General features: G+C 39.9%; 6 protein-coding genes and 2 long non-coding RNA genes across 11 annotated transcripts; all 8 read left to right on the top strand.

Annotated features, from left to right (window-relative positions):
* Positions 1 to 2,559: 2,559 nt before the first annotated feature.
* On the top strand, positions 2,560 to 29,725 carry LOC115796667 (butyrophilin-like protein 2). Its single transcript, XM_030753029.1, has 7 exons — positions 2,560 to 2,575; positions 4,157 to 4,498; positions 8,843 to 9,126; positions 27,908 to 28,235; positions 28,839 to 29,117; positions 29,202 to 29,369; positions 29,715 to 29,725. Exons 1-7 carry the CDS (start codon positions 2,560 to 2,562, stop codon positions 29,723 to 29,725), a joined length of 1,428 nt encoding a protein of 475 aa, XP_030608889.1.
* A 7,175-nt stretch (positions 29,726 to 36,900) lies between these two features.
* Positions 36,901 to 41,188, top strand: LOC115797109 (uncharacterized). Its single transcript, XR_004021382.1, has 3 exons — positions 36,901 to 36,964; positions 38,867 to 38,962; positions 40,690 to 41,188. It is a non-coding gene; the product is annotated as an uncharacterized LOC115797109 (long non-coding RNA).
* Positions 41,189 to 45,966: 4,778 nt separating this feature from the next.
* On the top strand, positions 45,967 to 49,632 carry LOC115797106 (uncharacterized). 2 transcript variants are annotated; one of them, XR_004021378.1, is made up of 4 exons: positions 45,967 to 46,078; positions 46,175 to 46,262; positions 46,817 to 47,222; positions 49,383 to 49,632. It is a non-coding gene; the product is annotated as an uncharacterized LOC115797106 (long non-coding RNA). The 2 variants fall into 2 exon arrangements; XR_004021377.1 differs by having other exon boundaries at positions 45,970 to 46,078; positions 49,380 to 49,631.
* A 3,582-nt stretch (positions 49,633 to 53,214) lies between these two features.
* Positions 53,215 to 58,653, top strand: LOC115797097 (type-2 ice-structuring protein-like). 2 transcript variants are annotated; one of them, XM_030753578.1, is made up of 8 exons: positions 53,215 to 53,481; positions 54,801 to 54,883; positions 54,986 to 55,073; positions 55,500 to 55,568; positions 55,863 to 55,969; positions 56,100 to 56,234; positions 56,556 to 56,655; positions 58,434 to 58,653. In XM_030753578.1, exons 3-8 carry the CDS (start codon positions 55,013 to 55,015, stop codon positions 58,508 to 58,510), a joined length of 549 nt encoding a protein of 182 aa, XP_030609438.1. In that variant the 5' UTR covers positions 53,215 to 53,481; positions 54,801 to 54,883; positions 54,986 to 55,012; the 3' UTR covers positions 58,511 to 58,653. The 2 variants fall into 2 exon arrangements, with proteins under 2 accessions (XP_030609438.1, XP_030609437.1); XM_030753577.1 differs by having other exon boundaries at positions 53,215 to 53,469.
* A 4,761-nt stretch (positions 58,654 to 63,414) lies between these two features.
* Positions 63,415 to 69,629, top strand: LOC115797101 (ladderlectin-like). Its single transcript, XM_030753583.1, has 6 exons — positions 63,415 to 63,532; positions 64,956 to 65,033; positions 65,231 to 65,340; positions 68,342 to 68,476; positions 69,265 to 69,376; positions 69,495 to 69,629. Exons 2-6 carry the CDS (start codon positions 64,973 to 64,975, stop codon positions 69,560 to 69,562), a joined length of 486 nt encoding a protein of 161 aa, XP_030609443.1. The 5' UTR covers positions 63,415 to 63,532; positions 64,956 to 64,972; the 3' UTR covers positions 69,563 to 69,629.
* A 9,436-nt stretch (positions 69,630 to 79,065) lies between these two features.
* Positions 79,066 to 96,994, top strand: LOC115797102 (ladderlectin-like). Its single transcript, XM_030753584.1, has 6 exons — positions 79,066 to 79,126; positions 79,349 to 79,458; positions 83,368 to 83,502; positions 83,930 to 84,041; positions 84,159 to 84,303; positions 96,925 to 96,994. Exons 1-5 carry the CDS (start codon positions 79,066 to 79,068, stop codon positions 84,224 to 84,226), a joined length of 486 nt encoding a protein of 161 aa, XP_030609444.1. The 3' UTR covers positions 84,227 to 84,303; positions 96,925 to 96,994.
* LOC115797100 (ladderlectin-like) lies at positions 93,075 to 97,008 on the top strand. 2 transcript variants are annotated; one of them, XM_030753582.1, is made up of 5 exons: positions 93,075 to 93,213; positions 93,433 to 93,542; positions 95,973 to 96,107; positions 96,551 to 96,648; positions 96,846 to 97,008. In XM_030753582.1, exons 1-5 carry the CDS (start codon positions 93,153 to 93,155, stop codon positions 96,865 to 96,867), a joined length of 426 nt encoding a protein of 141 aa, XP_030609442.1. In that variant the 5' UTR covers positions 93,075 to 93,152; the 3' UTR covers positions 96,868 to 97,008. The 2 variants fall into 2 exon arrangements, with proteins under 2 accessions (XP_030609442.1, XP_030609441.1); XM_030753581.1 differs by having other exon boundaries at positions 96,551 to 96,662; positions 96,780 to 96,966.
* Positions 97,009 to 105,063: 8,055 nt separating this feature from the next.
* Positions 105,064 to 110,339, top strand: LOC115797105 (type-2 ice-structuring protein-like). Its single transcript, XM_030753586.1, has 5 exons — positions 105,064 to 105,152; positions 108,136 to 108,217; positions 108,331 to 108,465; positions 108,812 to 108,920; positions 110,272 to 110,339. Exons 1-5 carry the CDS (start codon positions 105,064 to 105,066, stop codon positions 110,337 to 110,339), a joined length of 483 nt encoding a protein of 160 aa, XP_030609446.1.
* Positions 110,340 to 144,179: the final 33,840 nt, after the last annotated feature.

The following is a 144,179-nucleotide window of genomic DNA, read 5'->3' on the forward strand; positions in this document are numbered from 1 at the left end:
AAAAATAATGGCCTCATTTCTTAGTTTGTTTTTTGTATATTTGTCACATTTATATATTTCAGATCATCAAAGAAATTCTGTTAGATAAAGATAACCAGAGTAAATAAGAAATGTAGTTTTGAAATAATAATTGAATTTATCCCCAAATCAAGGAAATTACATTGAACTCAGCTTTCCAAAAATAAATAAATAAATAAATAAATTGTTATCACAATTTATTTATTTATTTGTATGATCTGAATCCTGTAAGTTTGACAACTATCCAAAAAACTAAAAAATCAGGAAGGGAACAAATACTGTTCATCTGCACTGTCTGTAATGTTAGCTGTGGATTAGCAAACCACAACATTATGCTGTATATTGATCCATGATACTTTTAATAATCTCAGTTTCATCTGAGACTTGAACTCTTATGATGATTAAGCTGATAAAATGACGTTCTGTACATCACATGTTAAACAGGATTTGGGTTTTCCAAACATTTTCCTCATTTCTGTTTTCAGACTTCCACCATGCTCCGGGTGAGAGCCGGACGATCCGTCATCACTCTGTCTGATCAGTGCAGCGTCCTGGTTTTCCACACAGCTGCTGTCTTTGCTCTGATACACTCATGCAGAGGTAAGTGAACCACAACAGTGCAAAAGAGTTAAAAATCATCTCTATTATGAATTATTACAACATTAATTTACAAACATAAAAGTTTAGGTCCAGCTGGCAGGTTATCAGAGCAGCAGCTTATAGAGAGCTCCTCCTCCTTACCACGATTCGTGGTTCATCAAAGAAACATATGTCCAATCTTAAAGTGGATGCTCATGAACAATACTGAAAATAATATTTTAAAACAGCCATCATCAGCACACTCTTACATAAATCAAAAAATTGAGAATATTGTTGCTATTGTGATTTAGCACCTTGACTGACAAAGTGAAAGCTGAACTATGTTAGTTGAATTTGCTTCATAGTAATCTGCACTGTTTACATGATTAGAGAGCAAACAGCTTTCACATGTTGCAGCCACTGAGCTGTTACTGAAAAGGATGAAAAGTGATGGAATTTAGTGTCAGAGGCAGGAGTCTTTTAGCACATACAATGCTGTGTGAGTGTTTGAGCTTAAAACTAGGGATGGGACGCTTGTTGGGTCATAATTTTAGGGGTCCCTGGGTTCCTTTTTGGCTGAAATGAAGTGGATTTAATCCTGTATAAAATTCAATTAAGAGCTAAGTTTAAAAAAAAATCACTAGGATGAGCAGGTTCCTGTGCGGCGTGTTTGTTAGACATATTGGTTTCACAAAAACTAAAACAGACAGTAACAGCACTAAGATTAAATACACACACACACACACAGAGGGAGAGAGCAGAGCAGAGAGAAACAAAGAGACAGAGAAAGATGCAGAAACAGAAAGAGAAGAAGGAAAGAAAGGGAAGAGAAAATGTAAGTACACGACAAAGAGCAGACGCATCGATTTATAGCCTTAAAATGGTATGCCCACTTGCCTTTGACCTCTGCCTCTGCCTCTGAAACCTGATGCAGACCAATCACCTTTGGGCTCCATTAAATGGTTCCACTCTCTTTTTCGCAGGTTCAAAGACACCAGGGCTTTTCAGTAGATCTAACAGCTGTCAAAATGAAGGACTTTTCTGAGCTAAACCTACTGCCCCAAAATTATTCCCACTGACAGCTTTCTAAAACTTCCACTATTAAAAAAAACTCATTAGAGCAGTTTTATCTAAGTATACAAAATGTATTCCCAAGCTTTATTCATGTTACACAAACACAGGTGGGTCTTCAAACCCAAATTTCAAGGGCACACTGGCCTAAGCAATGTGAGCTTTATCAAAAAGGTGATACAATGTCATGTGAACAAAACATTGTTCATTAGGTAAAAGTGAAGCTTCTAAATATATTCCAGGAAGCAGGTTTTGCTAATAACTCTGGGTTTGTTAACCCTAAAATGAGGGAAACTCGGGTTTTCAGAGAGCTAACTCAAACTCTGAGTCAGTTACCATGGTAACAGACTCTGTGACCCTAACCTGGCAGGTTTTATCCAACAAACTCTGAGTGTCTCTCTAACTCCTCCCCTCTCGCTGCACCTGAACCACCTGTCTGACACTCCCATTCATTTCCTCATTCATAAAGTGGCTGTCAGAGCTTCAGAGGAGTGAATTCATCTGCAGACGTTTATGTTTCTACAAGCACTGAAATCCCAGCTAGACGTTAGTTTGTTATTTTTGTAACATGAAGCTTTTACAGTCGTTCACTCGTCAACAGGCTGTAAGCATGGAGACAGTGATGATGTCACGGATTTATAATGAGGCAGCTGCAGCTGTCAGGCTGTCAGTCAGTTCCTCTGAAACATTTACTGTAGTGACCGTAGCATCACTGTTACATCACACTGATCTGGATGAAGTTTTAGACACAGAACACACTGTGGATGGAAAAATGTCTGGATCAGAAGCTGTGAATGTTTGAGTGAAGATGAGGCTGAAATGATTTGAAGACTTGAAAACTGAACTAAATGGATTTAAAGTGAATTAAATGATGTCATTTTGAAAGTTATGATGTCTGTAATTCAGAGTATGAATCTCGACATATTTTTCACTAATAATCACCTAAATGAGTGATCATAGGCTCTATAATGGATCAGCAAATTGTGTCAGGGTCCACCTGAAAGGGCTCCAGCCCTCCTGCAACCCTGAACAGGATAAGCATAAGAGAATGGATGGATTATAGTTGAAGTGTATCAGTAGAATTCAGTTTAGGGGTGCAGTGACTTGACTGCACAATCCATAACACTGACAATACTTCTTACTCTAAACAAATATTAAAAGAAAATCAAAATGAAGAAAAAGCACAGCCAGGCAAATTATTTCATAACAATTCTGACAATTTATTTATTTTTCATTCCCACTGCGGCTTCTGGTGTAAATGTCTCATAAAAACCAGGAGAAAGGTTGCAGGTTCAAAGCCTCCACTCAAACATTACAGCCATGTCACAGATATGACATCCATACCAGTGTAGGTCGCAAATAAATTTAATGAAAGCTTCATGGCATTTCCTCAGGTTTTGAAAGGTGTTGGTCAGTGTGAAGATGTGAAAATGACTGCGAGTGATGAGAATGAGCCCATGAAAATGTAATGTTAGCATTTATTTAAAGAAAGAAAATAAGTAGTGTTTTATTTAAACATTTATTTTTAACTTAACAGCAAAAAAAAAAAATCCAAAGACTTTGTATGATAGTGTGTAGAATGAACCTGATGACACAAACTCCCAGAAAGCGTAAAAGTTAACCAAACACATCCAAACTCGTCTCTTTTTTTATCCAAGGCTGGCCAAAAAAAAAAAAAAAAAACAAGCAGACTGAGCCCAAAGACAGCAGTATGGTTATCACAATAAACACAGCATCTTTTCTCAGGATATTTTATTTTATAATCTGGTTTCAGCCTCATGAATGTTCACATATAGATAACAGTAATTGTTGAAGCCCCTGTTGACTACAGTAACAGTTTGCTAGCTTTAACAGTCTCCTTGTTTCTCCAAAACATGTGCTGATCATAATTATTGATACTCAGGTATAATCAGGAGCTTTGTTTGGACTTGTGCAGAGCGCGTCTGTGCCATTGTTTCATTGTACAGCATCATCAAGATGTGGCGATAACAAAATTGTCCAGCAGGTGTCACTGTGCAGATGGGTTTCAGATTGTTCTGTAGCTTCTATATAATTCCGGCACAAATGCTTCGGACGCTTCAGTGTTTCACAAAGCCTCGCTTGGCCATCACTACTTGAAACTGAAGTCTGAATCTTTAAAAAAAAAATAAAGACTTAAGAAGAGGAAAAGAACCAGACAGTTTTTCATATGATCATACCAGGTTTTTAAAAGAGAATCACTGGTCTTTCACACAGTTTTTCATGGTATAATTGAGATATTTCCAAAACAAAAATAAATAAATAAATAAATAAAATACTTTTGTCTAAGACTTGATCCCCATCTGTTATGACTGGAAATATCCTGGTAATGATTTTTTGACCCCTGTGGAAACTCTGTTATTAACCTGTTGAGGTCGCAGAGTCACTGTTTGGCAGTTTCAGACACATGTGTTTGACCTTTGCTGCCATCTTTTACTTCACTTACCAAATGAAACCTTTTTTCCTTCAGGCCAGTCAGAGGTTGTTGGTCCGCTTCAGCCAGTAGTGTCATTGATTGGTGATGACGTCATTTTGCCGTGTCACCTGGATCCTGTTATGGATGCTTTTGACATGACTTTGGAGTGGGCGAGACCTGATCTAGACCCCAGATTTGTCATTGTGTGGCGGGACGGTGTGGACCTGGAGTCTAAAAAACATCCTCTCTACAACAACAGAACATCACTGTTCACAAATGAACTGCAGAGTGGAAACATTTCACTGAAGATCTCCAAGGTCAAACAGTCTGATGGAGGAACGTATATTTGTTTTGTTCCAGAGTTGAAGAGAGATGCAGCAGTTCGGCTTGTTGTTGGTAAGTAAGCGTATTATCCATTCAAAGGCATTTTAATTAAACTTGGGTTCATACATTGGCACTTGTCTCATTTTAGTAGCAGCACAGCAGTACAGCTTTCTTCTGTGGAAAATGTTTCATTGCAGGTTTGGGCTTGGTAGGCAATTAAAGTATTCATTCATTCATTCATTCATTTATTCATTTATATAGCGCTTAACACAACCGACAAGGTGACCAAAGCACTTTACAAAAATTACAGTAAATATACAATAAAATTACATCACAAAACACAAAAACAAGATCATTTCTTTACACGGTATTAAAAGCCTGTTTAAACAAATGAGTCTTAAGTTTTGATTTAAAGATTTAAGATCAGAAATAATTAGAAGATCTAAAGGAAGACTGTTCCACAGTCGGGGTGCGGCCACTGAAAAAGCCTGATCACCCCAATGCTTTAACTTGGTTCTTGGGACATCTAGTAAAAGACGATTGGAAGACCTCAAAGATCTCTCATATACAGCAAAACTTAAAAGATCTGATAAGTACAGTGGGGCTAATCCATTCAACACTTTAAAAACAAATGACAAGATTTTGAAATGAATTCTATAATGAACAGGAAGCCAATGAAGATTGAACAAAATAGGCGTAATATGTTCGCGTCTAGGGGTGTTAGTTAAGAGACAAGCAGCAGCATTTTGGACGAGCTGAAGTCGTCTCAAAGAAGACTGACGAACACCAATATAAAGGCTGTTCCAATAGTCAAGCCTGGAACTAATAAGAACGTGAATTGCCGTCTCTAAATCAGTACGATCTACAAAAGATTGGATTTTGGCTAATAGACGCAAGAAGTAAAAACTAGTTTGGACTACAGAATTAATCTGTTTGTCAAAATTGAATTCCTGATCAAATAAGACTCCAAGATTTCTAACTGTAGCGTTTAACTTAAAGGGCAGAACACTGGTGTCTATGACAGCAGCATCACCAAATAAAATACACTCAGTTTTTTGATTATTTAAAACCAGAAAATTATCACTAAGCCATTTTTTAACATCAGTTATATAATCAATAAGAGATAAAATCGGATTTGCCACATGTGATTTAAGAGCCAAATAAAGCTGTAAATCATCCGCATAACAGTGAAAAGATACATTATGCGCTGATATGACTGCCCCCAAAGGCAGCATATATATGGAAAATAAAAGAGGACCAAGGATAGAACCCTGAGGAACTCCAAATAAAAGAGGTGCATATGAAGAGGATACATTATTAATCATAACAGAAAACATTCTGTCTTTCAAATAAGAAGTGAACCACTTCAAGGCGGAACCGCGAATACCAACGAAGTGCTCCAGTCGAGACAGAAGAATGGAATGATCGACTGTATCAAAAGCTGCTGTAAGATCCAGTAGAACTAAAATAACAGGACATCTATTATCAACAGACATAGCAATATCATTATGAATCTTCAACAAGGCAGTCTCAGTACTGTGCCTAGATTTAAAGCCTGATTGAAATTTTTCAACAATATCATTTGAGTCTAAGAAGGACTGTAATTGCTGGGAGACAATTTTCTCTAAGATTTTTGAAAGATAGAATAAATGAGAAATTGGTCTAAAATTAGATAAAACTGAAGAATCTAAATGGGGCTTTTTAAGAAGGGGTCTTACAATAGCGTGTTTAAAGATCCTGGGCACAGTCCCTGAGCTAAGACAAGAGTTGATAAAGGACACAAGTACAGGACCAACAGTATCAAACACTTCCTTCAATAACTTAAAATGAAGACAGTCAAGAGGACAATTTGTAGGCCTCATATGAAAAATTAATTTCTTTAAAAAAAAAGCAGGACACTGGATCAAACTACTCAAAGACAGCTAAAGCAGGACTAACAGCTAAATTATAGCTATCAGGCATAGCGGAAGAGTGTCTCACAGAAGCCACCTTTTCGATAAAATGTGAGAGGAAGTTATTGCACACTGAGACTGATGCCTCAAGTGAAACTGACGTTGGAGGATTAAGAACAGAATCAATTGTATGAAATAATAACCTAGATGAGTGATTACTAGTGGAAATAAGATTAGACAGGAATTGACACTTTGCTTCCTTGACTGACCTTTGATACTGAGCAAAACTAACTGAGTTAAATTAAAAGAAGTCAGAAGACTTAAAAATTCAGATGCCAAACAATCAGAGGGACAGCAGATATGAATATTAAAATCTCCACAGATTAAAAGATAGTCATAATTAACAGTGATATCTGCTAAAAAAAAATCAGAAAATTGCTGTAAAAATTCCTTATTATATTTAGGAGGACGTAGACAACAGCACATAATACTGGAATACCAAATTCAGCAACAAACAGCTGCAATTCAAAAGAAGAGTAAGACATAGGAGGCAGGAGTCTACATTTAAACCTGTCTCTGTAGATTGTAGCAGTACCTCCACCGCGGCCTGTCTGTCGCGGTGAACTGAAGAAAGAAAATCCAGGAGAGAGGAGCTCAGAGAAGGCGCTGTTGTCACCTGGCTGCATCCAGGTCTCTGTCAGCAAGAGAAAATCCAACGAATGGGAACGGAAAAAGTCGTTTAAAATAAAGGTTTTTTTAGCAAGAGATCTGGTATTCAGTAGGGCCATACGAATGGGGGCCTGATCCATATCCCGAGCCGCACGTCCAAGAGTGCGAAGATTGTCGTATGTGCGGCTCCGTCTACAAATCTTCACATGTCGACGGCCGGGAATAAGGCCAACATCAGAAGACACCGGATGAAGCCAGCGATAACAAAACCCCACAGGGCACCGCACGTCGTAGTAGCAGAATGGCCGAGGAGTCCTGGTGGGAAAAAAAGCCGGAGAGCAGTCCAAGAACTGTGCCAGGTGAGCTCGAAGCTTGACCAGCCGACCGCTTCTCTTACCCCGTCTTCTGCGGCGACGAGTGCGAGGCAAGATGGTAGAAGAACGCCGCAGGTAAGGAGGAATAGAAGACTGAGGAGGTAGCTGGAAATTCAATTGTCCATTCACATCATATAGAATATTTAAAAGGGCTTGACGATCATACACATGTAGTGGTGAAACGGATCTAAAAAAAAAAATACACCAAATAAAAGAACTAACAACAGCTGAGAGAGTGATAGACGGCCAGCCACACACAACGGCGCCATCTTGAATACTTCACTACTCATTGGCCCTGGACACATAAACTATATGTACAGAAAATATGGACATAGGTTTAAAACGTACAGGTAATACAGAAGTGTTAAACCTGCCTTCTGTTCAAACACCAAAAGGGGGAGCAAGTCCTATATTTGCACTGAGGTCTGATTGACAGTCTGTGAACAATAAAATGACCTCAGCAAACATTTTCCTGATGATTTTATCATCTCAGTCAGTAGCCTCTTGTCTTATTGGATGCAACAAGATTTTAATTTTTTTTTTACAATTATGGCCCATTTAACAGTAAAATTGAGAAATTAAATAAGGCATGTCTCCAGCTGATTAAAAAATCTCTACAGTGTGAGCATACAGTGTCCTCACCTTTTAGATTCAACCCCTCCCTCGTCAGCCTCAGCCTTGACATCAACGTTTATCTGACCACATCTTGGTACAAATAAAGTAGCAAAATATTAACAGTAAAATGCTCAAGTCAAAGGTTCAGAACCCAAAGGGTTTCTTATCAAAATGCACCTAAACAGTTGTAGCAGGAGTTCCCTGCTGAAAATGCCTCAACTTCCTGCCATGTACTTAATTTTTTAACTTCAAAGACACAGTTGTTTTGTGTTCCTGCTGTTAATCATTTGGACAATGACTCAGCCCAAAGAGTTTTTCAGTGGTCAACAGGAGATTAAAAAATATCTGGATAAAATCACTTATAAAGTTTGTGGACTTGCATGCTGAAAAATGATATATTGCTTCATTATGCCTCAATCCAGATTATTAACATCTCCAGCTCCTCTCACCAGATAACTGAACAAAATTCAAAATGATTCATGTTGAAGATACATTGAGCCAATAATGATGACCACTAGACACCATGTCTGTATCTACACTGAGTGGGTACACCTTTCACTGCACACTTGAAATCATCTCTCTGCCCATCTTTAAGACATTTTACTCCACTGTCAGGAATATTTTACAAAGCCTCTGACAATTTATTAGGTGTATTTGAAAGATTCTAGGACTTCAAATCCAAAAATATCTGCTCATTATAATTTGACTTATGTCCCCTTTAAGGTCAACTTCTTGTTCACCCCATGACAGTAAACCAATATCACTATTAATTAAGCCACAACATGAAAATTAATAAAAGAACTGTGAGAATATAACAGATTTAAGAAATCTATACGTCATTGATTTGTCACTGTTCTGTTTTTCAGGTGCTGTTTCTTCACCTGTTGCGCAGATGAACAGAACCAGCAGCAGGGTGGTGTTACAGTGTGAGTCTGCAGGCTGGTATCCAGAGCCTGAGCTGCTGTGGTTGGACGGTGAGGGAAACCTCCTCCCTGCTGGACCTACAGAGACCCTCAGAGGTCCTGATGACCTCTATACTGTCAGCAGCAGAGTGACTGTGGAGAAGAGACACAGCAACAACATCACCTGCAGAGTCCAACAGAAGATCATCAACCAGAGCAGAGAGACACACATACATGTTCAAGGTAAAGTTCATGGATAAACTAGTGATGTGGATTCTCTGGACTAGCTGGACAGATTGTGAACTACTGAACACACTGTTGTCATTTCAGATGATGGCTTTATGGTCATCAGTCCTTCTAGTCCTCCCAGTGATCCAAGTATTGATCCAGTTATTGATTCAAATACCATCACTGGTTTGGCCATCGGTGCTGTTGTTTTGCTTGTTCTGATTCTTGCTGTTTCCTGTGTTGTGTGGAAGCAGAGACGATTCAAATGCAGTAAGTATTATATAGAAATATAATATTTCTTATTATGGTTTCATTCCTGCATAGTAGAACCTAGTGTTACAACTATAGCAGCTGATCCACTGTGTGTACTGCCTTTTTGATACAGTGAATTGTATATATGGGTAGAAGAAAAAATTAAATGAAAGGAAAACAAACTCAGTCTGTTAACAACTGGAAACCCATTCACAGGAGGCCACAAGCCAGTATTACTGTAGCTCCTAGTGCTGCTCCCAAACCTGTATGAACAGGGAGGGCTGTGTCAGGAAGAGCATCTGGTGACAAATCTTGGCCAAATCAAACATGCAGCTTATAAAGAATGAGATTTCTATACCAGATCAGTTGGGACCTGTGTTAACAATGAGGACCTCCACGACGTGGCCAGTTCAGTGGTGTTGGAAACTATGCTAAAAGAAGAGGAGAGGGGGAAATGTGTTAAAGGCAGTGAGAGAGAAGGGAAGCTGTCTGTATGGACTCTAAATGTATGACTGGTAAAAGGAGAGAGTTGGTTTGCATGATGGACAGAAGGAAGTCAGATGATGTGTGTGTGCAGGAGACCAGGAGCAACGGAGTTGGATTCAAGCTGTTCTACTAATGTGTAGATGGGGAGAGAAATGCAGTAGGTGTAATCTTGATTTCAAGTAGTGCATTTAGCATTTGCACCCTTCAAATACAATTATTTATTCTGGCCTTAGAAACAGTGCAGTGTAATTTTGGAGATTTTGGTTTCTTCAGGCTCTGGATAAAATAAAATAAACAGGCAGCACATCCTGTACATGAGATTGACAGTCAGGTGTAAAACTGTATCCCGCCCCGATGTGAGAATTAAAATTAAATGTTTACCTACATTAGAGATTGTTTAACACCCAGTGCTAGTTCTGCTCTTCTGAAGTATTCATATTATAATTCTCGCACTGCTCGTAGCCATGTTTTAGCTATTGTTGAGTTTCTGCAAGATACAAATATGGTTTTGTTTTGTTTTTTTCAAAATTTTTATTTTCATCTTTTTACATTTCGCATTCTCTCTGCTTTCTCCAAAGCACTTTGTGAAAGTACTATATAAAGGTTTGTGTACCTTAACATGAAACAGATTGAACATGTCCCATATATGCTCTATAATATAGATGAGTACTATTATATTCCAAGTATAGTTTTTTTTTTCTGCCCTGAAATATGCCTATTTGTTAAAAAGAATACTTTAAAAACATAAATAATAATCAAATACATAAGAAATAGATTTGACACATAAAAAAAATAAGAGCACAAAGTGCAACAAAATATTTCATAAGCAAAACATCTAAACCACTAAAAAAACCACATACCACATGTTTCTAAAAAACACTAGAATGAACAAATGAAATACTCGCTCTATATAGATAACTAAGTAATGCATTAATCAAGTCGATTCTAAGCTGACTTGGAAAGAAAAGCAAAATATAATTCAATTCAATTTTATTTATATACAACCAACAGTTGCCTCAAGGCTTTTTATATTAGTAAGGCCTTACAATAGATCCTGTAGTAATACAGAGAAAACTCAACAATCAGACAATCTCCTCTGAGCAAGCACAAAAACTCCCTTTTAACAGGAAGAAACCTACAGCAGAACCAGGCTCAGGGAGGGGCAGTCATCTGCTGTGACCAGTTGGGCTGAGGGGAGAGAAAAGACATGCTGTGGAAGAGAGCCAGAGATTAATAACAATTAATGATTAAATGCAGAGTGGAGTATAAACAAAGTAAATAAGGTGAATGAAAATAAACTGTGCATTATGGAAACCCCCCAGCAGACTAGGCCTATAGCTGCATAACTAAGGGATGGTTCAGGGTCACCTGATCCAGCCCTAACTGAAAGCTTAAAACTTGGTTGTAATTTTCAAACTCACCACCAGATGGCAGTGAATCAGACACACTACTCATTAATTCAGAATCAGAATCAGAATCAGAAGGTTTTTATTGCCATATGGGTGAACAGGTTCACAGCATTAGGAAATTGCTGCGGTACTTCGTGCTTACAGAAAAAAACAAATAAGTATAAAAACTATAAGACAATATACAAGTATACAAATTGCAAATATACAGAGATATTAGAGCTATAACTATAGCACAATATTACAAAATTACAAAATATACAGTGCAGAGACTAATTAAAAGATAGAAGAATGTAGACTATATTCCACTAATATGTACATCAGTGCAGTCAGACAGGTGCATAGACATAGGGTCATCAGCGTTTGTGGAGGGTGGTGGTAACAGTCTTAGGGTAATTGTTCATGAGTCCAACAGCAGAGGGGAAGAAACTGTTCTTATGGCGGGAGGTTCTGGTCCGTATGGACCGTATTCAGGTGATGTCTAAAAATATTTCGTGTGTAATTTAAATTTCTTCAGTTTTATCCTTTTACAAAAAGCACCAAGAACTCTTTCATACACTTCATCAGTTTCTCCTGATTCTTTTACACACAGGAAACAAGAAGAAAAGCGAGGAGGACGGACCTGAACAGACCAGGAAGGAAATAATGATGGACTCTAAAAATGATAACCGTGAGTTTCATGTTGTGGTGGCAGAAGGAGAAAGTGAACCACTCATGGCAGGAAGAGAGAGAGAGTACAATCCACAAGATAAGAGAATAAATCCATCTGTTGTTGTTGACAAAGAGTCTTTGATAACAATAGAAAAAGAAACAGAGAAAGACGTGACAGGAAGAGAAGAAAGAAATGATGTGGAGAGCAGAGGAGAGCAGAGCAATAAAGATGAAAGAGAAACAGAAGATCACCAAGAGGAGCAAAAACAGGGATTAAGAAGATCAGAAGAGGAGAAGATAAATCCATTTATTCTGACTGAAAAAGAGTCTCGGTCTACAGCAGGAAAGGAAACACATGAAGTACAGGAGATGAGAGGAAGAGGAATGAAAGCTGAGGGAGCTGAAGGTGAAAGAGAGAAAAAGATGGGAGGAGGGAAAGATTATCCAGGACTTCAGTTTTTCCCACTTACAGAAGAACCCAAAGAGCAGCCAGTGTTAGTAAAAGAAGAAAAGTCCTTTAATTTGACTTCACATCTGAACACTGATCAGAATCCATGGAGAGAAAAAGAGACACAACAGCCAGAGAAACAGAGAAGAGCTCAGAGTGAAGGAGGAGGTCAGAGAGAGATGATGGAGATTAATGAAGGGGTCACATCTGATGGAACAAACAGGAAGGAGAGAGAAAAACTACAACTCAGACATGAAGGAGCGCTGCAGGAGGAGCAACAAGAGAACGTAAATCAAAAAGAGGAACCTGAGGAACCTGTCAGTGTCACAGAGAGAGGAGTCGACTGTCTGGAAGAACCACAGCAGGAGGAGCTGAGAGATGAAACACCTGATGTTGATCAACGTAATATCCAGAGCAGGAAACATACGCAAGAAATGAATGTTCACACACCTCATGCACTATCAGTCAAGAATGAGAGCATGAATTCATCAGTCAGCAGCAAAGTCACAGCAAATACAGATCTGAAAACACAAGAGAAAGAACCAGAGGAAAAATCTGAACAGAGCCGAGAAGAAATCAGAGAACAGCCTGAGAAACAGAGAAGAGCTCAGAGTGAAGGAGGAGGTCAGAGAGAGATGATGAAGATTAATGAAGGGGTCACATCTGATGGAACAAACAGGAAGGAGAGAGAAAAACTACAACTCAGACATGAAGGAGCGCTGCAGGAGGAGCAACAAGAGAACGTAGATCAAAAAGAGGAACCTGAGGAACCTGTCAGTGTCACAGAGAGAGGAGTCGACTGTCTGGAAGAACCACAGAAGGAGGAGCTGATGGAGGTATATGAAGCACTTGATGTTGATCAACATAACATCCAGAGCAGAAAACGTAAACAAGAAATAAAACTACATGAGGTCTGCAATCTGCCAGCAAAGAAACAGAAAATTGAGAAAGAAGGCCGAGCAAAGAAATATCAGAATGTCAGAAAGGTAAAAAAGTTTGTGAATAAACAAAATGATCATATGGAGGTTGATGATGATGCAGCTCACAGTCAGTATGCTGCAATAACACAACAGAATGAAACCATGAAATGGACCAAAGAGCAGCAGATGCTGTCTGAGCAAAAAGAGACTCAAGAATATCTGAGAGAACACAATGAGGATCAGATGGAGGGTGAAGAACATTCAGAACTTCAGTTTCCACCATTTAGATGTTAGATTCAACTCATTGTCATTGTGCGCACAAGGCACACAACGAAATGATGGTTCCAGATCACTCATCCAGAGATGAGCGTCTGCGGTCATGCAGCCAGAGACCGGCGCTACCGTTAGGCAATGTGGTTTAAGTGTCTTGCCCAAGGACACAACACAGCGCATGAACTTGCAACCTTCCGGCTGCAAGGCGAGCGCCAACCCACTGCGCCACTGCCACTTTTACACAAAAACACAAAGAGCAGCCAGTGTTATTAGCAGGTGCAAAGTCATTTTACTTGATAAACAATGACGATCAGATGGAGGTCGAAAACATTCAGACTCAAAGAGCAGCTAATGTTACTAGCATAAGCAGATTCCTTTAAGTTTACTTTACTTTTGCGCTCTGATCAGGAGCCACAGAGGGGAGAAAAGACAAAAGGAGAGCAGCTCAGGGAAAAAAAGGCAGGCAGAGAGCAGTGAGGACAGGAAAGAAATGTGAAGAAAGCAGCAGAACAAAAGATGATTACCAATTTATGCCTTATTTTTAAAAGCTTTTGGACTCTCTAGAAACACTCCACCTTATAATAATAATAGTGATTAATATTATTGACATATTAAGACTGCAACACTTTGGAATATCTGTTTAACATGTGCTGTAAAAATTATGGAAAAGAAATTGTGTAAAGCTCTGAAGTTGTTTGTTAGGCTGTTGTATTGTAAGTTGTGCTTTTATATTCATGCTATATATATATATATATATATATATATATATATATATAATTTGTTTTGCATTAAAACTCAGTATTTCTTGTATGTTTCAATCTTTAAATTGATTTTGTTTGTATTCTGTAATTGTGTCATGCCACCTATTGGAATTTCACCCAAGGGACATCTAGAAATTAACTATTTAAAATGATTAAAACAAAGTTCAAGCTTTTAAAAACACACCCAGTCAAGAGATGGTTTTAAATATGAATACGGGTCTTAGTAGAACACACACATCCAAAAATAAATATATGCAGGAGAGTAAAGAATCAATGAAAAACAAAGAAATATGCACACCAGGGCGCTCCTGGAAAAGATTTTAATCCAAACAGACCTTTAAAACATGACGTTTCGGGCCAACATGCCTTCTTCATTCTTGCAGAACAATTTCACACTGATTTTGAGTCAGTGGGTCACATGACCTGGAAGTTATTGAAGAAACATCCTAAATTATGACTAAAAAAAATCCTAAAAAAATGTGAAAAGGTGTAGCCCCTTAACTGGCAAGGGCCCGGTGACGGGCCGTTTGTAGTCCCTTTTATATGGCAGGCTAGACCCTCCCATTTTTATTGACACGTCATTCGGCCAATCATGTAACTGGCTGCACCAAATCACCTGACAAAGCTACGTGACGCCCTCTGAGTATTATTGGCTCTGGGAAACCCATTTCTTAACATGATTGGCCGAATGAGGTGTCAGTCAAAATGGGCGGGTCTAGCCTGCCATATAAATGCACTTCATTCGGCCCGCGGACCAGACGCAGCCGATTAATAGGCTATGAAATGGGTTGTTCAGAGCCAATAATAACCAGAGGGTGTTATGTAGTTGTTTCAGGTGATTTTATTTGCTGCCAGTTAAGGGGTTAAAATGCAATAAAAAATGAGTGTGCCTCATCTGTCCAGTCTTTTAGAACAATTTCACAACATGTCTGCCACCTCAAAAAAACAATTGGACAAATCTGAATGTCTCTGGTCGCCACTGATCAACTTATTGGGGGTGATTGGCTGTGGTCTAATCTCGCGGTATGCCTGACAGGTGGCCAGGGGTGGGCCAGGGGATTCAGGTATCTGATGGCTCTTGGACTGGAGACGGTGACTGCCATTCTGTGGTTTTTGTGTGCAGACCCTGGTTGTGGGTGGTGGGGGCTTGGATGGATGCTCTCATGGTCTTGGGGTGTGGGGGCTGGGGTGCCCATGGTGGTGGGTGCTGGCCCCAGGCCGGATGGCCGGCCTCCTCTGCGGGGGTCGGGGTGCGGGGTCTGGGGCCCTGATCCCCAGGGTTGCCTGCTTCCTGGATGGGCTCCTCCCTGTGCTGGAGGGGTCTGTGCTCCCTCAAGCGCACCGCCGCGTGGGGTGGGTTGGCCCATGTCGGGATATCTGGCTGGCATTCCAGGATTCTGGGGTGCCCGCGCATCCTGGGTGGGGCACATGGCGCTCAGTTGAGGGGGCAGCGGTTTCCACAGGGGGCCAGTTGGTCCTGGACTCAGGACCACTGTATGTGTGTATGTGTGGGGTGTGATGTGATTTTTGTTGTAGTTGTAGGTGTGGGTGTAGGGGCGATGTTTGTTGTCTCTTGTATGCATGTGGGTGTATGTGTGTCTGTGTCGTACTTGTCTGCGGTGTGGGTGTGGGTGCTGGCCTTGAGCATGGTGGTGCCCTGGGGGTGTGGCCACTTCAGGCCCTTGACCTGCCTTCACTGCCCTGCGGTTGGGTGTAGGGAACTGGGGTGTTTAGTGAGCCAGTAGTTAGCTCAATAAAGCATCCACCAACACATTTACACTTATTTACACTCATTCACACTTTAATACTTGAGCTTCAGAGTCACCAATACAACAATGTTGATGCAGTTTAAGATGTGTTTCTGAGAGATCCACTGTGATCCTTTAAGTTTATAGTAGCATTGATACGGTCTTTATCTGGGACACCGAATGCTTTGCAAACCACCTTACAAAACAAACAAAAAAACCCCAAAAAAACAAAACACAGTTTTTAAAGTATTTAAAGTACTTTTTAATGTGTTTCCATTGGATCCCGTTGGTCTTTCAGGCACACAAGTTCTTGATGAGGTTAGATCTTCTCCCTCCTTTTCTGAGGTCCAGCTGGAACATCTTGGTTGTTATCTTCTCCTTCAACCTCCATCAGATCATCATTTTCTTCCTCCCCAAAAACTTTCCGCCTTTTGCAATTCCGTCCCTGCTGTTCATGTTTTTCCTGGTATTTCTTCCTCCTGCCTGTCTGCTGCTGATCTGTATGGAGGACTCTTACTTGTGCATATTTTCTTCCCTTCATAGACTTCTGATGATCCATTGGCTTCTCCTCCTGTGGTTCTTCTTGACAGGTGGCTCCTCCCTCTGAGAGACTGACAGGTTCCTGATCAGTGTTCAAAGATGAAGTGAATTTAAAGGATGGAGCTTCTCTCACCAGCAGCTGCTGCTCTTTGGGTTTTTCTGTCCATGTTGACTGAAGTCCTGATTCTTCTTTTCCTGCCTCCATCTTTGTCTCTGCTTCACCTTCACCTCCCTCAGCTTTCACTCCTCTACCTGTTACGGCCTCTTCTTCATGTGTTTCTTCTTCTGTTGTAAATTTGTCTTCTTTAATAACCACAGATGGATTTATCCCCTTTTCTTCTGGACTGCACTTGTTTGTTCTGTTTCTGATATAAAGTGAACTTGTTGGGCTTCTCTGTCATCTTTATAACTTTGCTCTCCTCTGCTGTCCAAGTCTTCCTCTTCTTCTTCATGTGTTTCTTGTTTTAATTTCAGTTATTTTGTCAGGAACAGGAGACGTGTTTGTCCTCTCTCCTGTGATGTCCACAGCAGTCTCTTCTTCTCTTCCTTTTATTAAAAGCTCACTTTCTCCTTCTTCCACACATTTAGAGTCCGTCGACTCCTCGTCCCTCATCTTCGTTTCTGTGTGCAGAAAGAAGCAGGAGATTATTAACCATGAAGTTTACCAAAATTGGTCTTCCCTTTCATAAAGGTTCAAAAATTAAAAAAACATGGAAAATCATTTACAAATAACCTGAAACAAAGAAGCAATATGAATGATTTAGCACCATTTAGTGGACAGGATGCAGACTACAACCAAATGATGATAATCATCTGCACACACCAACAGTGAAAAGTCATTCCTGTCTTGGAGTCCACATGAACATATGTGTGTGTCTTGTGAACACATCAGTAGGATAAGAAGCCTCCTGTTTACCCCTTAAAGACAAAATGTACGTCTCTTGGACCTTCATGAACTCAGCTGCCCATAGGAGACCAAAAATGATGGCTAAAATATGAAAAATTAGACAAACTGCTGAAGACTCACACAATCCAAAAATATCAAATTGGGTGCTGGAAAAAAGTGAGCAAATACAAAAAGAAGTCTGCATGCAATATAAAGCTCCTGGATAAAAAGCCTTGAAGAGTTTAATGTTTCGGGCTACAACGGCCCTTCTTCAGACTCAGTCTGACTCAGTCTGAAGAGGACAGTTGTAGCTCCAGAGTACCCAGAGAAAACCCAAACAAACACAGGGAGAACATGCAAACTCCACACAGAAAGACCAGAAAGACCAAACACATCATTTTCACAAATGAAGCTGAAAATGAAATAAGCTAATTCATGTATCACTTCATAACATTCACAAAGTGCTTCACAGAAATCTAGAACAGATTTTTAAAAGGAAATAAAATATATGTTTAATAGTTTCAACATTAACAGTTTCAAAATGCAGAAACTGCACAAAAATTAAAAAAATAGTTAAGAGCTAGAATTATAGGACAGAACACACACTGAATAAAAAAAAATAGAACTGGAAACATGATTCACTGAAATAAGGGTACATTTTCTCTCACTTCATTCATATATTTACATTCCTATAAATAAACCCTGCTACATTTAACAAAGGCTGTTCAATGTGACATGTATTTTATTTAAAGTCACATTTTCCATTTTTGTTGGGGCAAAACACAATGCTGCTGCCACCCATTCCTTTTCTTAACTGTATCGAGGGCTTGGAACCATAGGGGCGTAAGTGACATTTTGGTTAAAATTGAGAAATATATATCAAATGAAAGCTCTTGATGTGCTCTATCTACTGTTAAAATTACAGAAGTAAAATATTAATAGAAATTGAGTTATTCAACAAAAACCTAAAGACTTGAATGCACAGAAGAAGTTGGTTCCAAAAGGGCGTAAGCGCATTTACAAAGACAATATTGTTCATTAGGCATTGTGTCATCAATTTGTAAAAAGAAACATGCTTAAAAAACTAAGATCGGTTTACAAAGTAAGAGCAAACTATGGCCATTTTTTTTTTTTTTTGGCTTTCCTGTAAAGTTGGCGAAATGTCACTTACGCCCCTTTGGCTCCAAGCCCTCGTGTATGGAATTAAGTACACTACTCAAAAAAATGAAAGGAACACTTTTTAATCAAAGTGCAGCATCACATTAGTTAAACATCTGGGATATTGGTCTTGTCAGTTAGATAGCAGAGGGGGGGTCGCTAATCAGTTTCAGCTGCATTGGTGTTAATGCTTTGGTGTCATCTCACTAGCATGCCCAAACATGCATATGGGGAACAAACAAACCACTGGGTACCATTTTGATTTACAAAATACAAACATTTGATTCAGCAAAATGGACCAGCCTGCCATATCATTTTTTTTTCTTTCCACTTTTCGGAATGTCTTTGAATTCAGTTCTCTGTAGGTTGATCACTTTCATCAAATGATGTGGCACCCTTTTATACATTAAACAAACATATAGATAGATAGATAGATAGATAGATAGATAGATAGATAGATAGATAGATAGATAGATAGATAGATAGATAGATAGATAGATAGATAGATAGATAGATAGATAGATAGATAGATAGATAGATAGATAGATAGATAGATAGATAGATAGATAGATAGATAATTATGTTTCAGCAGCAAGAAAACAATACAAATCTACAGTAACTAAACTACAGGGGTTGGACAATGAAACTGTTAACAGTTTCATTGTCCAACCCCTGTATATATATATATATATATAGAAACAAAAATAGATTAAAAAAAACTTAGTCTGCATGGGTGCAGCACGGTGGAGTGGTCTTACCACTGCTGCCTTACAGCTAGAATGACAGCTAGACAGTCTTGGTTTGATTCCACCTTGACCCGGGCCTCTCTGTGTGGAGTCTGCATGCTCCCCCCGTGTCTGTGTGGGTTTCCTCCCACAGTTCAAGACATGCACTTACTGATGTGAATGTGAGTGTGGATGGTTGTCTGTCTCTCTGTGTTAGCCCTGCGACAGGCTGGTGACCTGGCAGCCCCCCCCCCCCCCCCCCAAAAAAAAAACCCTCAACAGGATAAGTGGAAGAGAATGGATGGATGGTAAAGAGGAGTTATATTAAGGCTTACATTGTACAAGAGAGTGGTGCAAATTGCACTGATAAATAATATGTAATATATACAGTATAGAAGAAAAAAAAAAAATTGTGTCTTGGATCTTATGTCCTGACAAGTGTGTTCACCTGTCACAGAAAGAAGTGTTATTATACGGTTTTATGGAGAATGGTAGGAATGATTTACTGAAGTGTTCTTTATGGCAGCGAGGTTGAATCCGTCTGAGGGAGAAGGAGCTCTGCTGTGTCAGCAGTGTGGAGTGGAGTTGTTGAGATGGGTTGTCCATAATGGAGAGCAGTTTGTTCAGTGACCTCCTGACCCTCACTGACTCAAACGTCTCCAGATTCTGACCTATGATGGTTCCAACCTTGTGAATCAGTTTGTTGATCCTGCTGGCATCTCTGTCACTGATGCTGCCCCTCCAGCAGAGAACAGCAGAGTAGATGGCACTCGCTATCATAGACTGGTAGAAGATCTCCAACACCTTGCTGCACACATTAAAGGATCTGAGCTTCCTTAAAAAGTACAGTCTGCTCATCCCCTCCTATACACAGAATCACTGTTGGTCTTCCAGTCCAGTCTGTCATGCACTTGAACGCCCAGGTACCTGTAGCTGTCCACCGTTTCCATGTCCTCTCCCAAGACATTAATGGGCACAGTTGCAGTTTTATTCCTCCAGAGGTTGACCACCATCTCTTTTGTCTTGCTGACATTGAGAAGGAGGTGATTTCTGCTGGACCACTCCACAAAGCTCCTCCTAACTGTACTCCGACTCCTGCCCACACTTAATACACCCAACCACTGCCGTGTCATCAGAGAACTTCTGCAGGTGGCATATTTCACTGTTGTACTGGAAATCTGAGGTGTACAAGGTAAACAGGAATGGAGACAGAACTGTCGCCTGTGGTGCCCGAGTATTGCTAACCACCACATCAGACAGGGTTCCTACAAGCCGTACAAAAAGAGGCCTCTTTGTTTTCAGTATCCCTTGTTTTTTTTTTTTGTTTTTTTTTGGATTTATGTAATGAGTTGGTTTGTACATTTTTCCTACTTTATTTCACCCTTACCCAATAGCCAGTTTCGATAGCCGGGGATCAGCCAGGGCCTCTGCCCTCGGCCACCGCCCGACACACACTGCACCCGACCCCTACGACACCTCCTGCGGGTGGTGGGCCTGCAGGAGGGCGGGCCCATGTAACCTCTTCGGGGTGCGCCCGGCCAAGCACCACGGGCTAATGCCTGGCCACCAGACGCTCTCCCTCGAGCTCCCTCCCCAGGCCTGGCTCCAGGGTGGGGCCCCGGAAACCCTATCCCGGGCAGGGTAAACTGTTCCCTTGTTTTTTCACTCATAAGGGTCTTCTGAACCGCTCTTTGTCTGGACCCTCACCCAGGACCAGTTTGCCATGGGAGACCCTACCAGGGGGACAAGCCCCCAGACAACATAGCTCCTGGGATCACTGGGACACACAAACCCCTCCACCACGATAAGGTGGCGATTCACGGAGGACAACCACAGTGAGAGCTTGGTCCGTATAGCCGGTAATAAGTCGGATTCGTTTCCTGTGGGTGTTGGACTCCGTCAGGGCTGCCCTTTGTCACCGATTCTGTTCATAATTTTTATGGACAGGATTTCTAGGCGTAGCCAGGTGGCGGAAGGCTTCTTCCTTGGTGGCCTCAGAGTCTCATCTCTGCTTTTTGCAGATGATGCGGTTCTGTTGGCTTCATCAGGGGGGGGCCTCCAGCTCGCAGTGGAACGGTTCGCAGCCAAGTGTGAAGTGGCTGGCATGAGAATCAGCACCTCTAAGTCTGAGGCCATGGTCCTCAGCCGGAAAAGGGTGGAGTGCCATCTCCGGCTCAGGAACGAGTTCTTGCCTCAAGTGGAGGAGTTTAAGTATCTCGGGGTCTTGTTCACGAGTGATGGGAGAAGGGAACGGGAGATCGACAGGCGGATCGGGGCTGCTTCTGCAGTGATGCGGACGCTGCACCGGTCCGTCGTGGTGAAGAGGGAGCTTAGCGTAAAAGCGAAGCTCTCGATTTACCGGTCGATCTACGTTCCTATCCTCACCTATGGTCACGAGCTTTGGGTAGTGACCGAAAGAATAAGATCGCGAATACAAGCGGCAGAAATGAGTTTCCTTCGAAGGGTGGCTGGCCTCTCCCTTAGAGATAAGGTGAGGAGTGCGGCCATCCAGGAGGGGCTCAGAGTAGAGCCGCTGCTCCTCCACATCGAAAGGAGCCAGTTGAGGTGGCTCGGGCATCTGATTAGGATGCCTCCTGGCCGCCTCCTGGGTGAGGTGTTCCGGGCATGTCCCACCGGGAAGAGGCCCCGTGGTAGACCCAGGACACGCTGGAGAGATTATGTATCTCGGCTGGCCTGGGAACGCCTTGGGGTCCCTCCGGATGAGCTGGAGGAGGTGGCTGGGGAGAGGGAAGCCTGGGCTTCTCTGCTAAGGCTTCTGCCCCCGCGACCCGGCCCCGGATAAGCGGAAGAAAATGGATGGATGGATGGAACACTATGCAAAATGTGTTTTAGTGTTAAAGTATATTAGATTTGCAAAACTGTGTCTAACTGTAAGAATGATTGATTCATTAGTATACTGAAAATGTGACTCAGAGAATGATAGTTGGTGTTAAGCAGTCCAGAAAAACTATAATGGAGATGCTCACTTGTGCCAGTGCTCGAGGTCCAGTTCCATCGCCAAGCAGACAGAAGGCAGATTGAATCACTGATATCAGAAAAGAAAAAAAAAAAAAGACATTTCTTTGCTGCGTACTCTCTGTGTCTGTCCCTGTGAGCTACTGCACTTTCACTTTCATTTGCAACAAAAAAATAAATAAAATAATAATACAGACAAACTAACAGATCCGCACTAAACATGGTGACAGTGTTTCAGTGGAACAGTCTTTTAAAGCGTTTTTTAATACCTTATATAAATATTAAAAGCTTATACCGACCTTCAATCGTTTCCCATTTACTATAAAAATCCGAGCAGAAACTGACCTGCATACCTGCTGCGTTTCTGAAAATCCCCCACACGAGGTTTAAGGTGAAAGCTTGTTCAGGTGTTGTGCCACAAACATGATCGCTGGAAGGCGAAATTCCTTAAAGTTGCGGCACCACATACACGCAGACCGCAGGAGCGCGCAGCTCCTTAACGCTACAGCGCCTGGCTTAAAGCACCTCCATGACCACCTGCTCATTTCGGGATTAAGCTGACATAACGTTCAAATAACTACAATTTTATGCTCTTTTTATAAGGCAAAGGTATGTATGTATGTATGTTACGGAGGAAACCCACACAGACACGGGGAGAATATGTAAACTCCACAAAGAGACACTCGTTCCAGATGGTGGTTTGTGATTGCTGTGAGGCAGCAGTGCTGACCACCATCCCACTTAAAAATGAACTCAAAATAATAATCATACATACATTGTGTTACTTATGTCATTTTGAAAACATGGTTAATGTGCAATCTAAGTTTGCACATTGAATGGAAGTGATAACGGTGAATTCTGGGTTGTGTCGGAAAGAGGAGAAGGAGAGGAGCGGCTTATAGCTGGAAGAGAAGAGAATGACGAGAGGACAAATATAACTATTATGACTGTAAAAGAGCTTCAGTTTAAGATTAGATAAGAAATCCATGAAGAACGGGACACGACAGGAAGAGAAGGAGAGAAGGACATGGACAGCAGAGAAAGGCAGAGCCAGAGAGATGGTAAATGATCAAAGACCTGATGCTGAGCAGAAGGAAAAAAAGAAGAAAACTTGAACCAGCGTGTTAGCAGCTGAGAGTGTGGAAGAGGACAAATAAGAAATAAACAGAGAAGGAACAGAAGACTTTCCAAAATCCAAGAGTGTGTGGAAAAACAAAATGACTCCCTGGAGGCTGACACAGCGTTGTGTCATGGTTTTAAATTAACTGACAGCACTGTGTGGAGTTTGCTTGAGCAGGTTTTCTCAGGGAGCTGTTTTTAATTTATTTATTCATTTATTTATTTTATACTTGACAGTCAAAAACATGCCCAGGACACAGCTGCAGAAGAGACTCTTAATCTCAGGAGTTTCACTATGTATCAGGTTTGGGAAGATTTACACCCATGTCGGTGACATTTTTTGGGGGTCTCCACGTTCCTTCTGGCTAAAAATGCAAACCCAATTAAACCCAAAAACTCACTGGGAAGAGCAGGTTCTGGTGCAGGCTGTTTATTAGACATGTTAGTTACACACACCACAGATAAATACCAAGATACAGACAGTAACATAGTTGAGATGAAGCTACACATACAGAGAAGAGAAAAGAGAAACAAAGAGACAGAGAAAGATGCAGAAACAGGAAGAAAAAGACTACAGAAAAAAGGAAGGCCAGAAGTGAGACGTCAGAATAGAGAGCCCAGACAAAGAGCGGGCCGCCATTTATATCTTAAAGATGGTAACTGCCCACTTACCTTTGACCTCTCCTAATTTACATAAAGTCTCAACCCATGAAACTTGAATCCCATCCACTTGTCTTTTGGTTAAACTAGGCCCACTCTAAAATCACATGTTTAAGGGTCGCACACATCACAGGGGTACCTCTTGGTTTATGACAGTTCAGATGTCCTTTATTAAAGAGAAACACACACATCCAAAAATTAACCAGGGTGCTGGATCCAAGCAAAACTCAATAAACAAAAAAGAGGAGGTCTGCACACCAAAGAGCTCCTTGGAAAATTTTAATCCATCAACGTTAAAACAGTGACGTTTCGGGCTGGAGTGCCCTTCTTCAGACTTACTGTAACAAGGTAATAACACACCTGTTTAAATAACTGCCTGTCACCAAGAAGTTGAGTGACAGGTGCCATTCAATGTCCAAGAAAAAAATAGGACAAAAAGAACACTAACATAAATAAGAAACACATAGAAAAGACCATTCTTAAAAACCTCACATAAGTATAGCATACCAAAAACATCTAAGAATACACAACGTTACAACAATCCTTGTCACACAGATGTCACCATGATTAATCTTTTTATTCAAATATCTGCTAACATAACATCATTAGTACCACTCCACCTAGCCAAGTTTTATCTCTCCTCCACCCTTGGTCACAAAAACACAAGGGTGGGGGCCTACAGAACTCCATTTTAGGAATGTACCTGTCAGAAAACACTGCTAACAGCGTTCACTCTCCAAAAGCCTCAAACACACACCCAAGATCTAAGAGGTCTCACCTTCACCCCAGTGACGAAAAGAATATTAAGTGCGTCGGTGTGTGTGTGTGTGTGTGGGGGGGGGGGGGGGGGGGGGGGCTTTCTCTTACTTTGCAGAAGCCATAAAAATGGAGCTTGGTACCTATCCATCCATTCTCTTCCGCTCATCCTGTTCAGGGTTGCAGGGGGGCTGGGGGCTATCCCAGCTGCCACAAGGCAAGAGGCCAGGTACACCCTGTACAGGTTGCCAGCCTCTTGCAGAGAGACAAACAACATTTCACACTCACATTCATGCTCTCATTCACACCTATGGGCAATTTGGTGTAGCCAATTAACCTAACCCCAGTAAGTGCATGTCTTTGGAATGTGGGAGGAAACTGAAGTACCTGGAGGAAACCCACGCAAACACAGGGAGAACATGCAAACTCCACACAGGGAGAGAGGGGGGGGCTGGGCCAAGGTGGAATCGAACCCAGGCCTTCCAGATGGTACTCTAACTGTGAGGCAGCAGTGCTAACCACTGCACCACTAGAATATGAAAATAGTGACTCCATGCACTAGTATGAAAGCAATATAAGATATAAAAATAATATCAGCACAAGTAATAAAAGTAAAAATAATGACAGTACAAATAACATAAGTGAATAATAAATGTAGATATACCCTTATATATATATATATACTGATAAATGAAAGTAACAGTGACCCAGTAGAGGCCCATGGGAGCAACACTGGCAGTTGGCAATAGGTGAAAGAAGTGTAAAGTATTGACATAATGCATGAGTCTCTTCTAGCAGTGGAAGAGTGGCCATTACAGTATATGTAGTATGAAATGATGGAAGGATGGTTACTGACAGTGGGAAAAAGGCCCAGACAGTATAGTATGAAATATTGGATTGGCCCCTGCTAGCAGTGTGGAAGTATAGATGATAAATGAAAGTAGTAAAAAAAAATTTCCCAACACCCACATGTCAAACTTAAGTTCTGTGAACCAGATCTTTTTTTCTCCCCATCCCTCCATTTCCTTCTGCTTATCCAATTCAGGGCGCAGAGAGGGTGTCAACAATGCTAACCACCAGTCTGCTACCTGTGATTAAAAAAATGTATTAAAAAATATATATATCAATATCATCATGTGTTTGCATAAATCTTCTGCTGACTGATATCAACTAAAACAAAATATTTGTGTGAAAAGCACGCAAACACACAGTGATCTCAATGATGATTCCTGATGGTTTTAACTATAATAATATTTCTATACCCGAGGTAGGCAGTGCCTATAAAAGTGTTTTGTTTATTTGCTTTGTTTTTGTCTGTGTAAGGCCCCCCCCACACACACACACACTTTTTTTTTTTTTTCGTTATTTAAATGTCACAATTTTGGCTGTTATTATATTCAATACAACACGCAGGGCTGTATACAGTCTAAACCACCTGCGGCGAACCGTCAAACACCTGCAAACATCCGGAGAAGCGCTCATATTCGCAGGTGACCAGAGGAGCGTTTTCTCCTCCTTTTCTTTGACGGTGACCATAAAGCGCTGGTGTGGGTCTCTCCGACAGCAGGTATGCGCATGTTTTCATAGATGTAGATCATATTATGTGTTTTGTTCGGACTGTTAAGGAAACGAAAAGATGATTTTGCTTTCCTTAAAATAACGATAGTGCCGTCTTTGTCCCGTGGCAGTGGCGTAGTTTACCACAGTTTGATTTATTTTTTTTTCTGAATTATATATCATTGTAAAAATAAATATTAAATACATTCACTTGCGGTTTTGTAGTCTGAAGGTTAATTCAGGAGTATTTTGATTTCGTTTGGAATTCGTCCTGCGCTTGATTCCTGTAAGACTTTCTCTTTTGATTTTCACGTCATTGCACAGAGGAGGGAATTGAGCTTTAAGCCAATCAATCATTGTTCCAGGTGGTGAGCGAATAAAAGCCGAAGAAAATAGATGGATTGTTTACTTAGAGATCTGTGGCATTTTATATTAACCGCAAACGAAAGTGAAACTTTAATTTGCTGAAGCTTACAGTGAAGGGCACAGAGGAAAGCAAAGTGCATATTTTTCCAACATATTTTTGTGGTGAGTCACGTCTTAGCTTAGCTTAATAAAAAGCCCAAATTAGACTGCTATATATCTCAGAGGGACTGACAGTTTACATGGTAGAGATCAACTCAACTTATACAGAAGTGAGGTAACATCATTTAATGGTTCCACCCATATTATACCTTTTTATTGTGAATGGACCATATTATTCACTCAGTGTAAAACAATGATTTCATCTGCTTTATCGTTTTGACATTATGTAATGGAAATAAAATTTGAATAATAATAAGTAGGTAATAGGTTTATTACACATGCTCCTGTATTCTGTTTTCAGGATGCTTCATGTTCAGTTCGATGTCTTCTGTATTTTCTACACCTCTATTCTCTTTGCTCTGATGCTCTCATGTCAAGGTAAAGTACTTTATCAGGTCTTTCATTTATATAAATAAAATAATAAATTGTTTATGTACAGCAGCATTTATTTATATCTCTGCATGATGAAGAGACCACATCAACCCTCCATTTTATAAAATATCATCAGCCACACACTTCATCCCGTTAAGGAGGTAATGGAAAATTGGTCAGGGAGATTTTGTTTAATCAGCTTTATATAGTAAATATAGTAAAACTATAATAGAAGATTTCCTAATTCAACTTTCACTGTGCTCTTGTATCATATCACAGTTTAACTGTACATGTCAATAACACATCTTACAAAAATCCAACATACAGGAAAACTAAAGGTTTGCAGGCTCGACTAACTCACACAGCTTTACTGAGGTACATTTGTGCAGTTTACTGAATACTAACAAAAGCCTGGATTCTTGGGCACTCGGGGTCCTGCTCCAGTTGATTGCGTAGGAGATTTTAGACAAACAAACAACCATAGAGCGATTGACAGAGATTGTTTGTACTACATTTTTTCCAGAGATTTTTTTACTACACTAAAAGTGTGAAATAAAAACAGTCTTTGTCGTTTCAGGTCAGTCAGCAGTGATTGGTCCACTCCAACCAATAGTGGCAACAGTTGGTGATGACATCATTTTGCCACGTTACCTCTATCCAAGTGCCGATGCTTCGGACATGACTGTGGAGTGGACCAGACCTGACCTGGAGTCCAGATTAGTCCATGTGTGGCCCGAGAGAGCTGAACTCCAAAATCCATCCTACAAGGGAAGAACATCTCTGTTCACTGATGAGCTGAAACATGGAAACATCTCTCTGAAGATCTCCAAAATAAAGCTCTCTGATGAGGGAACGTACAGATGCTTCATTCCAGACCTGCAAAGAGACTCTGCTGTTAGACTTGTTGTTGGTAAGCAGCTTCAGTGAGACATATTTCTGAACCTTATATAATTATTTATTATTTATTATCAATTAACATTAGAACATAAGACAGCTCAGAAATCCCATAAAAAAACAGTCCCCGAATGGCTGTGGTCCAGAGCGTTTGTTAACCCTGACATGAGGGAAACTCTGAGTTTTCTAACCCTGGAAGAGAGCTGACTCATATTCAGAGGGAGTTACTGGGATAAAGGATTCTGGGAATATAATCTGCTTTCCGGCATATTTTCTTCAACACACTCTGAGCTCATCTCTGTCTCCTCCCCTCCTGCACCTTAATCAGCTGACTGACATTTGGTTTCAGTTCATCATTCATTTAGAATAAAATCAATGCACATATAAATGCATAGTTAGATATTAGTTTTTAATTTGTCATATTTAACATGGCTGCTTTGGCAATCAATTTGTCATCTATGTGATGAGAGATCGATAAACCATTTAATATTGGGAACAACAACATTTAGTGTATTAAAAAAGTAACCTCTCACTCATTATCAGGGACTGTTTCCTCCAGAGTGAGCAGAGCATCCGACTGACAAATCTACCTAATGTTTGGAGATAAACTGTTTTTCAGGTGCTGCTTCTTCCCCTGTTGCAAAGATGAACAGAACCAGCAGCAGGGTGGTGTTACAGTGTGAGTCTGCAGGCTGGTATCCAGAGCCTGAGCTGCTGTGGTTGGACGCTGAGGGAAACCTCCTCTCTGCTGGACCTACAGAGACCCTCAGAGGTCCTGATGACCTCTATACTGTCAGCAGCAGAGTGACTGTGGAGAAGAGACACAGCAACAACATCACCTGCAGAGTCCAACAGAAGATCATCAACCAGAGCAGAGAGACACACATACATGTTCCAGGTAAAGTTCATGCATAAACTAATGTGGATTCTCTGGACTAGCTGGACAGATTGTGAACTACTGAACATGCTGTTGTCATTTCAGATGATGTCTTTATGGTCATCAGTCCTTCTAGTCCTCCCAGTGATACAACTATTGCTCCAACTATTGATTCAAATACCATCACTGGTTTGGCCATCGGTGCTGTTGTTGTGCTTGTTCTGATTCTTGCTGTTTCCTGTGTTGTGTGGAAGCAGAGACGATTCAAATGCAGTAAGTATTATATAGAAATATAATATTTCTTATTATGGTTTCATTCCTGTACAGTAGAATCACAAGAACAGGAGAAATATTGCATTTTTTTTTCTCCCCTTGAATTGCTTCACTTCCACAGAGTCCTCTGTGTTGCACTGTCATGTTTCTATAGTAGAGGAAGACAAAACTCCACCCACATTTGTAATGTGTGGTATATAGTGACTTATTTTGCCTTTGGACCTTCATTAGGGCCATCATTAAACAGCCTAAGGTACATAAAGGGACATAAATCAGAACAAATACAAACCAGTTAACTGTGTACCTCCATTTACATTCATGCTGTGGCTGGATGTGTTGCTTCAGGTCGAGAATGAAGGAATGGAATAGATAACACCAGAGCCATAAAATAGAAAAACACTCTGTTATGTTAACCTAGTGTTACAACTATAGCAGCTGATCCACTGTGTGTACTGCCTTTTTGACACAATGAACTGTATATATGGGTAGAAGAAAAAATTAAATGAAAGGAAAACAAACTCAGTCTGTTAACAACTGGAAACCCATTCACAGGAGGCCACAAGCCAGTATTACTGTAGCTCCTAGTGCTGCTCCCAAACCTGTATGAACAGGGAGGGCTGTGTCAGGAAGAGCATCTGGTGACAAATCTTGGCCAAATCAAACATGCAGCTTATAAAGAATGAGATTTCTATACCAGATCAGTTGGGACCTGTGTTAACAATGAGGACCTCCACGACGTGGCCAGTTCAGTGGTGTTGGAAACTATGCTAAAAGAAGAGGAGAGGGGGAAATGTGTTAAAGGCAGTGAGAGAGAAGGGAAGCTGTCTGTATGGACTCTAAATGTATGACTGGTAAAAGGAGAGAGTTGGTTTGCATGATGGACAGAAGGAAGTCAGATGATGTGTGTGTGCAGGAGACCAGGAGCAACGGAGTTGGATTCAAGCTGTTCTACTAATGTGTAGATGGGGAGAGAAATGCAGTAGGTGTAATCTTGATTTCAAGTAGTGCATTTAGCATTTGCACCCTTCAAATACAATTATTTATTCTGGCCTTAGAAACAGTGCAGTGTAGTTTTGGAGATTTTGGTTTCTTCAGGCTCTGGATAAAATAAAATAAACAGGCAGCACATCCTGTACATGAGATTGACAGTCAGGTGTAAAACTGTATCCCGCCCCGATGTGAGAATAAAATAAAATTAAATGTTTACCTACATTAGAGATTGTTTAACACCCAGTGCTAGTTCTGCTCTTCTGAAGTATTCATATTATAATTCTCGCACTGCTCGTAGCCATGTTTTAGCTACTGTTGAGTTTCTGCAAGATACAAATATGTTTTTTTTTGTTTTTTCAAAATTTTATTTTTATTTTCATCTTTTTACATTTCGCATTCTCTCTGCTTTCTCCAAAGCACTTTGTGAAAGTACTATATAAAGGTTTGTGTACCTTAACATGAAACAGATTGAACATGTCCCATATATGCTCTATAATATAGATGAGTACTATTAATTTCCAAGTATAGTTTTTTTTTTTCTGCCCTGAAATATGCCTATTTGTTAAAAAGAATACTTTAAAAACATAAATAATAATCAAATAAATAAGAAATAGATTTGACACATAAAAAATTAAATAAGAGCACAAAGTGCAACAAAATATTTCATAAGCAAAACATCTAAACCACAAAAAAAACCACATACCACATGTTTCTAAAAAACACTAGAATGAACAAATGAAATACTCGCTCTATATAGATAACTAAGTAATGCATTAATCAAGTCGATTCTAAGCTGACTTGGAAAGAAAAGCAAAATATAATTCAATTCAATTTTATTTATATACAACCAACAGTTGCCTCAAGGCTTTTTATATTAGTAAGGCCTTACAATAGATCCTGTAGTAATACAGAGAAAACTCAACAATCAGACAATCTCCTCTGAGCAAGCACAAAAACTCCCTTTTAACAGGAAGAAACCTCCAGCAGAACCAGGCTCAGGGAGGGGCAGTCATCTTAAGTATCCTAGGAACCACAAGTAAGCCAGCAGTCTGAGAGCGAAGTGCTCTGTTGGGGTGATATGGTACTATGAGGTCTTTAAGATAAGATGGGGCCTGATTATTCAAACTTTGTAATATGAATGACTGTTAAAATGTGGTGTTCATTCCTGTAACTGCATCAGAAAGCTTAAAACTTGGTTGTAACTTTCAAACTCACCACCAGATGGCAGTGAATCAGACACACTACTGATTTATTCAGGTGATGTCTAAAAATTTTTAGTGTGTTATTTAAATTTCTTCAGTTTTATTCTAAGCACCAAGAACTCTTTCATACACTATTTCATTCAGTTTCTTCTGCTTCTTTTACACACAGGAAACAAGAAGAAGAGCGAGGAGGACGGACCTGAACAGACCAGGAAAGAAACAATGACGGACTCTAAAAATGATAACCGTGAGTTTCATGTTGTGGTGGCAGAAGGAGAAAGTGAACCACTCATGGCAGGAAGAGAGAGAGAGTACAATCCACAAGATAAGAGAATAAATCCATCTGTTGTTGTTGACAAAGAGTCTTTGATAACAATAGAAAAAGAAACAGAGAAAGACGTGACAGGAAGAGAAGAAAGAAATGATGTGGAGAGCAGAGGAGAGCAGAGCAATAAAGATGAAAGAGAAACAGAAGATCACCAAGAGGAGCTAAAAGAGGGATTAAGAAGATCAGAAGAGGAGAAGATAAATCCATTTATTCTGACTGAAAAAGAGTCTCGGTCTACAGCAGGAAAGGAAACACATGAAGAACAGGAGATGAGAGGAAGAGGAATGAAAGCTGAGGGAGCTGAAGGTGAAAGAGAGAAAAAGTTGGAAGGAGGGAAAGATTATCCAGGACTTCAGTTTTTCCCACTTACAGAAGAACCCAAAGAGCAGCCAGTGTTAGTAAAAGAAGAAAAGTCCTTTAATTTGACTTCACATCTGAACACTGATCAGAAAACATGGAGAGAAAAAGAGAAACAAAAAGAGCAGCTGGTAGAAAGAAGACAGAGAGAGAGAGATGAGAGCAGGAAAACATCAGACACTGAGAAAAGAAGATCAGAGGAAGAGAGGAGTGGAGTAAATAAAACATATTCTATATTTAAGGCACAAAAGAAGATGCGAGAGCATCAGAGAGAAAAACTGCTGACAGAACGAAGAAAGAAAAACAGGAATTCATCAGTCAGCAGCAAAGTTACAGCAAATACAGATCTGAAAACACAAGAGAAAGAACCAGAGGAAAAATCTGAACAGAGCCGAGAAGAAATCAGAGAGCAGCCAGTGTTATTAGCAGGAGCAGAGTCCTTTAATTTTACTTTTCATATGAACACTGATCAGGAACCATGGAGAGAAAAAGAGAAACAACAGCCTGAGAAACAGAGAAGAGCTCAGAGTGAAGGAGGAGGTCAGAGAGAGATGATGAACATTAATGAAGGGGTCACATCTGATGGAACAAACAGGAAGGAGAGAGAAAAACTACAACTCAGACATGAAGGAGCGCTGCAGGAGGAGCAACAAGAGAACGTAGATCAAAAAGAGAACCGGAGGAACCTGTCAGTGTTACAGACAGAGGAGTCGACTGTCTGGAAGAACCACAGCAGGAGGAGCTGAGAGATGAAACACCTGATGCTGATCAACATAATATGCAGAGCAGAAAACATACGCAAGAAATAAAACTACATGAGGTCTGCAATCTGCCAGCAAAGAAACAGAAAATTGAGAAAGAAGGCCGAGCAAAGAAACATCAGAATGTCAGAAAGGTAAAAAAGTTTGTGAATAAACAAAATGATCATTTGGAGGTTGATGATGATGCAGCTCACAGTCAGTATGCTGCAATAACACAACAGAATGAAACCATGAAATGGACCAAAGAGCAGCAGATGCTGTCAGAGCAAAAAGAGACACAAGAATATCTGAGAGAACACAATGAGGATCAGATGGAGGTCAAAGAACATTCAGGACTTCAGTCAGTTATATATATATATATATATATATATATATATATATATATATATATATATATATATATATATATATATATATATATATATATATGTTTTGGCAGAGCTGGCAAAATATAGATAGACATTTTTACTTAAGTAGAAAAAGGCTGTTTCAAGGCTGCTGTTTTCACTACGTTGCAGCAGTGATGAAGTGGGCTGAGGCTGAGGTTAGCCAGAGTTTTGGGATTCATTCTAAAATGTTGACACTCCATTTATTCTGTGGACTTTCACATACCAAGTCAACACCTAAAACCAATACAGTTCACTCAGGTTATATTTATCTAACATTAAAATGTCTTTGAGTTGAAACATGTAAGTGTAACAAATATGCAAAAAAAGAAAAACAAGAAAGGAAGGAGACAAATACTGTTTCACAGCACTGTACCTCAGCTTCCAACAGCTCTGTGAGCTCTTCTAGTCATTTTTGACAGGATCTGTCACTAAGCAGGCACACAGAGCAAATATGTAGTATGTGTTTCTTTTATATGCACAGCACTGTGGAAATTCGACAAATCCACTCTCAGAGTGATGCTGAAAAACTGCTTCTAGCCTGGACTGTTGTAGTTCCTTATTATCATGCTGCTCTAAAGGCTTCAGTTAATCCAGAATGCTGCAGTGAGACAAGGACAGACAGCAGTAAAGCAGCAGATCAGGTGGCTGCTGTCTGTCTTCACGTGTCTCTCTGCACATCTCTGCTGTAGAGAATCTGTGTTCATGATACATGATATTGCATTGATGCACAATACTGGGGAAAATAAACACATTCAGAACACTGCAACAGCTGTAACAGGAGAAGCTCCACCACCACCATGGATTGGAGGCACTGACTGCCAGCAGGTAAATTATGTTAATGAAAGGTCTGATCTTAATGAGAGGTGGACCTGAAGCACCCCTGTGCCAGCGGCACCTGGCACCCTCACAGGATGTACTGCAGGTCTGTATTGTCTTTGCTGCAGAGAGGACACATATAGCTTATCCTGAATCACTGGGAGATAAGATGGGGCCTGATTTTTCAAGACCTTGTATGTGAGGAGAAGGATTTTCAATTCTATTCTAGATTTAACAGAGAGCCAATGAAGAGAAGCCAATATGGGAGAAATTTGCTCTCTCTTTCTAGTCCCTGTCAGTACTCTAGCTGCAGCATTTTGGATCAGCTGAAGGCTTTTCAGAGAGCTTTTAGTTCAGCCTGATAATAATGAATTACAGTAGTCCACCCTAGAAGTGGTTTGTTTCTTTTATATTTATATTCCTAGGATTTTGGATTTAGGGTTTCTTTAGTTCTGTTCATGGCTGCAGTTTAGATCATATTTCCCGTGTTCTCTGTCCCTTGTGTTTCTGTGAAAGGTAAGTTGCTGTGTTGGTGCATACAAGGCTGGCCTAAGTCTTCGGTCAGAAAGACTGCAGCAATCCACGAGTTTGGTTAATTGTCTTTACTAATGTCCCACAGGCACACTGAACATTGGATACACTGAATCACTTCCCACTTCCAATCTGATTTCCCTGCAGGGTGATAACAGGTATATGACTGGGGGTGTATGTGGGTGTGGTTTCCTGGAAGACAGAAACAACCAATTCTGTTATTAGCCCAGTTATGAATAACTGCTAAAAATACCAATCACATCACCTTCTGCTGGGTGAAGCACAGGCACTACCATACAATCTTCACAAGAGGTCTCTGTAGACCACAAATTGGCACCCACAGAACATGACTTAGAAAGTTGCCAATAACAAGGAACAACTGCAGCAAAACTAGCCGCAATTTTAAAGCAAAACAGTCCCTCTCTGTATTCTTAATATAGCCGGATGTAATCATCACCAGGGAGTCTGGCTGCAGTTAGTAAACCTGCACTTAAACAGGATGTAGCTAACATGCTATCAAAACTACAGTGAATACTAATGAACATATGATTAACATTTACAAATGGTTGTAACTGTTATCGTGCTACGTAACCTGAAAAAGAAATAACACTTAGAGTCACTGACCCAATCACCAGAAACTGTCTAATAACTGTGGTGCTCTGTCACCGCTTTATTAGGAACACTAACTCTGTGTGCTGGGTGCGTGACTATTGAAGTAAAAGTTCTTAGATCATGGTGTCCAGATTGTGCGATGACACATAAAACAGGGAGAGTTGCACAGTTTCTGTGTCTGCTGTTGTCTCTCTGTGTCCTGTCCCCATGGTTGTCTTGCTCCCTGTTTGGTTGTGCCAGCTTTCATCTGTATGTAGTCCTCGGTGTCTCCTGTGTTCAGTCAGTCCTTTCTCTGTAATTTATCTTGTGCCTCTTTGTTAAGTTTGTATGTCTTAGTTCTAGTCTCTGTTTTTCTGTCTTTATGTTTTGTATTAGGGTTTACTTCCCATATTCATTCATGTGTACTGTGTTATTGTATTTCCTCAGTGTGCCTTCCTCCCTGTGTTGTGTCAAGTCTGCATTTCTGTTTCCTGTTTTACTGTTCCAGTCTGTATGCTTTGTGTGCAGTTTTTAGTTTCTTCCCTGTCTGATTATTTAAATTCATTTCAAACGAATGTGTAAAATAATGCATAATAATATGTGTGTTTCACCTGATCGTCAAACATGATACTTAAGATTTTATAAAAATTAGTTTGTTTGTTTCATTTACAGATGGTCTTTTGTTTATTTGTTTTGTTTTTTCTTTTTAAGATTCAAAACTAAGATTTTAGTCCAGCGGTTCTACTTTCAGAGGCAGTTTGTGGGGTTTCACTCGGGTCCACCAGTTTGTCTTTATTAGAGGGTGAACAGGTAGTCATCCGTGTGGACATTTCATTCACCGTGGGGCCACAAATGTAGACCCAGCACCAAGTGCTCTTTGCTGTTGATGAGATTTAGAGAAAACCATTAACCATTTCTAAAGGTCACAGGTCAGCCATATTTTCATATTTAACTGAAAACCTGCAGCTTTACAAGTCTGTAATGAATGCAAAGTTTTATCAATAAAGGCAAAAATATTATAATGAATGTCTCAGCTTTATAGGTTTTAAATATTTCAGCACTGAGAAATTTTAATTAAAGAATGCAGATCATGTGAGGAAAATGAATCCATTATTCACAAATCTGGACTGGATGAGCTGGGAAATGACTGGAGCCTGAACTGGATGTGGATCTCATCCGGTCTGAACCAGTGATCCTGATCTGTTTGGATCCTCCCACGGCCCGGGACCAAGACAAAAACAACGAACTAAGGTCTAACTGGGATTTCAGTGCTTGTTAAAACATAAACATCTGCAGATGAATTCACTCCTCTGATGCTCTGACAGCCACTTTATGAAGGAGGAAATGAATGGGAGTGTCAGACAGGTGGTTCAGGTGCAGCGCGGGGGTGGGGGGTCACAGAGACAGGTAGGTTAACAGAGTCTGTTACCCCAGTAATTAGGGTTAACAAACTCAGAGTTTTTAGTTAAACCTGCTTTCTGGAACAGGGCTCAGGTCAGTCCACACTCCATACCAGTGGGTGGTGCACTATTTTGTTCTTCTGTCAATATAGCACAACGAATACCACACCTTTATTCCAAGTAACAGATTCAGAAGGAACCCAGGGAGAGCTTTCAGGAACAAACAGTAGGTATGAAAATGATTTTACAGATGTAAATTTCCTGAGACGTCGTTTCCCCTATAGTGGTCAAAAACTTAAATTGAAAGATACTTTTTTATTCGGTTCTCAGGAGGATACGACGGTCTTCTTCAGCTTTATTTAAAACAGGCGTGATCACATCTACTTCCTCACACGGTCGGCACCCAGGATTGATTGTAACGTGATGCATTTATTAAAATATGTATGAAACAGCTGTTTAAAAATGTGTGCAGTAAAAAAAAGAAGTAAAAACGTAAAAAAGTCCCACTTCGAGTTACCCTTCAGCTGTGACTATAGTTTAAATACTGCTGAACGCGAACCTGGAAATGTGGCAGTGAGTACCTCCCGAGTGCGGAATATTACAGTTTCCAGCACATTCAAACCACGGAAAACAACCCCGCATGGCGGTCACTGTACAAAAATATGACAAATGGAGCAACTGCTGCTAAAAATTAATGAAAATAACCTCTGTCCTGGGATCGCCTCGGTGTCCCCCTGGATGAGGTGGCCGGGGGGAGAGAGAGAGATGTGGGCTTCCCTGCTCAGGCCGCGGCTCCGGAAAAGCAGAAGACGGATGATTGTATTGTATTTTTTTTTTTTTTGGATCATTTTAGAGTTTAACTTTTATTGAGGTGGGTTTCAAAAATTGCAGAACAACGTGCGTCGTTCACAATGCGCCACTTTGCAGTTTATTTGGGGTTTTTTTTATGTTAACTTGCCATTTTTAATAATACGCAAACATCTTTTGGAGTCACGAGATTTCATATCATATTTAACACCAGTTTAGTAGCTAAAGTTGATGTTTAAAAAAAGTGTTTGAATAAATAAAGCCAGTTGTTGAGTCATTGTGAAAAAAAAGCATGGTGTCTTAAATGTATTTATATCCAATAATGAGGCTCTGATCAGATACCAAGGCTGTAGCTGTTGAGTGCCTCAGAAAAAAAAAAAAAAAAACATCTGTTACAGTAAAACTTACAGGAAGGCTTTACTCCCATAAATCCGATGCATTTGCATCTGCAATATAAAAAAACAATGTAAACATAAACAAATTTGAATGTGTTTATTTTAAACTGTCAGATTAAGCCCTTTTCTGTTGCTGCTTTGAATGCAAAGACTAGTTTGACAAAAACATATTTTTATGTTTGTGTTCTAAGTTTTACTTAATATTGAGTTAATTTGATTCAAGATTCAAGAAGTTTATTGTCATGTACACCGCAAAACACTGTGGTTATGCTGAGCAATGAAATTCTTACTTGCGACTGCTTTACAAACAATTGAAATAAGCAACTAAGTTAAAATAAAATTTAAGAACTAGTATATTAGGAAAGTAAAAGTAGAAAATAAAAATAAATAAATAATATTTGATAAATATAAACGATAGAGGAGCAATGGTTGCCAAAGTGCCCCCGGGCCCCAGGTGTGCTGTAACGGTACCACAGTGGCACTAACACTGTAAAGTGTTAGTGCCACATTGCATGTGTGAAACGTGCACGTGTTTCCCCCCATTCAATGAAATGGTAGCTTATAAGTCTAACCCATCTTATTTAGCAATTTATAGCCAACCGCTTGTGTTGTTTATGTTTTTTTAATCATATTTTCAAGGAAATATTCACTTTCTCTTGTATGATGAGAGTGAGGAAAACGTCACAGGTCGGCGCTATCTGACAACTGAGGGGGAGGGACTTTGGGAACCACTGATCTAGAAAATTTGTAGAACTCATCTTGGAAAAGCACTCATGTTTGTGCACAGACAAAACTTCCTTGATCTCCATTTATTAATGTCAGACAGCCCGTTTAAAAGCTTGAAGATTGACCTGAACAATACAATGAACGCATGAAACATGAAAGTGTATGAGGTTAACTCAGTAAATAAATATTTGTCTTTTTCTTCAGTATAGTAGGATTACACGGGTCACTCACAAGAGCTGTCAAGCATGGTTGACACAGGTAACCTCATCGCCACTCCTCCTGGTGGCAGTAAGTGTAAAGGTGAGTCATTCTAAACAAACTGCACTGAGTCATCTAAATATTTGTCTGGTGACTCAAAGTACCTGCAGAGTTTAGCAGAAAGATGTTGCAGACTTGTTATGAATATGTTAACAACTAACAAATTAGGCTACAATTTAACTGTAGTGGTGGGTCAAACGTACTAAAATATGACTATTACTGGCATTGCTGTTTGATTTTGATTTCAAAGGCCCATTATCTCCAGCAGTTGACATAAATAAACTGTCACTGATTATAAAATGGCATGGTGGGTGTCAGAGCCAGCCCAAGCCTTGAAGGGGCCCTAAGCAAGATTTTATTTGCGGCCCCTTTCGTACCATTTCATTGTCCCCTGAACTTAATCATCAGGAGAGTTAAAGTTGATTATTCTTTTTTTTTTAGGATGTATTACTGTTTCAGCCTTTTCAATTCAATTCCATTTTATTTATACAGCACCAACTCACAACAAACAGTCGCCTCAAGGCACTTTGTACTGTAAGGTAAAGACCCCACAATAATTACAGCGAAAACCCAACAGTCATCCTAATCTTAAAAATAGAGAGGGTGTCTGTCTCCTGAATCCAAGCTGGGAGCTGGTTCCACAGAAGAGGGGCCTGAAAGCTGAAGGCTCTGCCTCCCATTCTACTCTTAAGTATCCTAGGAACCACAAGTAAGCCAGCAGTCTGAGAGTGAAGTGCTCTGTTGGGGTGATATGGAACTATGAACCAGTGAAGAGAAGCCAATATGGGAGAAATCTGCTCTCTCTTTCTAGTCCCTGTCAGTACTCTAGCTGCAGCATTTTGGATCAGCTGAAGGCTTTTCAGGGAGCTTTTAGGACAGTCTGATAATAATGAATTACAATAGTCCAGCCTAGAAGTAATAAATGCATGAATTAGCTTTTTAGCATCAGTCTGAGACAGAAATATTAGTGTAGCCTACTCATTAAATTAGTGCTGTTACAAATGTACAAATCTGGACAGTTAGAAACAGTTGGGTTCCAAGTGTTGCTTACCTTTTACCATTTATTGGAAATAACAACTAAGAGACTCAAAATATTAAATCTCTAATGAAACTCCAATAAAACCTGTATGTCTGCAGAGGGAGACTTACCAAGGTTATTATACTTAAATTAAACTAAAAACTAGACGTCAAAGAACCTTTTAGTTAACTGAAAGGAAGTGTGGGGAATCCTCTGACATATACACATTATGCAACATGCGGTCGATCAAAACTAATACAAAGTGACTCCGGCTCTCTCAGGCAGAGCCTCTGTCCACATGAAATCATTTTGTCAAATTTGTTTTCAGTGTAGCATTGCATGTAGGACTTCAGGTGGTGTCCATTTTTTCTATATTATGCCATGCATGTCCAAAGGTGTTATGCTAATATTTATATTGCTTTTCCATTAAGCTAATTTGCATGCTTTCATGAGAGTTTGAGCTCTGCATTCCATGTCTGAAGAGGGATTTCCTGTAGGTCTGGCTTAAAAGAGTTAACTTCATTGCAGCACAGTTGTGTTGTTCACCATCAGAGCTGCAGGGCTGAGAACACTGCAGTTTTTCACCTTTATTTTTGGGATTTCTAACAACAGTGTTGTATCTTTGGCAGAAAAATGTGAGATTTTCTCCTGTTGCAAAATTAGTGAAACAGCATGTGAAACAAGAGGTGTGAAATTTAAAAAATAACCCACAATGTCTCTGATTGCGCTTCTTTTTCTGCTTTTTTACCAGGCACCCAAGTACTGGATCAAGCCTTGCAGAAAAATATGGTGTAGGTCACATGTGCCCTTCATGTTCTTGGAATAGGGCTGAAGTCATACAGCCTGCGTTTTTATTTATAGTAAAGATCAAGTTGGGTCAGGTAGTCCCAAAGTAGGGGTAGTTTGCAAAGGGTTTTTAACCCCTTTAGAATAGAATGGAATAGAACTTTATTGTCATTATACATACAACGAAATTAATCATCATACATACAATGGAATTTGTTCAGAACAACCATCCAAGAGTAGGACAGACAAGACTAACATAGGGGAGATGGGTGTCTGCAGCCGCAGCCACTATGGGCGCCGCCAGCACAAATCAGTCTCCAGAAAAAGCAAACAAACACACAACATTGGGTAGTTAGGTTAAAAAAAAGTCATCTGGTATGGTTCTCAAGATGACCACCGTACCAGAGTCCAAAAAAACACCTTAGCAAAGCATATTTGCACATTTAAAGCCAGGATAGCAATATGGTGGGGTAGGGAGGGCGGGAGGGGATGCAGACGGAGACGAGAGGGTGGGGGCATTGTGGAGCCAGATGCCAGCTCCTAGCCAAAACAGTCCGCTGATAGTAATGGAAGTTCATCAGCGGCTGTGGTACACCAGATCCAGCTCACACAAATCACAGAGAGGGCTGAGGGGAAGAGCGTCCATCACACATTGTCACGGAGAGACAATGTGTGAGGCCGGCTATGGGAGTCGAGTTCCTGATAATGCAGATGTTGTTTTGGAATGGGCTGCTTGTTTTTTTTGCTTTTGTTTTTTTAATATTGTACTTATAGGTGCTTCTATTACAACACCTTTCTTAGTTATAGGATTTGTAATATTTTGATTTGTTGAGCGAGTGGATATCTGTACAGAAGTTAAGGAAGGAATGGTGTGTGTGTATGTGTGCATGTATTTGTCACTACACCCGTGTATAGGTGCATGATGATTCTTTATTTCCTTTTTTCATTTCTCTCCAATTTTCATTGGATTTTTTGATTTGCCCTCCTCCTTACTCATCTATTTATTTGTTTCATTATTCATAAAATAAAGAATTCCAGGCATTTTGTTTTCCTTGCACAAACACCTCCAATGGATCTATGGATGGATGGATGGATGGATGGATGGAAAGACAGAACAAAATTATTATCAATCAATAAATTATTATCAATAAATTTGCTAACAGCTTATGCAGATTCAGAAAAACTGACTTCAGCAAACTGATCCAATTTGAAAACAACCAAACTGGTCTTAAATCTTAAGTTACATCCAAAGCTGATTCCTCTTATCATACCCAGCATGTATACAAAACAAGAACATGACAAGATATTATAAATCACATGGAAAGACTTTACACAATGATTGGTGCACAAACCCACCTTATCCCATCACTGTGCTATTTGTTTTTCCTATGTGTACCTGCCATATTATCACCTTTCATTTATTTTCTTCCACTTATCCTTTTCAGGGTCACATGGTGTCATAGGGCAAGAGGCAGGGTACACCTTGGACAGGATGCCAGTCTGTCACAGGGCTAACACAGAGACACAAAACCATTGATGCCTATGGACAATTTAGAAGCACCAATTAATCTCACGCCACTAACTGCATTTTTTTTTTTTGGACTGTGGGAGAAAACCCACAGAAAACATGCAAACTGCACAGAGAAAGGCACCAGGCAGGTGTGTCACCCATGTCACCCAATACCACACAGCAGCCAAAATTCAACACTATCGTGTTGTTTGTTGTGCTCTTTGTTTAGTAGTGAATTCTAATTTTGACTTTATAATCCCTAATGAAATAACATCATTTGTAAAACTAATACAACCCTTAAAACGTAATATTACATACTTATTTTCTCAAATTTTGCTCATAATCAGAAAACAAAATAGATGAAAATGTAAAACCTCCTCATTGCAGTTTAATGACCTGCTTGTGTAACATAGCATCGCCCCATGAAAAGGGTGATTTTAAATTACAAAATCATAATTTGACAACGTTGGGTATCTTAATCTATAATGATGCAATTGGTTGTTTTGCATTTTACGCTAGTGATTTCCTACTATGATACATTTCTTGAAACCTTGTGCTCTTTTTTCATAGCTGCAAGCACAGAACATTACTGCAAAAGAAAAAAAACAAAAGCAAAAATGCAAACTATTACCATAAAGACGTCACAGAGATACTTCATTGCACAATAGCTCAAAACTTGTAAAGCACATTGTTGGGGACATATAAACATCTTTCAAGCCTCAAGTCACAAAATTCTTAAAGAGTTACAAAAATATGAAGTTAAACAGAAATGCACCCCCCCCACACACACACACACACACACACACACACACACACATACACACATTTCTTCCTTTATATTTGCAGGAAAGATTCACCTACCCATCCAGTACCCCCACAAACAGACCATGGGAGACGGGAGCCCGGCGCAGGCCGGGGAGTAAGGTGTGCAGCCAGTGATGATCCTTCCACAGGATCACAGATGGAAATCTCTTGATGACTTTAACTTATTTGACATTTTTTCTACACCTCACCTTCAGCTGTGTTTACAATCTGTTTGCTACCAACAAAAGCCGGCTCTTCAGTGTAGTGCTGTTACATATTGGGATCTTGCATTCTGATTGGTCCCAGGGACATGTAGGCATTTATGGGCAATAGGAAGTGGCATTTAGAGGCTTTTGATAATTCAGAGTAGTCAGATATGGGTATTTAATGGGTTATGATGTACTGCTTTTGTTGGGCACAGGACATCTTTGCAAAAGAGACTATTATGAAGAGTTTGGCTTCCTGGTTAAAAAAAAATTTAAGTAATTGATAAAATGTAGTAGGCTACACATCCTGAGGTGAATTTAACCAACATTCACAAAATAAATGCAAAGCGGTGTTTATTCTTGGTAATGCAAGCCAAAGAGTAGCTTTTCTCAGTAACTAAGTCTACTGTAACTTTCGTCTTGACGAAAGTGTTAATTAATTTCGCAAGAAAATCAATTTATACTTTCGAAAATGCTTTCGTCTTGATGAATCGTCATGGTTTTTATCCTTTTAGGTCGTTTTAATTTAGTAATCGTCTCGTTTTCGTCATGAAAAAAAGGGTCGTTGACGAAAACAATCACGAAAATATTTCGTCAACAAAATTAACACTGGCCATGACCCAAAAGAGGCCAAGAGCACAACCTGATCCTACCCAGGCAGCACAGGCACCCAGAAAGAGGAGCCAAAGAATCACACAAGCTGAGGGACAGCGAACAGACACGAAGCCCAGGAAGGACACAGCCACCACAACCTGGGTGCCCAGGCACAGCCCCAGCAGCACAGGACGACAAGACGAACAGGATGCCCACCCTACAGTTTGGTGAGTAACTCTTAGCATACTAATGCCTGTCGTAGCGGCATGATGCTTCACTGATCAGCAAACACCTTAATTAGAAATACTAAGAAATCAAATACTGGTTATACAAATATGGGTGGAAAAGTTTTCTGAGGAGGAGTTAGATAGGGCCCTCAGAATCAACAGAGTTGAATCAACACAGAAACCGTGTTCACATGCAACATTTGTCTAGTGACACCAAGTATAAGTAGAGCTAATCTTTTCTAAGTTTAACATTGCATGGTACTATGTATGCGAGGTCTCTTATTTTTTGGACTGGCCACAAACACATTGTCTCATATTAACATACAGAGAGGACTGCAAAATACTCACTGACAATTAGTTTTTGTACAAATGTGCACTTTTATCAGGATGATTTTCTCAGAAGTCGGTAGCATTACGTACAGGTACAGGTTATAAAATTAGAATATCATGAAAAAGTTGATTTATTTCAGTAATTCCATTCAAAATGTGAAACTTCTATATTGTATTCATTCATTACACATAGACTGATATATTTCAAATGTTTGTTTCTTTTAGTTTTGATGATTATAACTGACAACTAATGAAAACCCCAAATTCAGTATTGCAGAAAATTAGAATTAGCGCCTTCATTGGAATGCTGTCAAAGTTCTGCTGGAGGTGGGAGTCATAGCAGACTCAAAGTCTACGACCACTGCATGCACTCCTTCCTCACCAGAGAGGTGATGATCCATACCCCAATAGCCAGCCTTGATAGCCAGGGAATGGTCCTCCCGGGCCTCTACCATTGGCCAACATACATTGCACCTGACCCCTACAACGCCTCCAGTAGGTGGTGGGCCTACAGGACAGCAGGCCCATTATGCCTGTTCAGTATACACCTAGCCACTAGACACTCTTCCTCCAGCACCCTCCCCAGGCTTGGCTCCAAGCTGGGGCTTCAATAACACTATCCTGGACAGGGTAAACCCTTCTTTAAGGATTTCTCTGCTTTAACCCCTTGTCTAGTGTATCATAATTGATATGTACTGTTTTAGGGAGTTTTTGAGACTTGTACATAATGAGTGTGATTTTTTCCCCCTGAAAAACCTAAGTAAATTGCACAATACATTTTTAAGCAATTAAGTGACAAATGTGACAAATCAAAAATTAATATACAAATTAATATTTAAGTATTTTATAACATTTCTGAGAAGGTTTACAAATTTTTTTTTTTTTAATTTTTTGGCAATTATTTCATAATTCATCATCTTCATCTGGCCCCTCACCCAGGACAATTTACCTTGGGAGACCCTACCAGGGGGCAAAAGCTGAACAACATAGCCCCAGGGATCACTGGGACAAACAAACCCCTCCACCACAATAAGGTGGTGATTCAAAGAGGGGGATATTCTTTTATTTAATATTAATTTTTTTATTTGACGATTGTCATATGCTTGCATCCACTTTAAAAGACTGCAACCACCATCCACTTTTTAAGTACGTTATCCTTTTTTAAAGAAAACATTTGTAATGAGTATCAGTTTGAATGCTTACTTTCCTTTGCTCCTGATTATTAACATTTGGACAACTAAAAAAGTTAAAATTACATTTTCTGTTGGCATAAGGTCAAATTTAAGGACATCAATGATGACTTAAACATCACAGAATTAAACAGTACAGCCTCTTGGTGGATGACATAGCTGTGTCAGATGCTGTCTCATACTCAGACGTGAATGTATTGCATTGTTTTACAGAGTAAACATTGACATTATAAAGTTTACTTTTCTTGTACTGAGAAATGTCAGATGATCGTCAGGCAGTTTGCTGGAACAGGATGAGGGTGTTGCACCAGTAAAATTCCTGGAATATTTTTTTTCCAGGCTAAATTTATGTTTGCATTTCTTTCTTTTTGTTTTCTTTTTTGTGGTGTCAGTGTGTATGATCTCTTTGCATATGTGTATATAAAACCAGCTGCCTTCAGCTCTTCTGTGTCAAGAATTGAAGACAACTGACAATCAGAAGGACAAAAGGAAGGTAATATTGCAACAGGTTTCTTTTTTAAAATAATAAATTAATACTCTAAGTACTCGGTTGTAAACTCACTGCAAATGTAACATGTCTTTATCAAAGGTTAACCTTACATTTGACATCTCAACCATGAAGATGCTGACTGTGTCGGTGCTTGTGTGCTCTGTGATGGTTCTCATCCACGCTGTTTGTGAGTGTTTAATGGCAGCTGTGAAAAGAGGAAGCATTTTAGCAATGTTTGTATGAGTTTTACTGTAGTGCTAGTTATAAAGACTTTGTAGGTGTTTGTAAATTTTACTTAAAAAACATGTAATTAGAGAATATTACATCATTAAATGTCCTATCAAGCTCGTGCATCTCCAAAGTGTTAAAGGTTCATGAACACTTCATGAACACACTGATTTTATGAGACAGTATAAAATTCCCCTTTTCTTAGCATGAATGAGAACCAATCTGCAATAAATTCATATATTTTAGCCTGTAACATGGCAACTGAAATCATACTTTTTAAAAGCCATGCTGATTAGCTGAATTTACTTTAAATTCTAATTCATTAATTTTATTCTACTATTTTAATTATATCACATTTCAGTATGTTTTTCTTCAACATACTTGCAAATGACTGTCTCACCTTGTATTCCTTTTTTTTAATGCTGTGACTAACACTGTGTCAAATAAAATGCATTCTGTGACAATACCACAAGGGCAGATTAAAAAAAGGTGTGGTTCAAACTGTCTTTGCAGCTCTTCCAGGTGATAAACAATTGGAAGAGGAAACTACTCAACCAGAGGAAGCTACCACTCCAGGGGAATCTACAAATGATGATTTTATATTTGACGAATTTCTTCACTTTGAGAAAACTACTCTACCAGAGGAAACTACCACTCCAGGGGAATCTACAAATGATGATTTTATATTTGACGAATTTCTTCACTTTGAGAAAACTACTCTACCAGAGGAAACTACCACTCCAGGGAAATTTACAGATGGAGATTTTATGTTAGACGAATTTGATCAGTCAGAGGAAAATGATCAGTCAGATGAAAATGAGCAGTCAGATGAAAATGAGCAGTCAGACGAAAATGAGCAGTCAGACGAAAATGATGAGCCAGAGGAAACTGATGAGCCACAGGAGGATAATGTTTGATGGTAAGCCTACTAACTTTTTAAAAAGATAAAGTTAGTTTAAAAGTTTGTTTGATTCAAGTCAGTTTGGACCATCTATTTAAGTTATAACAAACAAATTATTAACCCAGTAAGTGTTTTAGGAACATACACTAAAGTGGATTTTGCATTACTTTGAATGGCATTTCCATTGTGCAGATGATGAATTTGCATCATTAGATAAAAGTATTTATTTTAAAAATAAAATAGTCCCAAATTTTCTAAAATTGTCTAAATTTATCATTCAAAGAAACAACTGGTTTAATAATATGTCCCAAATTGAACATGATTTAATAAATCCTTAGCCAAAGTAGCCTCGAGCAGACAATCATGTAATACCAATTTATACCACCAGATGGTGTAGTGGGTGAGTGTAGCATCTAATCTGCTCTGAGTCCTTCACGAGATGCAGAGGCGTAACACCACATATTCTGGTGAATGGGGCAGTAAAATGCCTAGAAGGTCATCCTAATCAGCACCAGCTCTCAGAAAGAAAACCATGCTTGGATGCAAAGAAATTATAAAAAGAAGAGCAAACACAAGTAAAGATTCCCATAACTTTCTCTACTGGAGGCTGTAGAGTAGAGCAATAACCGATGATGCAACTGTGAGTGGCAGTGCCAGATAAGTTGTTAAAGCAGTGGCAGCAACAGGCAGATTTTGAAGGTATCCACTCATTAAGACACTAATTGTGTAGAACAAATACATTTAAATGGACTAGTTCTTATATAGCGCTTTTCTACTCTAATTGAGCACTCAAAGCGCTTATACAACATATTTGCATTCACCCATTCATATAAGCACTTCCATATGTAACTAAGCTAAGTACTCATATCTAACCTTCACACACATTCACACTCCACACGCTTGCGTCAGAGAGCAACTTGGGGTTCAGTATCTTGCCCAAGGATACTTTGGCATGCAGCCTGGAATCAAACCACCAACCATCCAATTAGTAGGTGACCTGCTCTACCAACTGAGCCACCATGGTATATAACTTTTAACTTATAACTTGTAATTAATCTAAGCAGTAATCCACATTGTGATGAAAACCCATTTTCTTTTAGGGAGGGGGAAAAACAACAACAACAAAAAAAAACTGCCTCTGTTGTTTCTTTGGAAGTCTCTGAGCACTTGTGACTTTCTGTGATAGCTGAGATAGGCTCCAACACGAGTACCTGAACACTGCTGCAGACCATCCACTATGACAGCATCATTTCCCAACAGCTTCAGTCTACTTCAGCAGGAAAATGTGTCCCATCACACAATTTAAAAAAAAAAACTGCTCAGGAAGGAACAAAATAAAATAAAGTGGTTCTGTAAGCAGAGGCTATATGTGTATAACACAATAGGTAAGAGAGGTTAAAAACTGGGGTCTTATCGGCTACGTTCACACTGCAGCCTGAAGTGACCTAATTCCGATTTTTTTGCCATCATGCGACCTGTATCGGATCTTTTCATGACAGTCTGAACAACAAAAATACGATTTTTTTCAAATGCGACCCAGGCCACTTGGATATGTGGTCCTAAATCCGATACATATCCGATCTTTTCAAATGCGACCTGTGTCTGTACGGCCAGGTCGCATTTATCTGACCTGCACGTCATTGATACTCGACAAATGTCACTATTCTGCAGACTCGGGAAGGAAAATGTGTGGCTTCTGCAAACACTGAGTGCGCTCGCTACGTGTTACGTTATCGTGTCCTCTACTGCGCGTGTGGGACACTTTTAGGTTCGTCTGCGGATCACATCTAAGTCGCATATATTTGGAAATGTGAACGACCACGCAAAAAAAAATCGGATTTCACAAAAATTCGGAATTGAGTCCCTTCAGGCTGCAGTGTGAATGTAGCCTTTGTCCCATATTCAACATCAAGATAAAGATCATACCAGCCACAGACCCCTGACAATCTGAAATACTGTTGATACCAGCAATGGGTGATACAGCAATTAATTAATGTCAGTGGACAAATACTATATTTACTTTTTTTTTTTAATACATGAGCAATTATACTACGACTTTCCAGTTAAACACTGTCACCTCATGTTGGAAACTTGTTACATTTTGCTAATTTGATTACAGAGGACTGTTTGAGTATCACTGACTGAGACTGATTCCTGTGGTTTTGTTTGTTGCAGAAGGAATGAGAGGATTCTGGGATGACTAATGCAGTCCTGTACCTCATCAATAAAAACACTCATCTCTCTGCCATTGTGTCATTCTCTGTAATTCATTCTCATGCTGTAACATAAGGTATCAGGCATCACATTCAATGAACTGTAGATGGATTTTCTCTTTTGAAAGTCTGTAAAATTAAAATGATTTTTCTTTCTGTCTGTCTTTACTTTGTAGAGTGAACTGTAATTCCTCTTCTTATGCAAATGAAAACACTCGAGCATTGAAAGAAACGTGCAGTCTTTGATTGTGTTACAGCTACACTTCTCTTATATTCATAACACAACATACAGTGAGTCATAGTTTAGTTTAAGCCGATATTAATCTGAAACATTTTCTTTGAGCAGCGCTTGTGAAAGTGACTGAAGAGGAAAAACAGCAGGACAGACTTAAGTCAAATAATTCTAGCTGTATTATAATTCAGTATTACTCTTGAGATCCAAAATTGTGGTGCATTTTGCCAAGCAAAAGTTTTTTATTCAGAGAATATGACAAATCATACTCCATACAGTGTGTGAGGCATGATTCCACCTACAATTGTAGACAACACTATCAGCAAATATTTGAAAAACATCATAACTAATGTAAATTCTTGATCATAATTTAATGTAAATGTTGTAATAGTGATAAAGGATTGTCCAGCTATACTTCTTACCATAGTAATTCCAATCCAGTATTCTCAGTGGTTTATATTTATTATGATTTTTGCATTTCTTACTCCTGGTTCTTAATTAGCTATTTGCTTTTTAATTGATGTAATATAATAAAGTCACTCATATGCACCCCATTAAGATCTACTGAAACCGGATAGTTATTTGTTCTAGAACTTGTACTTCCGGGCGATTTGTCCCACCTAAAGATTCTGCTGCCAGGAAGATGAGGGGTAGCACTGGTGGCTACCAGTATTATGTTTTTTCATATTTTAACCAGCCAAGATGTATTTGTCCCAAATTACAGACCCTGATGGTAACAAAGACTAGTAAATATTTCAGGCTTTAATCTTTAATAGTTTAGAGATATTTTTATTGAAGCATTGTCACCTATTTTACAAAAAAATATACAAAAAAATGTCCTAATTGGCCAGTTTTCAAAAAAATATATAAATATATAAAAGCATTTAATATATTAAGCTAAAATTTCACAGCAATCTAAGATAAGATAAGATAAGATAGATAGATAAGATAGTGTTTATTTGTCACATGCACAGTTATACACAGTACAATGCACAGTGAAATGTATTTTGTACCTGCAACCTTATATACACACACATATAAATAAGAAGAATAAAAATAAAAAAAAGTAATTCACACTATACACTATACTCTATATACTATACACTATACACACTTTTATAAGTTATAATATTTACATTGTGCAATAATGGTCCAGTTAGGGCTCAGAGTTGAGCAGACGGATGGCTTGTGGGTAAAAACTCTTCTTCAACCTTTCAGTCTTAGTCCTCAGGCAGCGGTAACGCCGGCCTGATGGGAGCAGGGAGAAGAGAGAGTGTCCAGGGTGGCTGGGCTGTTTTAGGATCTTCATGGCCCTCAGCCTGCACTGCTTGGTGTAAATGTCCTGCAGGTTGGGGAGGGTGGTTCTGATGGTCCGTTCAGCTGAACGAACCACCCTTTTTAGGGCCATGAAGTCCTGCTTGGTGCAGTTTCCCATCCAGGTGGTGATGCTCCCACGCATGATGCTCTCGATGGTGCAGGTGTAAAAGTTCCTGAGCACCTTGAGTGGGAGCTTGAAGTCTCTCAGCCACCTGAGGAGGTAGAGACGCTGTCTGGCCTTCTTCACAGTGATGTTTATGTGATGAGTCCAGGACAGGTCCTGTGAGATGGTCACTCCCAGGTATTTGAAGGTGTCCACTCTTTCCACCTCAGCACCACTGATGACAAGTGGATGGTAGTCCCTCTGCTGCTTCCTGCTGAAGTCCACGATCAGTTCCTTCGTTTTGCTGACGTTGAGCAGCAGGTGGTTCTCCTGGCACCAGTTCTCCAGGCGGGAGACCTCTCTCCTGTAGGCTGTCTCCTCATTGTGAGAGATTAGTCCCACAACAGCAGTGTCGTCAGCAAACTTGATGATGACGTTGGACTCTGACGTGGCCTCGCAGTCATGGGTGTACAGTGAGTACAGCAGAGGGCTGAGCACACAGCCTTGGGGGGATCCAGTGTTGAGGGTGAGGGAGGATGAGGTGAGGTGACCCACTCGTACCACCTGTGGTCTGCTGGTCAGGAAGCTGTGAACCCACCTGCACAGGGATGGGCCCAGGCCCAGGTCCAGCAGCTTAGAGACCAGCCTGGAGGGAACTATGGTGTTGAATGCTGAGCTGTAATCTACAAACAGCACTCTCACATAGTTCCCCTTACCAGTGTCTATGTGTGAAAGGGTCTTGTGGAGGAGGAAGGATATGGCGTCATCTGTGGATCTGTCTGGCCGGTATGCAAACTGTAGTGGGTCGAGGGTGGTGGGCAGTGAGGAGGTGATGAATGTCTTGATGAGTCTCTCAAAACACTTCATCACCACAGAGGTGAGTGCTATGGGCCTGAAGTCATTGGGGCTGCTGGGGTGTGGTTTCTTTGGGACAGGGACTATGATGGACTTTTTAAAGCAGGTGGGAATCACACACAGTTTCAGTGAGAGGTTGAATATCAGTGTAAACACAGGTGCCAGCTGGTCAGCGCAATCTTTATATATGTTAAAAATCTATACCATAACATTTTTATCTAAATTGGAGTGAGAGAAAGAGGGCCATTTATATCTGAACCAGATGAAGGAGGACAAATTGACATTAGATGACAAGCCAATGTCAATATTTGCTTTAGAATATCCATCTTGGACACAGGAACATGTAAAAACAACATATAATTTAAAAACATTTGGAAATAGGTTGCTCTCAGCTGTGGTAGCAAGTTTGGTCTGTTTGTTCCAAAAACATCTGATTGTTTACACAGAGCCATGAAGTATGCCTTTACATGACTCATGATATATATTATTGGACATTTTCAGGTCTGTGTTTTCAATCCAGCACATCACAAACTTGTTACCCCCCCCGCTTTAAGTTACTTTTTATAAATTTTGCTTTCTCCTCCAATTTAAATCTGAGGTCCTTAGGTCTCTTTGTTGTTAGTCGCTTTTTTTAAATGGTTATATTAAAATACATGAAATTTACAGGAAAATAATACGGGAGGATGGCGGTACAGAGGGGTAAAATACAGGAGTTTCCCTGCCAAAACGAGAGACTTGAAAGGTATGCAGCAAACTGACGTCAGCTAGGTGAAGTAGTTAGCTAAATCTGACTGTATAGGAGTCATTGGAGGATCAGATCAGTAGAGGCAGACTAGGACATGACTGATGTAAGAATGGTCAAAGTACTCAAAGCTTTATTACACTGAAGGAATTATGAAATGTGAATAAACAGAATAACTGTGTATGAATGCTTCTGTGTCCAAAGCCAGTGCAGTGTTGCCAACTTAGTGACTTAGTCTAGATTTAGCAGCTTTTCAGAGCCCCCTAGTGACTTTTTTCCAAAAAGCGACTAGCGACAAATTTAGTGACTTTTCTCGGTGATGTCAGTGACTTTTGGAGAGTTTTGGAAACCTGAAATCCTCCTCTATCACCGTGTTTTGTGTACATACAGCCTTCGTAGTGCCACTGTCGCCAACATATCAGTAAGGAAAGTAGCTATTGGCTGTCCTAAATGTCGCTATATGACATCATCACGTAGTTTGCATAATTGGTTATTTGCATGTAGTTGCAATCGAGGCTGTAGCAGAGAAGAATAACATCTTTGGAGAGACAAAAAGTGAAGAAAAAACACCCTAAATATGTTTAGAACAACTAGGGCTGGGCAATACGGACCAAAAATAATATCTCGATTCACTTATACACACAAATCTCCAGATAGCCCACTAGGGAGAGCAGGAGGGCTTGTTAAGTTAACCCTGGTTTTCTGTAGCAGAAGAAGAGAAAGTTGGAGTCTGATTAAACTAGTAACGATCCACAAGTTATTGTTTTCAAAGTTGTTTTCTCACAGATGGGAAACATATGCCTGTAAGTATGAATGTAAGTATGAATGAGTTTATGTTGACTAAACGATGTAAGGTAGTTTTGTAGACTTGTTTAATGTTATCACGGAGTCGCACTCGTCAATGCTAATCGCGTTAACTTGCCTATGGGAAAATCCATTATACGTTAGCATCAAGCTAGCGGGATGCATGCTAACTACTGTTTACGTTTTCTGGTGGTTATACCAGCTTACAATTTGAGATAGTAAAGCGTCAGTCCATATCGTGTAATATGAGAATTGTGTGACTATATGTATCTTGTAATGTGTTCTTTCTTGTGTTTTGTAGTTTTACTTTGCCTTCATTAGAGAGACTGCAATGATGGCAGAAAGCTTTTGCCTCTTATTTTTAAGAACTGTTTATCTAGCTGCCAAACTGGGCAGCCACGTGATCTGAGGGCAGAATAGCATTTCAAATTTTAGGTTGAAAGCACAGCAAAAAAGAGAAGGAGAGAAGAAAGCAGGATGTGTATACTGAAATATGTATATATGTATACTGACAGATTTTTGAATGAAGAATCCTATACATGTGTGGTTGTCATACAGTGACCCATCCAGTAAATTTATGAGGATCTGTAGTTAATGGGCTTCTCTCTTTTGCTACATCCTTATAAACATTACAATATTCTTTGTTATTTTAGCAAGGCTTAACTGTTGGGGTTTGTGGTAGCCTAGCTGAAAAAGATGGTATGAGTTTTATAGCATAAGCTTAGATAAATGTGTCCATTTTTCCATCTTCTGATGGCAGTCGTGGCAGCCAATCCTGCTGGGCTCAGCAGGCTGGGCGTCCTGCCATGAGCTGAAGGCAGGGCCCCGGGGCCCCAGGCATCTGAGAACTCACTGCCAGAGCTTGACCTCAGCCTTGACCTTCACCCCACCTGCCCCGCCCCCTGATTATTAACATTTAGAGAACAAAAAAAGAAAAGTTGAAATGACATATTTTGATAGCGTAGGGTCAGAATTAAGGACATCACCAACAATGAACTAGCCCTCGCAGCCACGTCATCCAGCCTTTTTGTGGATGACGTGGCTGGTGTCGGGTCCGGTTTCGTACTCAAACATAAATGTATTTAATTGTTTCACTGATTAAACAATGACATCATAAAGTTTGCTGTGCTTGTTCTGAAAAAATGTCAGATGACCGTCAGGTAGTTTTCTCAAACAGGATGAGGGTGTTGGGCCAGTAAAATCCCTGGGCCATTTTTCAGGCTAAATTGATGTTTGCACTTCTTTTGTGTGTGTGTGTGTGTGTGTGTGTATGTGTGTGTGTGTGTGTGTGTGTGTGTGTGAGAAACTTCTTTTCTGCTTTTCATTCCAGTGCATAGGCGTATTTAAGACCAGCTGTGTTCAGCTCTCCTCACAGGAAGACTGCAGAGTGACACTGAGAAGTACGAACAGACGGTAATGCTGCAGCCGGGTTGTTTTTTAATACCAAATTAATAATCTCACTACTGGGTTGTAAACTGACTGCAAATGCAACATGTCTTTATGTCTTTATCAAAGGTTATCCTCACATTTGACTTCTCCACCATGAAGACGCTGACTGTGTCTCTGCTCGTGTGCACTACGATTGCTCTCATCCAGGCTTTTTGTGAGTATTTAATGGCAGCTGTATAAAACAGAAGCATTTGAACATTTTTGCTGTACTGCTACAGGTCCTTTGTAGATGTTTGTAAATTTTACAAAGAAAAACATGTGATTAGAGAATATCTTTAAATGTTTCTTCAAAGTGTTAAGTGTTCATTAAAACTTGATCTTTGTGACTCTGAATTTATGAGACAGTATAAACCTTCCCTTTGCTTAGCATGAATGTGAATCTTTCTTAAATAATTTATGATATTTAAGCCTACGATATGCTGTAATTATACTTTTTAAAAGGACATGCTGAGTAACTGAATTTACTTTTAATTCTTCGTTTTTGTATTTCTTTTTGAATGCTGTTACACTGTGTTAAAGAAAATACACTCAGTGACAGCACCACAGGGGCAAAAATGTGTGGTTCAAACTGTCTTTGCAGTTCTTCCAGATTACCATCATCAATACCCGACACAGAAAGACACTCCAACAGTGCAACCTGCTAATACAGGTAAATCTAGGAGGGTTCTTTTACAGTGAATACCTTTAAGATCAACCTGTAAATAATTAAAACAGCACATGTCCCACAGTACTAAGTGCAACTGACAAAATTTTCAACTCATGCAGATGCAAACAGTTGGGGAATGCCATCATTTGTGCCCAGTTGGGTTAAAAGAAAATTAATTTTAGATATTTCAGCAGAGTGCATTAGATTTTAGCCTCAAAGCTGTAAAATGAAGAGTAACTGCAGATAAACTCTGCACTGGCAGCTCAGTATCAGCTTTTCTCCTGCATTTGTCCTCAGAGGGCATGTTCGGTGGCTGGGCTCCGTGGTGCCCAAGTGGATGGAGTATGCACAGTCAACAGTGCCTCCTCTTTGTTCCAACAAAAATGACTTGGGAGGAGGCCAAGGTAATTTTTAGATTTCCTGTAAAAAAAATTCCTGTAATTTTTACACTAAATAAACTCGGCAAAACTCGGTGTCCATTACTAATGTAAATGTTCTTGGTCGCTCCATGCTGTTTGTTTGTCTCCACCGTAGAAAAACTGTGGGTCTCGTGGAGGACAGCTTGCATCTGTGTATAATGACCTTCAGGCTGAAGAGATACGTAAGGAGACGCAGCGTTCTGGATATAATCATGGACAATTTTGGGTTGGAGGACATAACACTCCAGAGGTAACTAACATGATGAATAATTTGTGAAACAATTTTCATTTGTTTTGTCTGTCTATGTGTGTATGTATACAAAGTATGAGATGATTTTTTTTTTTTCCTCACTCATCCCTGTATGTTTTCACTAGTGTTTCTGTCTTTTTAATGGCAGCGCCTCCAGAAAGGGGCAGCATGGCCACAGTTCACCTATCTCCCCATGTTTGCTTGTCTTCTTGGATGGGTGTTCTGTTAACTGTAATTTACCCATTGTGGGATCAATAAAGTATCGTCATCATCATCTTTAATGAATACGAATTTGCATAATAATTAATTTTTCTTTAACAGAATCCTTCTTGGTCCTGGAGTGATTATATGGGTGTTTCTGCTTTTGCTGACTTTTGTCGTGAAAAACACGAGAACCACTGTTTGCTGATAGCTTTGGATGGTAAGTCTAAAAAAGTTTGTTGGGTTTATCAATTTGAGTTATAACAAAACAAATTACTAATGCAGCATGTGTTGTTGCCAAAGTGGATTTTGCTTTTCTTGGAATGGCATTATCATTGTACAGAACAGTGTTTCTTCTCCTAGAATATCTACTGTTTGTCTTTACAGTGATGCATCATAAAAGTATTCATTTTATAAATAAAACAGTCTAAAATCATCATTCGCAGAAACTACTTAAATATCCACAGTCTCTTTTGTCCTGTCTCTCTCCCCTCAGCCCAACCAGTCGTGGCAGATGACTGCCCCTCCCTCAGCCTGGTTCTGCTGGAGGTTTCTTCCTGTTAAAAGGGAGTTTTTCCTTCCCACTGTTGCCAAGTGCTGCTCATAGGGGGTTGTTTTTACTGTTGGGTCAGGGATCAACACCAGGGCCTGCCCTTGGCCACCGCCTGAAACACATTGCACACGACCCTTACGCCTTCTGCAGGTGTCTCCTCTTTAGGCTTCACCCAGCCGGGCACCACGGACTAACGCCAGACCACCAGTCACTCTCCCTCGAGCTCCCTCCCAGGTCTGGCTCCAGAATTTTAAGGTGCAGCCAAATAGTGGAAGGTTTCTGCTTTGGTGGGCTCAGAATCTCATCTCTGCTTTTTGTGGATGATGCGGTCCTGTTGACTTCAACGGCTGGTGGCCTCCAGCTTGCAGTAGAACAGTTCACAGCCGAGTTTGAAGTGACTGGGATGAGAATTAGCAACTGGTTAGTCTGTGGCCATGGCCCTCAGATGGAAATGGGTGGAGTAACCACTCCAGCTCAGAGATGAGTTGCTGCCCCGTATCTCGGGGTCGCGTTCATGACTGACGGAAGAAATGAACGGGAGATTGACAGATGGATTGGGGTTGTATCTGCACTGATGTGGATGCTGCGCCGGTCCATCGTGGTGAAGAGTATAAAAGCAAAGCTGTCAGTTTACTGGCCGATTTACATCCCTACCCTCACCTATGGTCACGAGCTTTGGGTAGTGACTGAAAGAACAAGATAGCAAATGCAAGCGGCAGAAATGAACTTCCTCTGAAGGGTGGCTGGCCTCTCCCTCAGAGATTTGGTGAGGAGTGCAGCTATTCGGGAGGGCCTCAAGAGTAGAGCCACTGCTCCTCCACATCGAAAGAAGCCAGTTGAGGTGGTTCAGGCATCTGACTAGAATGGGCATCTCTTGGGTGAGGTGTTCCGGGCATGTCCTACCAGGAGGAGGCCCCGGAGGAGACCCCGGACACACTGGAGAGATTATAACTTTCGGCTGGCCTGGGAACACCTTGGGGTCCCAAGGTGGCTGGGGGGAGGGAGGCCTGGGCTTCTCTGCTTAGACTGCTGCCCTCGCAACCCGGCCCCTGATAACCGGAAGAAAATGGATGGAAATTGAAATGGTTTTGCAAGCGTAGGTTATGTGTATATAATACAGTGGGCACAAGAGAGTAAAAAAACTCTGGGATGTCCCACATTTAGCATGACAATAAAGATCGTACCAGTCACAGACCACTGACATCGGGAATACTGTTAGCTACAGTATGTACAGATGCATCAGTGGATGATGTAGCATGTAACTAATTAATATAAGTAGACAGGAAATATATATATACAGTTTTTTTAAATACAGGAGCAGTTATACTGAAACTTTCTGGTTGAACACTGTTGGAAACTTGTTAACATTAATTACAGATTACAGAGAAGATCTGAGTTTGAATGTCACTGATTGAGACTGATTCCTGTGGTTTTGTCTCTTGCAGAAGGAAGTAGAGAATGCTTGGATGACATGAAGTGTGAGACTAAGCTCCCATCTGTCTGTGGCTATATTATCATGTGATCTCTCATCTAATGCAGTCCAGTACATCATCAATCAAAACACCGATGTCTCTCTACCACTGTGTCATTCTCCATATTCCTATTCCTATTATTTCTGCTTCAAAAATATGTCAAATTAAAATTTCTGCAAATTAAAACACTTAAGCATTGAAAACAAACTAGTGGTCTTTGATTGTGTTACGTCTACACTTCTGTTATAGTCATAGAACAACATACAGTCATCTTTAGTTTAAACCTATACTAATTTGATACATGTCCTTTGAACATCTCTTGTGAAAGTGACTGAGAATAAGAAAAACTCCTTTTTAGGAAGGAAAAAAAAAAAAACTCGAGCAAAACAGATTTAAATCAAATAATTCCTGCCTTAAAGTAATTCAGTATATTACTCTTGTGAACCGTAATTATGGTTATGGTTTTTTAGTGTTTATATATTATTACATGGACATAAAGGATAGAACATAAGAGAACTGAGAGAGAGGAGAAAGATCACCATGTGGCTGATGAAGACCACCCAGAACTGTGAGCTGTTACCAAGACAGGTAAGCAGTGTCTATGCTACAGCTTTCCAGCAGGAAAATGATGACCACACTAGCTAACGCCTCCCCAATGTCATCACAAGAGGAGAGCGAGCACTGGTGAATAACCAGTAAGTATTAAAACTAAATACGGCACTATGACAAAATGAAGGTTGTTTCTGTCTCACTCTGGAAAAAATATCTGTAGAAATGATTCTCAAGTTTTTGGAAAGTCCGTATGGAACTGTCTTAGATTAACCCACTCTAATTTGTCAGCTGAACCTCTTTAAAATGCTCTCTGTTGCCTTATTTTTCTCATTGTTGCTTTGATGCTTTCTCTTTTCGTCTGTCTTCATTCAGTGTCATTGCTCACACTGTTGGTGGGAGGAAATCACAAAGGAACACAGACCAACACTAACACAAGGAGGATGTCCCTGTGGAATTAAGTCTCAACTCATTGGACAGTTTTATCACCTACTAGTGTGAAACCTGTATATTATATTCGTTCATTACACACAGACTGATATATTTCAAATGTTTATTTCTTTTAATTTTGATGATTATAACTGACAACTAATGAAAACCCCAAATTCAGTATCTCAGAAAATTAGAATATTACTTAAGACCAATACAAAAAAAAAAGGATTTTTAGAATGTTGGCCAACTGAAAAGTATGAACATGAAAAGTATGAGCATGTACAGCACTTAATACTTAGTTAATGATGATGATGATGATACTTTATTGATCCCACAAAGGGGAAATTACAGTTAACAGAACACCCATCCAAGAAGACAAACAGAACAAACATGGGGAGATAGGTGAACTGTGGCCATGCTGCCCCCCTTCTGGAGGCGCTGCCATTAAAAAGACAGAAACAATAGTGAAAACATTTAGGGATGAGTGAGGAAAAAAATCATCTCATACTTTGTATACATTCACACATACACAGCATAAGGTTACAAAAACCTCTGTGACAGAGCAGAAACATATAGCATGGGAGCACTAGGGTGGGGAGGGATGGAAAGGGAAGCGAGCGGGGGGGGGGGGGGGGGGGGGGGGGGGGCTACTGCGGGGCTGACTCAAACTCCCTCCTCAGCTAACAGTTCTGATAAGATGTAGAGTTCATCAGCAGCTAGGTCAGGGAGATCAGTCCAACACAGGTCAGAAGAAGACAGGACAGCGGGGGTGTAGATCTGTTTACAAACATCCCGGAGACAATTTGATAAGCGGCAGTCCAAGGCCAGGGAGCCAAATTCCTGATTCTACGACTTGTTTTGGTACAGACTGTACTGATTCATTTGTTGACAGCCTTCAGTCTTACTGGCATCTCTCTGTGGCGAAATATCCAATTAATCCGAATCTTCTTGGTTTGTTCCTTCGCCATGCAGAAACAGATACATACCTCTCCAAGATCTTACCCCTCTGAATCAGCTCCAGATATACAGAGTCTGAGTTTGAGTCTGTACCCTTCCCGCATTCCCGTCATAAGCAGCCTTACCAAGGCCAGACGGCTGCCCAGACTTCCTGAATTGCAACGACAAGCCAGGTATCTCCAGGTCCAATTCGGAGAAACCCCAGTGTCAATAAGCCAAATGTGTGTGTATTCCATTGACAATACGGCCAGGCATGTCATCTTCCACACCACACAGGAATCCATAACGGAGCCAGCTGGATGTCAATTGATAAGAGGGAATAGGGTTCTCCTTCCCCTAATCTCCTCATGGTGAAAATTTGATCAAAATAATGGCGTTGAGAGACCAGCTGACCAGATACATAATTATAAATTCCAGTTCGGAAGTTGTGTGAAGAGAGGCTCTAAAGCAGCAAAGCAGGGGAAAAAGGAAGGGCTGGGGAGAGAAGAAAAGTGCGACCGTCTCCGCTGAGAGCTGAAGAGGAAAAAAAAAAAAAGTCGGGGCTCCTTTTGCCTGGATTACTGCAGCAATGTGGCGTGGCATGGAGTTGATCAGTCTGTGGCACTGCTCAGGTGTTATCAGAGCCCAGGTTGCTCTGATAGTGGCCTTCAGCTCTTCTGAATTGTTGGGTCTGGCGTATCTCTTCTTCCTCTTCACAATAGATTTTCTATGGAGTTACGGTCAGGCAGGTTTGCTGGCCAATTAAGAACAGGGATACCAGGGTCCTTAAAGCAGGTACTGGTAGCTTTGGCACTGTGTGCAGTTGCCATGTCCTGTTGGAAAATGAAATCTGCATCTCCATAAAGTTGGTCAGCAGCAGGAAGCATGAAGTGCTCTAAAACTTCCTGGTAGATGGCTGTGTTGACCTTGGACACAGTGGACCAACACCAGCAGATGACATGGCACCCCAAACCATCACTGACTGTGGAAACTTTACACTGGACCTCAAGCAACGTGGACTCTGTGCCTCTCCTCTCTTCCTCCAGACTCTGGGACCTTGATTTCCAAAGGAAATGCAAAATTGACTTTGATCAGAGAACATAACTTTGGAGCACTCAGCAGCAGTCCGGTCCTTTTTGTCTTTAGCCCAGGCGAGACGCTTCTGACGCCGTCTCTTGTTCAAGAGTGTCTTGACACGAGGACTGCGACAGCTGAAACCCATGTCTGCATACGTCTGTGCGTGTTGGTTCTTGAAGCACTGACTCCAGCTGCAGTCCACTCTTTGTGAATCTCCCCCACATTTTTGAATGGGTTTTGCTTCACAATCCTCTCCAGGGTGCAGTTATCACTATTGCTTGTACACTTTTTTCTACCACATCTTTTCCTTCCCCTCGCCTCTCTATTAATGTGCTTGGACACAGAGCTCTGTGAACAGCCAGCCTCTTTAGCAATGACTGTTGGTGTCTTGCCCTCCTTGTGCAAGGGGTCAAAGGTCGTCTTTTGGACAACTGTCAAGTCAGCAGTCTTCCCCATGATTGTATAGCCTACAGAGCTAGACTGAGAGACCATTTAAAGGCCTTTGCAAGTGTGGCAGCAGGTGTCTTCAATATTGAACCTTTTCACAATATTCTAATTTTCTGAGACACTGAATTTGGGGTTTTCATTAGTTTTCAGTTTTAATCATCAAAATTAAAAGAAACAAACATTTGAAATATATGATATATAAATTGATATATATATATATGAAATATATGACAGATCAGATCTTGCTGTATTCTCTCCGGAAATATTATGGATATGTTGGAGATTTATAAAGTTGGGTGTGCCATGGATTGTTCCGGAGCGTTCCGGATACAGGCCCTTTTTGTCCAGTGCATTGTACTACAGAACAGGAAGTGACAGAATAGCTACCTTATATTATATCATCAACAATAGTGAATATATTTGATATAATAGATTTGAATCAGTGTTAAGAAATCAGTGCTGTAGTTGTGCGTAACCCTCCCTGTGGTAACATCACGGATCACAAACAAATCACTGTTCAGAATGGGTTTTCTGCGTACTGTGTCTAACTTAGTAAAAGATTTTGCCAAAAGAGCATTTGATACAGTTAATTCACTCAGGACACCAAGAATTTGGTTCACAAAATAGAGATTATTGCTTTACCAGTTCAGAAAAAAAATCTGTAAAATCGATGTAGACTCACACTTACATGCAGCAGTTTTATATCATATCAGTTTGAGAGTCAAAACAAGAAGCTTGTTTGCATACAGACAGCCGTTATTTTGCATCATTTGTGCTATTGGTGTTGTGACGCAAAGCAGCTGACAATATTGCTTTCTTTTTTTTTCTCTTTAGACTCTGAACAGCTTGTTCTGTCAAAATTGCTAGTGTGGCTCTTTAAAACACGTGTCCTTTAGGTGCCCGTCATACCCTGGGTTATGTCAGTGACCCATTCCCAAATCCTGATTTTTAGCGAGCAGTACTGTTCTTCTGAAAGTGTCATGGTTGTGGGCCAGTGGCCCAGTGTGTTGAGTTCCTTTTTGTGTTGTGTTGTTTTGTTGTATTTTTCAGGTTGTGTTTCTGATAGTTTCTCAGTTTGTTGTTTGGGTGTTCTGTCTATTTAGTTATTTGTATGTTATTCTGGTTTCTCTTCGTTTATTTTCCTGTCGGTTTTGTTCCCGTGTCTTGGCCCTTCTGTGTTTAGTTTCCCTTCCTGTTGTTTTAAGTGAAGTTTGATTCCCTCTGTCAGGTTTTCTGTTAGGTCTCTGTGTGTGTTATGTTTGGTCACTTCCTGTTTTATTTTGATAGTCTCATATTCCTTGTGTTTTGGGTTTAGTTTTGCTTCCCTTTCTCTGTGTAATTGTGGTCAGCTGTCATCCCACCTGTTGTCATTAGCCCTTGTGTATTTATTGTCTGTTTCTGTTGTTGTTGGGTCCTAAGTCATTGTTAACGTCTAGTTTGATGTCCCAGCTATGCGGTTAACGTTTTCAAGTTTTGAGTTTTGAAGTTTCAATTTTTTTTTTTTTTCATGTAGCTGGCCCCAGACCAGCCTTGTCTATGCTGACAAAAAGTGAAATACAAATACAGCTCTCGCCTTGTGTCCTGCATTGAGGTCCTCCCTGCCTTCCACCAGCCTAACCATGACAGAAAGGGTTTGCTACAACACAAATCTCACATTTCTTCTAAACATATCCCACTGAAAACATAACCTCCGCCAAGGAGGTTATGTTTTCAGTCGCGTTGGTTTGTTTGTCTGTTTGTCAGCAGGATTACTCCAAAAGTTTTGAACGGATTTCAATGAAATTTTGTGAAGTGGTTGGAAATGACAAGAGGAAGAAATGATGGGCCAATATGGTTCCACAAAAAACATTAGGTTTCTGTAAGTGACCTAAATAGCATTAAAACTAACGGCTAACTTAATATTTCAACTTGGAGATAGTTTGTCTAACTTTACCTGAAAGAAGTTAATAAGTTGAGTAAATGTAAAAGCATGATTTATAAAAAAGTTCTGTCATCTTAATATTTTGAATCTTCTACATATTCTCTTAACTAAATACATGTAGCATAATAAAGTTCCAAATTTGCCCAACTTTTTCTTTTTAAGGAAGTGAGAAAACTCAAAGTTGCACAACCTGTTGTAATGACACTACTTCAATTAATCTAAGTGCTGCAAATGTTGCTTGTAAAAATAAAGTTGCCCAACAAACCTTGAAAGCCTTGAATCCCTCTTTATCAAAGTAACATTTTAAAAGTTAACAGCGTTTTTAAAACAATGTTCTGATGTTGGGTAGGTAAACCTTGTCATGCTACTGCCTGTCAGTGTTACTGTATGTTGGCACACTGACAAGCAGACATCTTCACTAGACAGACACTATTCAAATATTTGTGGAGAGGTTTTTCTTAGGCTGGGTTATGTAGGGCACTCACAAGAGAGACAAAGCAGACTTTACTCAACAGAGGTACCTTTATGACATTAAGAATTTGTGTGTTGACACCGAATACCTGGAAAGCTTATCTTCTCTACCTTTAACAAAAAGCCACTGTATTCAGAGCGTGACACATAGACAACGATAAAATCCAATACATATATTGGTGCAATTTATTCTCCTCGTCCAAGCTTGTACAAAGCTGCACAACCTGTTATGTTTTGACACTACTTCAGTTAATTCAAGTACTGGTAAATGTTGCTTTAAAAAATAAAGTAACCCAACAAACCTTGAAACCCTCTTTATGAAACTAACACTTTAAAAGGTTTATTTATTGTTCTGTGGTTGTCCATGGCACCTCTTTGTTGACCAACAATGTGTGAAATTAAATAGCTGTGAAATTCAAACTGAGTGGAGAAAATTATACAAGGTTGGTAAAGAGAGTGATGCAATGAGGCATGGAGTCAAAACAATCTCCAGTGATTTATTTATTTATTTATTTTTGGTGTGTTTGCTCAGATTACTGACATGTAAACATGAGAAAGTGTATATAAGTACTGGTTTCAAATCAGGAAGGCCGACACTACAGGCTGACATTGAATAGAAGTGAGGATACTGCCAGTCACTTTGACTCTTGTCTTTCCTACAGAGATACTAAACATCATCATGAAGCTGCTGACTGTGTCTCCACTTCTCTTGGCAATGATGGCTCTGACCACTGTTGCTGGTGAGTATAAAACTATATTAATAGTATCATTCTGTATATCAGCTGTAGGAAACTATCCAAATAATGCCTATTTATAAATAAACGTCTATTAAAAAAAGACAGTGGAAAGATGAAAATGACACATTTTAAAATCAGAATTCCCCCAGTTTAGGGGGAAGTGGATCATTAGATCACACAGTATTTTTCTTTGTCTTCAGGAGAGGGCAATACTGACACCATCTTCCCATCCTGTCCTCGTGGTTGGACTCAGTACTGGGGCCGATGTTTCTACTATGTTTCCCAACCCATGATTTGGGGTGATGCTCAGGTAAACAGTAATTGGGTCTCACGAGTTACTGTGAATATGTTTTTTGATATTTGGATAAAACCTTATAATAATTAGTTCTTTATAAACTGCATATTTGTAATTCGTTTAACTTTAGTGAATAGACATTTTACAGTAAACAAATAAATAGATACAAAGCCAGTCAAAAAAATGTTTTTCCTATACTGTAAATTAATACTGAAGTCATACAGACTATGAAGAAACAAAAAACATTATGTACCAAACTTAAAAGTCTTAAACAAATCAAATTATGTCTTAGATTTTAGGTTCTTCAATTTAGGCACCATTTGCTTTGATTCCAGCTTTGCACACTCTTGGCATTCTCTCAGTCAGTTTCATAAGGGAATAACCTGGAATGGTTTTCCAACAGTCTTGAAGGAATTCCCAGAAGTGCTTGAGTAGGGCTGCAGTGATTCATCAAAGTAATCCATGACGCTGACTGCAAAAATCAGTCAACGTTTCATCGTCAAAGCATCATATTTTATAACCCATCCATCTATTTCTTCTGCTTATCATGTGGTTTTGTAAGTGCAATACACTACAGGAAGATGTGGGAGCATGATTGCCTCCATTGTCTGCCAATAACAACAGTTCTAATGAAGAAGAACATAACATGAATAACATAATGATGGGAGGATGGAGAAAATGAAAGAAATAGAGGCAGACTCTTAGAGGTGTGGGAGCATTTCACAGAAAACAAAATGAAGCTGAATGCAGACTGTGCAAAGCAGAGCTTTCCTTCCACGTCAGCATCACTTCAATGCTGAGTGTTTAAAGCGCTGGCACCCTGCAGCTGTGACATCAGCTCTGGATGGGTACGTTAGTGCATCGTTGACACCTGTTGTTTTTACAGTAATGATATTTTAGTTTACCTGTCAGAAACAAGCTCTCATGAATGATGTTTGCTAAGTGGCACCATTTCAGTTATGTTAGCTAACAAGTGAAGGACAATAGTAGCAGCTACATTGGCTCCTAAATTTTTCTCACATTCATTTTAGTGTTCATGCTGAATAGTAAACCTCTTCATGAACTGAACCAGATTCTGTAAACTTTTCAGTTACTTTGCATGGAAAAAATATTTTTGATTTAGTTTTAAGCCTGACATTTATTTGTCATTATATGTAAACATATAATGAAATTTGCATTCCAGAACACCCATCCAAGAGAAATACAAACAACAGAAACAAACAGGGGGGACAGGTGTCTGAGGTCATGCAGCCTTTTTTACCGGCGCTACCTTTAGCAGGAAAACAGAAAGAGATACACTGGGATAGGTAGGTTAAAAAAAATCATCTCGTACTGTGTTCATTATGAACACCTTACGAGGTTCCAAAAACACACCTCAGCAAAGCAGCAGCACATTTAAAGCCTGGAGAGCACTAGGGTGGGTAGGGGAGGGGCTGCCAGCAGAGACGAGCAGGATACTGTGATGGACACACAGCTTCCAGACCAGCAGTTCATGATAATGTTCATGATAAGATGGTACAGTCAGCCTTGGTTGCCACGATACCAGCTCATACAGGTCACAGCACGGGGCGGGGGTGAAGAGCATCTGTTTACACCTCCAGGAGAGGATTTAGATAGACAGCATCCAAGGCCGTCTGGGAGCCAAATTCCAAATACTGCAATTGTTTTGGTTCAGGCCGTCATAACTATTTGCTGACAGACCTTACAGTGTTCTGGTTACCTCTCAGAAATCCAATCATCTGAATCTGGTTCTACTCACACAGAACAGAGACTCCAACACTCCTCCAGATGTGATCCACTTCGATTCAGCTCTACTGAGTCTGATTGAGTTCGTACTGTTTCTGCATCCCTCATAGGCAGCCTTACTAGGGCCTGAACAGCTGCCCAGAAACCAGGTATCCCCAGGTCCAATTTGGGAAAAATTCTGGTATCAATATATATGCCACGTCCACACAGTGCAGCCAGGAATGTTATCTTCCATCCTGACAGGAATCCATAACATAACAAGCCGGGTGTGTAGTCGGACCAGAGGAAAGAGGGTTCCCCTTCTCCCAATCTCCTTGTGATGTGAATTTGATCATCAGTAGTGTTGAGAGACCAGATCCATAATTTAATTTCCAGTTTGGGGATGTGTGAAGAGACGCTGTAAGCAGCGAAGCAGCAAAAAGCAGGGGTAGATAGGGAAGGCTGGGGAGAAGAGAAAAATGCATCCGTCTCCACCGAGAGCAGGAAGAAAAAAAAGCACTGCTGCCTCACAGCTGGAATAACATCCAGAAGGCCTCGGTTCGATTCCACTTTAGCTCAGGCCTCTTGTTCTGTGGAGTCTGTGTGGGTTTCCCCCGGGTACTCTGGTTTCCTCCCACAGTCCAAAGACGTGCAGTTGCTGGGGTTAGGATAATTGGTCACTTTAAATTGCCGATAGGTGTGAATGTGAGTGGCTGTCTGTCTCTCTGATCGATTTAATTTTAAGCCTTATTGGAACTTTTGGACAGAGGCCATTTTTATTTATTTGCACATAAAAATTGCATTCACTTTAATATGCACTGCGTCCTCTACTGCGCATGCAAGACACTTTAGGTTTGTTTGCAGTTCACACACAGATCGCATCCAAGTCACTTCGGAAATGTGAACAAGCATGCAATAAAAATTGGATTTCACAAAAATTCAGAATTGGGTCACTTTAGGCTGCAGTTTGAACATAGCCTTAGTATTAATTTGCAATGCAGACAATTTTTAAATAATGAAAACCACTATGTTAGATGTTGTGTCCAAAGACTTGGACTGGTATTGTATAAATAGATGAAAATAGTATTTAGTGATCATTATTAATGTTAGAATAAATTCTAACATTTATATGATTTATACTTGTTTTGTGTGTTTTTGAATTTGAACCAGGAAACAATCAAACCAAATAGACTAATTAATGTTATAATTTATTTGTATGTTCATTGTTGTGGTGCAATCCTGAAGGTTGTGTTGTTACTTTGGTACTTGGTTTTCTGTTTGTTCACTGTAGGAAAACTGTCAGTCCATGAATGCAAACCTTGCATCTGTGCACAGCCCTGAGGAGTACCTGGAGATTCAGAAGTTGATATTTGATGACAGCAAAGCAAGTGAGCGAACATGGATTGGTGGTACTGATGCCCAGCAGGTATGCCACTTATAATTGTTCAAAGTGTGACAGTCTGACACAAGAGGAGTCTACCTTTTGAACATTTTCCTTTGATAACATTGTCTGGATACCCCGGATGGGGTCTTGTTCACAAGTGATGGAAGAAGGGTGCGGGAGATCGACAGACAGATCGGGGCTGCTTCCGCAGTGATGCGGATGCTGCACTGGTCTGTCATGGTGAAGAGGGAGCTTAGTGTAAAAGCAAAGCTGTCGATTTACTGGTCAATCTATGTTCCTACCCTCACCTATGGTCACGAGCTTTGGGTAGTGACCGAAAGAATATGATCGCAAATGCAAGCGTCAGAAATGAGTTTCCTTCGAAGGGTGGCTGGCCTCTCCCTTAGAGATAAGGTGAGGAGTGCGGCCATCCGGGAGGGGCTCAGAGTAGAGCCGCTGCTCCTCCACATCGAAAGGAGCCAGTTGAGGTGGCTCGGGCATCTGATTAGGATGCCTCTCGGCCGCCTCTTAGGTGAGATGTTCTGGGCATGTCCCATCGGAAGGAGGCCCCGTGGTAGACCCAGGACACATTGGGGAGATTATATCTCTCGGCTGGCCTGGAAACACCTTGAGGGCCCTCCGGATGAGCTGGAGGAGGTGGCTGGGGAGAGGGAAGCTTGGACCTCTCTGCTTAGGCTCCTGCCCCTGCAACCCGGCCCTGGATAAGCGGAAGAGAATGGATGGATGGAGGGATATTATTATTATTATTATTATTATTATTATTATTATTATTATTATTATTATTATCCACTTTTTCTTCTGTTTTCAAGGAGGGTTATTGGTTTTGGATGGATGGGACTCGTGTCACATACACAAACTGGTGTCAGGGAGAGCCTAACAACTCCTATGGCAATGAGAACTGCATGGAGATGAATTTTTCAGGTAAATTTTCAATGAAATCCTTCAAAGTATACTATAAAGCACTGTGAAGTTTTGTGGTGGTGGTAGATATGTTTGTGTCCTTGTGATCTGGGTTTCAGTTTATTTTTGGTTCTTACAGGAAACAAGTGTATGAATGATCAGAGCTGCTACAGCAAATTCCCATCTGTCTGCGTTTGGAAAATCTGATGTTTCCTGGGCTGTCATGAAGGCATGGACACCTGACAAAGAATCAAATATTCGGACCTGAAACATCTTTACATCTTTATTTCTTTTCCTTTGCTGCAACACTGCATAAGGATTCAAGCACCAAGTGACATAACCTGCAGTTGTGTGGTCTCTTTTAAAATCCTCAAATCAAATTTGTGGTGTAAAAAAATGCTTTTTGCAAAATAATAATAATAATAATAATAATTTCCCAGAATGAACTGTTCTTTCTCATCTTCTGCATCATTAAAATGTTAAGCATTCAATCAAACTGGTTGGTGAGTTTCTGTGCCACTGTGTACTGCCAGTATTTCATGTAGGCCAGATTTAACTCCAGAAAAAGACTGAACACAAACATTTAAAGGTCAAGTATTAGTCAAACGTCATTCTGAAATGCACTTCCAGAAATATTACTCTTTCATTCTCTTTAAGACTGAACCGAAATGTAGTCCTAAAATCTCTGGAAAAATTGCTGCCCATAATTTTTATGAAAATTTAATTTTGGATCTGTTTTATGTTAACCCACTCTGTAACCTGCCATAATTTGGTATTAAATATTTTTGATTTAGTTTTAAGCCTGGGCAGCATGGTGACGTGGTGGATAGAAGAAGAAGAAGAAGAAGACTTTATTTGTCATTATATGTAAACATATAATGAAATTTGCATTCCAGAACACTCATCCAAGAGAAATACAAACAACAGAAACAAACAGGGGGGACAGGTGTCTGAGGTCATGCAGCCTTTTTTACCGGCGCTACCTTTAGCAGGAAAACAGAAAGAGATACACTGGGATAGGTAGGTTCAAAAAAATCATCTCGTACTGCGTTCATTATGAACACCTTACGAGGTTCCAAAAACACACCTCAGCAAAGCAGCAGCACATTTAAAGCCTGGAGAGCACTAGGGTGGGTAGGGGAGGGGCTGCCAGCGGAGGCGAGCAGGATCCTGTGATGGACACACAGCTTCCAGACCAGCAGTTCATGATAATGTTCATGATAAGATGGTACAGTCAGCCTTGGTTGCCAGGATACCAGTTCATACAGGTCACAGCACGGGGCGGGGGTGAAGAGCATCTGTTTACATAACAGCTCCAAGAGGCGATTTAGATAGACAGCATCCAAGGCCGCCTAGGAGCCAAATTCCAAATACTGCAATTGTTTTGGTTCAGACTGTACTGATTAATTTGTTGACAGCCTTCAGCCAGTTGAGGTGGTTCAGGCATCTGACTAGAATGGGCATCTCTTGGGTGAGGTGTTTCGGGCATGTCCTACCAGGAGGAGGCCCCGGACACACTGGAGAGATTATAACTTTCGGCTGGCCTGGGAACACCTTGGGGTCCCAAGGTGGCTGGGGGGAGGGAGGCCTGGGCTTCTCTGCTTAGACTGCTGCCCTCGCAACCCTGGCCCCTGATAACTGGAAGAAAATGGATGGAAATTGAAATGGTTTTGCAAGCGTAGGTTATGTGTATATAATACAGTGGGCACAAGAGAGTAAAAACACTCTGGGATGTCCCACATTTAGCATGACAATAAAGATCGTACCAGTCACAGACCACTGACATCGGGAATACTGTTAGCTACAGTATGTACAGATGCATCAGTGGATGATGTAGCATGTAACTAATTAATATAAGTAGACAGGAAATATATATACAATTTTTTTAAATACAGGAGCAGTTATACTGAAACTTTCTGGTTGAACACTGTTGGAAACTTGTTAACATTAATTACAGATTACAGAGAAGATCTGAGTTTGAATGTCACTGATTGAGACTGATTCCTGTGGTTTTGTCTCTTGCAGAAGGAAGTAGAGAATGCTTGGATGACATGAAGTGTGAGACTAAGCTCCCATCTGTCTGTGGCTATATTATCATGTGATCTCTCATCTAATGCAGTCCAGTACATCATCAATCAAAACACCGATGTCTCTCTACCACTGTGTCATTCTCCATATTCCTATTCCTATTATTTCTGCTTCAAAAATATGTCAAATTAAAATTTCTGCAAATTAAAACACTTAAGCATTGAAAACAAACTAGTGGTCTTTGATTGTGTTACGTCTACACTTCTGTTATAGTCATAGAACAACATACAGTCATCTTTAGTTTAAGCCTATACTAATTTGATACATGTCCTTTGAACATCTCTTGTGAAAGTGACTGAGAATAAGAAAAACTCCTTTTTAGGAAGGAAAAAAAAAACCCAGCAAAACAGATTTCAATCAAATAATTCCTGCTATAAAGTAATTCAGTATATTACTCGTGTGAACTATAATTATGGTTATGGTTTTATTGACATATGACAAAACATCCTCTATACAGTGAGACATGCTTCCCTGGATTTGTGTGTATTTAAATTATCATTTGTTCATGAAGTGTTTATATATTATTACATGGACATAAAGGATAGAACATAAGAGAACTGAGAGAGAGGAGAAAGATCACCATGTGGCTGATGAAGACCACCCAGAACTGTGAGCTGTTACCAAGACAGGTAAGCAGTGTCTATGCTACAGCTTTCCAGCAGGAAAATGATGACCACACTAGCTAACGCCTCCCCAATGTCATCACAAGAAGAGAGCGAGCACTGGTGAATGACCAGTAAGTGTTAAAACTAAATACGGCACTATGACAAAATGAAGGTTGTTTCTGTCTCACTCTGGAAAAAATATCTGTAGAAATGATTCTCATAAGTTTTTGGAAAGTCCGTATGGAACTGTCTTAGATTAACCCACTCTAATTTGTCAGCTGAACCTCTTTAAAATGCTCTCTGTTGCCTTATTTTTCTCATTGTTGCTTTGATGCTTTCTCTTCTCGTCTGTCTTCATTCAGTGTCATTGCTCACACTGTTGGTGGGAGGAAATCACAAAGGAACACAGACCAACACTAACACAAGGAGGATGTCCCTGTGGAATTAAGTCTCAACTCACTGGACAGTTTTATCACCTACTAGTGTGAAACCTGTATATTATATTCATTCATTACACACAGACTGATATATTTCAAATGTTTATTTCTTTTAATTTTGATGATTATAACTGACAACTAATGAAAACCCCAAATTCAGTATCTCAGAAAATTAGAATATTACTTAAGACCAATACAAAAAAAAGGATTTTTAGAATGTTGGCCAACTGAAAAGTATGAACATGAAAAGTATGAGCATGTACAGCACTTAATACTTAGTTGGGGCTCCTTTTGCCTGGATTACTGCAGCAATGCTGCGTTGTATGAAGTCGATCAGTCTGTGGCACTGCTCAGGTGTTATGAGAGCCCAGGTTGCTCTGATAGTTGCCTTCAGCTCTTCTGAATTGTTGGATCTGGTGTATCTCATCTTCCTCTTCACAACAGCCCACAGATTTTCTATGGGGTTAAGGTCAGGAGAGTTTGTTGGCCAATTAAGAACAGGGATACCATGGTCCTTGTTTCATCATTTTTGGCTAAAAACGTTCTGAGCTGTAATGCTAACAGGCAGACAAACAGGGCTGAAAACATATAAACCTATTGGTGGGTGACGTAATAAGGAAAGAAGCATTTAGTGCACATTACAGAGCTGTGCTGCAGAAGTTGTCTGCACACCTGTTTTTATCATATTTTGTCATGTTGCTGCCACCTACTGGGAATAGAACATATTGTAACTTATAAAATTATATGACTACACTTCACTACAGCTTATTCCAAACAAGAGGACTGCAGCAGTGCGTCTCCTTCACAGTGGTGGTGTTTAATTAGTATTGCAAACTTAATGTTTGTAACACTTTGTAAGCAGACCACGGAAGCCTCCCTGATCAGGCTCCAGTAACAGGTTTTTAGCTCTGTTGGCTTTCACTGCAGGGCATCATCCTTCTCTGGACTGATTCCTCCCTGGACAACATTGATTTCAGATGATGTGTTGGTTTCTATAATATTGATGTTTTCCAGGAATGGATTGTTACCCCTGACACAACCCCCAACCTTGAGGACCAGGGTGCAAAATTTCAGTCTGGCCTCTACCGCAAATACCTGCTCTGGATGGATGAACCTGCTGTGAGCACAATGCTCCTCCTGATATAGCTCTGGGTGTCATCAAGACACTCAAACCACCACACCACGACAAGGTAAGTGCAACAACTAGTGTGAGTGTGCTTTGGATAAAGCATGTGAAGATTTCACTATGAAATGAGACGTTATTAAGATTAATTGAGTTACACAGATTGAGCTACACAAAAACACCATCACTAGAATAAAAGCCCTAAAATACACTATTATCCTAGGTATGATACCTCTGTATCCATTACAGATACAGACGATATCCCGAAGAACGCACACCAGATCTTTGCCAGATACGTTTTTGGAAATTTCTCTGTAAACGGACAAACAGACTCTGAATGAACATCCATTAAATATCCAGATAACATCCATTTAAACATCTGTGACAGATCAGATCTTGCTGTATTCTCTCCGGAAAAATTATGGATATGTTGGAGATTTATAAAGTTACCGGACAGGAAGTGACAGAATAGCTACCTTATATTATATCATCAACAATAGTGAATATATTTGATATCATATATTTGAATCAGTTTTAAGAAATCAGTGCTGTAGTTGTGCGTAACCCTCCCTGTGGTAACATCACGGATCACAAACAAATCACTGTTCAGAATGGGTTTTGAGTTAGAATGTGTTTAGGATTTTGCAAAAAAGGAAACTAGATCTGCGTACTGTGTCTAACTTAGTAAAAGATTTTGCCAAAAGAGCATTTGATACAGTTAATTCACTCAGAACACCAAGAATTTGGTTCACAAAATAGAGATTATTGCTTTACCAGTTCAGAAAAAAAATCTGTAAAACCGATGTAGACTCACACTTACATGCAGCAGTTTTATATCATATCAGTTTGAGAGTCAAAACAAGAAGCTTGTTTGCATACAGACAGCCGTTATTTTGCATCATTTGTGCTATTGGTGTTGTGACGCAAAGCAGCTGACAATATTGCTTTCTTTTTTTTTCTCTTTAGACTCTGAACAGCTTGTTCTGTCAAAATTGCTAGTGTGGCTCTTTAAAACACGTGTCCTTTAGGTGCCCGTCATACCCTGGGTTATGTCAGTCACCCATTCCCAAATCCTGATTTTTAGCGAGCAGTACTGTTCTTCTGAAAGTGTCATGGTTGTGGGCCAGTGGCCCAGTGTGTTGAGTTCCTTTTTGTGTTGTGTTGTTTTGTTTCAGGTTGTGTTTCTGATAGTTTCTCAGTTTGTTGTTTGGGTGTTCTGTCTATTTAGTTATTTGTATGTTATTCTGGTTTCTCTTCGTTTATTTTCCTGTCGGTTTTGTTCCCGTGTCTTGGCCCTTCTGTGTTTAGTTTCCCTTCCTGTTGTTTTAAGTGAAGTGTGATTCCCTCTGTCAGGTTTTCTGTTAGGTCTCTGTGTGTGTTATGTTTGGTCACTTCCTGTTTTATTTTGATAGTCTCATATTCCTTGTGCTTTGGGTTTAGTTTTGCTTCCCTTTCTCTGTGTAATTGTGGTCAGCTGTCATCCCACCTGTTGTCATTAGCCCTTGTGTATTTATAATCTGTTTCTGTTGTTGTTGGGTGCTAAGTCATTGTTAACGTCTAGTTTGATGTCCCAGCTGTGTGTTTAAAGTTTTCAAGTTTTGAGTTTTGAAGTTTCAATTATTTAGCTTTCGTGTAGCTGGCCCCAGACCAGCCTTGTCTAAGCTGACAATAAAAGTGAAATACAAATACTGCTCTCGCCTTGTGTCCTGCATTGAGGTCCTCCCTGCCTTCCACCAGCCTAACCATGACAGAAAGGGTTTGCTACAACACAAATCTCACATTTCTTCTAAACATATCCCAGTTATTTTATTTTATTTTTCTTTTGCTGAAACACTAAAACTGAACATGATATTTTGTCTCTCTGCTCTCTTGTGTACTGTGGTGCTGGATCAGCAAGTTGTGTTAACTTTCATGCTGGAGACCCAAGTTGGAGCTTATACTCATCATAATTTTTCACACAACAAATATCATCAATGTTATTAATTATAAATATATTGCTTAGCTTGGTTAACCCTAGAACACTAACGTTAAAATTAGTAACACCATCACTAACGTTGGGTATATTTTACCCGGTATAAAATTCCAGATAAAATATAGTTTTCATCAATTTATTTTAAAAGTACAACAATGTATGACAAGTTTTGGAACCCTTCTTTAATTTTACAACATAAAACATCACATAAAATTTTAAAAAGGTACCATGGATGACCCTATAAAAAAGCAGAAAAATTGTTGGAAAATCAGGTAATCCTCAACAGGTAATGTCCTAACAAAAAAATAATACTGCTGGGAACTTGGTCTTTGGTCCACCCATTCCTGGGACATGTGAGCCCTGTCTGGTAAAGGCACAGTCTTCCTGCATCACTGATAACTGTGGGAGAGCTAGACAAAAAATGGCATTTTTTGAGAAGGGGAAAAATTACCAAATTCTTTTTATTATTATGATTTTTCTTGGAAATTACCATTAAGTGATATTTATTAACTGCCATTATACTAATTAAGAATTATATGCAAATTCTGGGACCACTCTGACTTACTGTATGCCTTACATGCAGTCAGTACAGGCAGGGTAGTAATGGCGAGGGCACACTGGTCGACGGCAGACATGACACCTATGTTGTGTCTTCCTGTCCGAACCTGTGGGGCAGTCAACACACCTCACTGAGGGACCTCCGCTTTCTGCTGCCACTGGTCCAACCTTGCTAGCAGTAGTGCCAGGTTTAGGGATGTTGCAAACACTGCAGATGAGGATTCTGAGTTAACGGGACAGACTTGAAGAGGGGAGCCTCTGCTCTGCCCATGGCTTGATGAGTGCCATTGCCAAAGCCTGCATATACTTCCTCCTCTTCATTGGTGTGTCACCTCTCTTCAAGGCATTCTTGTTGTGAATGATCTATTAGTTTATCACACCAGTGTTCATCATGCCATATAGCGCACACAGTGGCCACACAATGTGGCCAATCTGAATGTTGTTTCCCTTGAAAAGTGCAAAGAGCGCCTGTTTTAAACACACAAACACTAACATCGGGTAAATTCCACCCATAAAATATGTTACTCTCTATCACTAACGTTGGGTGAAAATCACCCGAAGCATTCCTATTGAAAAAACCATAGATGGGAGGAGGGAATCAACCATAATGACATCAATGAGCACCCTGAAGCTACCCAAAGTCCCATGCAACCCAGACAGCAGCAACACAATGAAAATCACATGACAAAAATTGTGTGGGTGAAAATCACCCGGCGTTAGACTTCTAGGGTTAATTCACTGCTTGTCAATTTACAGAACAGTAATACAATAAGCAAATGTTATGTGAGCCATCTCGCCTACGTTCCATCACCTAAACAAAGTAGTGCCAGTATAAAAGTTGAATTTGTCTATTTTTAATAAAATATTAATTAGCTTCAATTTAAATTGATAGACTCCATCTCCATCCATCCCCCCATTCTCTTTCGCTTATCCTGACTCCAGCTCCAGTAATCTGACAGTCTCCTTTGAGAGGCACTTGGTCACAGTGGGAAGGAAAAACTCCCTTTTAACAGGAAGAGATCTCTGATAGAACCAGGGAAGGACAATCAAGGCAATTTTGAAGTTGATAGCAACAACATTGCTCAAAAAAAGTGGGGAAAGGGCAATTTGTTCATGTTTACCACTTCGTAGCATTCCGTCTTTCAGCAGTATTCCTTTAATGTATGGGAATTAAGGAAACCAGCTGCTGGACTTCTGTGTTCTTGTCCCATTCAATTATTTGTTGATTTTTCCAAGAATCCCAACTATCCAAACTTTTCTCAGTCTCAGTGACCTTTGTGTTGTTCTTTGTGATGACATAGTGCAGCATGAATTCTGTTCTGTAAGGGCACTAGAGGGAAGCCATCGTATCATAATGGCATCTGTGTGAATTCCAATGAGATGTTATTTTCTAACAGTGGAAATTCCAGTATAAACAGCCAGTACAAAAAAATGTTAAAAAGTTCTCTCTCTGACCATAATGAATGGTTTTAGTTACCTTGATCCTATCTAAAAAAAAAAAAAAAAAAAATTACTGAAGTTATCACATTGTGGCTTGTGTCTGAGCTTTACATGTACAACTCCCAAGAAGAAAAGATAACACTTTATAACTTGTTTCCTGTCATTTGTACAAAATTTCCACAATTTTGTTGTTTTGTTGACTATGCAACAATCTGTTGTTACTGCAAGTATTTTATAAAGTAGTTTTCCATTTTTAGCAAGCCAAAGCAGCATCTAAACTCAGCCAAACACTACTTGGAAAGCAGGAATGCTTTTTCCAGTGTTTTTTTTTTTCTTTCACTCTGACCAAGTCATAATATTACATGAAGGCACAGTTCTTATTTTGAATAGTGCAATAGTTGGGCCAATATGGTTCCACAAAAAACATTAGGTTTGTGTAAGTGACCTAAATAGCATTAAAACTAACAGCTAACTTAATATTTCAACTTGGAGATAGTTTGTCTAACTTTACCTGAAAGAAGTTAATAAGTTGAGTAAATGTAAAAGCATGATTTATAAAAAAGTTCAGTCATCTTAATATTTTGAATCTTCTACATGTTCTCTTAAATAAATACATGTAGCATAATAAAGTTCCAAATTTGCCCAACTTTTTCTTTTTAAGGAGGTGAGAAAACTCAAAGATGCACAGCCTGTCTTCATGACTTCAATTAATCCAAGTGCTGCAAATGTTGTTTGTAAAAATAAAGTTACCCAACAAACCTTGAAAGACTTGAACCCCTCTTTATCAAAGTAACATTTTAAAAGTTAGCAGCATTCCTAAAACAATGTTCTGATGTTGGGTAGGTAAACCTTAGCATACTACTGCCTGTCAGTGTTGCTGCATGTTGGCACACTGAGACGCAGACATCTTCACTGGACGGACACTATTAATTCAAATATTTGTGGAGAAGTTTTTCTTAGGTAGGGTTATGTAGGGCACTCACAAGAGAGACAAAACACAGTTTACTGTGTTGAGACCGAATACCTGGAAAGCTCATCTTCTCTACCTTTAACAAAAAGCCATTGTATTCAGAGGGTGGCACATAGACAGCGATAAAATCCAATACATATATTGGTGCAATTTATTCTCAATAAAGTTACCCAACAATTGTTCATTGTTCATTTTCTGTGGTTGTCCATGGCACCTCTTTGTTGACCAACAATGTGTGAAATTAAATAGTTGTGAAATTCAAACTGGGTGGAGAAAATTATACAAGGTTGGTAAAGAGAGTGATACAATGAGGCATGGAGTCAAAACAGACTGCAGTGATTTTTTTTTTTTTTTTGGTGTGTTTGCTCAGATTACTGACATGTAAACATGAAAAAGTGTATATAAGTACTGGTTTCAAATCAGGAAGGCCGACACTACAGGCTGACATTGAATAGAAGTGAGGATACTGCCAGTCACTTTGACTCTTGTCTTTCCTACAGAGATACTAAACATCATCATGAAGCTGCTGACTGTGTCTCCACTTCTCTTGGCAATGATGGCTCTGATCACTGCTGCCGGTGAGTATGAAATTATATTAATAGTATCATTCTGTATATCAGCTGTAGAAAACTGTCCAAATAATGTCTATTTTTATATGAACGTCTATTAAAAAGAGATAGTAGAAAGATGAAAATGACACATTTTAAAATCAGAATTTTTTGAAAAAAGTTCATTTTTTCCCAGTTTAGGGAGAATTGGATCATCATTAGATCACACAGTATTTTTTTCTTTGTCTTCAGGAGAGGGCTGTACTGACACGAAATTCCCATCCTGTCCTCCTGGTTGGACTCAGTACTGCAACCGATGTTTCTACTATGTTTCCCAACCCATGATTTGGGGTGATGCTCAGGTAAACAGTAATTGGGTCTCACGAGTTACTGTGAATATGTTTTTTGATATTTGGATAAAACCTTATAATAATTAGTTCTTTATAAACTGAACATATGTAATTCGTTTAACTTTAGTGAATAGACATTTTACAGTAAACAAATAAATAGATACAAAGCCAGTCAAAAAAAATGTTTTTCCTATATTGTAAATTAATACTGAAGTCATACAGACTATGAAGAAACAAAAAATATTATGTACCAAACTTAAAAGTCTTAAACAAACCAAATTATGTTTTAGATTTTAGGTTCTTCAATTTAGGCACCATTTGCTTTGATTACAGCTTTGCACACTCTTGGCATTCTCTCAGTCAGTTTCATAAGGGAATAACCTGGAATGGTTTTCCAACAGTCTTGAAGGAATTCCCAGAAGTGCTTGAGTAGGGCTGCAGTGATTCATCAAAGTAATCCATGACGCTGACTGCAAAAATCAGTCAACGTTTCATCGTCAAAGCATCATATTTTATAACCCATCCATCTATTTCTTCTGCTTATCATGTGGTTTTGTAAGTGCAATACACTACAGGAAGATGTGGGAGCATGATTGCCTCCATTGTCTGCCAATAACAACAGTTCTAATGAAGAAGAACATAACATGAATAACATAATGATGGGAGGATGGAGAAAATGAAAGAAATAGAGGCAGACTCTTAAAGGTGTGGGAGCATTTCACAGAAAACAAAATGAAGCTGAATGCAGACTGTGCAAAGCAGAGCTTTCCTTCCACGTCAGCATCACTTCAATGCTGAGTGTTTAAAGCGCTGGCACCCTGCAGCTGTCACATCAGCTCTGGATGGGTATGTTAGTGCATCGTTGACACCTGTTGTTTTTACAGTAATGATATTTTAGTTTACCTGTCAGAAACAAGCTCTCATGGATGATGTTTGCTAAGTGGCACCATTTCAGTTATGTTAGCTAACAAGTGAAGGACAATAGTAGCAGCTACATTGGCTCCTAATTTTTTCTCACATTAATTTTAGTGTTCATGCTGAATAGTAAACGTCTTCATGAACTGAACCAGATTCTGTAAACTTTTCAGTTGTTTTGCATGGAAAAATATTTTTGATTTAGTTTTAAGCCTGGGCAGCATGGTGACGATAGAAGAAGAAGAAGAAGAAGAAGAAGACTTTATTTGTCATTATATGTAAACATATAATGAAATTTGTATTCCAGAACACCCATCCAAGAGAAATAAAAACAACAGAAACAAACAGGGGGGACAGGTGTCTGAGGTCATGCAGCCTTTTTTACCGGCGCTACCTTTAGCAGGAAAACAGAAAGAGATACACTGGGATAGGTAGGTTAAAAAAAATCATCTCGTACTGCGTTCATTATGAACACCTTACGAGGTTCCAAAAACACACCTCAGCAAAGCAGCAGCACATTTAAAGCCTGGAGAGCACTAGGGTGGGTAGGGGAGGGGCTGCCAGTGGAGGCGAGCAGGATACTGTGATGGACACACAGCTTCCAGACCAGCAGTTCATGATAATGTTCATAATAAGATGGTACAGTCAGCCTTGGTTGCCAGGATACCAGTTCATACAGGTCACAACACGGGGCGGGGGGGCAGAGCATCTGTTTACAAATATCTCCAAGAGGTGAATTAGATAGACAGCATCCAAGGCCATCTGGGAGCCAAATTCCAAATAGTGCAATTGTTTTGGTTCAGGCCGTCATAACTATTTGCTGACAGACCTTACAGTGTTCTGGTTACCTCTCAAAGTCCAATAATGTGAATTTGGTTCTACTCTGCCACACAGAACAGACACTCCAACACTCCTCAAGACGTAATCCACTTCGATTCAGCTCTACTGAGTCTGATTGAGTTCGTACCAGGGTTATAATAGTTTTGGATTTTACATTATCGTTTAGTTTTAGTTAGTTTTTACTTTTTTTTCTCTATTTCAGTTAGTTTTAATTAGTTTTCAGAGTGGTTTTTCTCGTTTTTATTAGTTTTTATTTTTGGTTTCATGCTTAGTTTCAGTTAGTTTCAGTATTAGTTTTAGTATTTTCATAGCTTATCAGGTGCAAGATTCAAGGCGCAAAAGTGACTATTGTGTAATGAAAGCTTGACAAAAGATACAGTTTAAAGAAATATATTCAACAACCAACTGTTCACAAGACATGCTAAATTTGTGTAATATTAAGGACACACATGAACATCAACAGGGAGAAACAAAGAAAAACATGAACTCCCAAACTCAATAACTTCTACTTTTAACTTAAGCATCAGTGCAGCAGATTAATAACACCTACATGTGGTGTTTGACAAAAACAAACTCTTTGAAGGAGTCAAAGCTCAAATCCAGCTGCATCCTGATGTTCTCACCACCTGATGCTGCTTCTGTTTTGGAGCTAGCTTGGTTAGATGCTCGCTAATTAGACTTGCAGGGTCCACATTTATGCTTGTGTAGCTGGATTGTGTGTGTTAATTACCTTGTGGTCGTGTGCAGGTGTTTTATATGTGGTGCAGGCTGGGGCTTCTTTTTTGGTCCTCGCTCTTTGTGCTCAGTTTTTTGGCTGCAGACATATTTGTCCCTTTTTTTTCACTTTCTTCATTCCTTCATGTCCATCCTGATAGTTTCAGCAGTCTCCTACCAGGAATTTGCTGACATTTGTGAGTCCTTATATTGATGCTTTGATTATTATTCCTGATTGTTATTCTCTGACTGATGAAGTAGACGGAAACGCACAAGGAGTAAACAGTTTAGTAACAACGTTCTGGGCTGCATGGACCCGACAAGTAGTCCCGTTTCTTCAGAGGCGCAGGCCAGGTTACCTGGTAGGATCAGAGCGGTTTCTGTTGTGCGCTTCTCAGCTGGACTTTGATGTTGCTGGTTTTTCCTGACTGAGAAATGTTCCGCACATTTTTCATCATCCACAACAAGACTTTCGATTCTATCTGTGCTCTTGTACTCAAAGAACCTCCATACGGGACTCTGCCGCTTTCTCTGCAGACCGCAGCCATTACTTTGCGGACCAGCGCGGTGAGCGAGTGCACGCCCGCACATGCGCAGACACTCACACAGTTGCCCTATGGTGCTCCCAGCTTAAACTCGGAGAGCGGAAAAAATTATTTCACATCAATCCACAAGGCTTAAAAAAAAACCAAAACAAAATAAAACAAGTAAATGAAATTCAGTTTATCGATAATTTCAGTTAGTTTTAGTTAGTTTTGTAAACTCACAATTCAGTTTTAATTAGTTATCGTTTTTTCCTTTTAATTATAGTTTTTATTTATTTTAGTTAACGAAAATGTTTTTTCAATTTCAGTTTTCGTTATTTCGTTCGTTTTCGTTAACTATAATAACCCTGGTTCGTACTGTTTCTGCGTCCCTCATAGGCAGCCTTACTAGGGCCTGAACAGCTGCCCGAAAACCAGGTATCCCAATTTGGGAAAAATTCTGGTATCAATATATATGCTACATCCACACAGTGCAGCCAGGAATGTTATGTTCCATCCCCACGGGAATCCATAACATAGCCAGCCGGGTGTGTAGTCGGACCAGAGGAAAGAGGGTTCCCCTTCTCCCAATATCATCGCTGTTTGAACATAGCCTTAGAATTAATTTGCAGTGCAGACAATTTTTTAAGTAATGAAAACCACTAAGTTAGATGTTGTGTCCAAAGACTTGGACTGGTATTGTATAAATAGATGAAAATAGTATTTAGTGATCATTATTAATGTTAGAATAAATTCAAACATTTATATGGTTTATACTTGTTTTGTGTGTTTTTGAATTTAAACCAGGAAACAATCAAATCAAATAGACTAATTAATGTTATTATTTATTTGTATGTTCATTGTTGTGGTGCAATCCTGAAGGTTGTGTTGTTACTTTGGTACTTGGTTTTCTGTTTTTTCACTGTAGAGAAACTGTCAGTCCATGAAGGCAAACCTTGCATCTGTACACAGCCCTGAGGAGTACCAGGTGATTCAGAAGGTGATATCTGATGCCAGTAAAGCAAGTGACCGAACATGGATTGGTGGTACTGATGGCCAGCAGGTATGCCACTTATAATTGTTCAAAGTGTGCCAGACTGATGTAAGAGGAGTCTACCTTTTGAACATTTTCCTTTGATAACATTGTCTGGATACCCCGAATGGGGTCTTGTTCACGAGTGATGGGAGAAGGGAGTGGGAGATCGACAGACAGATCGGGGCTGCTTCCGTAGTGAAGCGGATGCTGCACCGGTCTGTCATGGTGAAGAGGGAGCTTAGTGTAAAAGCTGTCGATTTATCTTGGCTGGCCTGGGAACGCCTTGAGGGCCCTCCGGATGAGCTGGAAGAGGTGGCTGGGAAGAGGGAAGCTTGGACTTCTCTGCTTAGGCTCCTGCCCCTGCAACCTGGCCCCGGATAAGCGGAAGAGAATGGATGGATGGATGGATGGATGGATATTATTATTGTTATCCATGTTTTCTTCTGTTTTCAAGGAGGGTTATTGGTTTTGGATGGATGGGACTCGTCTCACATACGCAAACTGGTGTCCGGGAGAGCCTAGCAACTCCTTTGGCAAAGAGAGCTGCATGGAGATGAATTTTTCAGGTACATTTTAAATGAAATCCTTCAAAGTATACTATAAAGCACTGTGAAGTTTTGTGGTGGTGGTAGATAGTTTGTGTCCTTGTGATCTGGGTTTCAGTTTATTTTTGGTTCTTACAGGAAACAAGTGTATGAATGATGAGACCTGCTCCAGCAAATTCCCATCTGTCTGCGTTGGGAGAATCTGATGTTTCCTGGGCTGTCATGAAGGCATGGACACCTGACAAAGAATCAAATATTTACATATCACCTGAAACATCTTTACATCTTTATTTCTTTAGGATTTAAGCACCAAGTGACATAACCTGAAGTTGTGTGGTCTCTTTTAAAATCCTCAAATCAAATTTCTGATGTAAAAAAATGCTTTTTGCAAAATAATAATAATAACAATTTCCCAGAATGAACTGTTCTTTCTCATTTTCTGCATCATTAAAATGTTAAGCATTCAATCAAACTGGTTGGTGAGTTTCTGTGCCACTGTGTACTGCCAGTATTTCATGTAGGCCAGATTTAACTCCAGAAAAAGACTGAACACAAACATTTAAACATCAAATTTAGTAAAGAACATCAGTCTGAAATGCACTTTCAGAAATATTACTCTTTCATTCTCTTTAATACTGAACCGAAATGTAGTCCTAAAATCTCTGGAAAAATTGCTGCCCATAATTTTTATGAAAATTTAATTTTGGATCTGTTTTATGTTAACCCACTCTGTAACCTGCCATAATTTGGTATTAGGGAACCCCTTGAAAATGTTCTTTGTTACTTTAATCCTGTTGTTCTTGTTCTAATGCCTTTTGTTTTTGTGTCCTCCATTTAATTCCTGCTACTGACATTATGATCACTCACAACCGCACAATACAGACAATATGAGCTGGTTTCTTTTTACCTGCTAATGCTAAATTTCAGAAACAACTAGGAACTAGATTTCATAATCGCTGAGGAACAACCCTGCACCTTTTCACAAAGCTCTAAACATAAAAATGGAATTCAAACTAAATTCACACAACCCCTATCCCAAAGTTCAAGTCTAGAACTCGATGTTGCAGCACAACTTGAGACTCACAGATTCATTGTTTTTCTTTTGTCTAAATGTGCTCCAGAACAGGAACAGGAAGTGATACGATGCCGCAGTGAGAGCTAACAGCAAGTGACAGGTAACATACTGCTTGCACTGATACAGCCACTTAAAATGGCGACTCCCAGCCAGCTGTCAGCCACTTACCAGCCAGTGGGTGTCCCCCCTGTTTCTCCAGGGGTGTATCTACTTTCCATTATAAACACGCCCCTTTGAGTCAATTGCAGACTGCCAGTAAGAGATGGTGCTTTCTTTGCAAAAAACTTTAACTTGCATAGTTTCAAATAATTTTGGTGATTTTATATGGTTGTAAAATTTCAATAATTGTTCCTGGGATGTTGTACTTTTTTTTCTGTCAAGTTACAATTTGTACTGAAAATGTAAAAAAAAAAAAAGATGGATAAAACTTTAGTCAGTTTCACCATTCAGGTGTTTTACACCATAAGATACTCCAAGTGTAGTTGTTTTTCTTATAATTTAGCTTCTCTGTTTTCTGTAGTTTTGTATTCCCTTTTTGGTCTTAGTTATCAGTATGGTATTCTGGTTTCCCTTTGTTCTCGTCTTCCACGTGTCTATGTTCCTGTGTCTGTTTTGTCCAGTGTCTTGGCTGTTAGTGTTTAGGTTTGCTTTCCCGTAGCTTTAGAATTTAGTTCCCAGTGTTTTCTCTTAGTGTCCCTCCCTTGTGTTGTGGAGGCTCTTGTGTCTGTTTCCTCAGTGTCTGTTATTCCTTGTGTGGTGTCAAGTCCACGATTTAATCTTGCGTGGCCACTTCCTGTTTTATTTTGACAGTCCCGTGTTCCCTGTGCTTTGTGCTTGGTTTTGTTTCTGTAACAGTGTTCATGTTGTGTATGATTCCACTTGCCATAATAACCACAACTTGTTGTTATGTGGAGGTTTACTGACTCAATAGCGCCCTCTCTTAAAAGGTAGTGGATAAATACCCGTGGCGAAGTCGAAATGTGGCCAGATCAAGAGAGACGAGCTAGTTGGGTTCTAGTAAGGCTGGGTGATATGTCATGTTTTTAAGAAATATTGACACAAAAATATTAATACAACACAGCATGGCAGTCTTGCCAACTTATTTATTTTCCATATTATTTTCCATAAACCATAAACCGAAAAATTTAGTGACTTTTTCCAGTGACTTTTGGAGAGTTTTGGAAACCTGAAATCCTCCACTGTTGCTGTATTTTGTGTACATACAGCCTTTGTACTGCACCCATTCATACGCTTTGGCATCGCCCGGACCCCCAGGAATACCTGGCTCCAGGCAAGAGGGCGCCGCCATCCCGCAACTCTATAGCAGAAGTTGGTTTGTACATAATTCACGTGACCTTAATAGCGGAAGTGGGTCTTTTTTGTGTTTGTGATGCAGCCGGTGGATACATTGTATTGAGCAGGTGGGCCCGTTGCTGTGACACGTCAGCACATGTGTCTATGGATTTACTGAGCTGATGAGAATCCTGCTGACTGAAGGGTGGAGTTTTGTTCATTCAGTCTGTTTACATGCTTTGTTATTTGCACAGGGTACTAGATGTACAGGAGTACACACACGAGGAAGCACTCTGGTGAAGTCTACTTCACTGCAGACTGGCTTTTTAAAGAATAAGTCAGCCTTTTGCTATTTTTACTTTGTATTTTTTCTGTTTACATTTTAATAGCACAGTTTTGAGTCTTTTGTTATGGAGGAAAAACATTAATTTATTTGAGGAGCATTATTATTTAAATATGTCATTGGTTTATTTATGAGTAATTTCTCATGCACATCTACAGCTGAATGTTAATGAAAGTGTCTGTGTGACATTTGGGACATGTGGCTTTGACTCAGAAGTGCCTTTTTGTTTATAACTTTTGGGAAGAAAAAATATCAAGATATGTGTTGTATATTGCTATTCGGCAAAGAATATTGAGATATACTTTTTGGTCCATATCCCCAGCCCTAGGTTGTAGTGCACAGCAGCGTACATCACTATTAAATATTGCCATCTGTCTAGCCATTATATGAAGCATATGGCCACTATAAATGATGTCACTGCTAACAAGAAGACCCTAAGTGGATCATTGCAGTTGTGGAGTGCTACAGTATAACAATCATATAATAGCATGATGCATTATAGGATAGATTGCAAACATCTGTGCCGTTATAGTGTACCCTTCTTTTGTAGTGTGCTGTGTTGAGCTGCTCCATAATGAGCCACCCTGCCTGACCAGTATATATTCTGTTCTCATCCAGGTACACAAATTTCATGTTGCATTTCTCATATTATTAGGCAGTGCTGAAATGTGATCAGATCATGAGAGACTAGCCTGAGTGTCCCTGATTTCCTTGTGTGTATGTAAGCCCTCAGTTTTTCTCTGTTTTTTGTTGCTTGTCATCTGTTTTCCTCCCAGCTGTGTGTAGTGATGGTGAGATGAAGCTTCATGAAGCGTTGAAGCTTTCCATTCAATCACTGAACCCATGGGTCGAAGCTTCATGGTATTTCATTTGCTCTACTCCACCATCGAGTGGACAGTCAATGTAAAACAGGCAGAGTGGCTTTGCTGTATGAAGCTTTGAACAGAATAAATTAATGATTTTTGTGATGGAAATAAATAAACCCTTAACTAACTAATATGGCATCTGTCTTTATGATACAATGGTGGGATCAAGGGGGGAAGTGGAAATAAATTGGGGAGAGGTTTGTGATGTGAATGTGATTGTGATATTTGATTTGTAACTGTCCTCATGTCACTAGGGACATTTTATTTATTCATTTTATTTAGAAATAACAGCTTTGCCATAGGGCTGGGCTTCAGGCAGTTTTTTTGGTTTGAAATTATTTTGCCTGATTTAGAAAATACCCTTTAACAGGGCACGGATGAAACTGGGGTAATAATTAATTACTATGTGCACAACTTATTAGGAGAGATCAGCTCAAAAAGAACCAGCCAGACAGGGGAAAATCTCTTTCTGGCTGGTTCCATCACCAAAAAAGGAACAACTCAAATATATTGCAAACCAATGCACAACAGTCCCCAACACCACAAACAGTCAGTGGGGATTCATCCATCCATTATATTTCCAATCGCACTCTGAACCTGCTAATCGTTCGTTGAATCACTCATGTAGTACGGCCGGCTTGCGAGGCTTTGAACATCACCACAAACATCAGTGACACAAGCCTCAATACGCGCTTCACAAAGATCTCCCTCATTGACTCGATACACGCTTCGAAGCCTTCATACAGAAGGACACATCCCTACCTGTGTGTTCCCCTGTTTAGTGCTTTAGTTTCCCCCTTTTCTCTCAGGTGTGGTTGAGATTTAGTTTTTGTATTTTGAGCCTTGTATCTTTTGAGCCTCCAGCATTAAAGCTGTTTTGAGTTTAGCTCTCCGTCATGACTCCTGCTTTTGGGTCTGCTCCTGCTTGCCACACAGCTCAACCGTGACATTATCTCTATTATTGTGGGGTCGTTATAATATAAAGAGCATAAAGCAAGATAAATAAGTTGAATTGAACTGAATTTGGAACTAAAAAATGTAGGTTGCAAGTAATTAAGCAGAGTCATTGCAGGCAAGTCAAAATTTTAAATATGCATGGAAAAATGTGAGAATTTGCAACCTCGTTCATTCAGTCACTTTCTGAAGCCCATGGTTATTAGCATTAGTTAATAACCATGGGCTTCAGAAAGTGACTGAAGCCCATGGTTATTAGCATTAGTTAATAACCATGGGCTTCAGAAAGTGACTGAAGCCCATGGTTATTAGCATTAGTTATGTCAACAGCTAAATACAAAGCTATAAAAATTGGAATCATTCATAAAACACAGACAATAAGCATAGAACAGTTTTAAAATTACACCCTGCCTCTCGACCTATAACATCTGAGATAGACTCCAGCCTCCACAACCCCGAACAGGATAAGAGAAAGGATAAGAGGAAGCGAGTGGATGGCTGGATGTATAAACACATTGTATTTGTTTAGTCAAGCTACTGATCAGGATGTTGCTTTAAAGGTGTATACAGTACACCTTTAAAGCAACATCCTGATTCCTTTTCATGTTTGACTAAGGGCTCTAATTTGTTTGATGGGAGTTGGGTGTCACAGCATCTATAAGGGTTCAGGCTACATTATTTATACCCAATGGTCAGTTCGGTTTGCGGTAGGTGAGTTGTCCATCCTCGCATACATATTTTTCAAAATGCACCAACATGGTACCTAAAAAGTTTTTTTTTTTTTTTTTCCCCCTTTACTGTACCTGTAAAAGGCAAAAATTAGAAGCATTTGACAATGTGCAATATATTTTTTCAATTGTTATGATTGTTGCTATTTTTTTCAGTTTTTTATGTTTCAATTGTCACACCAGAATTATGATAGTTTTAGATTAGAGTTCAGTTTAGTTTAGTTCGTTTTAACTTTTTTTTCTCTAATTCAGGTAATTTTAGTTAGTTTTCAGAACGGTTTTTATTACTTTTTATTTTTGGTTTAGTTTTTAGATGCAAGATTCAAGGTGCAAGAGTGTAATAGAAACTCAACAGTAGCAGTTCACTTCCGTTACCAAAATGTGTGTGCACCCTTTGATGACGTAGGCTGTAAAAGGTTCTATAACAGCGTTACTAAAGGATGGTTCAGGGTCACCTGATCCAGCCCTAACTATAAGCCTTATCGAAAAGCTGTGGTGGTGCCAGGGGGGTACTAGGGAGTGCTATAGCTCGCCCTAGAAAAGTCATAGCACCCCGAAGAAAATAGCTTGTGTCTGTGTGTGTTGAGAACTGAAAGAACAAATGATCCTTCATAGCACCCTCAGTAAAATGCTTAGCACCCCCTTAGCACATGCAGAAAAATATTTCTGGAGCCGCCACTGTCGAAAAGGAGCGTTTTAAGCTCAATCTTAAAAATAGAGAGGGCGTCTGTCTCCCGAATCCAAACTGGGAGCTGGTTCCACAGAAGAGGGGCCTGAAAGCTGAAGGCTCTGCCTCCCATTCTACTCTTGAGTATCCTAGGAACCACAAGTAAGCCAGCAGAGAGTGAAGTGCTCTATTTGAGTGACATGGGACTATAAGGTCTTTGAGATAAGATGGGGCCTGATTATTCAAGTCCTTGTATGTGAGGAGAAGGATTTTAAATTCTATTCTATATTTAACAGGGAGCCAATGAAAAGAAGCCAATATGGGAGAAATCTGCTCTCTCTTTCTAGTCCCTGTCAGTACTCTAGCTGCAGCATTTTGGATCAGCTGAAGGCTTTTCAGGGAGCTTTTAGGACAGCCTTATAATAATGAATTACAATAGTCCAGCCTAGAAGTAGTAAATGCATGAATTAGCTTTTCAGCCTCAGTCTGAGAAAGGATGTTTCTAATTTTAGAAATATTGCACAAATGCAAAAAAGTGGTTTGTTTAATGTGTGCATTGAAGGACAAATCCTGGTCCAAAATGACTCCAAGATTTCTCACAGTGTTACTGGAGATCAAAGTATTCCCATCCAAAGTATGTCTGAGAATACAATAACAATAAACATATAGATGGTTTGGAGGAAGTAACTGTTAAAGTTAACTCCAAAAGATCAGCTGTTGCAAGAGTCTAAACAAATACCAACAGTGCAGCACATTTACACCCATTCATACAAGCATTTCCATGTGTAACTAAGCTAAGTGCTTTAATTGTCTAACATTAGCACACATTCATATTCCAACACTTGCATCAGAGAGCAACTTGGAGTTCAGTATCTTACCCAAGGATACTTTGGCATGCTGCAGCCAGGAATTGAACTGCCAACCTTCCGAGTGGTGGGTGACTTTCGCTATCTCCTGAGCTACAGCCACCCCTTTATAATAGTCAGAAGACGTAGCATTACAGAGGCTTTTTTAGAGAGCAACAAACTCTTTTTTTTTTTTTTTTTCCATATATTACATTTGTCGATTTACCATAATGGTCTCGATTAAAGTGTCGTTGGTCTGGGGCCAGACCGAACTAAAGCCTGGCTGGTGGAGGGAGGACTGTATGGGGTGTTCGTGCTCTGGCTGGTCCAGGGCTGAATGGGACTGACTGAGTAATGAATATTTGACTTTCCATCACTGCTTATCTGCAGAACATAAAGCTCAAGATTAAAAACACAGATAACAAATATTCCTTTACAAGGAGTCTTATGCAACATGCTGTAGTAGGTATTTGAGGTTAGCATATATTTATCTCTATCCCCACTTCACATAGCCAAATTCAGGTGTAACAGCAGCAAAAATATAAAAACACAACAGGACAAGATTAACAATACTACTACTACTACTACTAATAATAAAATAATATATACTGTACAGTATAGTACAGTATACTGTAAGTTATATACTGTACAGTATAGTACAGTATATAACTTTACAGAACTGTAAAGTTCTTGTGATTAAAACCTTTATAAATATTTATTACAATTTAAACCAAAAAAATTATCACTCCATAAGAACTCACTTAATACCTGTTTGCTGTGATGTAATCCTGAAGGTTGTGTTGTTACTTTGACTACTCAGCTTTCTGTTTTTCCACTGTAGAGAAACTGTCAGTCCGTGAAGGCAAAACATTAATTAATTGTTTAATACCTGTTTCAAACAAACCTAATGAAAAATTTGGAGCTTAAAGTACTTTAATAGCTTAGCCCAGTTTCAATTGCATCATTTTCACATTTGGAAACCATAAAGTGATAAGAAAACCCCCACTCTTAATGCATTTACTTAATTTGAATATATATTTCCATGCTTTTTTGATTCTCTTTGTTGACCAACTGTCCATATGTGAAATTAAATTGCTGTGAAATTCAAGCTGGGTGGAGAAAAGCATACAAGGTTGGTAAAGAGAGCAATGAAGTGATGCATGGAGTCAAAACAAACTCCAGAGTATGTTTTTTTTGTGTGTGTGTGTGTTCTCAGGGTGTTCAGGGTGGCTGGGCTGTTTTAGGATCTTCATGGCCCTCAGCCTGCACTGCTTGGTGTAAATGTCCTGCAGGTTGGGGAGGGTGGTTCTGATGGTCCGATCAGCTGAACGAACCACCCCATTTTAGGGCCGTGGAGTCCTGCTTGGTGCAGTTTCCCATCCAGGTGGTGATGCTCCCACGCATGATGCTCTCGATGGTGCAGGTGTAAAAGTTCTTGAGCACCTTGAGTGGGAGCTTGAAGTCTCTCAGCCGCCTGAGGAGGTAGAGACGCTGTCTGGCCTTCTTCACAATGATGTTAATGTGATGAGTCCAGGACAGGTCCCGTGAGATGGTCACTCCCAGGTATTTGAAAGTGTCCACTCTTTCCACCTCAGCACCACTGATCAGGAGTGGATGGTAGTCCCTCTGCTGCTTCCTGCTGAAGTCCACGATCAGTTCCTTTGTTTTGCTGATGTTGAGCAGGAGGTGGTTCTCCCAGCACCAGTTCTCCAGGCGGGAGACCTCTCTCCTGTAGGGTGTCTCTTCATTGTGAGAGATTAGTCCCACAACAGCAGTGTCGTCAGCAAACTTGATGATGACACTGGACTCTGACGTGGCCTCGCAGTCGTGGGTGTACAGTGAGTACAGCAGAGGGCTGAGCACACAGCCTTGGGGGGATCCGGTGTTGAGGGTGAGGGAGGATGAGGTGAGGTGACCCACTCGTACCACCTGTGGTCTGCTGGTCAGGAAGCTGTGAACCCACCTGCACAGGGATTGGCCCAGGCCCAGGTCCAACAGCTTAGAGACCAGCCTGGAGGGAATTGTTCATTGTTCATTTTCTGTGGTTGTCCATGGCACCTCTTTGTTGACCAACAATGTGTGAAATTAAATAGCTGTGAAATTCAAACTGGGTGGAGAAAATTATACAAGGTTGGTAAAGAGAGTGATGCAATGAGGCATGGAGTCAAAACAAACTCCAGTGAATTTTTTTTTTTTTTTGGTGTGTTTGCTCAGATTACTGACATGTAAACATGAAAAAGTGTATATAAGTACTGGTTTCAAATCAGGAAGGCCGACACTACAGGCTGACATTGAATAGAAGTGAGGATACTGCCAGTCACTTTGACTCTTGTCTTTCCTACAGAGATACTAAACATCATCATGAAGCTGCTGACTGTGTCTCCACTTCTTTTGGCAATGATGGCTCTGATCACTGCTGCCGGTGAGTATGAAACTATATTAATAGTATCATTCTGTATATCAGCTGTAGGAAACTGTCCAAATAATGCCTATTTATAAATAAACGTCTATTAAAAAGAGATAGTGGAAAGATGAAAATGACACATTTTAAAATCAGAATTTTTTGAAAAAAGTTCATTTTTTCCCAGTTCAGGGGGAAGTGGATCATTAGATCACACAGTATTTTTTTCTTTGTCTTCAGGAGAGGGCTGTACTGACACGAAATTCCCATCCTGTCCTCCTGGTTGGACTCAGTACTGCAACCGATGTTTCTACTATGTTTCCCAACCCATGATTTGGGGTGATGCTCAGGTAAACAGTAATTGGGTCTCACGAGTTACTGTGAATATGTTTTTTGATATTTGGATAAAACCTTATAATAATTAGTTCTTTATAAACTGCATATTTGTAATTCATTTAACTTTAGTGAATAGGCATTTTACAGTAAACAAATAAATAGATACAAAGCCAGTCAAAAAAAATGTTTTTCCTATATTGTAAATTAATACTGAAATCATACAGACTATGAAGAAACAAAAAGCATTACCGTACCAATCTTAAAAGTCTTAAACAAACCAAATTATGTTTTAGATTTTAGGTTCTTCAAATTAGGCACCATTTGCTTTGATTACAGCTTTGCACACTCTTGGCATTCTCTCAGTCAGTTTCATAAGGGAATAACCTGGAATGGTTTTCCAACAGTCTTGAAGGAATTCCCAGAAGTGCTTGAGTAGGGCTGCAGTGATTCATCAAAGTAATCCATGACGCTGACTGCAAAAATCAGTCAACGTTTCATCGTCAAAGCATCATATTTTATAACCTATCCATCTATTTTCTTCTGCTTATCATGTGGTTTTGTAAGTGCAATACACTACAGGAAGATGTGGGAGCATGATTGCCTCCATTGTCTGCCAATAACAACAGTTCTAATGAAGAAGAACATAACATGAACAACATAATGATGGGAGGATGGAGAAAATGAAAGAAATAGAGGCAGACTCTTAGAGGTGTGGGAGCATTTCACAGAAAACAAAATGAAGCTGAATGCAGACTGTGCAAAGCAGAGCTTTCCTTCCACGTCAGCATCACTTCAATGCTGAGTGTTTAAAGCGCTGGCACCCTGCAGCTGTGACATCAGCTCTGGATGGGTACGTTAGTGCATCGTTGACACCTGTTGTTTTTACAGTAATGATATTTTAGTTTACCTGTCAGAAACAAGCTCTCATGGATGATGTTTGCTAAGTGGCACCATTTCAGTTATGTTAGCTAACAAGTGAAGGACAATAGTAGCAGCTACATTGGCTCCTAAATTTTTCTCACATTCATTTTAGTGTTCATGCTGAATAGTAAACGTCTTCATGAACTGAACCAGATTCTGTAAACTTTTCAGTTACTTTGCATGGAAAAATATTTTTGATTTAGTTTTAAGCCTGGGCAGCATGGTGACGTGGTGGATAGAAGAAGAAGAAGAAGAAGAAGAAGACTTTATTTGTCATTATATGTAAACATATAATGAAATTTGTATTCCAGAACACCCATCCAAGAGAAATAAAAACAACAGAAACAAACAGGGGGGACAGGTGTCTGAGGTCATGCAGCCTTTTTTACTGGCGCTACCTTTAGCAGGAAAACAGAAAGAGATACACTGGGATAGGTAGGTTCAAAAAAATCATCTCATACTGTGTTCATTATGAACACCTTACGAGGTTCCAAAAAACACCTCAGCAAAGCAGCAGCACATTTAAAGCCTGGAGAGCACTAGGGTGGGTAGGGGAGGGGCTGCCAGCGGAGGCGAGCAGGATACTGTGATGGACACACAGCTTCCAGACCAGCAGTTCATGATAATGTTCATGATAAGATGGTACAGTCAGCCTTGGTTGCCAGGATACCAGTTCATACAGGTCACAACATGGGGCGGGGGGGCAGAGCATCTGTTTACAAACATCTCCAAGAGGTAAATTAGATAGACAGCATCCAAGGCCGTCTGGGAGCCAAATTCCAATTACTGCAATTGTTTTGGTTCAGGCCGTCATAACTATTTGCTGACAGACCTTACAGTGTTCTGGTTACTTCTCAAAGTCCAATAATGTGAATTTGGTTCTACTCTGCCACACAGAACAGACACTCCAACACTCCTCAAGACGTAATCCACTTCGATTCAGCTCTACTGAGTCTGATTGAGTTCGTACTGTTTCTGCATCCCTCATAGGCAGCCTTACTAGGGCCTGAACAGCTGCCCTGAAACCAGGTATCCCCAGGTCCAATTCGGGAAAAATTCTGGTATCAATATATATGCCACGTCCACACAGTGCAGCCAGGAATGTTATGTTCCATCTCCACGGGAATCCATAACATAGCCAGCCGGGTGTGTAGTCCGACCAGAGAAAAGAGGGTTCCCCTTCTCCCAATATCATCGCAGTTTGAACATAGCCTTAGAAGTAATTTTGCAATGCAGACAATTTTTAAGTAATGAAAACCACTAAGTTAGATGTTGTGTCCAAAGACTTGGACTGGTATTGTATAAATAGATGAAAATAGTATTTAGTGATCATTATTAATGTTAGAATTTATTCTAACATTTATATGATTTATACTTGTTTTGTGTGTTTCTGAATTCGAACCAGGAAACAATCAAACCAAATAGACTAATTAATGTTATTTATTTGTATGTTGAATGTTGTGCTGTAATCCTGAAGGTTGTGTTGTTACTTTGGTACTTTGTTTTCTGTTTGTTCACTGTAGAGAAACTGTCAGTCCATGAAGGCAAACCTTGCATCTGTGCACAGCCCTGAGGAGTACCAGGTGATTCAGAAGGTGATATCTGATGCCAGTAAAGCAAGTGACCGAACATGGATTGGTGGTACTGATGGCCAGCAGGTATGCCACTTATAATTGTCCAAAGTGTGACAGTCTGATGTAAGAGGAATCTACCTTTTGAACATTTTCCTTTGATAACATTGTCTGGCTACCCCGGATGGGGTCTTGTTCACGAGTGATGGGAGAAGGGAGTGGGAGATCGACAGACGGATCAGGGCTGCTTCTACAGTGAAGCGGATGCTGCACTGGTCTGTCATGGTGAAGAGGGAGCTTAGTGTAAAAGCTGTCGATTTATCTTGGCTGGCCTGGGAACGCCTTGAGGGCCCTCCGGATGAGCTGGAAGAGGTGGCTGGGAAGAGGGAAGCTTGGACTTCTCTGCTTAGGCTCCTGCCCCTGCAACCTGGCCCCGGATAAGCGGAAGAGAATGGATGGATGGATGGATGGATGGATGGATGGATGGATGGATATTATTATTATAATCCATGTTTTCTTCTTTTTTCAAGGAGGGTTATTGGTTTTGGATGGATGGGACTCCTCTCACATATGCAAACTGGTGTCCGGGAGAGCCTAACAACTCCTATGGCAAAGAGAGCTGCATGGAGATGAATTTTTCAGGTACATTTTAAATGAAATCCTTCAAAGTATACTATAAAGCACTGTGAAGTTTTGTGGTGGTGGTAGATAGTTTGTGTCCTTGTGATCTGGGTTTCAGTTTATTTTTGGTTCTTACAGGAAACAAGTGTATGAATGATGAGGGCTGCTCCAGCAAATTCCCATCTGTCTGCGTTGGGAGAATCTGATGTTTCCTGGGCTGTCATGAAGGCATGGACACCTGACAAAGAATCAAATATTTACATATCACCTGAAACATCTTTACATCTTTATTTCTTTTCCTTTGCTGCAACACTGCATAAGGATTCAAGCACCAAGTGACGTAACCTGCAGTTGTGTGGTCTCTTTTAAAATCCTCAAATCAAATTTCTGATGTAAAAAAATGCTTTTTGCAAAATAATAATAATAATAATAATAATTTCCCAGAATGAACTGTTCTTTCTCATCTTCTGCATCATTAAAATGTTAAGCATTCAATCAAACTGGTTGGTGAGTTTCTGTGCCACTGCGTACTGCCAGTATTTCATGTAGTGCAGATTTAACTCCAGAAAAAGACTGAACACAAACATTTAAACATCAAATATTAGTCAAGTAAATCAGTCTTCTATTTATGCTTTTCAGGGTGATGGGGGACTATCCCAGCAAGAGGGAAGGTACACCCTGTACAGGTCGCCAGCCTGTCGCAGGGCTAACACAGAGAATAATTAATTAACCTAATCCCCCTAACTGCATGTCTTTGGACTGTGGGTGTAAACCAGAGTACACAGTGAAAACTTACACAAACACGGGGAGAACATGCAAGGTGGATAAACCAAGCAGCACTGCTAACCACCACACCACTGTGCTGCTGTATCTATTTTGTCTTTACAGCTTTGCAATTTGACAGCTTTTTATCTTCCAGATGCATCATTAAAACTGTGAACACAATTTAGTAAATGTAAACATCTATATTAAAACAGGGCAAAGCTTAAATCAGAGTTGTTTATTCATCTCTGAAAACAGCAAAGAGGTTATGTTATAAATTATTGACAACTCATATTCAGTGAATCTCCTGAGACAAAGAAAACAAGTCTATTCGAGTGCAGATAAATCTGCACTCAACCCTCTTCCCACTGAAAAAACAAAAGTTGGATCCACAATGGCCGACTTCAAGAAGGCCACCATGGTCACCACCCATCTTGAAAAGTTTCCCCCCTCCCATATACTAATGTGCCACAAACAGGAAGTTAATATCCCCAACCATTCCCATTTTATTAAGGTGTATCCATATAAATGGTCCACCCTGTAGTTTCTCTGCTGCCACTTCTGGCATTACATGTGAAATTTACAAACCGCTGCTGATTATAGTAAATCTAATTTATCCAAGGTACATTAACATTAGTTGTGATTCAGGAGGAAAATGGATGCAAACCCTGCTGCTATTGGGTTCTGTGCCTTGAACTCATCTGGTACCATCCATCCATCCATTCGCTTCCGCTTATCCTGTTCAGGGTCGCGGGGGGGCTGGAGCCTATCCCAGCTGACAGGGGGCGAGAGGCAGGGTACACCCTGTATAGGTCGCCAGCCTGTTGCAGGGCCAACACAGAGAGACGGACAACCACTCACACCCATGGAAATTTAGAGTTTCCGATTAACCTAATCCCAATAAGTGCATGTCTTTGGACTGTGGGAGGAAACCAGAGTACCCGAAGAAAAACCATGCAGACACAAGGAGAGCATGCAAACTCCACACAGAGAGAGAGGGAGGGAGGGGCCTGGGCCAGGCCTTTTTTGAACCCAGGCCTTCCAGATGTATTCTAACTGTGAGGCAGCAGTGCTAACCACTGCGCCACCGTGCTGCCCAGCTGCTCACGTGGTACACCTCGTGGAATTCCAGTTGCATCTAAATAGACATCTGCATCAAAGGATCCCTTTGATGTTTCACTCTATGAAGTTCTGATTTCAATTGTTCCAGATTGTCTGTCTGTAAGATAAAGAAAGGTAACAAGTTTAACAAGGGTGCACATGCCACTGAAATGGGCAGGTAGGGTAGGGTAGGATGCAACTTTGTCCCCCACACAGTACCACCACACATCCGCCAGGGCCGTCGTCATGGAACCGAACCATACAAAATCAAATCATAAGACATGCCTTCAGTGAGGTCAGTGACATTCACACACTGGGAAGTTAGATTCCCTACAGACTTAGCAGTGGCATTTGCAAGCGTGAAGCAGTTATAGCCTCCTTTTCCTAGATTGCAGATAGGAGGACTGTTATGCTTTACTGCTAGAAAGAGATAATAGAGTGAGTTACAATTATCAGGTGGTGCACTGTATTTTGGAATAGAGAACAATTTAATCATACATCTAAGGACTTCAGGGTTATTAGTCAGGTTTAAAGGGAAGGGTGCAATAACCATATGAGGTCGAGCCACAGAACAAGCTACACAATTGTTTTTCTTCAGACATTCAGCAGAGTAAAGCATCCATACTGGCCATCTATTCCTGGTGCCATGCTTGTTTCTAGAACAACACAGTCCTCTAAGGTCTGCAGATCTAAATACTGAACCACATCTTTCCCCACAAGTGCAGTACTCTGGTTTGCTGCAGTTCTAGACACTGGTGTACCTATTTTGGTGTTTCTCTGTGATGCAATTACAGTAAACGTCCTCATCATATCAGTTCCATTTAGTTTTGCTCCTATATAATAGGTTCCTGAATATGAACTTTTAAGGTTCTGTATGGTTACAGTTACATAGACACATGAGGCTTGAAATCAAATTCCACCAACACATTTAGAGGTTCTAATTCTGGAAAACCTGCTGTATTTGGGATGTCCCAGCTAGGTCCACCCCGAGTCAGAGCGTGCAAACACATTTGCCCATTTGCAGGGTGGGTCCCAGAGATACTGAGGTGTCTGGTGTCTGATGTTCATGTATGGTTTACCATCAGCTGAGCAGGCGTCCATAGGTCTGAACTGAAATGTCACAGTTTCCCTTTTGGTTCCAAACATGCTGACTTCTTTTCCACAATCTGAGCCGGTCTCTGTTGGAAAGTAGATGTAAAGCAGGACACACAGAAAAATTCCACACGCCATTTTGCTGTCCCGCAACAGGTCCCCTAAAAGGCCCTTGGTATTGTGTACAATCTTCACTGGGTTGAGACGACCAGTCCCTATTGGTTCTGACCCCCTTTGTACCTCAGCCTGGGTGGGACCTTTTAACTCTCCCTATGGGTGTGTGCAATTTTACAATGTGACAGGTGTTGCTCTCTGCTGTCTTTACTGCTGTAGGTGTTAAGAGAAGTACCTTGCCACCATAAATCTGTCCAACTTTTCCTCTTTAGGATCTTGAAGAAGTCTCCTGGTATCCTTGTGGGGGTTCTTTCAAAAGGGGTTAACCCTTTATGAGTTGGAGTGATTCTCATATCCAGCATTACTAATGGAAGACAGTCAACCCACGGTTTTCCTGTTTCAGTCATGTTGTTATATTAAGTGGTTCCACAAGGCCTGCTGCCTGGGGACGATAAGCAAGATGATATTTTAAATGTATTTTTAACCATGTGCTTTATTATTTCATTCACACAATGTGTACCATTATCTGAATAAATATATTGTGGGATTCTAAACTTGGGGATATAACTCCTCAATGTTTTTGCAACTGTCAATTCATCAAAGTGAGCACATGGAAATGTTTCCACCCACTTAGAATAAGCATCTACAATCACTAAACAGTTTTTTTTTTTCCCTTGACATGCATTCAACTTAATGAAGTCCATGTGTATTTGCAACATTGACCCTGTGAGTTATATTTCTGATTTGTGAATCCATATGTGATAAAGACTTTATTTACCATTTGATTCATCCCCCTTGTGGCTTCACCCATGCATCACAATAGCAGCAAATTTAGATAAACTCTTTGGAAGAACTGGTTTATTAGTTTTAGGTCACACACATAAATTTTCTGGTGAAAGTTTCAGAACATCATTCTGCCATTGCTGTTGTTCTATTTGTGGTGCTGATTTTTGTGCATCAAGCAAATGCCTTTGTTTAGTGCTGATTCTGTGGGTGTGTTTAAATAATGACAACATCTGCTTTTTTTTTTGTTTGTTTCGTTTCCTGTACATTTACAATTGGCTAAGGCCTGTAGTAGCTGAACGACTTCCAAAAGACTCAATATAAGGTCTTTATGATTAATAGGTCTTCCAGTAGAAGTTATAATTCCTCGGTTTCATCAGTGCTTGGCGAAAACATGGACTGAGAAAAAGGCGTACAGGCTATCGGTATAAATTGTGACTTTTTCTTTTCCTCTGCCCACTTACAGGGTTCATTTGTAAGAAAAATTTATTAAATCAACAATATGGACATCAACTAGTACCATTATATCATAGTTATCACTGATCACAATAACAGTTGAAACAGAGATGAAGATATGAGACTACACTCTGTAACCCTATCATTTTTTTTTCAGTAACTTTATCACTAATTCTTGCATCTGTGTTTCATGCCTTCTTGCATTACTATTACTTTCAAACCTTAACTGACATTTACACATATCAGATGCATTGCAGAACATCTAATCACTGAAAAATCATCCTAATAATTGTATCTAAAAAACAAAAAAAAAAAAAACAGGTAAACAACAAAATATCACCATTCAAATTACAAGAATCTACCTTTTTGTCCTCTCCCTCCTTCTGCTGCCATATGACAGACAGATACATACACTTAAATGTTCTGGTACCTTACTCATTCTTTAATGTGCACAATAAGCAGGACCTTACTTTTGATAGTTTTAGTATTGTTGCTATGGTGCTATTTTAATTATTTTATTGGTTTTCTTCAGAGGTCTTTAACCTCTAATGGAAGAGTACTCTATTCCTTTTCCTTTTTTCAGAGGACTTTTTAACTTCCGATGGTTCATACTCACACAGTTTTAGCCTTGTTATAACCAACAGTTACTGCTGAGTTATCAATTAAAAGCAACCTTTGCTGGCTCGTCCTTTGAACGTGATGACAGACCAGTGACGTGCGGTGAGGGTCGTGACTGGTGAGGCACTGACGTCATCACATCAGATTTACAAACATATAGCTTATTCACCATTTGATTGGCAACAGTTGTTTTGTTTAACGTTAACATAGTCTGAAGCAAACCTTTTAGCTCCGGTGTTGGTCTTCCTTTAATTATTATCTTCTGCTTCGATTGAAAGTCCAGTTTAGAAAATTCTTTCAGTTGAGTTATGTAATCTTCCATGTTGAACATAAGGCCAAGCAACAGGAAAAACTAACTGGCCTTGCTAACTGTTTATGGTAGCTTGCCACCGAGGAGTCGTAGAGTCCCTGGGATCACCAGCGCCCCCTACCATGAGGCACGAGAACTGCGTGCCTCACCTAGTGTCTCTTCGCAGCAGTTTCATGATCGCTCAACACAAGAATGCATTACACACACATACAGTTGTTAATGAAAAAACAAAAAAAAAAACTGTGCATTATATACACCAGCTAAAATATAGAAATTTAGTTCATATAGTAAAAGTGTTAGAACATTTTAATAGCCACATGCAAAGGGAAAGTAATCCGGTCTCACTGCATAGCATGCCAGCACAGTTAGTAGTCATTGGCAATGACTATACTGAGCCGCACCACGGATTGCGCAATCCGTGGTGCGGCTCGCCGGGCTGGTGCCTCACCATTCGTCTCTTAGTATTTGACCGGCAAATGCGAAAATTCAACGATTTTGAAAAAAACTAATCTAAAAATGGTGTAGTTAAATGGAAAAGAACTTTAAAATACAAATCACTGAATGAATATAACCATTTAATTTATTTTTTAATTTTATATTTCCACGATGACAGGTGAGGCCGTGCCTCACCTGCCTCCCCTGACTGCACGTCACTGTGACAGACGCTGTCATATCAAGATTAACGCAAAAGCGGTAGTTACACAAGCACACCCATTTAATGCCATTACCTTAACTGATTTTTAATTCAATACTTGATCACAAGCAGAGAAATACATTTCTCTTAATCACTATGCTATGTTATATCAAAGCTAGAAAATGCAAACAGGAAACAAAAGATTAATACTTAAGTAAATTTTCCTAACAGCTTATTAGGCTGAATTGTGTTGATGTTCGTAACAGTATTCATAGGTGTACAATAATGGGCGTAGGAGTCATCTCCCAAAAGCAACAGGCAGCAGTAACGCTGTGTCATGAAACAGCTGTGTGGCAGGCAGGAAGAGGAACGCAGTGCAGGATACACAAGGCAGAGGTAAAATATAAACTCAGCTTTATTTACTAGTGTAGAACAGAAGGCAGGGCTGAACAGAACCAGTCCAGGTTAACAAAAAATAACTTGCCTTAGATTCCAGATACAAGAACACACACAGCAGGAGAACAATGATGAGGCACAGAAAACACAGGACTTAAACACACCAGGGGATAATGAGGGGAGTGAAAACAGCTGGGAACACAGGTGACGCTAATTACCTTGAGACCAGGGGAAGCAAAACTGAACACAACACACATCAACCAGACGCCTATCAAAATAATACAGGAAGTGAGACGAGGGAACAAAGATGCAGACCTGACACAGAATACTGGGAAAACACAAGGAACTAGAAATAACAAACTAAACCCCACAACCAAAGAAACCCAGAACAGACCAAATAAAGCAAAAACAAAACACACAGGGCCAAAAGGACCCCAGACCATGATACCCTGCTCTGCAAGCAGTGACCTGATACCCTGCTCTGCAAGCAATGCGCAAAACATCGATTTACTGTAAAGAGATATATTTAACAGAAACAATGGCATGTCCATTACACATAATTATACAATATAAACATTTCATCAACCTGTAAATTTTTTTAACAGTTGGCTTTTGTATATTATTCAGCAGACTGAACTGCTCTTTCTCATCTGCTCTTCTTCCCACATTTCAAAAACATCCTTTTTTACTGCCTCTTGTAATTTTATATTTAAATTCATATCATCATGCAAGGTGACAAAAGAAAAGAAAAACTAGGACATGCGGTAGAGCACATACCTTGCCTACCCAATACTGTTCCAGTACTACACTACTGCAATAGATACCATCCAGTGTTGTAATGCGCCATCAGGTTCAGCTATATTTTGGTGTTAGTTGTATGTCACCAGCTTTATTTCTTACTGTACATAAGTGAATTATTTTTTGAACCAACTCAGCTCAGCTATGCTTTTTTATTCATTCCAAACATGCATTTCAGCAGTTAAAGGAAGTTAATGAAGTAGGTTGAAAACCTAACGAAGAGAAACACAAATTCACATTAAATGTACAGAAGTGTGTCCAAACGTTTGACTGGTACCGTATCTCCTGATAAACCACATAGAGCAATATTATTACCAGCATCCCAAACAGCCATGAATATTTGTGTTTTATCCTTACAGTTTTTAAAGGTTTTAGAAATCAATCATGAATTTAATTATTCCAAACTTTTAAATTCATGGATTTCATATTAAAACAAGCATGTACATCAGTTACTTTAACAGACAAAGCTTTCAACAAGACATTTAAAGTGTGGCAGGTTTGGTTTGGTTTAATTTGCCAACAGGTAAGCTTCAGGCAAATGGTACATTATCAAAGACATGCAGTTATTCAGTTTCTGAGCTCAACATTTTTTCAAGGATTCTCGTTACAACTCGTATTAGAGCAAATGGTCTAAAATATTTAAAGATTTGAGATAACGAGATTACACACTTTTTATTATTTATTACTTTTTTAAATTATTTTTATTTTTATTAAAGACTTAATAAAATGTCTTGGAATGCAGGACTGAGTTGTGCCAGATTTGAGTAAATGACCACAGATAGTCACAAATACTACTAATATTAAAGCCCTACAACAGACTGTCCAACGTGACCTGCCCAGGGTGTAACCTGCCTTTCATCCCATTACAACTAAAATGGGTTTCGGCCCCACCACAACTCTTAACTGGATAAGCACAAGAAAATGAATGGATAAAGGGATGGTAGATAGATGGAGAAATGCATGGATGAATTAACTTTAACAATGTATATTTTCCTACAAGACACAGAAAAGCTTTAGTAATTGTTCAGTGGTTGTACTTTATGGAACTTCCTTTTTAAACAGTAAATACAGTATGTGAAAGTATTGACTAATACATGAGGAAGTTTTGCAGTGAAGATCTTACATTTTTTTCCTTTTTCCGTTTTTTGTTCCTAGTTTTGTAACTATGTAATCCTATATAACTGCAGGTCTTAGAGCTGTTCCACACCTCTACACTGGAAGGCTGAAGCTACTTAGCGGTCCAGAAAAAAAGGTAGGAGATGATATTCTATAAAAAAAACCTGGTAAAAATCCTTTCTTTAATGAGCTGCCAGTCACGTTGGGTCTTCTGTTTTTCCACAGAGATATTTAACATTACGATGAAGCTGCTGACTGCAGCTGTACTTCTCTGTGCAATGATGGCTCTGACCACTGCTGCTGGTGAGTATTGCAGTATAAAGTGTATCATATATACACGTGTGTGTGTGTGTGTGTGTGTGTGTGTGTGTGTGCGTGTGTGTGTGTGTGTGTGTGTGTGTGTGTGTGTGTATGTGTGTGTGTGTGTAATGAATCATACAAATTAATAGTACATCTTGTGGATAACTATAATAAATCAAAAACTGATCAAAGTGAACATCTGCTGTTTCAATCCGTCCAGCTCTTCAAACTAAAAAGGCCAGCAAAGGGAGAGAAGGACTACAGCTTACAGGTCTGTGAATATTTTCCAGATTATCACTAAGAATATTTGTCTTTCTGTCATGCTGAACAGAAGTACCTCAATGTACTGTATGATGGGCAGTTAAGTTTGTAGTACAAAGGGGTTGTCGGTACAGGCAGTATTTTTTGTAGGTTATTTATTAGAAAAAAAGGATAATGTACTCATAAATACCCATAGATTAGTGAGTAACTATGCTTTCCAACAAATTCATGCATTCTCATTAACTTATAATTATTCTCTTATAATTCATCTATTAAAAATATAATAATAATAATAATAATAATAATAATAATAATAAAATAATATCTATTAAAAATACATAGGAGTGTTTGTGGAAACTGCCATGTTCCACCACCATATTTACTTCGCCCACTAGTGATGGGTCGGTCGCGAACGATCCGGCTCTGATAACTGATAGTGAGCCATTTCTTTATTCATGTCGTTTGTTCTTTTGTTTTTTGGTGGAAGCTGCATGTGATTGGTTAGGATGTGTAGCAGAATCTGCGTGTATACATGGAACAACAGGGCGAGTTCACACAGATCAAACATAGAGGGAGCGTCTCCGGCAAAGTTTGCTCAGAAACCGGAAAGAGCAAGAGGAAGTGGCGCTTTACATAGAGGCTACATGCAGGGATGGTGAGGAAAAGTAATTCATTTTACACATTTTTTGACTACAATCTAAGGAGCTATTTGGGAGCTGAAAGAGCCAGCTCTTCTTTGGGAGCCAAGCCAAAAGAGCCGGCTCTCTGAAAAGAGCCAAACTTCCTATCACTCTCGCCCACTGGTAGGTGGAGAGAGGTTATATTTTCACTCCTGCATAACATGTATAAACATGCTCATTTATTCCCAAAAAGTAATTGACCCTCTCATCTCTGGATGGCACATAACAAAGGTGGGTATAAGCTAACATTATGCCAGCTGTTAGGTTAAAGCAGGGATCCTCACATCCAGGCCTCGAGAGCTGGTGTCCTGCAGGTTTTAGATGCATCCCTGATCCAACACACCTGAATCAAATGGCTGAATTACCTCCTCAGTATGCAGTCAAGTTTTCCAGAGTCCTGCTAATGACTTCTATATTTGACTCAGGTGTGCTGAAGCAGACACATCTAAAACCTGCAGGACAGTGGTTCTTGAAGCCTGGATGTGAGGATCCCTGAGTTAAATTGTCCTAAAAATCATAAAGGAAAGTTTTAAACCTAATCTTAAATATAGAGAGGGTGTCTGTCTCCCGAATCCAAACTGGGAGCTGGTTCCACAGAAGAGGGGCCTGAAAGCTGAAGGCTCTGCCTCCCATTCTACACTTGAGTATCCTAGGAACCACAAGTAAGCCAGCAGTCTGAGAGCGAAGTGCTCTGTTGGGGTGATATGGGACTATGAGGTCTTTGAGATAAGATGGGGCCTGATTATTCAAGACTTTGTATCCACTTCAGATACAAGATTTTGAATAATCAGGCCCCACTTCATAATTTCACTAACGCTGGCTAACAGCAAACTAACAGCGGCTAACAGTAGCTAACAGCAGCAAAGACAGCTGTGCTTCCCTACAGAAAAGTTTAGGCTAGCCTCAACAACTCACCTCAGTATCACTGTCATTATTCAGAAGTGAGCTTCACTGACTCGACTCATATTGGACTCCTTTCACAAAAGTTTACAGCCTCCTTCAGAGTAAATAAAGGTGGAGGCTTCTCACCTAGCACTGACAACTGAGGTAAACAGTGGACTGATAATCTACACAATAGGGGAAAACTCAAGGGCAGATCCAGTCCTCAGTCACTTTGCGAGTACACCCATCACAGATGAACAGTGGCCAGAGTTTTAGAGGTGATTCGGGGGGTTTAAAAAGTAAAATATTTAAAAAAAGTACCTTACCTGTTATTTCCTAATTTATTGCTAAGTGTTGATATTATTCCATTATGTTGAAATTAGGGGTGGGACTTTAACGTGTTAATTAATTACGGGGAAAATAAAGAATTAAAAATTTTAACACATTTTAATCGCACTTTGCACCGTGGAACGTTTCTCAGTGCACAAGTTCCAGGCATACAGATTATATCGACGCACAATGTCCAAATTCAGGGACCTCATCGTTCGAAGGACCCCGGCACGTCCTTCACAGCCCACAAAGACCGCAAAAGCCAGAAGTGAGCGGCTAGCAACCGTGAGTGCGAAGCACAGCTGTGTAAAAGCAGCTGGTTAAACGGAGAACGAACTTTTTCTCCTTTTTGTGGTTTACTTTTAAATCTTTAATTCAAAATAAGCTGTTATTAAAACAAGCATAATACGTTTCAACATCAAGGAATACAGCTGAGTGAATGATTAATTTCCAACTATATTAAGTAAGACATTAATGTCTCACAGCTCCCAGTTTGGATTCGGGAGACAGTTAAGCATCCAGTTATAATGCTTAACTTTAATTTCAGGAGTTTGCTTATCACAGGAGCACATCCACCCTTTGTTGGTTTTTGTAATAGACTGGTGGGAAAATAAACAAAATTTTGAAGTTTAAGCTTAGGTATATTGATTCATTCATCAACCAAACTTAAACTAATATTGGATAATAATGGATAGAACCTGGTTGATAGCGCCTGGTTGATCCATGATCTCCAGCACTGTTCTCACAGCACTGGCAGGCCTGTGGAAATTACTGAAAATGTTACAGGATTTTTCCAGATAGAGTACATTTTTGCTTGTTTTCAGAAGAATCATCAGGAGATTATTTTGAGGAGCCAAAAACGACTTGTCCCCATGGTTGGAAGAAGTTTGGCAAGCGATGCTTCCTCTATGTCATCTATGCCATGAGTTGGGCTCAGGCTCAGGTAAAAATGTGGATTTACCATTTATTCTTTATGCACTGACATTAACTCTCATTGAAATCCTTAAACTTTTTGTTTACGTTTGAAATTCTGCTGTCTGTTGATCTCCACTATAGAGAAACTGTGACCACATGGATGCAAACCTTGCATCTATACACAGCATCAAAGAGTACAAGTTCATTCAACACCTGATATTTACTTCTAGTCATACAAGCAAAGAAGCGTGGCCTGGAGGCTCTGATGCACAAGAGGTATCAGACTGATCATTGTAGAAGACAGTCAAATGATTAAACAGTGTACTTTGATAATATTGCCTCTAATTTTTTTTAGGGTTTAGCTTGTTTTTAAATGTGTTTTGTCAAATGCAGGGATCCTCACATCCAGGCCGTGAGAGCTGGTGTCCTGCAGGTTTTGGATGTGTCTTTGCTTCAACACACCTGAGTCAAATATAGAAGTCATTAGCAGGACTCTGGAAAACTTGACTGTGTTGGATCAGGGAAACATCTAAAACCTGCAGGACACTGGCTCTTGAGGCCTGGATGTGAGGATCCCTGGTCTAATGTAATGAAAATGTAATTTTTTTTTTCTGTTTTCTAGAATGGTTATTGGTTTTGGATTGATGGAACACAGTTCATATATGCGAACTGGTGTCCTGGAGAGCCCAGCAACTATAGAAGTGAGCAATGCCTGCAGATGAATTATTCAGGTAAATCTTCAAAGAAAACCCTGCACTCTGCACTCTGCTGAGAAGGTGATTGGCTGTAACCTCCCATCTCTCCAGGACCTGTACACCTCCAGGACACTGGGGCTTGCAGGTCGGATCACAGCCGACCACTCTCACCCTGGGCACAGACTTTTTGACCCTCTCCCCTCAGGCAGGAGGCTACGGTCCATACGGACCAGAACCTCCCGCCATAAGAACAGTTTCTTCCCCTCTGCTGTTGGACTCATGAACAATTACCCTAAGACTGTTACCACCACCCTCCACAAACGCTGATGACCCTATGTCTATGCACCTGTCTGATTGCACTGATGTACATATTAGTGGAATATAGTTTACATTCTTTTATCTTTTAATTAGTCTCTGCACTGTATATTTTGTAATTTTGTAATATTGTGCTATAGTTATAGCTCTAATATCTCTGTATATTTGCAATTTGTATACTTGTATATTGTCTTATAGTTTTTATACTTATTTGTTTTTTTCTGTAAGCACGAAGTACCGCAGCAATTTCCTAATGCTGTGAACCTGTTCACCCATATGGCAATAAAAACCTTCTGATTCTGATTCTGATAGTGTGAAGTCCTATGAATGTTAAGGGGGAAAAAGTCAAAATATCCTATATTTTATTTTTGGCTGGGTGACTGTGAGGAGGAAGTGTAGCCTGAAACAGAGGCCCCCAGTACACCACCAACCTGTTCATGTTTTGAACAGATTTTTCCATCTTGGCAACACAAAGCAAAAACCTCTGTTATTGGCGACTGCAGTCTTACACACCTCTCTGCAGCTTCCCTCCTCCTGTCATCTCCCCCAAACCCCATCCCCATAGAGGCTGTTTCTTCTCCCAGACCACTAAAAGACAAACCCAAAATCACATAAAACCCATTATTGCAGCCTGAGGAGTACAAAATGACCCCACTGGACTGCTTTTTAGTTTTAATATACTTGTTTTCCACTAGTTATCCACTTTCTGACCAGTTAGCTAACATAAACTAATGTAAGTCTACCAGCGGTAACCAACCAGCCAACCCAGCTATGTCACTTTCTGTATTGGCACAAGATGGCACTACACATGCTCTAAAAACTGTAACTTGAAACACTTTTTTATTAAATCCAGCTTCACAGAGAGTGTTAAATCTATGACTGTAGAGCATGGCTTCATGGTGTAAATTAGCCTTTATACATGTAGTGTTTCATGTCCTCTTCAAAATTGATTTGATAGTACACTCAACAGGGAATGCTGACAGACATTATTATATAGAACAAAATATTTCTCTCAGTAAGTATGTGTGCATATAATCATGGTTTCAATCATGCTGCTTTTTGGTGCTTACAGACCACAAGTGTTGGGATGATACGTACTGTTACACCCTACTCCCATCTGTCTGCGTCAAGAACGTCTGATGATTCCTGGGCTGATGGGAAGGCATGCTACAGCTGGCAAAGAAGCAAATCATCTTATATAATCTCAACAAATCTGTTTTTGCTTTTAGATCATCTTTTATTTTAGTGTAATGCTACATTAGGAATGAAGTGACACATGCTGGAGTTGGATTGTCTCTTTTAATAGGAGGAAATTGAATGTGTAGTGGGAAAGAATGCTTTTTGCAAATGTTCAGTGCCAAGAATGAACTGTTCTTTATTTTCTGCATCATTAAAATCTTAAGCAATCTTAAGCAGCGTTTTGCCCTCATTGGTAAGTACGTTCCATGACACAGACACAAACATGACACAGACACAAACGCCCACTCAATCACAACTCAACAAAATTGTTGGTGTGCGTAACATGCTTTGTTAGTTTTGTTTTTCACACACAAATTTATTTTTGCAAGTATTGATAGTATTTTTTTATATGTTAAAGTGATGAAGTATCTGATTAATAGACTTGTGCTCTTTCCCCCTTTTTTTTTTGCTCCCTTTCTCTCTCCCTTTTTCTTCTCTTTATTTTCCTCTTCTTCAGCCTGTCAGCTCTGGCTGTTACATAGTATGTGGAAAAATAACTCAGATAAATAAAATAAAGGGTTAAAACATCAACAAGAAGAGCCTATTGAGAACCTATAGAGCTCATCTTGAAATAGCAAATATGTTTGGCACAACAACGCATTCAGATCACAGTTCTGCTTGCAAGATCTACCAGACATGACAGGCTTTAAAAAAAAAAAAAAAAAAAAAAAAAAAAAAAAAAATCTTAAGCATTGAATCAAACTGGTCACAATTTCATGGGTCTACTCCTCAATTTCAAAGGCATCTAACTATAATTTAATCATTTTTGCAAACAGCTAGTCAAAAGTGAGTGTGTCTAAACTTTTGACTGATACTGTAGATTTCTGTGCAACTATATGATCAAAGACGTTTTGTATTCAGTTCACCATAACTAAGCAGAAAGGTGAAAGACCAAAAAAAATATTTTCTTCTTCTGAATCCTTTGATTTATTGTTTTTTTTTTTAATCATTGTGTGTGACGTAGTGAGGACTCAAATAGACAGACAGTGTGAGGTGGAGTACAAACAAAAATGGTGAGTAACACAACTGGAAACAACACAAGGATAACTAGAGCACTCAGGATAGTCAGAAAACACAGTAGGACCAAAGTACACCAATAAGGCAGCAGTACAACACACAGACTGAGGGTTTCAATACACACAGGTTGATCAGGGGAAAGGGAAACAGGTGGGTAAAAAAACAGGTGCAACCAATAAAGAGAAACAAAATAAAGGAAGTGAACCTAAAAGCAAGGCTCAAGGGACAAAAGATTACTAAAATATGATGAGAATGCAACACAGAAATGGAAAATTAAAGAGAAACAAAAAGAAGCTTCTGACAGGCAATAGGCTTGTTTGCAAAGGAAGGGTCAAGTATGTAAATGAGAACTAGTTCTCAAACATTTTTACCTGGTAAAATAAAGGTTTAACAAAAAAAAAACAAACACCTGAAACACTTTAATTAAAAAAAAAAAAGACATTTAATATATTAAAGAATCAGAAGAAATCTCACATGCATGTGGGGACTCAGAGGAAGAGACAGGCCTGTGTGTGTGCACTCTCTCTTTCTGAGCCCATGTTCCTGTCTAACCATGACATCTTTATACTGCCACTTATCTAAACAGAAACAGTCTGGGTGCTGTGAGTTGGCCTTGTCTTTGGTCTTCTTCAAGCTGGTTTTTCATGACCCAGATTTATCAGATCAGCGGTGGAGCCATGAAGCACATCATCTTCCTGAGGTTTTAATTTGTCATACAGAGCAATCTTGTCCAGATTAATAACAGAACATGTTGAGGTTGGTGATGTTTTAATTGTACGTACTGTGACCGAACCTCCAAGATAAGAGACAGAGAAGTTCAGCACTTTCTTTCTGTTGCTCTCTGTCTAATGTAGGATTTAATTGTTTATTACTTGGTTGAGCCACTGTTTATTAATTAACTTGCTGGAGTTTAATTTTAAACATTTGTCCCTTTATTCATTGATTAAAAAATAATCCCTAACACCTCTCCAGACCCTTTGATGTCTGTCACATGTGCTCAGAGTGAACCTGCTCTCATCTGTAAAAAGCACATCCATGGTGCCAGGCAGCGAGCACAGGACCCACTGGAGGATGTTAGCCAATCAGGCTACTCTCCTGAGGTCTGTTTCTGAGTGTTTGGCCAGAGACACTCACACCATTGGCCTGCTGGAGGTCATTTTGTAGCCCTGACAGTGCTCATCCTGTTCCTTCTTCCACAAAAGAGCAGATCCCGGTCCTGCTGATGGGTTAAGGACCTTCTACGGCTCTGTCCAGCTCTTCTACACTAATTGCCTGTCTCCTGGAATCTCCTCCATGTTCTTGTGACTGTGCTGGGAGACACAGCAAACCTTGAGGCAATGGCACATCAACATGTGCCATCCTGGAGGAGTGGGACTGTCTGTGCAGCCTCTGTAGGGTCCAGGTATTGCTTAGCCTAGCCAAATGGAAAATAGTGAAAAGATGAGGCAGAGAATAAAAGGTGAATGGCCTCCACCTGCAAAACTATTCCTGTTTTGGGGGTTGTCTCATTGTTCCCAGAATGTACCTGTTGTTAATTTCATTAACACCAAAGCAGCTGGAACTGATTAACCCCCCCCCCCCCCCCCCCCCCCCACACACACACACACACACACACATATACACACACACACACTCAACTGACCAGATCAACCTTCCTTCAGTCTCAAAAATTCTTGAAAGAGTAGTTGTAAAACAGCTAACTGATCATCTGCAGAGGAAAGTTTATTTGAAGAGTTTCAGTCAGGTTTCAGAATTCATCACAGTACAGAAACAGCATTAGTGAAGGTTACAAATGATCTTCTCCTGACCTCTGACTGTGGACTCATCTCTGTGCCTGTCCTAATATACCTCTGTCTAACCAGACACTTGATGTTTTTACCTTGGCTGACACTGTGAGGAATCTTGGAGTCATTTTTGACCAGGATACATCCTCCAATGCTCATATTAGACAAATATGTATGACTGCATTATGCAATAGTTATAAAATTAGAAACATCTTGTCTTGGAGTGATCCATTACTGTCAGGCTGTCCAAAAATCTCTTTGAAAAGCCTTCAGCTGATCCAAAATGCTGCAGCTAGAGTACTGACAGGGCCTAGAAAGAGAGAGCAGATTTCTCCCATATTGGCTCCTCTTCATTGACTCCCTGTTAAATTCCAGAACTGAATTTAAAATCCTTCTCCTCACATACACGGTCTTATAGTTAAGGCTGGATCAGGTGACCCTGGGCCTTCCCTCCATTAGGCTGCTGGGGGGTTCCTACATTATTAAGCATATCATGAGTGTTTCTTTTTCACTTACCTGTTTTCACGCTGTGTTCATACACCGCTCTGCATTTAATCACATATCTTCTCTGCATCTGTTATCAGCTTAACTGTCTTGATTACACAAGCAAAATAAACATTTACATGTTTATTTTTTTTTTCATATAAAACAGCAGAACTAAAGTTCTTCTTTGTTCAGGGCGAAATTTTAAACCTAATCTCAAATGGTGAGAGGAGCAGAAGCTAAATACCTCAGTGACGTGCAGTCAGGGGAGGCAGGTGAGGCACGGCCTCACCTGTCATCGTGGAAATATAAAATTAAAAAATAAATTAAATGGTTATATTCATTCAGTGATTTGTATTTTAAAGTTCTTTTCCATTTAACTACACCATTTTTAGATTAGTTTTTTCAAAATCGCTGAATTTTCGCATTTGCCGGTCAAATACTAAGAGACAAACGGTGAGGCACCAGCCCGGCGAGCCGCACCACGGATTGCGCAATCCGTGGTGCGGCTCAGTATAGTCATTGCCAATGACTACTAACTGTGCTGGCATGCTATGCAGTGAGACCGGATTACTTTCCCTTTGCATGTGGCAATTAAAATGTTCTAACACTTTTACTATATGAACTAAATTTCCATATTTTAGCTGGTGTATATAATGCACAGTTTTTTTTTTGTTTTTTTCATTAACAACTGTATGTGTGTGTAATGCATTCTTGTGTTGAGCGATCATGAAACTGCTGCGAAGAGACACTAGGTGAGGCACGCAGTTCTCGTGCCTCATGGTAGGGGGCGCTGGTGATCCCAGGGACTCTACGACTCCTCGGCGGCAAGCTACCATAAACAGTTAGCAAGGCCAGTTAGTTTTTCCTGTTGCTTGGCCTTATGTTCAACATGGAAGATTACATAACTCAACTGAAAGAATTTTCTAAACTGGACTTTCAATCGAAGCAGAAGATAATAATTAAAGGAAGACCAACACCGGAGCTAAAAGGTTTGCTTCAGACTATGTTAATGTTAAACAAAACAACTGTTGCCAATCAAATGGTGAATAAGCTATATGTTTGTAAATCTGATGTGATGACGTCAGTGCCTCACCAGTCACGACCCTCACCGCACGTCACTGAAATACCTTAATAGTCACCTCTTCAGCAGTGTTTCTGTGTCATGGTCTTTCTCCTGAGTTCTCACATTTACTGAGTACCTGACTTGAATAGATGACACATTTGTGTATGAAAAGCAGGTGTGAGCACGAGTGAGTATTGTAATCTCATTGTAAATTGTAACAGACAAATTGTCTTTCCACACGTCTCCCCTGAGGACATGAAAAAGGAGTGCGTGCTTACAGAGCTTTACACCCAAAGCTATTAAAGCCAGGTTTATTTGCATTGCACAGTGCATGGTGCATACAGTTTGCACACACAATCTGTAAAGGACAGAGTGATATACATGACTGGAAAAGTCATGACAGTCCATCCAATGGTTCAAATGACATTTTCATAAAATCAGTGGATCACTGAAGCAACACAATCACAACAAGACAGTTTATTTTACTACAAAGCTTCACCCCCAAAGCTGATCTAGTTAACATCATTTGTAGGGTACATTTGGAACAACAGGTATGTTGATATGCTGCATAGATCATGTGTGCAGAGATTTCACAAACAAAAACATTTACAAATTTATTCCATCAGTTTATTACAGAAATAATTAATTGCATCATTATTAACGCACCCTACTTTGACCAACTTTGAATGCAGTATTCAAATATAATGGATATTCAGCCTGAACATTGCCTGTTTGCTCTTTGTGTTTGTTTTACTGCCTTTCTGAGAACCTGTTCAATCATCAAAGTGGAGCTATACCAATACAATAGCAGTAGTAATAAGGTGGTGGCCCTTTCACACCTAGGTGTGATTTTTCACACCTAGGTGATAAAAAAGCCTTGCGCGTGCGTGTGAGGTGCGTGTGCGCGTGCGTGTGTCCGTGCGTGTTTGCGCTGACGTGTGATAATGACGTATACGGTATCCGTTCAAATCAGCTGATCTCATTGTCTCACCTTACAAGGGGGCTTTTTCCCAGACGGACATCAAAGAGGTTCAAACTCACAAGACAGTGGCTAAATAAAAAATACAAAGGTGAATAATCTAATATCCGAGCCCACCTGTGGTGCATAAAGCACACAACACAGTGCCTAAATTAAAATACTATGGCTAAATAATAGCCGTATATCCTCCTCAACAGTAGGGCTGTTCATTTACATACAGAACGGAGGATGACCCAGTCCTGATTACACATTAATCAGATTAGTAGATTCATCCCTGAAACCCAAGGCATTTATTTAGACACATACACAAATAATTAAAACAGTGGTCTTACTAAAAAACCGATGCACTGTTAAAATAAATTTTAAAAAAATATACTGACATCCACAACATATCCCAACATCCGCTTAGCAATGTGTAACTTTTTAGAAAGCCATAACCCGGCGACAACTTGGAGTACGACCCTGACCTGTGTCAGTACAGGGCGTCTGTGTTAATAAAACTGCACTTCCTGTATGGGATCACAAACATGTGAGTAGGTAATGCAAAGTTAGCTCAAAAATCTCTGAGTTTTGCTTCTTCTAGCAATCTGTCCCACAGACTTTTGTGATGTTCTTGAGTGAAATGAGTAACTACTTTTACTGTGAAAACCAAAGAAATTCCGACAGTATTAAAAAATATCAGACTATGCTCAAACTAGGCAATCCTATATCAACATTCTCCTCACAGAGTTAAGACAGAAAAACAGAATCTCACGCTTATCATAAGCTTTATGCGGTGAGCAGTACATTATTTTTCCATGTTAAAGCGTGGAGTGATGAGAGTGTGATCAGCTGAAACGGAGTTCTTTTGTTGTTCTTTCAAATGAAGGCGCAAAGGATCATGGGAGTTCTCATTTCGGCGTTTATGTGTTTAGTTACAATGTTATCGGTCATGTTTTGCGGATCTCTCATCGATATTATTAATTTGAGATATGAATTACGCATGCGGTCAGGTACGGAGACTAACTAGTAATGGAACACCGTGACTGAGATGTCTGTATCCGCTAAGGGCCTACCGTCACCGCGGGTGTTTCAGAGCAGCACGCTTGTGTTTCTTGTCAATAAAGCTGCAGTTCCTGGATATGACCAGTGAGCGCACGTCAGAAACTCTAAAATCAACTCGAGTTCTCCAGTGTTTCTTGTATTTGAGCGTCACAAGACCGTCTCAAACGTTGGTTGTGAAGAGAATCGTGTAGCTTCTTTTTTCCCCCAAAGTTTTTCTTTCTAAACTGACTCTGGCGTAACGCTACACTCGGACTTTTAAATGGATTCAGGTAAGCATATACTTTTACACAAAATTATGTGAACCTAAACTGTATTCTGTATAGCAACTCATTCCTTTTTTTAAAAAAAAAAAAGAAAAATAAATAAATAATTGTACGTTTGTGTATTTTGTGTATATTACATTAATGATAACTAACGATGCATGTTTTCCAGACGTTAAAACTTCACCGCCACAACCATCACGGGTGATGACCGTTCCTCCTCCTGATTCTTCATCTTCTTCATCTCCACCATCTCGCCAATTACCTGAAGAGCCGCTGTCGCGGCGCGGGGTCACGGCTGTTAAGATCGCTACACTACACGTTCTGTGTAAGGCCGTGCAGAACTATCATGAAGGGATATGCCACGGATGTCGAGTCAAACACCCTAGCTATGATCAGCACAGCTGTAAGCAGGTTATTCCTGATTTCTTTTACGCGCCCCATTACGACGAAGTGATGAAAATATTCTGGACAGATCGTCTCATTCCTGCCGTTCGACTCTTCTTGTGGTCTAACAGTCGGGACGACGCGCGTAAGGATTTCACATGGATTGTGGACGCTCAGGTGTCTGAATTGTTGCATGCATTAAACATCTTAGATGCAATAGACAGTTTGTATCATGATCTGAGGGAGGAATATTTCTTTGAGGACTTACCAGCAGAGCTTATCATGGTGGAAAACTACTGGTTAGGCAAACACAGACTGTGTATGTAATGCATACTCTGTATTTTTGGTTTATGGGTTGAAATAAAAAAAAATCAATATTAAAAACTGTACAGACTCCTCATTTTTAAACTCTGCATTCCTCACGGAAAACAGTGCAATATATGTTTAAAACATCTTTTCATTCATTCATAAATACACCACATACTATGTCCCAACAAAACAAACAAACAAACAAAAAAACAAAAAAAAACAAAAAAAACTATGGTTAAAGCAATAGTTGTGTATTTTTCCTATCTAAGGTGCGTTTCTTACACCATTCTTGTAATTCTATTTGTTATCACATCTGCATTTTTCTTAAAAAAAAACAAAAAAACACTAACCGACTCTAATTCTCAGGTACAAAGAGGTCGGCACTCACACGACGTTCATTAGCTGAACTTTCACTCATGTACACTTTAACTATTCATCCCTATTACCAGGGTGAGTTACTTTAGTTTCTGTTTTTAGCACCGAAGATGTTTTCACTGAGCTTGATAAAACCTGACAGTTTGGTGAAATCATTATAGGTGCAGAATCTCATCCTTTTTTCCACACAGCATACCCCAAAGCACGTTTCAAACTCACAACAGAATATCACACAGGAGGAAATAATGTCTCAGTGACGTGTATAATCGTATTTTTGTGTAAGTCAAAACGATGCACCGATTTACCCATTATCCGTGTTTCTATTCTTTTTTTCATCATTAACAGAGGATCTTAGCTTGTTAATGAAACATCTCTGCACAGTTTGTCTTCATCAGAATCAATTCAATAGAATACAGCAGAATAAAAGTTTATTACAGGGTGTTGTTAAAACACATCAATTCGGCTATCATGTTTAAACAAACTCCCACTCCTAAATAACCTTTTATAAAATAACAATGCTAACAGACCGTATGTCTGCATCATGCAGAAGGATTAGGATGTTGATAAATCAGATCATACAGACTAGCACTTTTTTTTTCATGTGTAAACTTTGTTTTTCTGTATCTTAGACTGCATAGTGCCCACAGGGCTAGAGCCAATCAAGGGTGGGCCCCGTCAGAGCAAAGGATCATGGGAGTTCTCATTTCGGCGTTTATATGCTTAGTTACAATGTTGTCAGTTATGTTTTGCGCTTCTCTCAGCGATATTATTAATTTGAGATGCGAATTACGTACGTTTGTCAGGCATGGCGACTAGCTAGTAATGGATCACCGTGACTGAGAAGGGTGTAGCCCTTAATGACTCACGGTCACCGTGACTGGTTCAGAACACGCATATGCTGCAGTACTTACATATGACCAGTAGGATAAGGGCAGGAGCTCAGGAATTGGTGATAAACGCTTGTCTCTGTAGTGTGTTTTTATTCACAATGGCCCAGGAGTATGATCTGGTGGGGGTGCATAACTTCCCTGTGGAGACGTGTCAGCTACACGCGGTCGTGCTCGACATTGTTAAACTTACCGTCAAATCCGTTCTAAACATGCTTATTCAAAAACACAAAAGAGAGATTTGCGCAGGATGTGAAGCCTCACACCCCTCACAAAGAAGACACACCTGTGGGGCTCCTGTAGATAGACACTTCTTTTTCAAGTATTATGACCATCTATCAAAAAGATTTTGGAATGGACATTTTATACCTATATTGATGCAAATTCTCCGTTTGGAAGGTTTCACCCCTGACAAACACAGGCTTATGGGTGCAACGGAGGCTTATCTCCATGAGTTAAGAGAGGTCAATGATATTGAACGGGCGCTTTTTGAATTGGAGGACAGTGTTATTGGTGTCAAACGGTCATCTGTTGACCATGTTTTAAATCAAAAGTATCATCTGTGGAATTAACTTCATTGTATGCATTTAAATCGAAATTGCATACTTTTTTTTTTTTTTTTTTTTGGCTGGGTCCATCGTTTGTACTTGATTTACTTAGCTTATGTTATAATTTTTTGTTATTTTATGGCTATTTTATGTATATCTTTTAACTATGTGATGTTTGTATTTCTGTTTTACATGATTATATTCTACTGATGCTTATCTTAGTCTGAACACCCATGAAAATAAGAGATTTTTAATCTCAATGGTTCCTTTCCTTGCTAAAATATCAGCTTAGTTTGATATCACTATAGTGGACTTAAGTAATTTTTCATAGTATCATATCATTGTTTGTTGATGTGCAAAGTCTGCAACAATATGTTTTTTAAAATAAAAGTTTGTAGTGCAGTACTGGTGAGGCACAGCAGCGTTTTTATACACAAATCTGCACACTGAGGTCTAGTGAACGTGTAGGCATACAAAGTATTTTGTTTATCTCCACAGTTTGTATATCACTCCTATTGTGGTTTTAGTTTAAAGCAGCTGTATAAGAGAGAGAAAAAGCATTAACTATATTCTAACAGTACATGTGAAAGAAAACTCAAAGTTTACTCAAACAGGGCGGCAGTGCGCACATCTACTATGAAATGGGTGAATATCAGTTAGGATTATCTACTAGGCTTTGTTTTGTGAGTAAAAAATCACTGTACTGAATTATATTACTTAAAACTATGAGGTGAAATTAATACCATCACACAAGGTTGTGATGTTTATGTATCCAAAAATCAAAACATTCAGCGCATTGAATGCATTATTGGCTCAGTGTCCTTTATACACACTTTACAAACTTTGTCCCAATAAAAGTTTACAGATTAGGCAAAATGGCCTCTAAGCAAATGCAAAACCCCACAGACTGGGTGAGATAACTCAGAAAACCTCATCCACACAGTTCAACACCTACCCCCCACATTCACAATTCCTACCAATACAGACATACCCCCCTCCCCATCACTTCTCCCCCATCAGCTCAGGACTATCCCTTCACACCCCCCCCCCCCCCCCCCCCCCCCCCCCCCATGCCTGCAGTCTTGTGTGTGATTTAAACTATGTTTTTAACTCACACGGTATAACCGCAAGGATTTTATTTTGCTTATGAATGGATCTATACCAACTTTTCATCAGTAGACTATACCAAAGAAATATGTTTCTCTCCACTAAATCCCCCAAAGTTTTTTTTTATTGGAATAAAAGACCTATGAATTTACCGCTGTTTTAACTACTTTCACGCCAAACCATCATGAGTTATGTTTGAGTAAATTAACCATGTATTTTCAGAGCCTACATCAGTGGTAAGGGGAATCTGAAACTAAGTTAGATAAAAATAATGCAGGTGCACGAGGGTTGTAGGGGTCATACTTACATCATACCTGATAGAGGAATACCAGACTCATGTAGTTGAAGAAACAATTTTAATACATTTTATTTAACAAGATACGGTCACACGTATTTTGTTGTAACCACAAGTTTATTCTGTAGTGAAGATCATGAAATTTTTTTAACATGTGTATCAATTTTAATGATCAGATACACATGAACAGATGTGTTTAATGTGACAAGAAAAAGGTGAAAAGAATCGTTAGTTTGCACATATTGTAGGTGGGGGAAAAAAAAGAGCAGTAAGCACAGAAAAAAGTCCTTTTTTTCATTTTTTGGAACACAAAAAACTATAACTTTTAACCCGTACACAAAACGCTGTATCACTCATGCTTTTATGAATGTTTATCCCATCACATATCACAAAAAACAACATAAGACAGCAAATGATTTATACACATAGGCATATCAAACAATCAATTTTCTCGTAAAATGCTTGTTACTGTAATGTTACAGGTTGTCTCAAACTGATGTGGTGTTTGAGGGGGTCCACCATTCAGATACATAGGATATGGACTCATCCTGAATCCAGAGCGGCTCAGGTTCAGATGCTTTCTCCTCAGCCCTGATACGGTTACGTGGGATGTCTAACATTGCAGCTACACCGAAATCCCATCCATAGTTCTTGTTGGTGTGGATACGACGGCGACGTATGTGGAAGTTTGGGTCGCACCACGAACAGGGGCATATTGCTGTCCCCGAACCGCTTAAGGATTCATCATGTGATCTGACCTGGTGGAGCGGCCCACAGACAGCAATATGCCAGACAACCTGTAACATTACAGTAACAAGCATTTTACGAGAAAATTGATTGTTTGATATGCCTATGTGTATAAATCATTTGCTGTCTTATGTTGTTTTTTGTGATATGTGATGGGATAAACATTCATAAAAGCATGAGTGATACAGCGTTTTGTGTACGGGTTAAAAGTTATAGTTTTTTGTGTTCCAAAAAATGAAAAAAAGGACTTTTTTCTGTGCTTACTGCTCTTTTTTTTCCCCCACCTACAATATGTGCAAACTAACGATTCTTTTCACCTTTTTCTTGTCACATTAAACACATCTGTTCATGTGTATCTGATCATTAAAATTGATACACATGTTAAAAAAATTTCATGATCTTCACTACAGAATAAACTTGTGGTTACAACAAAATACGTGTGACCGTATCTTGTTAAATAAAATGTATTAAAATTGTTTCTTCAACTACATGAGTCTGGTATTCCTCTATCAGGTATGATGTAAGTATGACCCCTACAACCCTCGTGCACCTGCATTATTTTTATCTAACTTAGTTTCAGATTCCCCTTACCACTGATGTAGGCTCTGAAAATACATGGTTAATTTACTCAAACATAACTCATGATGGTTTGGCGTGAAAGTAGTTAAAACAGCGGTAAATTCATAGGTCTTTTATTCCAATAAAAAAAAACTTTGGGGGATTTAGTGGAGAGAAACATATTTCTTTGGTATAGTCTACTGATGAAAAGTTGGTATAGATCCATTCATAAGCAAAATAAAATCCTTGCGGTTATACCGTGTGAGTTAAAAACATAGTTTAAATCACACACAAGACTGCAGGCATGGGGGGGGGGGGGGGGGGGGGGGGGGGTGTGAAGGGATAGTCCTGAGCTGATGGGGGAGAAGTGATGGGGAGGGGGGTATGTCTGTATTGGTAGGAATTGTGAATGTGGGGGGTAGGTGTTGAACTGTGTGGATGAGGTTTTCTGAGTTATCTCACCCAGTCTGTGGGGTTTTGCATTTGCTTAGAGGCCATTTTGCCTAATCTGTAAACTTTTATTGGGACAAAGTTTGTAAAGTGTGTATAAAGGACACTGAGCCAATAATGCATTCAATGCGCTGAATGTTTTGATTTTTGGATACATAAACATCACAACCTTGTGTGATGGTATTAATTTCACCTCATAGTTTTAAGTAATATAATTCAGTACAGTGATTTTTTACTCACAAAACAAAGCCTAGTAGATAATCCTAACTGATATTCACCCATTTCATAGTAGATGTGCGCACTGCCGCCCTGTTTGAGTAAACTTTGAGTTTTCTTTCACATGTACTGTTAGAATATAGTTAATGCTTTTTCTCTCTCTTATACAGCTGCTTTAAACTAAAACCACAATAGGAGTGATATACAAACTGTGGAGATAAACAAAATACTTTGTATGCCTACACGTTCACTAGACCTCAGTGTGCAGATTTGTGTATAAAAACGCTGCTGTGCCTCACCAGTACTGCACTACAAACTTTTATTTTAAAAAACATATTGTTGCAGACTTTGCACATCAACAAACAATGATATGATACTATGAAAAATTACTTAAGTCCACTATAGTGATATCAAACTAAGCTGATATTTTAGCAAGGAAAGGAACCATTGAGATTAAAAATCTCTTATTTTCATGGGTGTTCAGACTAAGATAAGCATCAGTAGAATATAATCATGTAAAACAGAAATACAAACATCACATAGTTAAAAGATATACATAAAATAGCCATAAAATAACAAAAAATTATAACATAAGCTAAGTAAATCAAGTACAAACGATGGACCCAGCCAAAAAAAAAAAAAAAAAAAGTATGCAATTTCGATTTAAATGCATACAATGAAGTTAATTCCACAGATGATACTTTTGATTTAAAACATGGTCAACAGATGACCGTTTGACACCAATAACACTGTCCTCCAATTCAAAAAGCGCCCGTTCAATATCATTGACCTCTCTTAACTCATGGAGATAAGCCTCCGTTGCACCCATAAGCCTGTGTTTGTCAGGGGTGAAACCTTCCAAACGGAGAATTTGCATCAATATAGGTATAAAATGTCCATTCCAAAATCTTTTTGATAGATGGTCATAATACTTGAAAAAGAAGTGTCTATCTACAGGAGCCCCACAGGTGTGTCTTCTTTGTGAGGGGTGTGAGGCTTCACATCCTGCGCAAATCTCTCTTTTGTGTTTTTGAATAAGCATGTTTAGAACGGATTTGACGGTAAGTTTAACAATGTCGAGCACGACCGCGTGTAGCTGACACGTCTCCACAGGGAAGTTATGCACCCCCACCAGATCATACTCCTGGGCCATTGTGAATAAAAACACACTACAGAGACAAGCGTTTATCACCAATTCCTGAGCTCCTGCCCTTATCCTACTGGTCATATGTAAGTACTGCAGCATATGCGTGTTCTGAACCAGTCACGGTGACCGTGAGTCATTAAGGGCTACACCCTTCTCAGTCACGGTGATCCATTACTAGCTAGTCGCCATGCCTGACAAACGTACGTAATTCGCATCTCAAATTAATAATATCGCTGAGAGAAGCGCAAAACATAACTGACAACATTGTAACTAAGCATATAAACGCCGAAATGAGAACTCCCATGATCCTTTGCTCTGACGGGGCCCACCCTTGATTGGCTCTAGCCCTGTGGGCACTATGCAGTCTAAGATACAGAAAAACAAAGTTTACACATGAAAAAAAAAGTGCTAGTCTGTATGATCTGATTTATCAACATCCTAATCCTTCTGCATGATGCAGACATACGGTCTGTTAGCATTGTTATTTTATAAAAGGTTATTTAGGAGTGGGAGTTTGTTTAAACATGATAGCCGAATTGATGTGTTTTAACAACACCCTGTAATAAACTTTTATTCTGCTGTATTCTAATGAATTGATTCTGATGAAGACAAACTGTGCAGAGATGTTTCATTAACAAGCTAAGATCCTCTGTTAATGATGAAAAAAAGAATAGAAACACGGATAATGGGTAAATCGGTGCATCGTTTTGACTTACACAAAAATACGATTATACACGTCACTGAGACATTATTTCCTCCTGTGTGATATTCTGTTGTGAGTTTGAAACGTGCTTTGGGGTATGCTGTGTGGAAAAAAGGATGAGATTCTGCACCTATAATGATTTCACCAAACTGTCAGGTTTTATCAAGCTCAGTGAAAACATCTTCGGTGCTAAAAACAGAAACTAAAGTAACTCACCCTGGTAATAGGGATGAATAGTTAAAGTGTACATGAGTGAAAGTTCAGCTAATGAACGTCGTGTGAGTGCCGACCTCTTTGTACCTGAGAATTAGAGTCGGTTAGTGTTTTTTTGTTTTTTTTAAGAAAAATGCAGATGTGATAACAAATAGAATTACAAGAATGGTGTAAGAAACGCACCTTAGATAGGAAAAATACACAACTATTGCTATAACCATAGTTTTTTTTGTTTTTTTTGTTTTTTTGTTTGTTTGTTTGTTTTGTTGGGACATAGTATGTGGTGTATTTATGAATGAATGAAAAGATGTTTTAAACATATATTGCACTGTTTTCCGTGAGGAATGCAGAGTTTAAAAATGAGGAGTCTGTACAGTTTTTAATATTGATTTTTTTTTATTTCAACCCATAAACCAAAAATACAGAGTATGCATTACATACACAGTCTGTGTTTGCCTAACCAGTAGTTTTCCACCATGATAAGCTCTGCTGGTAAGTCCTCAAAGAAATATTCCTCCCTCAGATCATGATACAAACTGTCTATTGCATCTAAGATGTTTAATGCATGCAACAATTCAGACACCTGAGCGTCCACAATCCATGTGAAATCCTTACGCGCGTCGTCCCGACTGTTAGACCACAAGAAGAGTCGAACGGCAGGAATGAGACGATCTGTCCAGAATATTTTCATCACTTCGTCGTAATGGGGCGCGTAAAAGAAATCAGGAATAACCTGCTTACAGCTGTGCTGATCATAGCTAGGGTGTTTGACTCGACATCCGTGGCATATCCCTTCATGATAGTTCTGCACGGCCTTACACAGAATGTGTAGTGTAGCGATCTTAACAGCCGTGACCCCGCGCCGCGACAGCGGCTCTTCAGGTAATTGGCGAGATGGTGGAGATGAAGAAGATGAAGAATCAGGAGGAGGAACGGTCATCACCCGTGATGGTTGTGGCGGTGAAGTTTTAACGTCTGGAAAACATGCATCGTTAGTTATCATTAATGTAATATACACAAAATACACAAACGTACAATTATTTATTTCTTTTTCTTTTTTTTTTTTAAAAAAAGGAATGAGTTGCTATACAGAATACAGTTTAGGTTCACATAATTTTGTGTAAAAGTATATGCTTACCTGAATCCATTTAAAAGTCCGAGTGTAGCGTTACGCCAGAGTCAGTTTAGAAAGAAAAACTTTGGGGGAAAAAAGAAGCTACACGATTCTCTTCACAACCAACGTTTGAGACGGTCTTGTGACGCTCAAATACAAGAAACACTGGAGAACTCGAGTTGATTTTAGAGTTTCTGACGTGCGCTCACTGGTCATATCCAGGAACTGCAGCTTTATTGACAAGAAACACAAGCGTGCTGCTCTGAAACACCCGCGGTGACGGTAGGCCCTTAGCGGATACAGACATCTCAGTCACGGTGTTCCATTACTAGTTAGTCTCCGTACCTGACCGCATGCGTAATTCATATCTCAAATTAATAATATCGATGAGAGATCCGCAAAACATGACCGATAACATTGTAACTAAACACATAAACGCCGAAATGAGAACTCCCATGATCCTTTGCGCCTTCATTTGAAAGAACAACAAAAGAACTCCGTTTCAGCTGATCACACTCTCATCACTCCACGCTTTAACATGGAAAAATAATGTACTGCTCACCGCATAAAGCTTATGATAAGCGTGAGATTCTGTTTTTCTGTCTTAACTCTGTGAGGAGAATGTTGATATAGGATTGCCTAGTTTGAGCATAGTCTGATATTTTTTAATACTGTCGGAATTTCTTTGGTTTTCACAGTAAAAGTAGTTACTCATTTCACTCAAGAACATCACAAAAGTCTGTGGGACAGATTGCTAGAAGAAGCAAAACTCAGAGATTTTTGAGCTAACTTTGCATTACCTACTCACATGTTTGTGATCCCATACAGGAAGTGCAGTTTTATTAACACAGACGCCCTGTACTGACACAGGTCAGGGTCGTACTCCAAGTTGTCGCCGGGTTATGGCTTTCTAAAAAGTTACACAGTGCTAAGCGGATGTTGGGATATGTTGTGGATGTCAGTATATTTTTTTAAAATTTATTTTAACAGTGCATCGGTTTTTTAGTAAGACCACTGTTTTAATTATTTGTGTATGTGTCTAAATAAATGCCTTGGGTTTCAGGGATGAATCTACTAATCTGATTAATGTGTAATCAGGACTGGGTCATCCTCCGTTCTGTATGTAAATGAACAGCCCTACTGTTGAGGAGGATATACGGCTATTATTTAGCCATAGTATTTTAATTTAGGCACTGTGTTGTGTGCTTTATGCACCACAGGTGGGCTCGGATATTAGATTATTTACCTTTGTATTTTTTATTTAGCCACTGTCTTGTGAGTTTGAACCTCTTTGATGTCCGTCTGGGAAAAAGCCCCCTTGTAAGGTGAGACAATGAGATCAGCTGATTTGAACGGATACCGTATACGTCATTATCACACGTCAGCGCAAACACGCACGGACACACGCACGCGCACACGCACCTCACACGCACGCGCAAGGCTTTTTTATCACCTAGGTGTGAAAAATCACACCTAGGTGTGAAAGGGCCACCACCTTATTACTACTAATAGCCATACAATAGAAAAAGCATTTACAATGAACAATGAAATTAATCCATTTGAATGCAAGATACACCCAAGCAAATACCTTTAATAATGGAAAACCTGTAGAAACCACCATAGGACCCTTTTACAGTTACAATAATAACAACTGTTAACATCCCGGCAAATACTAAACACCCTCTCAGTCCTTGTGACATGAACTATATAAATTTGAAAACTAAAAATCTAAGGCCGTAGGTTTTTCATTAAGGCCATTTGCAGTGATCTTTAACTAGTTTTAGAATGCTAGTTTAAGCTGCTATGTGACAATCTAACAGCAAAACAGTACGAGGCCTCTAGACCTTTTTAGATGCATTGACAGGTTAAAATTTTACTTGACAAGAGAATGATTTGAATTCTGATTGGTTGATTATTGGCCTTTAGTTGTGTTCCTGAGCCCAGAGAGAGCGGGGAGGGTGAGGAGGTGGTGACGGGGTCCTGCCAAAGCACGTACAGTGTTCTAGTCAAGGAGCATTGATTTCTTCAATTCAGAACATGCTTATTGAGTTCTATAATAATACATTAAACAAATGACAGACAAGGAGGTTGGAAATAAAGATGTATGAATTATACTTTCCATTATACCTATACTTTTATACTATTTATTTAAGTATATATCTAAACTACTGCAATATTCACACATGCACTTGTCTTGGTTTAGTCCTGAAGTTGATTCTCGTTTACTCCTGGATTTAGTCACATGTTTTGTCCTTTAATAATAATTTTTTTGTTTTTTTTTTCAGTTCTCTCTGCTCTCGACGGTCGCATCTTCTCTCACTCCCCTTCTAACTTCTAATTCATGCGCCATATGAACATTGAAGCAGAACGTGTGATTTATCCAAGTGACTTGCACTTTGTTTTGATAAATAGCTGTGTATGTCCAGCTTTCTTTTCTTTTCTACCATCTCTGCTGTTCCTAGCTTGCTAGTTAGCAGCCAGTCACTGCATTGATTGAAGCCATACTTGTTGATGTGGTAGAGACCACGCCTCCAGTGCGCTTATTCATGAAGGAATTCTGCATGTTGTTAACCCGTTGTGTACCGTTGTGCACGGAGTGTGATTTTTCAATCAAAAATATCAGTAGGGACATAACAGTCATCGACTGGCATTGATTGGTAGATATGTGACCCTATCAATCCTGCCCAATTCTGCACCCCTGTAAAAATCTACAGTATAAAGTCTGACCTCACAACAGCTCTCTACTCTACAGTTCATTTTAAACTATGCAGCAATGGTAAGTCTGAGATACTCCAATCCAGTCCTTCACTCTTTGTTAAAACAACAACATGGGATTTTTCCTGCCCTGTGCAGATACAGCAGTGGTAACACCAAACAGCTGGGCAGGGTAAGCCAGGATACACCTCCCACGATCACACACTTCACAGTATTGCTCACCTGAGGTGACATACTCAGAGTGTTAGAAACAAGGACCCCAGTAAACCACAACCACATGGCACAGGTTATAGCAGTGATGGTAGCAAAAGGTCTCAGCTTTGATTGGTCAACCCACTTCTTTTCTCCACCTCTGCCCCCTGGCCCTGAGCGAATCAGAGCACAGAGAACAGAGAGGCTGCAGAAAGATATAATTATTAAGGAAAGAGACAAAAAGAAGTACAATATGACACTGGTGTTGTTAAGAGGTAATAAAGCTGTAGCAACTGTCAGTCCAACACATAGCACCCAAACACAGCCAATGCTGACGTTTCTGATTCTGAGCCCGCAGGTATTTCTTAGACTCATGTAGGTGATGGGGTAAACAACAGCCAGGTAACGCTCCACACAGGTGAGGATATGAAAAAACATCTCCCCATACCAAGCCATGAAAGAAACATAATGTCCTGCTGTAATCATCAGTGAGTTATTAGAGTACATGCCACAAATTTCGCAGATACACCCCAATACCCAGATGAGCTCCATGGCAGCCATGTGGTATGCAAAGACATCAGAGTGATTTGATTTGTTAAAGGAGGGCTGCTGCCGCCGTCGTTGGAAACCCAGGTAAAGGATGAAGGTGGACAGAGGAAAGACAAAGATGGCTTTCACTGCAGCAAAGGAAATGGCTACATAAGAGCTCTCTGTAGAGCAGTGGTGGATCAGAGGACTGGAGATGGAGGAGGCGTTAACTGACATATCCTCTGTTTATCTTGGCCCGAGAAAAAAAAAAAAAAAGAGAGACAAATAAGAAGTGAGCCAGAGGGGTGGGAGGGAAAGTTAGAGTAGCAGTAACCCCCATTTACTTATTGACTATTGTCCTGTATTAACATCACAGAAATAATCAATTTGCAAACTACATGAAGCATGCCCGTATATAGATATTTTGAGGTTTCTGGTCATAAAATTCCCATAAACAAAAAAAAAGAGGGAAAGAAGAGAAATAAGTAAATATTTAATAATATTATGAAAGTAATTCACCTTTTCAGTACTGTTTCTCTGGTGGTCTTCCTCCTGAGTCTTACAGTGTAATGAGTGACTGTGAGTGGGTTCTATTATATGACTGTGAGTGAAAAGCAGCTGTGAGCAAGACTAAGAGTAAATTTTCATGCAAACTTGTCTCAGAATTTCACAGTAAATTGCAAACAGGCAAATTTTATTTTCAATCTTCTGTTGACGGGACGTGAAACAGAGCAGCGTGTTGACGAAGCTTCGTGATAAAGTCCACTTCATTCATGTTGGACAGCTCACACATTTTACATATTTCATAACACTTTTTTTTTTATAGCAGCCTAATACTATTTTTGTTATGTGATGGATTTCTTTATGTGCTTATCTGCTTCAAGCTGAGAAAACTACCTTTCTGTGTGGAGTTAGGAAAGGATTCAACAGCTCTGGCAGTAATCAGGTCTGACTGTGATGTATGAGATTAATAAATGAAATAGTAATTTTTAAAAAATGTATTTTAGTATTTTACATTTACTTGCATTAAACATTAAAGTTTGTTTGATCTGAAATGTGCAAGTGAGGAATCAGGGAGGGAACAAATACTTGACTCAGCACTGTACAGGAAACACCAACAATCTAAATCAGAAGAAGATACTAAGTAACTAAAGTATAATTTTTCATGCTGATCTTCTATAATCATCCACTCTCCTCTATGTTTGACTTGGCTTTTCTCAGTGAACTGCTCCTTCCTGTAAAAGTCTTAATCGCTGAAAGAATCTTCTCTCTGTGTGCATGTTATGTTTCTGCAGGTATCATTTCTTTGTAAACTCCTTGTGAGGTCCCAGTAAATTGCTCAAAAGGCATCAATTCAATGACTTCAATTAGAGCAGCTGAGGTCCAGCACATACAGCTTCCTGTGTCAGCAAACGTGCCCATAACTCCTTAAAACAATCCTGACAAGGTCTAGTATAGAGGTATTCTAGCTACATAGTTCAAACTACCTTTTTCTCCTTGGGTGTAAGCATGTGTGTGTTTGTTTTTTATTTGTTTGTTGTTTATTTAATTTTATTTTCATTTCTACTGTAAACTTGGACATTTTACCACACAAGTCAAGTGGCCATCAGGCGAACGGCAGCTTTGGGAATTTATACGTTTGCTTCATTTTTCTGTCATAGAGGCTGCTGCTCACAGAGTGTGATAAGTTTAGAGTTTATAATTAGAGCTAATTATATAAACATGTCTTCATATTTTTATTGCTATTCTTTTTAGTATATTTTTTTTAAAGAGAAGACACAATTTAATATATGGATATAGTTTGTCAATTACTGTATTTGAACTTGTAGTAAAGGTATTTGACCACATGATGGGGATACAGTCAGCTTCATGAAGTCGTCCACGGCATAATGCAGAACACCCAACTAGGCAGAGAGTGAGATGAAAGTTTGAACATGAGTTTATTAACTTAAAATCCACAGTAAAATACAGCGAAGCCAAATTTTAATTTAATTATGTCATTGAGCTGAATCAATTTTTTTTTTTTTTAAATCTTGAAATTACATTAAATAACAGAAAAAATGCTAAATTCATTGATTTGATCATCTTTGAAAGCAACATCTTTGCAATACCAGTTAAACCCCATCAGTCTGAGGGGGGGCCCGTTGCTGCAGTCTCAGTTCTGAAGCTTGAGTTTCAGTGTGGAAGGTGAAGGCGTGACACTGGTGATGTCAGTCCTTTTGCCAACAGTCAAGAAAAAAGGTGGGGCCATGCTTGATCTGTGAGCCACAGATGGTGTGGTCCTGCACGTATCACTGTCAAGGACTGGATGTGTTGACCTTATAGTAATACTGGACACTGACAGTGTGTGACATTATTATCTACCAGGAGAATTTAGTGACATCATAACAATAGTTGTGAACATTCCACCCAAGACAACAGCTGAAGTTCCATGTGAAGTTCTCCAATTGCTAGAATACAGAATGAACATCTAGAGACGCTTTTCACAATTTCAGGAGACTTCAGTCATGTTTGTCTCTCCTCCCACCTGTCCTGACTGTCCTACCACAGAAAGTAAGAGTCTTGATCTGCTGTACAACAATGTCAAAGAAGCTTCCAGATTGTTGAGTTTATAAAATGAAACTCAGTCAGTTCAGGAAGTCTGATGCCCTCTCTGTCCCTGGTCCACCTTTTATTACTGTTACACAAGTCATAAAAAGGGTGGGTGTATTTTCTTCTGTCTTTACAGCTGTCAGGGGGTTATCTCCGTTTCTGACCTCTGTTCACCTTGCAGTGTTGTGACCACCCCCCCCCCCCCCCCAGCTGCCTGTTTCCTCTGTTTCTGCTTTCAGTGATAAACAAAAGGAGAACAAAAAGAACAGACGACGTGCACCTCTATCCTTTATGCACTATTATTAAAACCTTGCATGTGAGAAAACACTCATCTTCTACTTACACATTAGTAAATAGAACACAACCATACAGCTTCACTTCCTTATTTGGAAATCTACCACTAATGATTTTAAAAGAAAATGGGTGAAGTTTACTCTCCTGGCAACCCTTCAAACTGTCACCACTTTGTATTCCACTAATCTAAGAGCACCATTCAAATTTTCTCTTTCTTTTACTTCTCATACTAATATCAAAGGAGCTGTCATAATTTCCCTCTGGGATTAAAAAAAAGTTATTAAAATATTCTTATATGTTGTCAATACAATGCCAGAAAGAAAAAATAGTTTTACTGGATATAAATACATTTAAAGAAATCAAGCTCAGACTCTTTCACTTGGGTCTGCGATTTGTTCTGCAAATGATTGAAAACAAGAAAGCAAGGTCACTTAAATTTCTTACATTAATTCAGCAATGCAGACTTTTCACTACTCACTGTCCTGAGATTAAAGTAACTTAAACCACTCAGTTCAGACTTGTGAAAGAACCTTTTAATGGTTACATTCACATTTCTGCTCATAAATTCTCTGGAAATCAGGTGTTTATCATTCTGATACTCTGCTGCCCTCTACTGTCCTCAATTGCCTCACTTGCAGACACAGACCTGTTTGCCATCACCACAAACGGGTGACACTTTTTAGAACAGGGAAAATATAAATTCTTTATTTTCTTGTAAAAGAGTGGAAGCTCTAATGATTTGACCATCTGAGAAAGTCCAACAAATAATAATAATGGAACGGCACAACATCAGTCCAACAGCTAAAGGTTGGCTGAAACTGTGTTGTGCAACATGCAGAGCAGCAAGTCTACAACAGAATGGCTGAAAAAGAAAAGAGGACCTCAGCCTGACCTCAGACCTGGGCATAAATTAAACCTCAATGAACTGAAGCAATGATATAAAGAGTGAACCAAAATTCCTCCACAATGATCTGAAAGACCAATAAAATCATACAGAAAATGATTATGTCAAAATGTTCCTGCTAAAATTACAGCTTATACTTTCACAGGGCTGCAGAGTCCGGGCTCTCTCCAGAATTATCACTTGTTTCTGCAGCCTCTCTGTGCTCTGCTGGGGTCCTTGTTTATTTCTGGAAATCCCACTCAAGGCTTTTAAAGTAAGAGCTGGGATGACAGCTAAAATGTGCTTTTCATGCAAATATATCTTCACTAAGATGGGTTAATCAAGAGCAAACATGTGAAGCACAGCCTGAACAACTATTAGATTTGAATGCATTATTCAAATTCAGTCTATGTTATAATGAATTGTTTTTGAGCTGAACTGATGGAATCAATTTGCAAATGTTTATTTGCACACACAGGGAACCCAGTCATGACCTTTCACACATAAAATCAGACAGTGCTTTACAAAGTGCAAGTCAAATAGATCAAATAGCCAGGGTTATAATAGTTTTGGATTTTACATTATCGTTTAGTTTTAGTTAGTTTTTACTTTTTTTTTCTAATTCATTTAGGTTTAATTAGTTTTTAGAGTGGTTTTGCATTCCACACTCCACAGTGCATTCTACTACCTGAAAGGACAGGTTACCCTGAGTTTTAAACCAGGTCTTAGAGACCTTCAGGAGGTTCTGGGTTATAAACCTTTTCTAAGTCCACAAAACACATATAGAGTGGATGGTCAAACTCAGATGAGCCATTATTGGCCCAACCAAGCCTAGAAGGCCTCCTTCCTCTGTTTGTTTGCCTCCTTCACCAGATCCTGCCCAAACCTTGAAGGGGCCCTAAGCTAAATTTGATTTGGGGTCTCCTTCATACCACTTCATTGTCCCCTGAACTTAATCGTTATTAATCCTGGAGGGTTAAAGTTGATTATTACATTTTTTTTAGGATGCATTACTGCCTCATGTACATAAGCCCACTGAAAAACAATCAATTTTCAATTCAATTCAATTTTATTTATCAAATCACAACAGTCACATCAAGGAACTTTATACTGTAAGACAAAAACCCAACAATAATTACAAAGAAGACCCAACAGTCAGGCTAATCTTAAAAATAGAGAGGGTGTCTGTCTCCTGAATCCAAGCTGGGAGCTGGTTCCACAGAAGAGGGGCCTGAAAGCTGAAGGCTCTGCCTCCCATTCTACTCTTAAGTATCCGAGGAACCACAAGTAAGCCAGCAGTCTATTGGGGTGATATGGGACTATGAGCCAATGAAGAGAAGCCAATATGGGAGAAATCTGCTCTCTCGCTCTAGTCCCTGTCAGTACTCTAGCTGCAGCATTTTGAATCAGCTGAAGGGTTTTCAGGGAGCTTTTAGGACAGCCTGATAATAATGAATTACAATATTTATCTGGATTTAGAAGCAGGAAATTAGAGGTCATCTAGGCCTTTATGTCTTAAGGCAATCCTGCAGTTTCACGAATTGATGTGTGTCATCTGGCTTCATTGATATAAAGCTGTAATTCAGTTTGATACACATAGTAAACTACGCCATGTCTATAATATTGAGGAGGGAGTCATGTCCACCCACTTTCATGCATTAGCTCGTTCATGCACAACTACACACACTAAGAAAACCTGGAGATGTGTGTGTGTGTGTGCATGCATGGGTGTGTGACTGGCATATATGTGTGTGTATGAATATATGTGTCATGGTCTGGGGTCCTTTGGACCCCGTGTGTTTTGTTTTTGCTTTATCTTGTCTGTTCTGTTCTGGGTTTCTTTTGGTTGTGGGGTTTAATTAGTTATTTCTAGTTCCTTGTGTTCTCTCTATATTCTGTGTCAGGTCTGCGTCTCTGTTCCCTCGTCGTGCTTCCTGTTTTATTTTGATAGTCATCCAGTCCCTGTCTGTTTTGTTCAGTTTTGCTTCCCCTGGTCTCGTCAGTGTTATTAGCGTCGCCTGTGTTACCACCTGTTTCCACCTCCATCATTAGCCCTCCTGTGTATTTAAGTCCTGTGTTTTCAGTCCCTGTTGTCGTCTTTGTCTTCTGCTGTGTGTCCTGTTCCGCCTTTGCATTAAGTCTGGTATTTTTGCACTGAGGTTTGCCACCTCCTCTGCCTAGTCTGGCCTTTTGTTCAGCACCTATAAATAAAGTGGAATTACCTTTTGTCTTTGCCTGGCATGTCCTGCACTGGGATCCTCCTTCCTGCCTGCCACACAGACGTTACATGACAATATGACACACACACAGTCTTCCCCTCCATGCTTCGCTATGTGAGGTTATATATGTACGTCTGTTATCTGGTTACTTCCTGTGTTTACTTTGGCGGGCTTTTGTCACCTCTGTCTTGCTTTTAGTTCTCCTGTCCCTGTCTCATCTTGTGATTACAGTAATCCCTCGCTACTTCGCGGTTCGCTTGTTGTGGACTCGCTGTTTCGTGGGTTTTCAATCAATATTAGTGCAAATATTTATTGCGGTATTTTTGCTGTTTGCGGTACTCGTTCTTCACATGCGTAGTACGTGTTGTACAGAAATGTATATATTTGGTGTATAAGTGTGTGGGGAGGGTTTATAAAAACTTAAAATAGTGTATAACTACTAAAATAATGTACAGTATAAGTATTAAAATAAATACAGCATCCCTACTTCGCGGGTTTTCACTTATCGTGGGTGGTCCTGGATCGTAACACTCGCGATAAGTGAGGGATTACTGTGGTTCTAATTGTGCTCTGTTCCCACATGCCTCATTACCTCTTGCATGTTTTGTCTCAGTCCCCCTTGTTGAGTCATCACATTGCTGTTTGTGTTTCCTAATATTTAAGTTTCAATAACGTTAGAATAAAATGTGCAGAAAAGCGCAGGAAGGATTCTATTCTAACTTTAACTTATTTTTTATTTTACTATTGATTATGTATAGTGTATATATGTCTTTTTAAATGGTAGCTGCAATGGTAGTTTTTCTAAACGTTCAGTGATAATAAAGCAATCTAATCTAAAATTTGTCTTGGTTTCTGTTTTATTGAATTTAGGTGTTCCAGTCATTTCCATGGTCACAGGTGTAGAAAACCAAAGATCTAAGCATACACACTGCTCCTACAAGCATTTGTGAAATGATGGATCACTCTCAGGAGCTCAGTGTGGTACCTTGATAAGATGCCACCTGTGCACTAAGTCGGTCATGAAATTTCCTGTGAGTGGTATTATAACAAAGTGGAAGTGATTAGGACAACAGCTCAGCCACAAAGTGGTAGGCCATGGAGAATGACATAGTGGAGTTGCCAAATATATGCTTAATTCCACACCAAGACATTTTGGACAATTTCATCCTCCCAGCTTTGTGGGAACAGTTTGTGGATGGCCCCTTCTTGTTCCAACATGACTGCACAGAAATGCACAAAGCGAGGACCATAAAGACATGGATGAGTGAGTTTGGTGTTTAAGAACTTCAATGCAACAGAACACCTTTGGGATGAATTAGAGAAGAGACTGCAAGCCAGGCCTTCTCCTCCAACATCAACATCTGACCTCACAAATGTGATTCTGAAAGAATGGTCAAAATTTCCATAAACACATTCCTAAACCTTGCGGATAACCTTCCCGGAAATGTTCAGGCTATTATAGCTGCGAATGGTGGGCTGACATCATATTAAACCCTATGGATTAAAAATTGGATGGCACTCAGGTTCATATGTCTGTGAAGACAGAACAGTGAATAATCTTGGGAATATAATGTGTGTCAATCAGTAAGTCAGTTGTTTGGTTGAAGGAAAATCTCTACAGTGTATGGAGTTCAGGATTATTCTACCATCAGAGTGAGGAAGTGGAGTGCAGTGATGCTGGGAAGACTGAGCCCAGTATCCCCAGTAACCGATGGCCAAACCACACCTACAGTGCACCTGCAGCACAAAACAAACAAAGACAACCTGCCAGCCCAGCAACCAAAACAGGTGGGTCAACACAACCTTAAATTTTTCTGCCACATTGCATGGGATTATGCAAAGTCCATTATGTGTTTGACTGCTGGACATTATTTTACCACGTTCAGTAATGCACTTACACATACTTAGACATTTCTGTCTGGATACAAGTGAAGAGCAGTGAGTGAGTTTGGTTCTAATGGAAAAGACGATTTAAACGAGATCCACAATTGCTAATGTGGGGGTCATTTAGGTATGTGACATATCTCAGTTAGTGTTTTTATTTTTTCTGTTAGTATTATTAACTACATATTTGTTTTTCACTGGTCATTAACAGAAGTTGATGACACCACGTTTCAAATATGGATGTCTTTTTACACTTCATGTAAGTTTTTGTTTCAGTGAACATCAACTATACCTGAGGTCAACCCAAGAGATAAGAGTGTTTTTTATATATATGAGAGACATTGGCTGCTTTGATGTATCTCTTAAGTCATCTTTGCCGTTTGTGGTAATGCTGAATTAAATTGTTTTAAATCTATTATTTGAAATATTGTTTTCAAATAGCAATATATATTGTTTTTAATAGTTTGTCCACAACATATTATTATTAAGCTTTTGGATTCACTATGTCAAAACATAATTAAGTAATGCATTAAAATGTGCTTAGTATCTGATGATCAGTCAAAATTTTATTTTAATTTAAATAACTTTAAATCTCACTGACGTTTTCCCCCCTCCTTTTTTCCCACTAAAGCCCAAACACCACAATGAGCAACATGTCATCCTCCCCTGGCTTTGACTGCTTTACCTCAAACATCGGGATTTCCATGATTATTTCCTTCCTCGTCACCAAGATGATTGTTGTTCTCTTTCTCTCCATCCTCACCCTATATGTGGGTTACCAACAATGGCAGCAGCAGGGCTCCATGGCAAGAACAAGTCACTCTGACATCTTCACCTATAATGTGATTGTAATTCAACTGATATTTGTAATGGGGAGCACTGTTAACTTATGTGGCACATACACTAATCAGTCAGTGGTGAATGTAGTAGGGATGTATACAGTTGCTTTTGCTTATCCAGGAGAGATCTTCTTTAACATTATGGCATGTGTGGAGCACTACCTGGCTGTTGTTCACCCCATCATCTATCTGGGGCTGAGACAGCCAGGTGGGGTCAGGATCAGAAACATCTGCATTGGGTGTGTGTGGTTGCTGTGCTTTGGATGGCTTGTTGTACAAGCTCTGTATTACCCTGCTGTTCCCTATATTCCATATTTTTGTATGATAGCGGCCTCTTTAATTATTGTGTCTTTTTGTTGCCTTTCTGTTCTCTGTGTTCTGATTCGTCCGGGTCCAGGGGAAATGGGAGGGGACAGGAAGAAGATTGATCAGTCAAAGCAGAAAGCTTTCTACACCATCACAGCAATAATGGTCGTTCTGTTGGTGTCTTTTCTAGGAATGGTTGTTACAGTTGGTTTGAGCAACTCATATCTGCTAAGTAACACGAGCAGATGTGCCATTATTATTACTGTTAACTGGTTTGCTCTGCCCATCGGTATGATTTTACCTCTACTGTTTCTACACAGAACAAGAAAACTGTCCTGTAGCTTTTTCAGTATTAAGTAAAAGAGAAAAAAATAGGGTGCTTTATAACTGAATATATTTAAAGTAACAAAGACTTTGTTTCTCCAAAGTACAACATCTAAATCAGAACTCAGTAACATAGGTTTGGTAAAGACAGATTTTATACCACGCAGGATAAATTCTGACCAGTGTATTGTTGTACCTTCGAATTACTGTTTGTGTAGTGTGCCTGTGTTACAGTGTCGTTTTACCGTGTTGTGTATATGAATTTAATTTGAATAAAACTACAAATATTGTTTCACATTGTTCACATTTTAGCACAGAAACAACATATGTAAACTTCATATGTAAAGACCCATTCTTTTCTTGTACATTACAATGTAGGTGGAGATCATTAAAAACATCTTTGAATATAATGCAATGAACCACCTGCACAAACTACAGCCTCCAAAACTGACACAGATTTGTCACACATTTCTTGGACATAGTCTTAGAGGTAGTACAGACTGAGCTAAACTTTCTTTCTTTTAAGGCCGTTTCACACCGCGTTGCGTAAAAACGACCCGAAATTCAGAATCCGAACTTATCGTGTAACCTACGTGCACACCAGACACATTGGGTTTTTGCAAATAAATCGTCCTCATAAAACGCACTGTGAAAGAAATGAAGTCGACGTCAAGTGATGACGTAATGAGGCTGGGATGTTTCTAAACAAGAGAAGGAAAAAAACAGAGATTCTGGGTTCATCCAACTCATAAGAAAGCAGCAGGGAGAGTTTTATGCGTTTGATGCCAGAGTTAAAGTTGCATCACGGCCGCTTTCTCGCATTATTTCAGGATATCAGTGGGCAGTTTAAGCTATTATTGGCAGAGTTGGGGTCACATGTGAGGACGCAGATGTGGCCGGGTGAGGCTTTAGTTTGGTAGTCATTCCCTTCCGGTGGCTCGCATTCCATTTCCGCCTGTTGCGACACACCTGTGGCTGATTATGGTGCAGGGTCGCGGCAGCATAAGAGGGCTGGGATTCAGGTTTGCAGCCGTCCTCTTTGTTCTCTGCCATTCTGGGTGTTCAGCAGCGACTGTAGCTGCGTCGGAGTTTGAGCAATTCACTGCGCCATCACGGTAAGTCACCGCTGTTGGCGGGGTGGGCCGCTATAAGTCTAGCAGTTGCTTATTATGATTTTAGCACGTTAGGCTAACTGTGGCACTTCGGCGCCGCTAGCGACCAAGTTGAGAGCGTGCCCATGGTAGTGATGGGCAAAACGAGGCTTCGAACTGAAGCGTTCGAAGCATTTGTGCCGGAATTGTATCGAAGCTTCGAAACAATCTGAAACCCATCTGCACAGTGACACCTGCTGGCCAATTTGGTTATCGCCACATCTTGATAATGCTGTTCAATGAAACAATGACACAGGCACGCCCTGCACAAGTCCAAACAAAGCTACTGATTATATCTGACTGTCAATAACTATGATCAGCACGTGGTCTGGAGGAATGAGGAGACTGTTAAAGACAGCGAGCTGTGACTATTTTCACTCTATTAACATCCGTGAGCCTGCTACAGTTTTTATTAATTCACTAACACACAAACCAATTTAAAAAATTAAAAAATACTGAGAAAAAAATTGTTTGTTATAACCACACACAGTTGTCTTTGGGCTCAGTGGGCTTCATTTTTTTGGGGAAAAAACAGAAAAGTTTAGATGTGCTTGGTTGGTTGTTCATATCAGGTTTGTTCTACATACAGTGAAACAAAAGTGTGGCATTAGGCTTTATGTTCTATTAATTCAGAAATAAATGTTTAAATTAAGAAAATAAATATTTCCTTTTAAAAAAAATATTTTATTAAGTTTTAATGGGAAAATTCCAAACAGTCATTTTCACATCTTCACACTGAGCAGTACCTTTATGAATCTGAGGAAACACGCCAATCCTCCACTGAGAGACCTCTGAAACATTAAGAAACTTTGCTTATCTGCGACCTATACTTGTGTGGACGTGTATCTGTGACATGACCGTGATGTTTGACTCTGTCTGAGGCTTTGAACCTGCAGCCTTTGTCCTGCTGTTTATGGGACATTTATACCAGAAACCTCCATGGGAATAAAAAAGAAAAAAACCTAATTTGTCATGAGAATTAAGAAACAGATCACCTAGACGCGTTTTTTCTTGATTAAAAAATATTTGTTTTCAGTAGGAATCCTCCTGCTGTTTTGCGGGTCACAGGTTGAAGCGTCAGCTTATGGACGGGTTTCGCCGTTCAGGCCCATCCAGTCAGTCACTGTGCCCCCTGAAGATGAATCCTACTGATACGCTTCAACTATAAGTTACACAAATTCATACAATTTGTTAATGAAAAACTTAAACAGCCACGTCACCGGTAAATAATTGCAGTGCGAACTCAGTTTAATGATTTGGTTTAGGCGTCTGCAGTGATCGTGGTGATCAACATGACTGAGGAGGGCACTGAGCGGAGGGAGGCTACAGGTCAGACTTTAGGAATGTCTTGTTGAAAATAGGTCATTTCAGCGTGTGCAGAAGCAATTGGAGGATTGAGGGTTTCAGCCCCACAGTCAGCTGAGTTCATTGATACGTTTTTGCACCGAAAGAAAATGTTTCGCATGTTTGTGAATGGATCGCCTACTTCATTCTTCACCGTCCACAGTAACAATCAGTTATACGTGTCCACCTGTAATAAATAAAAACGTTGATATCAAAAACATTCATTCAGCAATCACAAGGCCCACCCCAAAATGACAGGTTCATTTAAAAAAAGAATGAATCATGGCACCTCAGCCGCCTGGAAACAGCAGGAGTAAAACTCACCTAAGCCTTGCTTAGCCACGGTCACGTGATGTAGGTGTTTTGAACCAGGTTTCGGAGCAGTGTTTCGAAACACCTGCGCTTCGGAAGCTCGACACAGTGTCGAAACTTCAGTGTTGAGCTTCCCATTCCTAGCCCGTGGCTATTCTATCATGGTGAGTAAGTTTAGTGGTGTTGGGCCTTCTCTCTCCCTAACTGCCATACACTATACTAAACTCAGTTTGTATTTTTTTAGGTTTTGTGTCTCTGGGTCAATTGGTGGCTACCACTATTGTGGGATTTCTTCCCCACCAGTCTGCTGTTTTGCCTACGGGGGCTTGTGAGGATTGTCTCGCCCAATAAGGATTGTTTTGCCTTACAAGAATAAAGCGCATGAGGAGCACTGCTAAGCTGTCGCCGAGAGCGGCATGTGGCTATGAGTTTGAGCTGGCTACTTCAGGGACCAGCAAGTTTAACCCAGAAGTGTGAAGTTGCAGCAGTGTCTCAGTCATCGGACAGTTTTATTTTGGGCGCTTAAAGCTCTGAGACTCCTTTCATAGCGTGAGCCTGTGAGCTCCATACAGATGCAGCCACCTAAAGTTGCATCCAGCCAGACGTCGGCCAGCTGAAGTCCAGCCCCCAGCTGGCCGACGTCTGGCTGTCGTCGGGCTGGAAGTCCCCCTCCTTCTCCTGGGCATATCTACTTTACAGCATGAACACACCCCTTTCCCTCAATTGTAGACTGTCACCAAAAGGTGGCGCCTTCTTAACAAAAACGTTGAGTTCTGTGATTCAAAAAAGTTTTGGTGAAGTAGCAAGTTTTGAAAACCTAAAATAGATGCCTACAATTTTTGTCAGTATGACCTTTCACACATTTCCATTGCGAATCACCAAAAGATTCCTTTGTTTCACTTCATCTTTTAACTAAATAAGTAAATAAATACAGTAGGTTAAAAAAGAAGCGGTGCTGCGCTGAGCCAACCCGGTCTCACGGCAGTTCGTGCAGTAGTCACGAAATGTAATCTATTGATTCGTGCTCATGAACACGAATTCCCTCTTTTCTTCGTGTTACTCCACACGACTTCTAACCTGCCTGAAAGGCAGTGGGATAAAGTTCGTGCCTCTGAGCACGGCTTCTAAGCTGCAGTATAAGCCGATTTTTATTTATTTTTTGCCCCTGTCCCCCTTTTTTCCCCCCTTTTCTTTTGAACTGGAAGCTCAGAAGCTGAATTATGCCTTTAATTGCAATCCTTAACTGCCACTTTTCCTTTTGACATGAATTTCTCCTTGTTTCATTTAATGTGGGGTGCTTATTATGGTCGTAACAACGACAATTGTGGGGCTTTTTAGGTCTAAATTCATATTTACGTGTTTGTGGTTAGTGCTATATTCGGTGTCCAATTTTTTCTTTGAGTTCCATGGTCTGAAGCCGTTTTTTCCTCTGTGTTAAATCCATGAACCAACGATGAATAAATAAATGAACTACAGTACCTGTGCCAAATCTCCCTGCTTCGGAGGTTAGCGCGAGAGTGAACATCGCAACTGCGAGATAACGGTGCTCACTGTTTACGCCCTGCACGGCAGACCGGCGTACCTAATAAAGCGGTGAAGGAGCATCACGGTAAAAGGACAGTTTCGGAGGACTGGGTGTGCGTTCATGAAGCCGTAAGTGTCATTCTTTGTCGGGTTACGCAATACCACAGCTGGACAACTGTGTGTGTATCTTGTGCATATATTTCATTACCCAAATGTCCGTCGTAGCTCGGTAGCAGGTTAAGCTACATCCGGTTAGCCTGTAGGTCACTACTGCAGCCGGACTGTTCGATACTGACGGCACCTAGTTATGTTAAACTGTACCGCGAGACTGTTTATATCAGAACCGTATTTTATTTGTCTCACTTTGTTGTTATTAACATCCTGATAAGTTTGAGTTTGTCTATGTCTATTTGTGGTCTATGGCGACCTCTTGTGGATGGTATATAGTAGGGCGTGTGTTACACTTCAGCGGAAATTGAGGTGATTGTTATTATCCTGCTTGTTTATACTGTTAATTAGTGAATTGTTGTTCATGCTTCTTCAGAAACCACACATCTTTATTTAACCAGTCACCTACCTGTTACCAATGCTGTGCCTTCCCTGTGATTTACTTGTGAGACGTTATTAAAGACTGTTCCATTGCACTCCTGGGTTGCTGCAGTCTTTCTTACCGAAGACTTAGGCCCGACTGTATACACCACCTAACCAGTATATCCATTACAAGTGGTCCTTCGAGCCGGATGTATACAGGTGGTGCTCTGGCTACACCCAGAGAATCTGATGATGGACAGCAAGGACGTAGTCTCCGTCCCAGCCAGGTGCGACGCATTCCGGGACATCTGGAGGACTACGAACTCAGCTACCCACATCATCCGCTTCCTAATCCAGCAGTAGGTGCGGCATCTCCACCAAGACCAACTTACGTGGTTCCATCCAGCCACCACC

Source organism: Archocentrus centrarchus, chromosome 18 (genome assembly GCF_007364275.1).
Source record: "Archocentrus centrarchus isolate MPI-CPG fArcCen1 chromosome 18, fArcCen1, whole genome shotgun sequence".
Lineage (NCBI taxonomy): Eukaryota > Metazoa > Chordata > Actinopteri > Cichliformes > Cichlidae > Archocentrus > Archocentrus centrarchus.

Excerpts from the sequence above, each read along its gene's own strand:
- LOC115797105 (XM_030753586.1), top strand. The coding sequence starts at position 105,064 with ATGAAGCTGCTGACTGCAGCTGTACTTCTCTGTGCAATGATGGCTCTG. Across the intron at positions 108,218-108,330 it reads TGAGTTGGGCTCAGGCTCAG|AGAAACTGTGACCACATGGA; the intron begins GTAAAAATGTGG and ends TCTCCACTATAG. Across the intron at positions 108,921-110,271 it reads CCTGCAGATGAATTATTCAG|ACCACAAGTGTTGGGATGAT; the intron begins GTAAATCTTCAA and ends TGGTGCTTACAG.
- LOC115797097 (XM_030753578.1), top strand. The coding sequence starts at position 55,013 with ATGAAGACGCTGACTGTGTCTCTGCTCGTGTGCACTACGATTGCTCTC. Across the intron at positions 55,970-56,099 it reads TGACTTGGGAGGAGGCCAAG|AAAAACTGTGGGTCTCGTGG; the intron begins GTAATTTTTAGA and ends TCTCCACCGTAG. Across the intron at positions 56,656-58,433 it reads TTTGCTGATAGCTTTGGATG|AAGGAAGTAGAGAATGCTTG; the intron begins GTAAGTCTAAAA and ends TGTCTCTTGCAG.
- LOC115797102 (XM_030753584.1), top strand. The coding sequence starts at position 79,066 with ATGAAGCTGCTGACTGTGTCTCCACTTCTCTTGGCAATGATGGCTCTG. Across the intron at positions 79,459-83,367 it reads TGATTTGGGGTGATGCTCAG|AGAAACTGTCAGTCCATGAA; the intron begins GTAAACAGTAAT and ends TTTTCACTGTAG. Across the intron at positions 84,042-84,158 it reads CATGGAGATGAATTTTTCAG|GAAACAAGTGTATGAATGAT; the intron begins GTACATTTTAAA and ends TGGTTCTTACAG.
- LOC115797101 (XM_030753583.1), top strand. The coding sequence starts at position 64,973 with ATGAAGCTGCTGACTGTGTCTCCACTTCTCTTGGCAATGATGGCTCTG. Across the intron at positions 65,341-68,341 it reads TGATTTGGGGTGATGCTCAG|GAAAACTGTCAGTCCATGAA; the intron begins GTAAACAGTAAT and ends TGTTCACTGTAG. Across the intron at positions 69,377-69,494 it reads CATGGAGATGAATTTTTCAG|GAAACAAGTGTATGAATGAT; the intron begins GTAAATTTTCAA and ends TGGTTCTTACAG.
- LOC115797100 (XM_030753581.1), top strand. The coding sequence starts at position 93,153 with ATGAAGCTGCTGACTGTGTCTCCACTTCTTTTGGCAATGATGGCTCTG. Across the intron at positions 93,543-95,972 it reads TGATTTGGGGTGATGCTCAG|AGAAACTGTCAGTCCATGAA; the intron begins GTAAACAGTAAT and ends TGTTCACTGTAG. Across the intron at positions 96,108-96,550 it reads GTGGTACTGATGGCCAGCAG|GAGGGTTATTGGTTTTGGAT; the intron begins GTATGCCACTTA and ends TCTTTTTTCAAG.
- LOC115796667 (XM_030753029.1), top strand. Across the intron at positions 4,499-8,842 it reads AGCAGTTCGGCTTGTTGTTG|GTGCTGTTTCTTCACCTGTT; the intron begins GTAAGTAAGCGT and ends TCTGTTTTTCAG. Across the intron at positions 9,127-27,907 it reads ACATACATGTTCAAGGTAAA|TCAGCAGTGATTGGTCCACT; the intron begins GTTCATGGATAA and ends GTTTCAGGTCAG.